The 144,179-nt window shown below is 45.2% G+C and overlaps 2 protein-coding genes across 3 annotated transcripts; one reads left to right on the top strand and one right to left on the bottom strand.

Moving 5' to 3' along the window:
- Positions 1-5,909: 5,909 nt before the first annotated feature.
- Positions 5,910-13,846, bottom strand: LOC144681419 (putative uncharacterized protein C3orf49). The gene is made up of 5 exons (XM_078543011.1): positions 13,725-13,846; positions 10,208-10,668; positions 6,500-6,630; positions 6,279-6,395; positions 5,910-6,101 (listed from the first exon to the last, which is right to left on the bottom strand). Exons 1-5 carry the CDS (start codon positions 13,844-13,846, stop codon positions 5,910-5,912), a joined length of 1,023 nt encoding a protein of 340 aa, XP_078399137.1.
- A 17,924-nt stretch (positions 13,847-31,770) lies between these two features.
- LOC144681316 (cadherin-related family member 3-like) lies at positions 31,771-143,928 on the top strand. 2 transcript variants are annotated; one of them, XM_078542917.1, is made up of 20 exons: positions 31,771-32,009; positions 51,153-51,265; positions 60,876-61,078; positions 62,924-63,089; positions 66,593-66,684; positions 69,565-69,656; positions 72,927-73,034; positions 76,678-76,874; positions 84,325-84,502; positions 93,999-94,161; positions 95,606-95,711; positions 99,541-99,639; positions 103,047-103,279; positions 113,085-113,256; positions 122,463-122,698; positions 124,712-124,917; positions 137,865-137,884; positions 137,988-138,019; positions 139,182-139,230; positions 143,399-143,928. In XM_078542917.1, exons 2-20 carry the CDS (start codon positions 51,184-51,186, stop codon positions 143,500-143,502), a joined length of 2,538 nt encoding a protein of 845 aa, XP_078399043.1. In that variant the 5' UTR covers positions 31,771-32,009; positions 51,153-51,183; the 3' UTR covers positions 143,503-143,928. The 2 variants fall into 2 exon arrangements, with proteins under 2 accessions (XP_078399043.1, XP_078399042.1); XM_078542916.1 differs by having other exon boundaries at positions 72,924-73,034.
- Positions 143,929-144,179: the final 251 nt, after the last annotated feature.

Raw genomic sequence — 144,179 nt, 5'->3', positions numbered from 1 at the left:
GTGTATTAAGCATTGCTTAGTGTGTCTCAGGGGCCCCACTCTGACATGTCTTTGCTGCCTTTGCTGCAGAGGAGGACACTGGGCTGAGAAGGTGCACGATTTATTGGCCTCTGTTCTCTCTGGGCCCACTTCTCAGCCAGCTGAGTTTTTTTTCTTTCAATGCTCTTCCAAACAGTCAGCCTTCAGAAGTCACAGCCATCAGTGACTGTCTCCCAGTTTTCAGTGTCAATGGCCACCATCTTCATATCTCACTTGAAGGTACCCTTGTAGCGGAGATATAGGGAGGTTGTGACCCAGTGGCAAGTTCACTGTACAGAAGGCCTTTGGGCATATGGTCATTATCCATCTTATGAATGTGGCCGAGCCAGCACAGATATCGATAGCTTAGCAATGAGTGTACGCTGATGGAATTAGCATGCTCCAGGACCACTGAGCTGGTAATCTTGTCCTGCTAAGTGATGCTGAGAATACAGCTGAGACAACGTAGTGGAAATTGTTCGGCCTTTTCTCCTGCCTAGCATATGTTGTCCACATCTCACCACTGGAGAGGAGTGTGCTGGAGAATGCAGGCTTGGTAGGCTCACAGTTTGGTGTTCTCAGTCAGGTTGCTGTTGTTCCACACTCTCTTACTCAACAGCTGCAGCTTTTGTGATGCGTGTGTTGATTTCAGCATCAAGCGACTGATTGCTGGTGATCGTGGAGCCTAGATATGTGAAGCTATCAACAACCTCCAACATCGCATTGTCAATGCTAATAGATAGCAGTATGGCAATATCCTGGACCATGACATTTGTCTTCCTGAAGCTGATGGTCAAACCTAACTAATTACAGGCATGAAGGAGTCTGTTTGCCTTTGCAGGAATGTTAGTGCGGCACCATCAGCTTAAAGCAACTCTCTGATGAGGACTTGGTGCACCTTTGACTTGAATTATTAATGAGCAAGGCTGAACAGCTTTCCATCAGTTCTGGTATGTAAGTAGACACAGCTGTGGCTCAGCACATAGCACCCTTGCCTTTGAATCAGAAGGTTGTGGGTTCATGTCCCACTCCCGGAAACCAAGAACTGTGATTGTACTCAAAAGAGTTGCAATCTATGACTGTTGATAACTCGAAAGAAAAAAAAAAATGTAAGTAGACACCCTCTGTAGGTGACTTGAAGGCATATGATAGCCACAAAGAGAAGAATATGCCAAACAGAGTCAGTTTGACCCTACTGCAAATCTCAAAGGGTTCTAATTTTGCCCCGTTTTAGCTGACCTTACCCATCATGTTGTCATGGAAAAATGAGATAACATTGACAGCTTTGGTGTGGGCAGTCAATTTTGTCCAGCAGCTTAAATAGTTCACCTCTGCTCACATGGTCGAATGCCTTAGTGATAAAAACAAAAAACTGCGGATGCTGGAAATCCAAAACAAAAAATAAAAAATACCTGGAAAAACTCAGCAGGTCTGGCAGCATCGGCAGAGAAGAGTACAGTTGACGTTTCGAGTCCTCATGACCCTTCAACAGAACTAAGTAAAAATAGGAGAGGGGTGAAATATAAGCTGGTTTAAGGGGGGGGTGAGGGGGGAGGGGGGGAGGAGAAAGGGGGGGGGGGTGTGGTTGTTGGGACAAGCAAGCAGTGATAGGAGGAGATAACCAAAAGATGTCACAGACAAAAGAACAAAGGTGTTGGAGGTGGTGATATTATCTAAAAGAATGTGCTAATTAACAGGACAAGCAAGGTACAGATAGCTCTAGTGGGGGTGGGGTAAAATAAGACTAAAAGGGCATATAAGGTATAGATTTAAAAATAATGGAAATAGGTGGGAAAAAAAAATCTATATAAATTATTGGAAAAAACAAAAAGGAGGGGGAAGAAATGAAAAGGGGGTGGGGATGGAGGAGGGAGTTCAGGATCTAAAATTGTTGAACTCAATATTCAGTCCGGAAGGCTGTAAAGTGCCTAGTCGGAAGATGAGGTGCTGTTCCTCCAGTTTGCGTTGAGCTTCACTGGAACAATGCAGCAAACCAAGGACAGACATGTGGGCAAGAGAGCAGGGTGGAGTGTTAAAATGGCAAACGACAGGGAGGTCTTGGTGATGCTTGTGGACAGACCGAAGGTGTTCTGTAAAGCGGTCACCCAGACTGCGTTTGGTCTCTCCAATGTAGAGGAAACCGCATTGGGAGCAACGAATGCAGTAGACTAAATTGAAGGAAGTGCAAGTGAAATGCTGCTTCACTTGAAAGGAGTGTTTGGGCCCTTGGATGGTGAGGAGACAGGAAGTGAAGGGGCAGGTGTTGCATATCTTGTGTTTGCATGGGGAGGTGCCGTAGGAAGGGGTTGAGGAGTAGGGGGTGATGGAGGAGTGGACCAGGGTGTCACGGAGGGAACGATCCCTATGGAATGCCGCCGGGGGGGGTGAAGGGAAGATGTGTTTGGTGGTGGCATCATGCTGGGGTTGGCGGAAATGGCGGAGGATGATCCTTTGAATGCGGAGGCTGGTGGGGTGATAAGTGAGGACAAGGGGGACCCTATCATGTTTCTGGGAGGGAGGAGAAGGTGTGAGGGCGGATGCGCGGGAGATGGGCCGGACACGGTTGAGGGCCCTGTCAACTACCGTGGGTGGAAAACCTCGGTTAAGGAAGAAGGAGGACATGTCAGAGGAACTGTTTTTGAAGGTAGCATCATCAGAAGAGATGCGACGGAGGCGAAGGAACTGAGAGAATGGGATGGAGTCCTTAAAGGAAGCAGGGTGTGAGGAGCTGTAGTCGAGGTAGCTGCAGGAGTCGGTAGGCTTGTAATGGATATTGGTGGACAGTCTATCACCAGAAATTGAGACAGAGAGGTCAAGGAAGTGAAGGGAAGTGTCAGAGATGGACCATGTGAAAATGATGGAGGGGTGGAGATTGGAAGCAAAATTAATAAATTTTTCCAGGTCCCGACGAGAGCATGAAGCAGCACCGAAGTAATCATCGATGTACCGGAGAAAGAGTTGTGGGAGTGGGCCGGAGTAGGACTGGATCAAGGAATGTTCAACATACCCCATAAGGAGACAAGCATAGCTGGGGCCCATGTGGGTACCCATAGCCACACCTTTTATTTGAAGGAAGTGAGAGGAGTTAAAGGAGAAATTGTTCAGTGTGGGAACAAGTTCAGCCAGACAGAGGAGAGTAGTGGTGGATGGGGATTGTTCGGGCCTCTGTTCGAGGAAGAAGCTGAGAGCCCTAAGACCATCCCGGTGGGGAATGGAGATGTAGAGGGATTGGACGTCCATGGTGAAGAGGAGGCGGCTGGGGCTAGGGAACTGGAATTTGTTAATGTGACGTAAGGTGTCAGAGGAATCACGGATGTAGGTGGGAAGGGACTGGACAAGGGGAGAGAGAAGGGAGTCAAGATAGCGAGAAATGAGTTCCGTGGGGCAGGAACAGGCTGACATGATCGGTCTGCCGGGACAGTCCTGTTTGTGGATTTTGGGTAGGAGGTAGAAGCGAGCCGTCCGAGGTTGGGCGACTATCAGGTTGGAAGCTGTGGAAGGAAGATCTCCAGAGGAGATGAGGTCAGTGACAGTCCTGGAAACAGTGGCTTGATGTTCAGTGGTGGGGTCATGGTCCAGGGAGAGGTAGGAGGAAGTGTCTGCGAGTTGACGCTCAGCCTCCGCGAGGTAGAGGTCAGTGCGCCAGACAACAACAGCACCACCCTTGTCAGTGGGTTTGATGACAATGTTAGGGTTGGACCTGAGAGAACAGAGTGCAGTAAGTTCAGAGAGAGACAGGTTAGAATGGGTGAGAGGAGCAGAGAAATTGCGACGACTAATGTCACGCCGACAGTTCTCAATGAAAAGATCAAGAGAAGGTAAGAATCCAGAGGGAGGGGTCCAGGTGAAGGGAGAATATTGGAGGTGGGTAAAAGGATTTGTTGAACGGGGAGAGGACTCCTGCCCAAAGAAGTGAGATTGATGAGGCAATGCATATTGATCTCCTTTGTTCGCTGCATTTCTCTTGCAGCTGCTGGACTGAGAAGATCATGTCAATTGTAGATCTTCCACTTCTGAATCCACACTGGGGTTGAGGGTAGATGTGTTTAGCCAAGATCTGGAATCTGACAAGGGACACATGGGAAAATATTTTTCCCATGGTGCTCGGCAGGGAGATGCATCAATAGGTGTTGCAATTGCTGCAGTGGCCCTTGTTCTTGAACAGGGTCACAATCCTTGCATCATGCATATCCTGGAGCACTGTCCCTTCCTCCAGCAGAGACAGAGAAATTCATGCAGATGTTGCAGAAGTGCCTGTGTTTGATAAGTTCAGGTGGTATAGCATTAGCATCTGGAGCTTTGCCCATGACAAGTGAGTCAATAGCTTTGCTAAGTTCCTCCACTGAGAGGTCGATATCCAGCTCTGTCATGACAGGCAAGCTTTCTATGTTGTCTAGAGCTTCCTCGGTGACAGTCTTCTCCCTAGCGTACAACTCAAGGCTGTATTCCACTGATTTCAACAACTGTTTATTGCAGTTAGTGCTAACCTCCCCTGCCTTTGTTTTCAATAGAGCTGTTTTCTTTGCTGATGAACCTGTTGCCTTTTTGATCCCTTCATACATGCCCCTGAGATTCCCTGTGTCAAAGGACATCTGGATATTCTGGCAGAATTGTAACCAGTAGTCACTGGTGCACCGCCTGGCAGCCTATTAGACTTTGCTTCGAGCGACTCTTAGAGCATTTAGAGTTTTGTAGCTCAGATTTCTCTTGTAATTAATGAGAATGGACCGCTTGGCTTCAATGACAGGTTCCATCACAATGATCTTAGCCTTGAGTCAGTCAGCACTTTTCCACTCCTGCTTCCCATATGTTGAGAGTGCAGTATTGTAGATAGTGTCTCGGAGTTTGCATTTCGCTTCTGCACTATGTGTGGGAATGCCAGAGAGCGCCTGTTCAATCTAGTCACAGAACTGTTAGTTTTCATCTGGGTAGGTAGTATGGCTGATGTTGATATGAAGACAGCATTTCTGTTTTGAATGAAAAAGCTTCAAGGGTTTCATTCTCACCCTAGTGAACCCCAGGAAGAATGATCTGTATCATAGCCAGTGCTATGGTATCTTTGTGTGTTGAGAATGCTGTTCAGAGTGCCACGCCTGGCGATGATCAGATCCAGCTGGTGCTCTGACCTTGGATGTCTCAATACTAAAGTTCTGCACTACCAAATGAAAAGATGACGTATTTAAACATCAGTCTGTCTTTGGGCTCCACTCCAGATATTTTTGTCAGGGTTTACTCCCTTAGCCTTCAACCCTCCCGAGGTAGTGGAGTTTTTCGCCCATAGCTGAGAGCTTTATTCATGGGTGCCAGAGGGTGCCCACATTCCAGAGGGTGCTCACATTCACATGCACACTGCATGTCTGGGCCCAAACTTCCTCAGAGTTCCTCTGAAGCTTTAGCCTGGGGCTGCATGGGACCCAGTTTCCATGTATCTCCACGAGGAGGCACAGCTGAAGACTTGCTGATGGAGAGGATGTGTACTGACAGGGAGAGACTTACACATTTGACTCTCTTTTCGCATTGTTGCTAGCAGCCATGTTGGCTGAAAATGAGAAGCAAACTAGCACACAAAATGGAAAGCTTGCTAATTCTCTTCAATCACACACCAGACGCATAGTATTGACTTGTTTTTACATTAGGCACTCTATGGCATCTGAACAAGATTGCCGATTAGTGTTGAATTGGGCCAATTTTGAACTGAGATTACGCAATTAATTTATGACATATTATCTGACTGCATTTACTGTGAGTACTTTTTACTGTTTCAACTCCAACCTAATAATTCCACAACACAACATATCATTATAGCTCTTAGGCGTTTAAACTTAATGGTGGTCCTTAAATAATAAATTGAGGAATTTATTGTTGTGTATATTATCAGAATTAAGGCTAATTTAGCAGCAGCATCCACAGAAGAAACATTTCTTCCACTTATATTTCCGGGCACTTTTCTTAGAAACTCGCTGAAACTGCTTGGATGATTGTAGGATTTCATCTCCCAGATACTCACACTGCTGGAGTTCTGCATGCCTTTGAGCCAGTAATTTCATTGACTTCTCAGAAACTGTTTCTATTAAGTCATCCACCTAATTGAAAGAATGTTAAATGGATATTAGCTCAAGAGATAATTAGCCATCGTTTACTAATTAAGCCCAATTTATGCAAATACATAAGAAGATCTCAGAAATGTGACCCAATATCACTTGGCAGAACAGTTTAGTTATACGCAAGAGCTGGTATGCTTGGAAGTAGTGTATACTTACTTGTGCTTGAAGCTTTCCTACTGTTCGAAAAGAATGTTGCCTATTTTGCTCCATATTTTTTCTTTTATTTTTCTTTTTAAATATTTTTAAGTACTGCCTTTTCTTTGAGTTGGGCACCTAAAATCAAACAAGCATTACTTTTGCATCAGAAATTATAAGCATATATTTAAACCAGTTATTGCATAACTGTAATTCATGTTCATGTTATTAATAACACAGACCTTTTGCTTGTCAGTGGGGAGGCTTGTAACAGACACACGGCGGGACATACGACGTGACCTCACAATGAGATTGTTGCCAATGATACTTGCCGTTTCTGCCTCCAAAACGTCCACGTCAACTTGGATAGTTGCTGCAAGGAAAATTGTATTGGACTTATATACATTCCTAGTAAATTGTTGATGGTCAGTTGATCAATGGTTTTTTAATATGGAAGTTGCCAATGGATTTGGGAGAAAGATTTTAGAAACTTGATTCAGAGAGGCACAAAGCAGCTGGAAGTAAGATTTGTCGACAAGACATGTGTGCCTATGTAACCATTCCTGCATCTCTCTGATGCAAGCAAATTTTGTTAAGACTCAGGTGAATTTCTAATTTCAGTTTATCCCAATTTGTGTAGTGGAAGGCAGAGTGTGCACCATGAATGAAATAGCAATAACCTGGAAATTTTCCTCCCAAGAGGTTTTAATGTATGTTAAAAATACACAGTCAGTTTGCTATCAGTTGGAAGCTTATAATAGACACTCAATAGAATGTGTAATGTGACAACTAGATTATTGCTAATAGTCTTTGCCAGTTGAAATTTTCAAGACTGAGATTGATAGGATTTTGTTGGGGTACAGGAAGTGGAGCGAAGTTGGGTAAAGGGAGCTGAGGTACAAATCAACTATGATTTTAATTGAATGGCAAAACATACTTGAGGGGCTGAATGGCCTAATCTTGTCCCTGTCTTCCTATGCTCCTGTTTATAGTAGGGCAAAAGGCTACAGGTTCAAACAAATGAAAATCAAACTTGAGACATGCCAGAAAAATAGGTGTTGGGGGTGGGTGCATGGACGAACTGTTGGAATGTTTTCTAGTTGGTGGAATAGCTTCCCTCATCTGGTAAGCCTGCATTTCCCTGTAAATATTTTTTATACAGCTCCCAAATACTTAGAAAAGAAAGTGGACTTGATAATAAATTTACCTATGTAGATTTTGTGAAATAAATACTGATAAATATCTTGACTCTTGTTCGGCAAAGGACTAACCCAAAGTCACTCAGATTTCTAAAATGACCTGCCAATCAGCTCCTAAGCCACCATTATATGACTAACTACTTGGCTATCAGTTTAAATTGTGATGAGCTACAAAATAACTTCAGCATTCTTTATATTAAGAGTGTGGATTAATCCTCCATTTGCTTTTTCCTGCTGATGGTGCTGATACTACTTGCAGCATCACCACAAACTTCTAACAGTCTTAGTGTGAATTCAACTATTTGGAAAGTAGAAGTGTGCTAAAGTTGCTCCCAATATGCTCTTTAGTTACATTTTTGAACACGTATGTTTGTGTACATCAGTTTACAATGGTTCCAAAAATCTACTTACGTAACTTCCACTAAAAATCCTTATTCTAAGCAATAATATCATATTAACAACATGCCTTTCTTTACTAACTGATGAAATAGTTTTCTTTAAAAAAAAATGGATCTTATAACAATAACTTTTAACATAATAAAATATCCCAAGGCTTCTCAGAAACATTATAAAACAAAAAATGACACTGAGCCATGTATGGAGATATTAGACCAAGTGACCAAAAGCTGGGTCAAAGGGATAGAGTTTAAGGAGCGTTTTAAAGGAGGAAAGTGAGGTAGGGAGGCAAAAAGGTACAGGGGGGAATACCAGAGCTTGGGGTCTAGACAGTTTAAGGTACACCATTGCTGGAGCAATTAAAATAGAGATGCTCAAGGTGCCAGAATTAGGGGAGTGCAAAAATCTCAGCGGGTTGTGGGGCTGGAGGAGATTATAGAGATAGGGAAGGGCAAGGCCACGTGTAATTTGAAAACAAGGCTGAGGATTTTAAAATCAAGATGTTGCTTTACCAGGAGCCAATGTAAGCCACTAAGCAAAAAGGTGAAAGGTGAACAACACTTGGTGCGAGTTAAGACATGGGCAGCAGAGTTTTGGATGACCTCAAGTTTACAGAGGGTAATTTGTAGGAGACCAGTGAGGAGTGCGTTAGAATAGTCAAGTCTGGAGGTAACAAAGGCATGAATGAGGGTTTCAGCAACAGATGGCCTGAGGCAGGGGCAAAGTCAGGCAATGTTATTAGGCGGTCTTAGTGAATATGTGGTCAGAAGCTCGTCTCGGGCCAAATATAACATCAAGATTGTGAACAGACTGGTTTAGAATGTCACCAGGAGAGGGGTAGAGTCGGTAGTTAGGGAAGGCTGTTTGGAGTGGGGATTGAAAACAATGGCGTCAGTCTTCTCAATATTTAATTGGAGGAAATTTCTGCTTGTCTAGTCCTGGATGTTGGATAAGCAGTCTGATAATTTAACAACACTGGAGAGGTCGACATTGTTGGTGGTGAGGTAGAGCTGGGTGTTGTCAGCATACATGTGAAAACTAACACTGTGCTTTCGGGCGATGTTGCTGAGGGGCAGCATGTAGATGAGGAAAAGGGGGAGGCCAAGGATCAATACTTAGAGGTATTGGTGTGGGAGTGACAAGAGAAGCCATTGCAAGTGATGCCTTGGCTACGATTGGATGGATAAGAATGGTACCATGCGAGAGTAGTCCCACCCAGTTGGATGACAGTCAAGTGGTGTTAGAAGAGGGTGATGTGGTCAACCATGCAAATAGATCAAGAAGGATGAGGAGGGAATGTTTATCTTTGTCACAGTCACAGCTGGGAAGTCAAATAAATGCACTGATACAACAGGCATTGCTTTTCTGAGACTGCAATGAGAATATACGAAGCCTTCCTGCCTCAGGTATGTGTATATTACTAAATGTGTTCACTGGATATCAAAGGGAGAACAATGCTGACTCTTCTCTCCTTAGAGCATAACGAATAACAAAAACATGAGGTATAGCCTTTCCAGAGTCAAATAACCAGTGAATATGTTACATAATTTTAGGACTGTTTCTTTTATGAGAATTGCTTCACTATGACGTTAAAAATGATACATAAACATGGCCAATGGCAGAGCGAAGCAATTTCCAAACCCCACTGTCTAACCCTGTCACCTGGTGGTTTCAGAGCTGAACTGCAAACCACAGACTGTATTGTAAACTTCACCTTCTGCATTTTAGGTCCCAAAGGGAAAAGATAAGTGGCACCAAGAAGAAAGAAAATAGTTTAAAAAAATCCTAATCTGTTGTCCTTCTTGGGGATAAAGTTTGACATGAAATACCAAAAGGATTTCTATAAGGTGAAGTTGGGTTTTAAGGTGCTTGACAGAATGGGACCTTCAAACCTGAAGTAAACTTGGGAGTGATATGCTTCAAATTCCACTGATGGAATTTCAAACTACCTTTATATGTGCTTAACAACTTGTAATGTAAACCCATATTTAGAATTTTCCAACCAATTGCTTTTCATTTTGCAATTTCCTGGTCACAAACAGAAAGATGGAACAGTTTGAATTTGCAAATTTCTCCTTGACAGCTGTCAGTCTTTCTCCGTCATAATAATTGGCTGTCTGGAGATGTAGTTCAGCCTAGGAACCAAGACCACATTCATTACTGCCCCCCCCAATTGCATTTCCTTGTGAGTCAGCTGAATAATCCCAAACCTCAACAAGCAGAGGCAAACACACCAGTTAGCTAAAAGTTGAACCTCCAACCTCTTTAGTGTGAATCAAGTAGACTTTCATTTTAACAGGGAAACAGCCCCAAGCCTTTTAGTAACATATAAGTTATTCGGCTATGTATACAAACCAGTTTTCTGTGGTTGTGACTTCAATGTTGAAAATAGCTTTGCCTCATCAATATTTGCCAATTGCTCGGCCTGTCCCATGGGTGTTTTGTTGTCTGTGGGTCTGTATGCGTATGACTCATTACTCTGTACACGGTTTGGTTCTGTTTTTCCCAGGAACTGCTGAGGTGAGCCAGTGAGCTTGCTGGTTCTCAGAATACGATCACATTTTACTGGAAATCGTGGGAAGTTTTTATTTCTTGAAGGACTTCTAGTACAATTCCTTTCAATTCTCTTGTCAAAATTCTTTAACTGCTTGTTTTGGTAGTGGTGCGTTATAAATCTCCCTACTGTTTTTCGCATTTTACTCATAAGGCTTTTTTTCTTGGTTTCACTATATTCAGGGACGCTCTCTCTGGACAATTCATCTTCAGGAATGAAAATTAGGCGCTTAACTAGATTGGTGGATACGGCTCTGTGCCACCTGCACCAAACAGCAAGATAGAAATAATTAGGAGTCAATTAACCCAATCAACATTTCAAACATCACAAGAATCATTATTTTCAAGAAGATGTTAACTATTTAATTCATTCACATGGATTTTGTACATTTAATCAGCTATTTACTAAAAGACCTTTTTCACTTTCAAAGTTTAGTGGAAAACCCATTTACTGGAATTTAAATGGCCTGTCCTGGCTTAGCGTTTTCTCTTAGATTTGCAGGCCTCAACTTGTCATCTATTACAGTGAAGAAAATTTGGCCTGAAAATATAATTTTTTGGAGCACTCCAGAGAAATTCAAATTTAACTGATAGAGGAACAGACTATACACTACCTAAGGTGCTGCCTGTGGAATGGATTAGGCTTCTCTTTTCACTTCTGCATCATTACCTCCTGTGTTGCCTCAGGATCTATGCTTGGCTTCATCCTATTTCTCAACTACATGCTGCCTTTTGGTGACGTGACCCGAAAACAGAGTGTCAGTTTTTGCATGTACGCCGACCACATGCAGTTCTTCCTCACAATCCACTGTCTCTAAATTATCACGCTGCTTGCCCAGTACTGGATGAGCAATAAATCCCTCCAAGTAAATATTGGAAAGACCAAAGCCATTCTCTTTGGTCTGTGCCACAAACTCCATTTCCTAGTCACCAACTCCATCCCTCTCCCCAGCAGCTGTCTGAGGCTGAACCAGACTCTTTGATTTGACCTTGAGGTGAGCTTCTGACCACATCTCCCTACTTTCACTAGGACCACCTATTTGCATCTCTGCAATATCATCCAACTTCACTCCTGCTGCTCATCAGCTGCTGAAACCCTTATGTATGCCTTTGTTACCTCTACACTTGATTATTCCAACACACTCTCCTTGGCTCTAACCTTCTACCCTCTGTAAACATGAGGTCACGCATGAGCCCTTAACTCCCACTCACCTATTACCCCTGTGATCCCTGACCTACATTGGTTCCCAGTTAAGCAATGCCTGGATTTTAAAATTCTCATCCTTGATTTCAAATCCCTTTGTATCTTCACCCCTCCCTATCTCTGTAATCTTTTTTTTCTGCCCCACAATCCCTCGAGATATCTAGGCTCCACCAATTCTGGCTTCTTCAGCATTACTGGATTTAGTTGCTCCATCATTGGAGGCCATGACTTTAGCTGATAAGTCTCTAAACTCTTGAATACTCTCCCTAAACCTCTCAGTCTCTCCACCGCTCTTTCATTCTTTAAGCTTCTCCTTAAAACCAACCTCCATCTGCCCTAATATCTCCTTACATAGCTCAGGGTCAAATTTTACTTTCTAACATTCTGGTGATGTTTTATCAAGTTAAAGGTGCTACATAAATACAAGTTGTTGTTTTTGACTTGAACAACTACCCTTAGTAGCAGATATTGAGGTTAATTTGGAGTAACTTTATGGAGTGTTGGACTCATTCAGGAACCCTGAATTTAAATTATAACTATGATTATAGTTTAAAATTGATTGTTATTAATGACCAATGTTATTCAACTTTCGGCAGGACTGGAGTACTTTAGCATTTGATTGCTCTGCGTCAAGGGGAAATATGATAGCATCGCCACAATCAGTAGAGGTAGGTCTTCCATTACAGCATAATGGAAGCTTTCATTCTCCTGCAAAGGAGGTACGGCAGCAATAGAGATTTAATAAGGAAGAATGGTAGTAAACAAATTGCAAAAACAAACATTGTTAGTAGCTTTAGAATTTTGTTTTTCTGTATGGTTAGAAATACTGATTGGATAAATAAGATAGCTGTTTTATAAACCGTTACTGTTCATTTTTAAATCTTAAAGTGAAAGTGTTCAATCAACCAATAGCTCTCCTACGAACCCAAAACTAATTACATTGCTGTATTTGCTTGTTTAATAGCTTGATCAAAATTTACCAATGGATCATTAAGGAAGTAATTTATTATAGAGAGGCAGACAATGCTTTAATCAGTCATTCAAGCAAGTTGGCCATCAAATCTTCATACCAAATGTGAATAATATTGTTAAAAGGTAAGCCCTCAGTGGAAACTTTATTTGAAACATTGTCAATGAAACACATTTTTTGCTAACTTTTTTATTTTTAACATTTAATGTGATGGACGAAAATTTTGTTCAGAAAATTCATTACCAAGCCTCGCTAATTTGGAAAGAATGCCACTCATTTTGGTTTAAAAACATCTATTTTGATGCATCTCATTCTCTTAAATATAAACATATCTCCATTGGTTTAAATTATGTTGATCAAAACTCTATGATTATAAGATATATTTTCAAATGTTATGCGCCCTCTCATTAAAAGGAATGACAATTACAAAGATTACCACCATTAATACATTAAACAACAACTATAGCTTGTATCGCCAGGTAGATAAAACTCCATACCAAAGAATTGAAAATGAGCAAAACATTAATTCTGAGAATCTCCATTTACTTTGTGCAATTATCTCAAAATGTACATGGGTTTTTAGTAACTTGATATCAATCCTTAATTCACCTTAAACAATACAGGCTAAAAGTTAATTATAAATCACTTCACATATCAAAATGCAGCTTATCATAATACTTAGAGTATCATAAATCAACACTAAAATTGTTAATCAGCATACGATTAGATTAGAGAACTGAATTGTACAGCAGCATTTCCAATTAAATAAACTACTCTTGGCATATTATACCATTTTCTTAAACTGTGAAGCGGTTAACATTAAAATCCATTCCAATTTTAGCAGCTGAGTTAGTTACTAAAAATGCATAATTACAAATCATAATAAAATGCAAATTTGACAAAATTTCACAAAGTTATAATAAGTGCTTTGTGTCAGTGGAACATCGAAAAAGCTATGGTGAAGTTTGCTGTTAAGTACTATTAAACTGAAATAGCAAAGCAAAAGCAAAGAATGGTGCAGGAATGTATGAAATGAGATTAGTATTAGTATTACTGTTTAGCTTTACAACATGGCAGCAGTGAGACTTAAAAACTTAGTAAGTTATTTCCTGGATAATGCAGCTCACAAAATTGTGAATACTCACCTCACAATTCCTTTTTCTCTGCGCTCAAGTTCCTCTCTTTCTCCTTTAATCACTCGTCTGTAGTTTGGATCTTGATTATAAACTGGCTGGGAATGAAGGCAACTAGCGTGATTCTTGTGCATGGTTAAATTGTAGCTAATGAAGTACAACTGAAAACTAAAGCAGTATGATTGTCACACACACTGGGTCTCAATGATTGTGAGTCCCTTGTGAAATAGATAAATATTTAACGGTAGATGACAGATTCATTGCTGCTGTAATTGTGTAAGTTTGCCAGCTGTTATCTATGGAATGTCAGATTCATTTGCTTGCCTTTGTGAAGTGCATCATTAGGATTACAGTTATGTGGCTATGAGACTAGGCGGATGAGAAATCAGACACATTTGTGAAATTCCACAAGACACTGGTAGGCAGTTAATTCATATTCTTAAACATTGACATAGAAGGCAGTTTGATTGCATAAATAACATTTTCCTTCAGAAGCACAGAAATAGAAAACCGTCAAAACAATATACCAATTATAAGAAAGTGGGACAAGCAAATTACTAAAATATTTAATCCAACATGTGCAAAAGCATAGAAAATTCAGACAACTTAGTTTGTGATCGCAAATTTCTTCTCAGACCAGCTACAAATGTAAGTATCTGCACTTTTGCCCCATATTCAATCAGAATCAAGCTGCTAAAACAAAAGCAAAGTACGGAGAATTCTGGAAAACTGAAATAAAAACAGGAAACGCTGTTAATACTCAGCAGGTCAAGCAGCACCTGTGGAACAGAAACAGAATTAACATTTCAGGGCAATGACCTTCCATCAGAGATAGGAAAAGTTAAAGATGTAACAAGTTTTAAGCAAGGGACAGTGGGGAGGGAAGGAAAAGAACAATGTCTGTGATAGGGTGGAGGAAGGAGGCGTTAATTGACAAAAGGATTGGTGGTGTAAGGCCTAAGGGAATGGTAATGAGATAAATAAAGAAACAAAAGATATGTCATTTGATAGTGCAGAATTTGATTGTTGCTGAAAAAAGACACATGTCAAACTGCTAACTCTGGATGAACTGACTAAGGTTCTCGAGTCCTTTGAGAAGAGTAAAACTCCTGGAAACGACGGCTTACTGGCTGAGTTGTATTCGGCTCCGTGGAACTGGAGTGGCCCAGACCTGCTCGAAGTGTATGAAAGTATGCTCCTGGCCGGCAGCATGTCAGAATCCATGAGGAAAAGCATCATCACCCTCATCTACAAGTGAAAGGGGGAAAGGGGGGAAATTAGAAATTGGGGACCCATTTCACTGTTGAATGTGAACTATAAAATTCTCTCCAATTGGATCAGTACTGCTCTGGAGTTGGTGATCCATCCTAACCAGACCTGTACCCAGTAGGAAGATCTCATAGCCTTGCGCTACTCAGGGATATAATGGCTTAGGCGTGGGCCAAGGACATGGACACCTGCCTCATCAGCCTGGACCAGGAGAAGGCCTTTGATAGAGTATCGCACACCTACATGATGAATACATTCTCCTAAATGGGGTTTTGAGAGGGAATTAGCAATTGGATCCAACTGCCCTGCACAAACACCGGTCACGCAGTTTCAATCAATGGGTGGGAATCGGAATTCTTTCCAATTAAATCTGGAGTCAGGCAGGGCTCTCTCCCCTGTTCTATTTGCGTGTTGCATTGAACCCTTTGCTGAGTCCATCAGGAAGGGTTTGGGCATAAGAGACCTGATGATCCCAGGCAGTGGAGGTCCCAGCAGGTCAAAGCCTCCTTGTACATGGATGATGTTGACGTCTTCATCTGCTGTCGATCCACAGACTGATGAACATCTGCGACCAGTTCTAACTGGCCTCGGCTGCCAAGGTAAACCACGGCAAGAGTGAGGCAACGTTCTTTGGGAACTGGGCTGACCGATCCTTTGTCCCCTTCACTGTCAGGTCAGACCTCCTGAGGTGCTGGGGATATGTTTCGGAGGGACCAGGGCATGTGCTGGAAACTGGAAGGAGCGAGTAGCCATGACCAAACAAAAACTGGGCATGTGGAAGTGATCGTCCCTCTCCATTTCAGGTACGAACCTGGTCATCAGATGTGAGGCACATTCAGTGTTGCTGTATGTGGCGCTGGTCTGTCCCATTCCTCACTCCTGCGCTGTGGCGATCACTCGAGCCATTTTCTGTTTTATCTGGATGTCAAAAATGGACCATATTTGCAGGGACACGATGTACAAACCTCTAGATAAAGGGGGAAAAACATGCCCAATATCGTCCTCATCCTGATGGCCACCTTTGTGTGTGGCTGAATCAAGCTGTGTGTAGACCCTCGGTATGCAAACACCAAGTGTCACTACGTGCTGAGGTTCTACCTGTCCCCGGTGTTGCAAAGGATGGGTCTGGCCACGCTGCTGTGGAACGCTCCAAGTAGTTCCATACCACCTGTCCCTCGTGGAAAAATTTATACAGAGAAAGACCTTTGACCACAAGTCCATCAGGCAGTGGTCAGCATGTAATGCCCTAGAAGCCCTGCAGGAAAAGGAGGCGGTGGATCCTGTTGGATGGTTCCCTGAGCAGACTGCCAAAGTCATTTGGCACAATGGCTCATCACCTGAACTTTCCAACAAGTACCAATACATAGTGTGGCTGGTGGTGAGAAATGTCTGCCCAGTCAAATCCTTCTTATATGCCTGGAGTCTCATCCCCTCCGTACATTGCTCTTGCTGTGGTGGGGAAGAGACCATTGTCCACCTCCTTGTGGAACGTGCCTTTGCAAAGATGGCCTGGAGAGAGATGCAGTGGCTTTTGTCAAGATTCATCCTGAGCAGCTCCGTGATACAGGACTTTGTGCTCTACAGGCTGTTCCCAGGGACACACACCGAGACAAACATCAACTGCAGCTGAAGGATCATCAGTTCGGTAAAAGACACTCTTTGGCCTACCTGAAACCTATTAGCCTTCCAGTGCAAAGAGTGGCCCTTGATTAAGTGTTGCAGACTGGCACATTCCAAGGTCCAAGACCACGTGCTGAGGGATGCATTATGGCTTGGGACAGAGGCGCAATGGGGAAAAGTCACTGTCTAAGACCTTTCAGCCACAGTGCTGGAAATTGTATAGAACATCTCGGGCCATATGAATCATGTTGAATGTATACGGTAAATATTACATGTACCATAATTGTACTGAAGCACCTCAGAGTGCAACGTGATCTATGTAGAAAATTTGAATATCATTGCACTTTCTTTGATAGCCATTTTGAAATGTTTTGTTATGTTCATTTAGATACTTTATGAATGATATTTTAGCAAAAAAACCACCAAAGCTTTTCATCTTCCAGTCCTCAGGACAGTTGCAAGTACATTTGGTATTCTTGTGAATGTCCTGAGGAGTGCAAGACGAGAAGCTTCGACATGTATCCTTTTTCAGCGACACTTAAAAGCTATGCCTTGAGGAGATGGGAATGACGAATTATGAATTGTTGCCATTGGAAAGCAAAAATGGAGAAAAACAAGAGAGTAAAACCAAAACCAGCAAAGAAAAGAGAATCAAAATGGGAGCAGAGGTTACAGTCTGTAATTGTTGAACTCAATTTTGAGTCCAGAAGGCTGTAAAGTGCGCAATCAAAAGATGAAATGCTGTCCCTTGAGCTTGTGTTGAGCTTCATTGGAACATTGCAGGAGGCTGAGGACAGGGAGGTCCAAGTAGGAGCAAGGTGGAAAATTAAAATGACAGGTGACTGGAAGCTCAAGGTCACGCTTGCAGTGGTGTTTCGTAAAGCAATTACCAAACCTGTGTTTTGTCTTTCCAGTGTACAGCAGAGCCCATTTTTAAAATTCTCTCATTGGATGTAAGCATAACTGACAAGGCCAGCATTTGTTGCCCTTGAGGAGGTGGTGGTGAGCCACCTTCTTGAACTGCTGCAGTCCATGTGTTGTATTGTTAGTATTGTTAGCCTGACAGTGAGTCCGGGAGTGAATATTTAAAATGGTAAATGCCAATCAAATGGACTGCTTTGTCCTGGATGGTGTTGAGCTTCTTAAATTGTGCTCATCCAGGGAAGTGGAGAGTATTCCATCACATTCTTGACTTGTGCCTTGTAGGTGGTGGTTAAGATTTGGGGGCAGAATTTTTCCCTCATCAGGCAGGCGTGCGCCCAACCCAACTGAGACTCAAATCGTGCGTGATGACGTCGGGTAAGCATCCCGACATCATTGTGCACTCCCGTGATATTTCGCTTGGTGGGAGCACGCGTGAGAGGCAGCAGCGCGCCCACCGACAATTAAGAGGACTATTAAGGCCCTTAATCAATTTAATTAAATTGGATTTTTCGCTGTCTGTCCAACCGTTTGGTTGGCAGGCGGGTGAATAGGCCAAGCGGCCTTTGCATCTTTTGCGAAATCTCACCCACAGGCGGGATGAGGTTTCGACCAGTGATTGAAAAAAAATAAAAGCTTTAAAAACTCAATTTTAACATGTCCCTATTTTCCTTATCATTCCATTCTTTATTTTTCACGTTAAAAATTTTCACCTCCCTGAGGCTGCTCTATGTGCATATGCAAACTTCAGCGCTTGCGTTTCTTCTGTCCCCCCCACCCCGGCAGCGCTGAGACTTTCAGCACGCCTTTCATGCTGGCTGACCGTTAATTGGCCAGCCATTGTGAAATTGCGATTGGGTCCCAATCGCGGGCAGCGGTCAGTTTCGCAGTTTCGCAGCCGCTCCCGGGCCTGCCCAACAAGGTAAAAACCCTGCCCCGGGAATCAGGAAGTGAGTAACTCGCTGCAGGATTCCTAGCCTCTGACCTGCTCTTGTAGCCACAGTATTTACATGGCTGGTCCTGTTCAGTTCCTGGTCAATGGTAACCCCCGGATGTTGATGGTGGGGGATTAAGTTTTGGTAATGCCACTGAATGTCATGTGGAGATGGTTAGATTCTCTCTTATTGGAGATGGTCATTGTCTGGCACTTGTGTGGCATAGGTGTTACTTGCCACACATCAACCCAAGTCTGAATGTTGTCCAGGTCTTGCTGCATTTTGGCACAAATAGCTTTGTTACCTAAGGAGCAGTGAATGGTACTGAATGCTGTGCAATCTTTAGCGACCATCCCCACTTCTGACCTTATGATGGAGCGAAGGTCATTGATGAAGCAGCTAAAGATGGTAGGGCCTAGGACACTATCCTGTGGAAGTCCTGCAGCGATATCCTGGGACTCAGATGATTGGCCTCCAATAACCACAACTGTCTTTCTTTGTGCTAGGTATGATTCCAACCAGTGGAGACATTTTCCTCTGATTCCCATTGATTCCAGTTTTGCTAGGGCTCCTTGATGACACACTCGGTCAAACGCTGCCTTGATGTCAAGGGCAGTCACTCTCTCTTCATCTCCTGAATTCTTTTGTCCATATTTTCAGACTATAATAAGGTCTACACTTCCGTAGAAACTGAACCTCGAGAGCAGGTTACTGCTGTGCAAGTACTGCTTGATAGCGCGCTCAATGACACCTTCCATTACTTTGCTAATGATTGAGAGTAGACTGGTAGAGTGATAATTGGCTGGATTGGATTTGTCCTGCTTTTTATCAACAGGCCATACCTGTTTTCCACATTGTCAAGTAATGCCAGTGTTGTAGCTTTACTGGAACAGCTTGGCTATGTGTGTGGCTAGTTTTGGAGCACAACTTTTCAGTACTATAGCTGGGATGTTGACAGGGTGTTGACTGTTGACAGCACTAGCTTGCCGTACTATAGTAAGTATAAAAAGGTCCAGTCTTTTAATGAATGTTAGTGAATGAATGAGTGAATGGATGAGTGAGTGAATAGGTAAGTGGGGAATTGGGTAGGTGGGGGAATGTGTAGGTGGATGAGAGGGGTTGTGGAGGAATGGGTAGTTGGGTGAGTAGGTAGGTGGGTGAGGTGAGTAGATGTGGGTGTGAGTAGTTGGGCCAGGAGGTAGACAGGTGGTTGGGGTGGTAGCTGGGTCAGGCTGGGGGTGGTGATCATGTTGGGGGCTAGATGGGTAGTCGGGGCAGTAGTTGGGTTGGTTGGGGGTGTTAGTTCGGTGACCAGCGGATAGACAGGTGGCCCATGGGGTAGTCAGGTGGTCAGGTGTTAGTTGGACGGTCAAGATAGGTAGTCTGGTCCGCTCATCACCCTGACTTGGATATACATGCCGTTCCTTCACTGCCGCTGGGGCAAAATCCTTGAACTCTGTCCCAAACAGCACGGTTGGTATGCCTACAACACAGGGACTGCAGCAGTTCAAGAAGGCAGCCCACCACCACCTTCTCAAGGGCAATTGGGGATGGGCAATAAATGCTGGCCCAGCCAGTGATGCCCACATCCCATGAATGAATTGAAAAAAAAGTCATGAAGGTAGTTGAATCGGGTTGGGTAGTGGGGTTGAGTCGGAGTGAGTAGTCAGATCAGGTGGGCGGGGTGTGTAGTTGGGTGGTCAGGTCAGTGGTTAGTTGGGGTGTGGTTGGGAGGGTAGCCAGGTGGTCAGTGGGGGTGATTGGTAGAGTGTGGGTGGGGGTGGTCAGATGTGAAGTTACTCGATTGTTAGACCAAGTTTTAAAGTGTCTAAAATTTCATGGGTAACCATCCAGGTAAGTATCGCAGATCTGTCTGAAGTCTCCAACTCTAGCCCAGAGTCAGAGACATTCGTGCAGACTCCTGGGCAATTCAACATGTCAGGACTTCCACAGGGCCCTGAGCTGCATCTTCTGTCATATATCCAGTTTTCGCCAATCTGGAGACCGGATGATTTGGGCCAATGAGTTCTTCAAGGCTCTCAGCTAGCATTCATTCTTCAACCAATACCAAAATAGATCAACAGTTAGTCCATTTCCTCACCACTTGAGGGATTTTGCTTTAAACAAAATGGCTACTAACTGCCCACCAAAACAAGTCAGTGCATTTTAAAGTAATTCATTGTGTTTGAGATATTTTTAGATGTTTCTGAGAAAATTGTTAAGGCACTGTATTCAAGCAGACCTGGAAATGTGTGGGTGAAGTTTGGTGAGACATGCCTTTTCATTCACTAAAGAATGTCCATTAACATATAAATAAACAAGAAGTATTACAATTGTGTTTTTACTTTCACAACTTTAATTATGTTTTCCTGCCCAAATAAATGTGCTCTTTATTATTCCTAGCTTTCAAAGCATGCATATGAATTATGTAATTCAACAGCCTATAAAACAGAATAAAATTGGAGATTCATAGAACATTTTGTTAGTTGCAGAATTTTCTAATGAAAGTTTTAAAATACAATTTATTTTAAATTTTTTGGTTTGGTGTTGAAGTGGGCCTGGCTGATTGTACAGTGTTCAATAGCATTCACATTTCTGCAGATACTGAAGCAGTCTGTGCCTGCATTCAGCAAGGCCTGGATAATGTTCAGGTTTGGACTGAGAAATAGCAAGTAACAATTGCGCCACACAATTGTCAGGCAATGACCATCTCCAACAAGAAAGAATCTATCCATCTCTCCTTGGCATTCAATGACATTACCATCGCTGAATCCCCCATCATCAACATGCTGGAGTTACCATTGACCAGAAAACTAAATGGACCAGACATTTAAATAGTTGGCTACAGCTAGGTCAAAGACTGGGAATTCTGCAGCGAGTAACTCATCTCCTGACTCCCCAAAGTCTGTCCACCATCTACAAGGCACAAACCAGGAGTCTGATGGAATACTTTCCACCTGCCTGAATGAGTGCAGCTCCAACAACACTTAAGAAGTTTGGCACCATCCAAGACAAAGCAGCCCACTTGATTGCACCCCATTTACCAACCTAAACATTCACTCTCTCCACCACTGATTCACAGTGACAGCAGTGTGTACAATCTACAAAACACATTGAAGCAACTTGCCAAGACTCTTTTGATAGCACCTTCCAAACCTGCGACCTCTACCACCTGGAAGGACAAAGGCAGCAGATGCATTGGAACACCATCACCTGCAAGTTCCCCTCCAAGTTACTCACCATCCTATACTATACTATGGAGCCATATTGCCGTTCCTTCACCGTCGCTGGGTTAAAAAGCTGGAATTCCTTTCCTAACAGCACCGTGAGTGTATCTACATCAGTTCAAGAAGGCCACTCACCACCAACTTCTCAAGGGCAGTTAGGGATGGACAATAACTGCTAGCCTTCCAGTGACACTCATATCCCAAGAATCAAAAAAACAACACTACTCATTGCTCCATCCCTCACAACAAATCTCATTCTTCATCACTTTGTTTCTCCCGTTCTCTCCCACAATGTTTGAGCAATATTGGTATCTGGTTACAAGATGTCCAGGTGCTTTCTTGGTACTTTGTCAAGTAGCTATTGTTTATCAGGTGAGCCTAAACAGTAAATATCCATGAACCATTCAACAGTGGAGTCCAATTCTATTTTCACCTGTGTATTTACATGTGTATTATCAGTAGCATTCAATGTTGACTTTTCACATTCTAAATAGGAGGATGTAGATCACTAACAACACCCCTTATAATTTTACAAAATTTATAAAACTGATATGTTCTTGGCCATATTGCTGGATAGAGACTCTCCATGTGAATAAAAACTATTTAGAATAGGCTATTCCATGTTCAGTTGTTTTGCTAGCTGATCACATGGTGGCCTTGACAAAACTATTTATGAGTTTGAGAACCAGTTCAGAGCTAGATGAATGGTTTGTGAATGGCACTTTGAAGAAGAGAAACAGGTAAGGAGAGGCATTGGCCATGTAAGTAAATTGGAAAGGTCATTGACCTGAAATGTTGGGTTGGATTTTCACTGAGTTTGGGAGATTCCATGGAGGTAAAAAATGGTGGTTGGGACCCAATTCTGGGATTCTTGACCCCATTCCTGGTGCCTTCAGTTTTCACCAGTGGGGGTTAAGGGTGCAGGCTGGCTCCAAAGTGAGGATAGGCATCTGCTAAAGCCCACAATTTTCATGGAGTCAGGCGAACTCTTAAAGGACTCGTGGTTCACAGTCTCTCAGAGATGTTGTAAACTATTGCCTGGATGAGGGAACCTTTCGAAAGGCAAGTTCAAAAGTTCTTACCCATGCTGTCCATGCCAACCTAAGCCCCTCAACCCAACCCCCATGCCCCTCATACCCTCTATGCCACTTCCACGTCCATTCACCACCATACACTCTGTATAGAACCAATGAACCCTATAGTAACAACAGGATTTATGAAAAAACTTTGAAAACAGTCATTCATTCATAGCTTTCTACTTTCATAAAGAAACTCCTTTCACTACAGCTCTATAAAAGTGTAAATCATCCAGACCCTTTAAAGTGTCAGTAGTAGAAACAGCATGCACTCAACACTTTTTACCTTGTGTAAATAAACATTGCACAATTGGCAGAATAGGTCACAGAGCAAGATCTGTCAATCAAGTAATGCTTATCCAGGGGCTCTGCTTCAACAGATTAACAGATGTCTGGGCTTTCAGCCAGGCCTCATCATGCATACACCAAGATTCCTGTCCCTGTGTATTCTGGAAATAAACTTAGAACTTTTAAATATAACATTTTATTGAACTATGTTGTATAGACTTGAAAATAGGTGAATGTACAAGGATTAAATCAATCCTGTTTATGGTGCTTGTATGTTATGTGTATATGACGTTCAACGCTATGTTGTAATGTGAATCAATATGCTTTGGCTATTTGGCCTCACATGATTATAGACCATTATGCAGTAAATAGATTGAAGCTGATTCTTTACCAAGCATCGCAAGTACCACATTCAAAATCAATGATATTATAAAATCATTGGACAAGACTCTTGATAACCACTGAAATACTAAGGAAAATCTTTAATGTACTGGTATCAATGTAATATCTTTTGCAGTTAAGGTGTCGCATTCTAAGAACTTATCCTAAATCTGTTCCTGACTCTGTTTGCCCTTTGCTTGACATTTCCTGCAAAAATATTATATAGTATGAGGTATTTTTAGCTTTGAGTTTGTTTAATGTCAACGTTGGCAACTTCCCTTACCTAGGAAGCAACATCTCCAGGGAAGCTGATGTAGAGATCGATGTTCACACAAGAATCGGCAAAGCAGCATTGGTCTTCCAGCGGCTCCACACAGCCAGGGCATCCAATACCATTAACACAGCCATGAAGTTGTGACTCTGCATGTCCATAGTTATACCCATAGTTATGCCAGTGAGACATGGAAGAGAACAATGAAGGTGTCACATAAGTTGGACTTCTTCCACCAGTGCTGCCTACCTAAGATCCTGGCCATCACATGGAGAGACAGCATCACCAATGACGAAGTGTTACAGAGGATTGGCAGAAGTGGCTGAGGGACATTGTGACAGAGAGACATCTGAGGCTGGCAGGACATGTATTTTGTCTCCTGCAGTAGAATGAAACCACCAGATGGAAGAAGACAGGGCTGACCAAAGAAGACCTGGTGAAATACATTTCAGGAGGACCTCCAACAGTGGGATGCAACCTGGGCTGGAGCGAAAGAAATTGCGATGGACCGGGGCCGGTGGCGGAGTCTTGCTGCCCATTGTCCGACATGGAGCTGGAGGGACTAAGTCAAAGTCTAAGCTTTTTTTTTCCATTCATGTGATGTGGGCTTCGCTAGCTGGGCCAGCATTTATTGCCCATCCCTAGTTACCCTTGAACTGCTGCAGTCCATGTGGTGTAGATACACCCCACAGTGCTCGTAGAAAGGGAGTTCCAGGATTTTGACATAGTGACAATATATGTCCAAGACAGGATGGTAAGTGACTTGGAGGGGAACTTCCAGGTGATGATGTTCCTATGTATCTGCTGCCCTTGCCCTTCTAGATGGTAGTGATCATGGGTTTGGAAGGTGCTGTCTAAAGAGCCTTGGTGAATCCCTGCAGCGCATCTTGTAGATGGTACACACTGCTGCTACTGTGCGTTGTCGGTGGAGGGAGTGAATGTTTGCGGGTGTGGTGCCAATTAAGCGGGCTGCTTTGTCCTGAATGGTGTCAAGCTTCTTTAGTGTTGTGGGAGCTGCACTCATCCAGGCAAGTGGGGAGTATTCCATTTCACTTCTGATTTGTGCCTTGTAGATGGTGGACAGGCTTTGGGGCGCAGGAAGGTGAATTACTCGTCACAGGATTCTTAGCCTCTGACCTGCTCTTGTAGCTACAGTATTTATATGGCTAGTCCAGTTCAGTTTCTGGTCAATGGTAACGCCCAGGATGTTCATAGTGGGGGATTCAGTGATGGTAATGCCATTGAACGTCAAGAGGCGATGGTTAGGTTCTCTCTTTTTGGAAGTGGTCATTCCCTGGGCACTTGTGTGGCATGAATGTTACTTGCCACTTGTCAGCTCAAGCCTGGATATTGTCCAGGTCTTGCTGCATTTGGACATGGACTGCTTCAGTATCTGAAGAGTCGCGAATGGTGCTGAACATTGTGCAATCATCAGCAAACATCCCCACTTTTGACCTTATGATGGAAGGAAGGTCATTGATGAAGCAACTGAAGATGGTTGGGCCGAGGATACTACCCTGAGGAACCCCTGCAGTGATGTACTGGAGCTGAGATGACTGATCCCCAACAACCATCTTCCTTTGTGCTAGGTAGTGGTGCCTTCTTGAACTGCTGCAGTCCATGGGGTGTAGGTACACCCAAAGTATTGTTAGGAAGGGTGTCCCAGGGTTTTGACCTAGCGACAGTGAAGGAATGGCAATATATTTCCAAGTCAGGATGCTGAGTGACTTAGAGGGGTAATTCCAGGTGGTGGTGTTCCAATCTATCTGCTTGTCCTTCTAAAATGATAGTGGTAATGGGTTTCTAAGTAACTTGGTTTTTTAAACATTTTATTCCCATCTTTCTCTTTCAAGTTCATACTGCTCTCGCTCATATTCTGTGTACCTGCTTGTTAATTTTCCATTCAAGCCTATGTTCTCTTCCCTGTTGATGCTCTTGTTTTGCACACAGTGAGATATTCCATTTGAATGAAATAAATCATTTAAAATTTGCAATAAGTAGCCTAAGAAATATTTTATAATTCACTTACCGCGCTACATTGGCCTGTATTCTCCAATCAAAAGAAAAGGCTATTGTGTTTATTTGTATGTTTATTCCAGTTTTCCAACTGTCATGCTTTGTCCTTTAGCTCAGAGGGAGACCCTGTTTGACCTATAGATTCTCCAGTCACATCAACACCACTTTGTGATCAGCTGACAGGAATTGCTATTTTGTAGAGAGTGAGTGGGCCTGTCAACTTTTCATCATTTGGGATTCCCAACTGCTCCTTGCTTTTGTGCTTTGCCCTTTGGCCCAAAGAGAAATCTTGTTTAGGACACAGACATCTCCATAGTTGTCATCAATACAGTTGAGTTCTGTGATCAGCCGACAGGAATTGTAGCCTTACAAAGGGAGGTTGGTTTTGTCCAATTTCTTTCTGAGATGGAATGGGCGACTGCAATGTTGCATTTTGAGGTACAACTGTGAACTAGTGGAACTACTTCCTAGATAGGAACATTCATGAGGCAATTATCACTGGCATTTGAACTTTCAACCCATTGCGGTACCAACATGGCTACTGAATTGTTCAAAAAATCTACTGTATTTTAGAAAGAAAGGCTTCCATTTATATAACATTGTGGCTTGTCCTGAAGGACCTCAAAGTACTTAAGGAAAGTTACTTCTGAAATATAAGTGTTATGTAGTCAAGTGTAATAGCCAAAGTGCATATAGCAAGATCCCACAAACAGCAATGATGAGTTAATTTGTTTTTGGTTGGGTTAGTTGCTAGAAAGCATCACAAAAACTCCCCAATTTTCTTCAAATAGTGCCATGCAATATTGAATATCCATCTTAACATAAAAACAACTGCTGTTTAATAAAAACAAAAAACTGCGGATGCTGGAAATCCAAAACAAAAACAGAAATATCTGGAAAAACTCAGCAGGTCTGGCAGCATCAGCAAAGTTGATGTTTTGAGTCCTCATGACCCTTCAACAGAACTAAATAGAAATAGGAAAGGGGTGAAATATAAGCTGGTTTAAGGAGGGGGGGTGGGGAAAAGTGGGGGGGCGTTGTTGGGACAAGCAAGCAGTGATAGGAGGAGATAACCAAAAGAAGTCACAGACAAAAGATCAAAGAGGTGTTGAAGGTGGTGATATTATCTAAAAGAATGTGCTACTTAAGAGTGGAAAGCAGGACAAGCAAGGTAGCTCTAGTGGGGGTGGGGTGAAATAAGCGATGGGTGGAATACATTTAAAAATAATGGAAATAGGTGGGAAAAGAAAAATCTATATAAATTATTGGAAAAAACAAAAGGGAGGGGGAAGAAACGGAAGGGGGATGGGGATGGAGGAGGGAGTTCAAGATCTAAAGTTGTTGAACTCAATATTCAGTGCGGAAGGCTATAAAGTGCCTAGTCAGAAGATGAGGTGCTGTTCCTCCAGTTTGCGTTGAGCTTCACTGGAACAATGTAGCAAGTCAAGGACAGACATGTGGGCAAGAGAGCAGGGTGGAGTATTAAAATGGCAAGCGACAGGGAGGTCTGGGTAATGCTTGCGGACAGACCGAAGGTGTTCTGCAAAGCGGTCACCCAGTCTGCGTTTGGTCTCTCCAATGTAGAGGAAACCGCATTGGGAGTAATGAATGCAGTAGACTAAGTTGAGGGAAATGCAAGTGAAATGCTGCTTCACTTGAAAGGAGTGTTTGGGCCCTTGAACGGTGAGGAGAGAGGAAGTGAAGGGGCAGGTGTTGCATATTTTGCGTTTGTATGGGGAGGTGCCGTAGATGGGGGTTGAGGAGTAGGGAGTGATGGAGGAATGGACCAGGGTGTCACGGAGGGAACGATCCCTACGGAATGCCGCCAGGGGGGTGAAGGGAAGATGTGTTTGGTGGTGGCATCGTGCTGGAGTTGGCGGAAATGGCGGAGGATGATCCTTTGAATGCGGAGGCTGGTGGGGTGATAAGTGAGGACAAGGGGGACCCTATCATGTTTCTGGGAGGGAGGAGAAGGAGTGAGGGCGGATGCGCGGGAGATGGGCCGGACACGGTTGAGGGCCCTGTCAACTACCGTGGGTGGAAAACCTCGGTTAAGGAAGAAGGAGGACATGTCAGGGGAACTGTTTTTGAAGGTAGCATTATCAGAACAGATGCGACGGAGGCGAAGGAACTGAGGGAATGGGATGGAGTCCTTACAGGAAGCGGGGTGTGAGGAGCTGTAGTCGAGGTAGCTGTGGGAGTCGGTAGGCTTGTAATGGATATTGGTGGACAATCTATCACCAGAAATTGAGACAGAGAGGTCAAGGAAGGGAAGGGAAGTGTCAGAGATGGACCATGTGAAAATGATGGAGGGGTGGAGATTGGAAGCAAAATTAATAAATTTTTCCAGGTCCCGACGAGAGCATGAAGCAGCACCGAAGTAATCATCGATGTACCGTAGAAAAGGTTGTGGGAGGGGGCCAGAGTAGGACTGGAACAAGGAATGTTCGAAATACCCCATAAAGAGACAGGCATAGCTGGGGCCCATGCGGGTACCCATAGCCACACCTTTTATTTGGAGGAAGTGAGAGGAGTTAAAGGAGAAATTGTTCAGTGTGAGAACATGTTCAGCCAGACAGAGGTGGATGGGGATTGCTCAGGCCTCTGTTCGAGGAAGAAGCTGAGAGCCCTCAGGCCATCCCGGTGGGGGATGGAGGTGTAGAGGGATTGGACGTCCATGGTGATGAGGAGGCGGTTGGGGCCAGGGAACTGGAAATTGTTGATGTGACATAAGGTGTCAGAGGAATCACGGATGTAGGTAGGAAGGGACTGGACAAGGGGAGAGAGAAGGGAGTCAAGATAGCGAGAAATGAGTTCCGTGGGGCAGGAACAGGCTGACATGATCGGTCTGCCGGGACAGTCCTGTTTGCGGTAGTTGACAGGGCCCTCAACCGTGTCCAGCCCATCTCCCGCGCATCCGCCCTCACGCCTTCTCCTCCCTCCCAGAAACATGATAGAGTCCCCCTTGTCCTCTCTTATCACCCCACCAGCCTCCGCATTCAAAGGATCATCCTCCGCCATTTCCGCCAACTCCAGCACGATGCCACCACCAAACACATCTTCCCTTCACCCCCCTGGCGGCATTCCGTAGGGATCGTTCCCTCCGTGACACCCTGGTCCACTCCTCCATCACGCCCTACTCCTCAACCCCCACCTACGGCACCTCCCCATGCAAACGCAAAATGTGCAACACCTGTCCCTTCACTTCCTCTCTCCTCACCGTCCAAGGGCCCAAACACTCCTTTCAAGTGAAGCAGCATTTCATTTGCATTTCCCCCAACTTAGTCTACTGCATTCGTTGCTCCCAATGCGGTTTCCTCTACATTGGAGAGACCAAACGCAGACTGGGTGACCGCTTTGCAGAACACCTTCGGTCTGTCCGCAAGCATTACCCAGACCTCCCTGTCGCTTGCCATTTTAATACTCCACCCTGCTCTCTTGCCCACATGTCTGTCCTTGACTTGCTACATTGTTCCAGTGAAGCTCAACGCAAACTGGAAGAACAGCACCTCATCTTCTGACTAGGCACTTTATAGCCTTCCGGACTGAATATTGAGTTCAACAACTTTAGATCTTGAACTCCCTCCTCCATCCCCATCCCCCTTCCGTTTCTTCCCCCTCCCTTTTGTTTTTTCCAATAATTTATATAGATTTTTCTTTTCCCACCTATTTCCATTATTTTTAAGTGTATTCCACCCATCGCTTATTTCACACCACCTCCCACTAGAGCTACCTTGCTTGTCCTGCTCTCCACTCTTAATTAGCACATTCTTTTAGATAATATCACCACCTTCAACACCTCTTTGATCTTTTGTCTGTGACATCTTTTGGTTATCTCCTCCTATCACTGCTTGCTTGTCCCAACAATGCCCCCAAACTTTTCCCCACCCCCCCCACCCTTAAACCAGCTTATATTTCACCCCTTTCCTATTTCTACTTAGTTCTGTTGAAGGGTCATGAGGACTCGAAACATCAACTTTGCTTTTCTCCGCCAATGCTGCCACAACTGCTGTTTAATGTTTCATCCAATGGATAACTCATCTGACAATGCAGCGCTGCCTCAGTATTATCCTGAAGTGTCAATTTAGATTGTGTACTCAAGTTCTAAAGCCACAGCCTTCTGACTTAGAGGCAAGAGCTAACTGGACCAAGTGGACTCCTTAGCAGATAAGAAAACCCTGGTGACTAGGTCTTGGTTAGCATTGATATAGCTACGCAGATTGTCGAGGTGATTCTGTGGGTGGAAGAGCTGAGGCTATAAAGCTATAGCCGTTACTCTGAGTTGTGCTCCCTGTGAATGTGGCTTCCTACTGGGACTATGCATTCATGAAATTCTGTCTCATAATCTATGCTGCTAATAAGCATTTATTTAGTATATTTCAATGAATGTATAAAAATAATATAAATACAATATTTTAACATTGAGGAATGCTCATACATATTGTATACATTTAAAAAGTCATCCAACAAATATCAACAATATCATTGTAAGATGTAATGAAGATTAAGATCTTTCTATTTATAGGCACATTATCTGGAGTTAGCCCTGCACTCTTTGCATAAAAGCAAAATACTGCAAATGCTGGAAACCTGAAATAAAAACATGAAGTGCTGGAAATAGTCAGCAGGTCTGGCAGCATCTGTGGATAGAGAAACAAGAGTTAACGTTTCAAGTCGAGTATAACTCTTCTTCTACTTGCTGAATGTTTCTAGCACTTTCTGTTTTTACTGCATTCTTCCCGGAGGTCCTGCTCTCCAATCTGTTCTATCAGGACATCTTTTCCGCTCTCCCTTTCTCTGTCCAAATTCAAACATTGTATGTTGCTCCAAATTTCAGGTATGATTAACTAGATTCTGAAACAGTTTAGTTACAAAGACATTGCCCCATGTGGAATTCAGCTCTATAGCCTAGGATGTCTTCTAATTTACATAAAATTACACAAAATATATAGAATAGAAATAGGCCATTTGGACCAACCATTCCATACCAGCTTTTATGTTTCACTCAAGCCTCCTCCCTCCTTCCTAATCTAACTCTATCAGCATAACTCTTTATTCCTTCCTCTCTCATTTGCTTATCTAACTTCCCCTTAAATGCATCTATACTATTTGCCTAATCTTCTCCCTGTGGTAGTGAGTTGCCTGTTCTCACCACTCTCTGAGGAACAAAGCTTCTTCTGAATTTCCTATTTGATTTCTTGGTCACTATCTTACATTGATGGCATCTAATTTTGCTCTTCCCGACAAGTTGTAACATTCACTCTGTGTCTACTCTATCAAAACCTTTCATCATTTTAAAGACCTCCATTGGGTCATGTCTCAGCCTTCTTATTTCAAGAGAAAAGATATCCAGTGTGTTTATCCTTTCCTTGCATTTTTGGCATCATCCTTGTAATTATTTTTGTGCCTTCTCCAGTATATCTAGACTCTATGGTGTCCAGAAAAATACACAATACTCCCCATGTGGACTATCCAAGGTTCAACACAAGTTCAGCATAACTTCTCTACCTTTCAATTCTATTCCCTCTAGAAATAAACCCTAGTGTTTTTTTAAATGGCCTTATTAATCTGCACTACTAGTTTTAGTTATTTGTGCATTAGTACTCTCAGGTCCCTTTGTTCTTCTACTCCATTTAGGTTCTTGTTTTCCCAGTAATATGTGATCTCTTTATTTTTCTGACTAAAATGTAATATTTCACAATGTGTTGAAATTAGCTCACCAATTATATATCCTGAAAGCTTATTCATGTTTTCTTATAATTTGTTGGAGACCACCTCAGTATTAGCGCCTCCCTCCAATTTGTTGTCATCTGAAAATTTAGAAATTTTCTGCTCCGGGTCTAAGTCTGTTGGCGGGAGAGGGAAGTCAGAGTGACTACCCCTGGAGCGTGGGGCCGGTGAGCACATCAAATCGTGTGCTGCTCACCTGATTAATTATGCAGCTGGGAGGATTATGTTACATCGCGCGGCGGAGCAGGGCGGGTTAGACAGGAAGTCACGCGCCCTGCCCTCATGTCCGGGTGCCAGTGATTCAGCGCACCAGGACTTCAAGGCACCAAGATGGCCTCCAGGAAGCAGCAAGCACCGGCCCCACAGTTTAGCGTGAGACTCTCCTCCAGGTTGTGGAGGACAGGAGGGATGCTCTCTTTTCAAGGGATGGGAGAAGGAGGCCCACCCGATTCACCACAGCGGCCTGGGAGGAGGTCGCCCGGGTGGTCAGTGCTACAGGGGTGCAAGGGAGAAGCGCCCTGCAGTGTAGGAAACATGTGAACAATTTAATCTGTGCCACCAAGGCAAGTGAATCTGCTACTTCCTGTACTCACATCACCATTTTCTGAATCTGGCATGGGACACAGATGTCAATGGCAAGGCCAGCATCTGTGCTGCCAATCCAGAAAAGCCCTTGAGAAGGTGTTGGGGTGCTACCTCATTGCTCCCTGGATTGAGCATGGGGATTTCAACCACTACAAAATCAATTGGACTGAGGAAGTAGGTACTGAGGATGAGGGACTGGTGTGCCTACAGTGTGTACAGGCTCTTTTCTAAGCCTTTCTAAGTAACAAACCCAAATAAGGGAGGATTTTCTACTGGATCTAGTAACGGGCAATGAAGCCGAGCAAGGAAAGTCAGGATGGGAATTATAGGCCCAGTAAGGACAAAGATCACAAGCAGTGATAGAGAAATGGCAGAAATGTTAAATAATTATTTTGTTTCAGTATCTAGTAGGATATAGATCAAGTGAACATGACATCAGAAAATGAGATTAGAAATAAATACAATCATATATAAAATACAAAGAGTGGAGAAGTATTAAATAAACTAATCAAACTCAAGAGACAATAAAACCCCTGGTCTGACAGATTGTGCTAGTGCATTTTAAAAGAACCTAGGGAAAAGATAGCAGAGGCACATTATACATATTTAATAATTCATTAGAAAAAGATGTAGTGCCAGAGAACTGGTGGATAGCTAATGTAATTCTTATATTTAAGAAGGGAAACAGAACATGCCCAGGGAATTACAAACCAGTCAGCTTTACATCAATAATAGGAAAAATAATGGAATCCCTACTAAAAGAGAAAGAAGAAATACATCTAGTAACCAAAAATAATGAATAGTCAGCATAGATTCCAAAATGGAAATTCTTGCTTGACCGACCTCATTGAATTCTTTGAACAGGTAACAGAGAGAGCAGACAAGGGTAATGTAGTAGATGTAATTTATTTGGATTTCCTAAAGGCGTTTGATAAGATGTCGCATAATATACTAATGAATATGGACGGAGTATGTAGAATGGATAGCTAGGTGGCTGAAAAACAGGAAGCAGAAATTAGGGGTAAAGGGTAGCTATCTAGAGCAGCAAAAGGTGGAAAGTGGGATCTCACAAGATCAGTGTTGGGATCACAGTTCTTCACAAGTTATATTAATAATTTAGACTTTGGAATCAAAGACGCTGGCTGGAATTTCCCCCCACACCCCCGCCAGTAAGTGGGGTTCATGGTGGATGGGGGTGGAGAATGTGACGGGAGTGAAAAATATCGGTTCCCTGATGGCGAGCACTTGCAGTCCCGACTGTCATGGCAATTGCCATTCCCGCTGAAGGTTGTTGGGAACCAGATTTCCATATGGCTAATGTTATTTAAATCAGCAACAGACTGGTATGTTACCCACCCCCAGCCTATCCTCTGTCCCACCAGCAGGAATTCATGTCAGTCCAATTCATGACCAGGCCAACATGGCATTCTCCTGGCAAGAGAGCACTTACCTGAGAAATTGAGGCCTGAAGCAACAGAGGACCACATGAACCTGGAAATGGCACATGCCAAGGAAACAGCCTGGGCCGGGGGTGGTGGGCGGTGGCTGCCAGAAGACACAGGGGAAACCAGGAAGCCTGGAAGGGGAGTGGGGGAGAGCAAAGAAGCTTTGAAGTTGGGTGGCGATGGGGGAGAGAATGAGGGAATGTTCAGAGGGAGGGGTCAGTGCTGTCAATGCTGGAATTGGGGGGGTGGTGGTTGTGAACCAAGGGTACAGGTGGTAGGTGGGCATTGTGTCTGTGAGAGGGGGTGGGATATGGTAGGGTGGGAGGGTGAGGGTGTGGTGGGAGTGGGCCTTGTTTGGGGAGTTATTGGAGGGGATAAGTTTAACATGGATCTTGGGAGTGGAGAGGATCAGGGTGAGCATGGGGACAGTGACAGGTGTGAGCTTACCTGGGGGGTGGGGAGGTGTGTGAAGGGTGATGGTGATGGGCTCTAGTGCGATGGAGGAAAAGTTCAAGAGTGACCAATGGGAGGGTGAAGGTAACACTGTGTTCTGTTAAAGAGGCATGCGGACTCGAAACATTAACTGTGCTCCTCTCCACAGATGCTGCCAGGCCTGCTGAGTTTTTCCAGGTATTTTTGTTTTTGCCTCTGACATGTCTGCCTGATGTTCCCCTGCATCTTGCTGCACCTCCAGCATCTTCTCCATGACCACTCCCAGAGGTTCATCATCTGACTCTGCCTTAGAAGAGGCCTCTTCTCTGGCAGCCCTCCAAATGGCGGAGACCTTGGCAGTCACTGCCTCCTCCTGCTATGGACACGTGTCTGTGAGGTGACCACCAGAGTGTGAGCCTGAACTAGACCTATGAGCCACCGAGGCGTGTGTCTCTGGGCTGGTGGAGGGTTCAGGTGAACACTGTGACTGCTGTACAAGTGTGAAGCTGTCCTTTGTCCTCTTTTGAGGTCTCTTGCAGGCTAGAGCTGACTTCAGATGCGGGGGCTGGCCTCACCCTCTTCCTGCTGCTGCCTGGAATGGAGAGAGGAGAGAATGAGTGACTGCCTAGGCTGCCCCCTATATTGCACAAAGCCTTGCCCTCAGGTTCCGGTTTGCAAAGAATAAGTATGATTCCTCACTGGATGTTTGAGGGAGGCTGACCTAACCGTTGGCACAGGCTTGGCCACAGCCCTCCCCTACCTACTTGTCAGCCTACTGCTCCAATTGTGTGAGGGGCCAGATGTCGAGCATGTCCTCTCCCATCTTCTCCCTCTCTCACCTGTTCTGTGCTGTCTTCTCCTGCACAAGATAGATAGATGGAATGTGACAACTTCAGATGCAGGAGCAGGTCACATGCTGCTAGTTCTCTGGCTGTTACGTGACATTGTGACTCCCCAATGCCTGTCAACCATGTACAAGGCGTATGTGAGGAGTTTGAGGGAATACTGTTCACTTGCCTGGATAAGTGTAGCTCCAACAGCACTCCAACAGCAGTTGGAGACCATCCAGGATGAAACAAACTGCTTGATTGGCATTTCATCCATTCAGTCCCTCCATCACTGACCCATTGGCAGCTGCATGTGCTATGTGAAAGATACACTGCTGCTAGTGCCCAGGGCTACTTCAGCAGCCCCCTCCAGACTGTGAGCTCTAGCAGCTAGAAGGACAGGGGCAGCAGAGGCATGGGATCAGCAGCATCTGCAAGTTGCCCTGTACTCCAATCTTCACCCCACCCCACAATGGCTGTGCCTTCAGTGTGGCTAGGTCAGCAACCCGCAGTTGTATCCCTACCAGCAGGCCACATGGACTGCAGTGGAGCAATGAGCCTGGAAATCTTCACTGGTGCATACTACATTGCTTCAGCAGAATGGTCTGGACAATGGAACCTCTTCTCAAAAGGCCAATTGTCTGCTTAATTGTGGCCTGGGTCGACCCGTGGCACTGTAATGCTCTTTGACTGCAATGCAACGGTTCTTCATGGCGTCAGTAGCCATGTCTTGAGTGGGTACCTCTTGTCCCTGAGGCAGCCCTGATTTGAGTTGTGAACTCATGCCCACTGCAGTGAATATATCTGCACTGGTGTAGGGTTGGGTGGAAAAACGTGACACTGCATCCTTCAGGGTTCGATACCCTCTTCCTCAGAGGTGTACCGCAGGGTTTCTACTGGGGCAGCAGCCTATCCCACCAGAGTACGAAAGCCTGCATGGGAGAACGCAAAAAATTAGGGAAATAGCCTTCCCCTTTCCTTTTCCCATCTATGCCTGACGCACGTTTCCTTTCAGCCTAGTGGTGGACACCAAGTTTGAGGCCTCCTCACTCTCTTCACACTACAATCTGATCTCACCATCCGCTGTATCTGGCCCCCCTGCTCTCCATGAAACCCTCAAGGATGCAGCATTACATCTTTCCAACCCTTCACCAGTGCAGATATGTTCACCGCGATGGGTATGAGTTCACAACTTAAATCAGGGTCACAAACTGATGAGTACCTCACAGACACGCAGGAGCAGCTGAGGGAGGCTGTGATGGCTGAGGGACCTGACAGTTGGAGTACTGATGAAGACCAGGCCCATGCTGAGCCCCAGGCTGATGACAGGCCTCTGCTGTTAGCCACGTAGAACCTGCTGCCCGGCCATGTCAAGTACCTCCTTCTTTGTGAATGTCAGGGTATGGATGTTCAGCACACCTCCAGCAATCTTTGCCCTTTCTCTGGTGCTTTGGGCCCTTTTCTCCTGCAGGCAAAAGGGGAAAGTGAGACCCCACACAATGATCAATTGACCCCTTAATCAGCTAGCGTCCCTCAGGCACAGGGTGGGGGCTCCCAGATGTCTCATCCACATGTCCACTCTCATGGAATGAGTCAGATACTGGCACTGAGAATTGTCACCTACATGCAGCCATTCCTCATGATGCAGCTGCTGCTAGTGTCTACTATTCTTTAACCTGCTTGACTGATTCCTCCCCATGTTGAGACCCATTGCATGCTGTCCACATGAAGACCAGAGCACTCTCAGCATTCAGTTACACTCACTTTGACGATGTGGAGGAGTTCATTAACCCGCTTTGACACTGTACCCAGGTGTGCAGCTGGACGCCATTGCTCTAATCTCTACTGCTACATCTGTCCAGGCTTCCTTGGTCAGACAAGAGGTTGTCTTCTTGCTACTTGCAGGTAACAGCACCTCCCTCCATTCCTGAGCAGCCTGGAGGGGAACATGCAGGGAGGCAGTACTGAACTATGGGTGTCTTGCCTGTGACTTTTCCCCGTTTACAGCCTCCTGCTTTACTCTGACTATGCACTGGAGACATGGGAGTTGATGGCCCTTACTCTGGGAGTTGATGCCACTTGCCCTCAGGGTTGATGCCTCTTGCTCTCAGGCTTGATTCCTCTTGCTCTGTGAGTTGGTGCCTCTTGCTCTTGGGGTTGATGCCTCTTGCCTTCAGGGTTGATGCCTCTTGCTCTGGGGACTGATGCCTCTTGCTCTGGGGGTTGATGCCTCTTGCTCTTGGGGTTGATATTTCTTGCCCTCAGGGTTGATGCCTCTTGCTCTGGGGATTGATGCCTCTTGCACTTGGGGTTGATGGCTCTTGCTCTGGGGGTTGGTTGCTCTTGCTCTGGGGGTTGATTCCTCCTGCTCTTGGGGTTGTTGGCTCTTGCTCTGGGGGTTGATGTCTCTTGCTCTGGGGATTGATGCCTCTTGCTCTTGGGGTTGATTCCTCTTGCTCTGGGGGTTGATGGCTCTTGCTCTGGGGTTTGATTGCCCTTGCTCTGGGGGTTGATGGCTCTTGGTCTGGGGGTTGATTCCTCCTGCTCTTGGGATTGATGACTCTTGCTCTCGGGGTTGATGTCTCTTGCTCTCGGGGTTGATGGCTCTTGCTCTGGATGTTGATGGCTCTTGCTCTGGATGTTGATGTCTCTTGCTCTGGGGGTTGATGTCACTTGCTCTGGGGGTTGATGTCTCTTGCTCTGGGGGTTGATGTCTCTTGCTCTGGGGGTTGATGTCTCTTGCTCTGGGGGTTGATGTCTCTTGCTCTCGGGGTTCATGCCTCTTGCTCTCGGGGTTGATGCCACTTGCCCTCAGGGTTGATGCCTCTTGCTCTCAGGCTTGATTCCTCTTGCTCTGTGTGTTGGTGCCTCTTGCTCTTGGGGTTGATGCCTCTTGCCTTCAGGGTTGATGCCTCTTGCTCTGGGGATTGATGCCTCTTGCTCTGGGGGTTGATGCCTCTTGCTCTTGGGGTTGATGGCTGTTGCTCTTGGGGTTGATGTCTCTTGCTCTGGGGGTTGATGCCTCTTGCTCTGGGGGTTGATATCTCTTGCTCTCAGAGTTGAATCCTCTTGCTCTGGGGTTCATGTCTCTTGCTCTGGGGATTGATGGCTCTTGCTCTGGGGCTGATGTCTCTTGCTCTGGGGATTGATGTCTCTTGCTCTGGGGATTGATGTCTCTTGCTCTGGGAATTGATGGCTCTTGCTCTGGGGATTGATGTCTCTTGCTCTGGGGATTGATGTCTATTGCTCTGGGGATTGATGTCTCTTGCTCTGGTGATTGATGTCTCTTGCTTCTGGGGGTTGATGACTCTTGCTCTGGGGGTTGATTCCTCTTGCTCTGGGGGTTGATGCCTCTTGCTCTTGGGGTTGATGTCTCTTGCTCTGGGAGCTGATGCCTCTTGCTCTCAGGGTTGATTCCTCTTGCTCTGGAGGTTGATGTCTCTTGCTCTGGGGGTTGATGACTCTTGCTCTGGGGGTTGATGGCTCTTGCTCTGGGGTGATTGGCTCTTGCTCTGGGGGTTGATGGCTCTTGCTCTGGTGTTGATGTCTCTTGCTCTGGGGATTGATGTCTCTTGCTCTGGGATTGATGTCTCTTGCTCTGGGATTGATGTCTCTTGCTCTGGGGATTGATGTCTCTTGCTCTGGGTGTTGATTCTTCTTGCTCTGGGGTTGATGGCTCTTGCTCTTGGGGTTGACTCTTGCTTTTTGTAAATAGGTAGGTCCTAGAGGCTGGTATGGTGATGCAGGAAGCTCAGACACACTGCAGTTTGGCCTGGTTGCTGTTTAAAAATGATGCCAGCATTGTGCTCCCATCAGCTGATGCAGAAATTTGCATTTTCCTGCCGACCCCCTGGACACTTGTTTTGCTGGCCACCACACCTCCATCTTGTTAATTGGCCGGCCGCTGCATTGTAGCATTTGGCCAAACACTTCCCCCCCAAACGCTAATGCCACCCACTTCTGGGTCCGTTGCTGGGACCTGTGCCTCTGGCATTAAATTCTGCCCATGGTTTTGAGAGAAATTTGCCATTATCTGAGATATATTCTTTTGAACAGCAGATGGCAGTAAAGACTGACAGTAAAATAAGTTAATTTAAATATTATTGCAACAACATTATTCTTTATTAGCTACCACTTTATCGAATTATAATCCCTCAAAAGATTATTATTGTTATATTTTATAATATCCATTGTAGATGATATATAGAAATTACAAATAAGTTGCTCAAATAGGCTTTACCAAGTGCTTGCCATTTCTTTAATCCCATCCTGTCTTGTTAGACGTTGTATTGAATTTAACCCTTCTTAGGCAGAAAATGCCATGCAAACTGTTTCTACTGTAGTTGTCTCCTAGATTTTGTAAAAATATTTTGGGAAGTTAGATAAGCACACGAGGACTAGAAGGTCACACTGTCTGTGTTAGATGAAGTGGGGAGGAGGCTCGTGTGGAGCATGAACAATAGTGTAAATCATTAGAGCTGAATGGCCTGTTTCCATGATGGAGACCCTATGTCTACAAACTGTCTAAAATATATCTCTCCAAAGCAGCTAGAAATGTGCTTATATTCAATAAAACTACCTATAATCATAGGATTATAGACAGAGGCTCAGCTCCCTTGAGCTCTCAGAAGAGTATTGAGCTCACAGGCTGAGGTTGTTGTGTCAGATGGTTGCAGCCATCTACCGCCTCCCACAGGAAGACCTGCTCCCTGCTGAACCTGGTGGCCACGTATTTCCAGTGGCTGTGAAAGTGACCACTGGCCTCAATTTTTTTTACATCCTGCCAAGTTGGCACTTACAGTCTGCAAAGCCATAGTCACAGGCCGCATGGGCACAGATGAGAGCCTTGTTTGAAGGTCCATGGAAGCAGACTCTCTCTCCATCACAGAAATTCTCACAAATCCCTGGGCCACTGGTACACTGATCAAATTGGACTCATCTCAACCTCCACACTGTTGTGGACAGTGTGTGTAGTCCATCTATCGGGACCAGACTAAGCTGCTGATGCACCTCTAGCATTCTCCTTCTCCACATTAGCCCCCAGGGTTCAGCCTCTGTCACCAAATATCTGTGAGCTTCCTATCTCCTCCATCTCTAACCAAGAGGGATGCATGTCTGGTACTTATCTCCACGACATTGTGCTCTGCACCTGTGAGTGGGGCTATTTGTTGTGGCCAACCTCCAGTCCGATCCCTCTCTCTTGAAATTTGCACTCTCTTCTCCTACGACGGGGGAGAAAACAGACCTGTGAATGAGTGAAGATGGGTGCATTGCAATTGGTGAGAGTGACTATGAGAAAAGTGCATTATTTTGAATAAGGATTAGGATGTCAATGGTGGGTGGATAAATGGGGAGGGAATGAAGTGTATAGAAACTGAGTGCTGCTGCAGTTTGAGTGGGTGTGGAGAGAGATGTGATAGAGAACACTTAGCAAAACCAAAGGCAAGGGGAGGGGGGCATCACAGAAAAACACAGGATGCAGTTGAATCCACAAATGCAATCAGTCTGATGAAGAGTCATACGGACTCGAAACATTAACTGTGTTCCTCTCCACAGATGCTGTCAGACCTGCTGAGATTTTACAGCTATTTTTGTTTTTGTTTCACTTTTCCTAATCTGGTTAGGGAATTAAACTGCTTCCTACATTATGTCCATGGCCTGGAAACAGTGCTCCTGCTGCTCACCTCTGCTACCTCCAACCATGTCTACTGAGCAACAGGTTTTTTACCATCCATGGCTGGGGAAGAGTATCCTCCTCCTTCTGACTGCTCCCAGCAGTAATTGCAGCAAGGCATCATTAAATCTGAGTCCTTCCCTTGCTCAATGTCCAAGATTCATCCTAAACATCTCCAATTTACATTTATGGCCTGACTCTTTATATAGCTGAGCTCAAACCATCTGGTTGTATATCATGCCACCTGTACAGTTTGAAGATGCATAACATGGAAGTCAAAATTAATCGGTACAATTCAGTTGTGTCTGCAAATTTCAACTCATTCAGTTGAGTCCCCAGTTTTCCTCACTCAGTTCCACTACTCCCCCCACCCCAGCACAGCGCCACCTTCAGATTAGTTTCTGGTCCATAGTCTAGATTGACACTTCAGCCTGAATCTTACTGGACATTGTGTGGCGGGAACAGAGGTAGAGGGGCCAGTGAAATAGAGGGAAGCGCGTCGGTATGACTCGCTGTTACAGTTCCGCTGCCAGGGAAGTTTCTCAGCGGCGGGAGGAGGCAGGCTGGGATGTGGATCAGCTGCTTCTTCCATGGAGCCCCCTCTGTGGGGGAGGATGCCAGCTTCAAGGATGCGGCCTCCCAGCGGCAGCCCAGGGAACGATTGGAGCCAAAGGCCCGGTGAAGTGGCCATGGGCAGGAAAGGCAGCCCTCACAGCACCAATGCATGTGGAGGGGGCTCCCCTTCAATGCGCAGGACCTTTTCCCCTTGGCCATCCAGAATTTATTGGGCGGAATCATCCCAGATTTACACTAAGTGTGGTAGCGGGCATGAAAAGTGGTGTTTTACCCGCTGGTCGCAATGGCAGATTTTCTTATTTTTACTCATTCATGGAATGCAGGGTGTTGCTGGCTAAGTCAGCATTTATTGCCCATCCCTAGTTGCCCTTGAGAAGATGGTGGTGAGCAGCCTTCTTGAACTACTGCAGCCCATGTGGTGTAGGTACACCCACAGTGCTGTTAGGGAGGGAATTCCAGGATTTTGACTCAGTGACAGTGAAGGAACGGCAATATATTTCCAAGTCAGGATGGTGAGTGACTTCGAGGGGAACTTCCAGCTGGTAGTGTTCCCATGTGTCTGCGGCCCTTGTCCTTCTAGATGGTAGCAGCCATTTAGAAGGATCCTTAGTGAGTTTCTACAGTGCACCTTATAGATGGTACACATTGCTGCCACTGTGCGTTGGTGGCTGAGGGAGTGAAAGTTGGTGGGTGGGGTGCCAGTCAAGTGGGCTCCTTTGCCTTGGATGGTGTCAAGCTTCTTGAGTGTTGGAGCTGCACTCATCCAGGCAAGTGGAGAGCATTCCATCACACTCCTGACTTGTGCCTTGTAGAAGGTGGACAGGCTTTGGGAAGTCAGGAGGTGAGTTACTCACAGCAGGATTCTGAGCCTCTGACCTGCTCTTGTAGCCACAGTATTTATATGGCTAGTCCAGTTCAGTTTCTGGTCAATAGTAACCCCCAGGATGTTGATAGTGGGGGATTCAGCGATGGTAATGCCATTGAGTGTCAAGGGGTGATAGCTAGATTCTCTCTTGTTGGAGACAGTCATTGCCCGACACTTGTGTGGCACGAATTTTACTTAGCCACTTGTCAGCCCAAGCTTGGATATTGTCCAGGTGTTCCTGCATTTGGACATGGACTGCTTCAGTATCTGAGGAACAACGAATGGTGCTGAACATTGTGCAATCATCAGTGAAGGTCCCCGCTTCTGAACTTATGATGGAAAGAAGGCCATTGATGAAGTAGCTGAAAATGGTTTCGCGCCATATCATCTCCTTCTGGGTGCGCCCTGTCTCATTAATAATGCATTCACAGGAAACACGCTGGATCGCTGGCGAGTGGGCTCAGATTTGCACACCATGCTGTGACGTCAGTGCTTCTTTGCTCTGTGCTATTTAAAGTGTACCAAAGTGCAGCCTACTTAATTTCTAAAGACCAGGACAGCTGCAAGCAACAGATGGCCCTGAAAGCAAAGATGACAGCAGCCCTCTCTCTGGGGCGCCTGCTGGATGCAGTGGAAGGCATCGCCTCTACCCCATCTCTGTCCACAGAAGGTCCACCAGAGTCACCAGTCCGGCCTGGGAGGCAGTGGCAGCGGCGGTCAGAGCCAACACGGAACACAGAGGTCAGCCATCCAGTGCAGGAAGAGGATGAATGCTCTCATCCGTTCCACCAGGGTAAGTCAACCACCTCATCACTCACAACACACACACTGCCAAACCCATCGCACATCCACAGGGATCTCACACCTCAAGGGACAACACCACTAACTCTCACACACACCTTCACATCTCCATCAGGCTCATTTTCTCTGGAGCTCACGTCCTCATCCTGTCCATGGCTCTGCTCACCATACAAACATTCCACACAGCATCATGTGTCCTGCACACACTCTCTCCATCTATTTTCATGCTGGAGAAGCTGGCTCACATCAGGACGGAGAGGCCCCAGGCCGGAGGTGGAGTGGCCCACATCAGGCCCCTCACTCATTTTGAGGAGCGTGCCATCACACTGACCGGTGAGGGCATGAACCATGTCTGGCCGCAGAAGGTCCAACAGAGTCACCAGTCCGGCCTGGGAGGCAGTGGCAGCGGTGGTCAGAGCCAACACAGAACACAGAGGTCAGCCATCCAGTGCAGGAAGAGGTCCGTCCAGTGATGGTGAGGTAAGCGCTGTACACCCACGTGAGGATCCTGCACCACATCAACCCTCTCTCAACGCAACTGTGAGTGCTCCCTCTCCCGTTTTTGACTCTGCTCCCATGCACTAATTATCTCTATTTTGGTTCACAGGAGCTCTGCCAAGTGACCGACACCCTCAGCCAATCAGTCCCTCAGCTCCATTCATGGCTGAATCTTGAGCGAAGAGGACACCTCCTCCATTAAAGACCTAGAAATAAGCAACCTGGAAGACCCGCCACAGCGCTTACCCACACCCTGCACCAACGCAGAGACACACGTCTCGGTGGGACCTAGATCTAGAGCAGGCTCGGGTTCACAATCTGGTGGTCACCGCACAGACATGTGTCTGCAGCAGGGGGAGTCAGGTTCAGCCAAGCTCCCCGGCACTCGGATGACTGCTGGGGAAGAGGCATCTGTGAGGTCCGAGTCAGATGATGAGCCTCTGGATTCAGTCTTTCAACTCATCGGGGAGAATCAACTGAAGGTGGGGGACATCACACAGAGCTGTTGGAAGCCCTCAACAGAGTGGCAGCGAGTTGGAGGAGTGTGTCCACCTGCTCCCTGATGTAGTGGTGTCCACATTTGCATGGATGTAGGGCTCCATGGGAACGATAGCAGAATGGGGAAATGCATGCAGACCTGCTCTCCATCGTGGGAGCCATGGGTCAGTTCCTGCAGTGGCAACAGGAGGGGGAAATGGGGCACCTCGATGTCCTTCCAGGGTGCTCCTTCCCCTCAGATAGTCGGGGCCCTCAGGCACCTGAAAGAAGGAGGAGCGGCAGCTGGACACCCCTGGTCATCCACTCAGGAGTCTCTGAGGCTGTCCGCTTTCTCTGAGCCCCCTTTGACTATGACCCCCTTAACCTTGTCCTCTATCACTGCAGAGGAGCAGCTGGCCCACAGGAGGACAGCCAAAGCAAGCCAGGGCCCTCAAGGCCTTGGCTGTCCCGAGGACACACGCTGAAGTCATCATAGGCAACAGGGCCAACCATTGCACAGGCTGTCTCCATCCCACTGTGGATGTCAGGGCAGCACCTAGAAGTGGTAGGCCTAAAAAAGTTATGAAATCCTAATCACAAGTGGTTGCACAGGTGAACACATTTTGTCACTTTATAATCTGAAAAAAAATTCACTTTCACTGAATAATGTGTAATGTTGTCTTTCAGCTTCATTGACAGGCTTCGTGAGTCCTCCCCCTGCACACCCCCCTCGCCACTTGCAGTTCAGCCGCATGCAGCAGGATCACAAGTGATTCTGGGGGGAGACGTTTGTGTGTGGAAAGGCTTTTCGGAGCCTTGTGCAAGCATTCTCCAACACACGTGGGGCTTTCATCGATCACACTCATCTCACTGTCCTGAGCATTTTCAATGCTGCCTGCTGGGGTTCTCTTTCAGTTGTCTATCTGAGCTGAGCTGCATCTCCGCCCACTCACTGATCACACTCCCATGCAGCACCTGTGCCCGAACAACACGAGGCTCCTTTCACTTTTGATTTGAAAAACATGGTTGTATTCAAGTTTCTCGTAAACTCCCCTGTCCTTTCCCCAGTCACCCATGTCCTTTACCCCATCACAGCCGACCCCCCAAACATCACCTTCAACCTCCCCATCGTTACCCTATAGCCCGAACCCTTGTCATTCCAGGATGTTCAGGTGACCGTGCACATTCCCTATCTTCCTGAAAATCCCACTCCCATCCACATTGACCTCCCTGACCTCCTCCTTCCCACCCCCAGAGTCCATGTTTGCCTCCGTGTCCCGACCAACCATCTTCGCTGTCCCTTCTACCGGTACTGACGCACCTTCACCCTCCCACCCTACCGGCTCCCTCTGCCCCCATAATGCTCACCATTCCTTCCTACCATGCCCACCCTGTCTTCACCCCCCATGGGGTAGTCATTGGCTCCACAGACCTCGCCCTTGTAAGTTCACCTGGACATTCCACCCACCCCCCCTTACTCCTTCCTCCACCCTTACGCCCTCATCTCCTCATACTCCATTCCCCCTCCAAACTCCTTCGCCCCCCCAAACTCCCTCCTCCCCTTGGATATCTTCCCTCCTTCAAACTCACTCGTCCCCCAGGACACCATCCCCCTCCCTGAACTCCTGCCTCCCCCTGAACTCCCTTCTCCCTCTGAACTCCTCCTCCCCCAGAGACCTTCTCCCCACCGAACTCCCTCCCTCACACCTTCCTGCCCCCCTTACAACTAACTCTCCACTTGCAGCATTCTCCCCCTTTACACTGTCCTTCCCCGATACACCCTCCTCCCCCCCGTATTCCCACCTCCCCCTGGACACCCTCCTCCCCCCTCCCTACTTCACCACCCCCCAATACACCTCCCTCTCCCACTCACACCTAGACCTTCCTCTCCCCCTTCTGCTTTGCCGATCATCCGTATCAGACCATGGCAAAGTCCGCGAAGTTCCGAAGCAGGTCCAAAGCATCAATGGAGACCATGGAAGATGGTGCGAGCTCATGACGAAATCCGTAAAGGCCCAAAGCCTCAGCGAAGTCAAAGCTGCTGCATGGTGGCCTCCACCTTCCGAGAGCTGCTTTGCGGTGGAGCCATGTAGATGAGGATCCACCCACCATGCGATGCACGTGTTCCTCCAGGGTCCAGTAGCTAGAGGCCTCCAGCATCTTCTGCTCCTCGGATGCCTGCGATCTGAGCTAGGCCATAACGGTAATTCCTGACTTCTGCACGTCACCCTTGTTCAGACGTGTTTTGGGCCGATGTGTTTTCCTGCTGGCGTAACCGTAAATCGGGCATGGGGGGATGATTCCGGCTGGGCATTATTTTGCATCTCATCAGCGGGATGCAAATTGGGATTACGCCGGCCTCCAGTGGAATTCGCAATGCACCATGGTGGACACCATCAGATGATCCCGCTGTGGTTTCAGGCTGGAGTGAAACCAATTTCTGCCCCTCCTGCTGAATTCTCTCCTCCTCTGCCTGCCATGATGCCCGCTGCCAATGGGGGTGGAAAATTTCCACCATTATTTCTGCTTACCTGTCTGACGGTGTCTCCATTTTGAGGCAACCCTTGAAGGTCACCAATTTGCCTCATTGGCATCCACCTCTCTCAGTGGTGCTACTGAGGCTTCAGGGCTGCTGGCTCCCTGACATTGCCAGGGGCATCAGGAGCCTTCCCAGAGCCCTTAATTGGATGGCAGGCATGGGGGCAGCCAATTATGAGGCCGTCCCCGGTAAAATTGCTGAGCTAGTCCTGCTGTGGGCATTGTGGAATAAAGACCTCCATTTGGTTCCAAAGCCCAAGGTAAGTTCAGCCCTTCCGTGCACTGCTGAGGGACTGCTATTTTGCCAGATGTGACATTACACGATTCAGGTGGACAGTAAAGACCTCATTGCACTATTTCCGGAAGAGCAGACAGCTTTTCTGGTGGCCTGGGCAGTATTCCTCCCTCAGCCGACATTCCCAAAGCATACCAATTAGTTATAAAAACAGAAAATGCTGGAAAAACTCAGGTCTTTTCCAGCATTTTCTATTTTTATTTCAGATTTCTAGCATCCACAGTATTTTGCTCATACTAACTAATTGTTTTATCTAATTACTGTTTATGGGATCTTGCTGTACACAAAACAATTATTAATGAAAGCCAATTTAAAATAGTCACTGCAGTTCACTTCTTTCATGTGAAGTGCCTTGAAGTGTTTGTGAGGGAGGTAGTATGGAGCTATATAGATGTAAGCCTTTCTTTTTATTCAATTCTTACCAACAGAAAAAGGCATGAAATTAAAAATAATAATTTAACACTTTTAAATGCTTTATCTTGAATTATAAGTATATATCATAAATGGTTAATGGATTAAAGGATCATGTTCCCATGCATTAAAATATTGCTCTTCTAATCTTACTTAAACATCAATAGCTGATCAAATCTTTTCACAGCCCAAGCTCCCTTTTGTAGTGATGTTGTATGTGTTCAATTCAGATAATTCTATACACATAATGGTTCATATTTCAAAGTGTTGGAATGATTTAAGAAAACTTCATGATAACCACCTAAATATTTAAGTACATCTTTTTAATGTCAACCTGTTTTTGTGTGACCTCCTGAAAACCATAAGCACTATATGTGCATCAATATATAACCCTACTAAACAGTGAAGACCGCAAAATTATATCTGCATTTGGTATAGTAATTGTTCTTATTGTTTTACAATAGGTTATGTTAATATACATGTTACTTTGATATGTAACCATTGTGGAGGAATAGAAGAATATGATTGTGCTCTAATGTCAAGAACTTTTCTGAGCAATTGTTCAGGGATAAGAGTGATTGATGTCAAGCAATTTCTTTTTGTCAGAGGTGTTCGTGCAGCACACGGTTGGCTCTTCTGGGACAATGCATGTATTTGAAATTTACCAAGTCAATTGCAGCCTGATACCACATGATCAACTGCTGACAAAATCATTTTCACAACAGATTTGCTGACTCTATTTAAACCACTGTAGCAACTTAAAGTGGTGATCAAAGGTGTTTATTGAAACACTGTGCAGCTACACCAGAATACTGAGCTGATGCGAGTTCATTTCACATCAAAATCAAGGCTAGCTTAATATTTCCTGTAATATTGATGTATTTTAACAAATCTACTAAAGTCAATGCTTCTCTTAACTTTACATTTTTGTTCCTTCTAATCTACTGTATGTCACCCTACATCTCCTGTTTCCCTTCTAAAAGGCATTCAATCTCCTTTGTAGAGTCTCAAAACTGTGAAACCCATTGTTACCTCAGTGTGTCTCTCTTTTTCCTCTCCTTTCAAAACCCAACCTTAGATTTAACTCTGCCAATTCTGGATTTATCTCATCTTCACTATTCTTCTTTTTAAACTTGATGGTGGTTTCAACCTCAGGTAATGCCTTTTGTCCATCTTTACTTTGCCATAAAAAGGTGAAAAATTTGATTGCATGAATCTTGTCAATCTCTTCAGAATCTTGAAATCTCCAATTAGGTCAACTCAACATCTTTCCTCCTTGAAGCGAATAGGGAATAATTTTTTATCCTGAGTGGACTTTGGATGGGCAGACAAAGTCTGCTTGGGCTGAAAATATAGCCCATTTAATCTTGTATTCATGTCCTCTCGTTATAGACTCTCCATCACCGGATCAATTTGCTTCTACCTACTCTGCGCCATCCTTTCAAACTTTAAACACCTCTATCATAGTACCCTTGCAACCTATGATGTTCTGATGAAAAGCAACTCAAATTGTTCAATTCTTTCTTCTTATTTGTATTTCCTTAGACCATGCAACATTCTAATGAGTCTGCATTGTACCATTCTACAGGCTCAACATCCTTCCTACAGCATGGAACCCAATACTACATGCAATACCCTCATAAGGATCTTATTAAGTTCTTATGCAGGCCCATTGTTAATTATTGGGTTTTATATTTTGCTGTATACCTCTTACCCTTTTTTATGGCCTTATCAAACTAAGGTACTGCCTCATAATGTCTGGTGAACATTTATTTCAAATCCCTAAGCTCTTCCACAGCACCAAGCCTATTTCCAGTCAGTGTGCAATTTTTTTGACAAAGTGAATTACCGCACACTTACTGATATAGAATTCCATCGACCAATATCTAGCCCTTTCCCCATCTTATCAATATTCTTATGTAGCTCACTTTGATTTTCTAAAGACCTAACTATATCTCCTTCATGGCATTGAGCCTAGGCGGTTAATGTCAAATCCTGTCATTAGGAAGAGGAGAAAGGAGTGAGGAGAAAAGGTAAAGGTCAGGGAAAGGAAGACGAAAGGAAGGAATGGAGGCATGCATAGATTGAGGGGGGGATGAGGATAAATGACCTCAGCAGAAGGGCAAGTAGGAATGAACTTCTTCAGGATAACTCAGTGAGAAATTCTTAATTTTTGCAAAAAGAATTAGTCTATAATTCTTCAAAGAATGAGATGGCCCTGATTTTTCTAACTTTTGAGAAGGTTCCCAGATTTTAAAAACTATATTGGCCTTGATTTTATTACTTTAAATAAATTTTCAAACACTGAAAACAGTCTAAATTTCACATTTTTGAAGAGGTGGCAACTGTTTTTAAAACAGAGAGATACCATTCTCTTCTGTCAAGATAACTCCATTTCCAAACAAGCACTGATTTATTTTAGTGTTGAAATGAAATATTAGTTGTAGAGCTTTATAGCATCACTAACTCAGCACTCTTCCATTGAAAACCTTTTTCATGCTGCCAACTACAGACCTAACAGTGATTTCAGGTACCTGTGGATATTTTTCTAATGGGCTTTACAATAGGAACAAGTTAACATGAGTGTTTTCAATGCACTTTGAAATGAAATGTTGTGATCCCCCACCATTTGAAGAGCAAGAAACTGATTCAGAAGCACCTGTATTTTTTGGAAGTGTTATGAGGGGCTTTGAGATCCAAAAAGGAGCTTGTGATGAGTGCACACACTTGGGGGGTGGGGGTGGGGGGGGGGGTGGGTGGGGGGCAAATCATGCTGGACATCATATTGGTGCAAGAGTTAGCACATGCACAGAGGCTGTGAAGGTGATGAACTCTTGTGCATCTGGCTCCAGAGTTGCAAGAATGGGAGGATGAATGCTATATTCCCGAGAGAGGACACCATAGAGCCACTGTCACTTTCCCCAGCTGGCACCTCAGCAATCCTGGTAAATTGGAGGATAAATTGCATGGCAGCAAGCTGACCATGATGGCAGAATGATCTTCCACTACAGCACTCAAACCTTAGGTGGCTGCTGCTTGTCCTGCAATGAAAGCTGTGACATTGACCATCAGACATTGCATCATGCTTGGATCCACAAGTGTGCAAACAGAGTTGGCCATCACTTCCAGGCTGAAAAAGGATGGGCCCCAAGCTTTGCACAAAGCCCTGTGCCAAGTCGGTGCTGGACTCGTCCATGCTTCTCTTCATTGGCTGCAAATTTTCTGGCAGGCTTCCCAATGTACCAAGCATTGTGTATATCATCAATATTCTTCTGTAGGTTGCCATATCAAACTCCTCATCTGAGTGTTCTGCAGTGGAACCCATGTATGACCTTGTCCTCTGGTAAGCTGGCACCTATGCTATCCTTGTTCCCTGCCTTGGCTCCAGGCCACTCGTATCCAGCAGCTCACTGCATTCAGATCCTGACTCAAATCTATCCTCTAAGATTGTGGAATCAAGCGGCGGTTCTGGACCTTCATCATACTCCCTTCTTGATGTTCCCCCAATGCTTGGCCAGGTTGCTCATTTTGGGTATCTGAAAGAAAAAAGACATGAGGGTATGATTGTGGTGTGGGTAGGTTGGAGGGGGGCGAAAAATGTGTTTTACATCATCTGAAGTTTGTAAACCAGAAGAGAGTGTGGGATGAGGGGAAACTGAGATGTGAAAAGGAGTATCAGGTTTAAGGATTTCATCATGTTCAATGGTTGCAGCCACTTCACTGGCCCTGGCCTCAGCAAGGGGCACCCCAATGGTCATGTTGCTGTGGCTCTAGAGTCACATGTAGGCCCCCCCCCAGATAAGGATGGCTCATCATAAAAACATTGTTGAAAACCAACTTCTTTACCAAAGTCAATTATTCTTAATCTAGAAATCTATTTACATCACTTTATATTGATATTCACACCTTTCAGAGAGAGCTGATAATTCAGAAAGATTCCCCTTTCATGTGATCTTTTCTGTGCTTGTCATGTTTCCCCTTACAGTAGAATAGGAGAAAGCTGTGACAAACGTGTAGTGCATATAATTAGCCATTAGAATGTGGCTGGAATTACAGTAAATGCTGCTGTTTGGAATATCACATTTCCTAACACACTGAATGAATTATGTTTAAGCTAAACTCAAACAAGGCAGCTATAACAAGTCTGTGGTTGAATCCTGCTCCCTACAAATGCCATCTCTATGGTTTTGAAGGTGTAACCAGCCAACGTTTGTGTTGGATACCTGGAGACAACATAATCTTTGAGTTCCAAACAAATGTATCAGCTTTGCTTCCTCTTCAGAAAGAAACTAAAAACTTCATGATCAGAAGTCATGCACTGCTCTACCTGTAGAATTACTCTGAAGAAGTTGTGGAAAACTTTGTCTGTCTTCTTTTTATTGAAATCATTGTCAGGTAAGCATTTATAACTAATTAACATTAAATACTTCACCATTTTTACAAATTAACATATTTAACATTATATATGGATCATTATATTTAGCAATAATCATTTTAAAATGGCTAAATCCTATAAAGATTTTAAAGTATCTTTGCTGATAACATTTGTGTATGTCATTATATTTCAAACAGGAATAGACTGTCATACCATACAACTTATGAATGTTTTTAATAACGTGATTCTCTTTTTCATAACTCTAGCCGCCGTATGTAATTTCAATCAACAATTTCAATTGTTCTCCTGTTGAAAACCACATGCTAGTTGTTTACTGTAGTAATATGCTTGTGAAATAATTCATAAGATATTATCATAAAATCAGTAATAATGCTTTTTTTTTTAAAGGGGAACCAGTCTTTATGAGAAATGGTTTCACCAGGCCTTTTTCTGTGTTTTTCAAAAATCTAATAATTATGAAAGTGTCTTATCATTTGAGTGTGACTAAAATGAGGCCTAGTTGTTCTAGCTGTTATCGCTTTGCAGCAACTAAGGCAGTGCCTTTTAAATGACTAGTCAACTCCAAAGGTTTAACAGTTAATTGTGGCACATTTATGAATTAGATAATGACTACTTCTATTGTTGTGATGAGGGCAACCAAGGATTAACAAAGAGATTTTAAAAATGTGTATGGGAAGCAATACAATAAATTGTCTATGCAGGTTGAGGCTGTGAGGCACATTGGCCACTTAATCCATATTGAGAAGTTGAGGGATGTGATGGATGAGGTAAATGCACTGGATATTGTGCATACTGACTTTCAGTAAGCTTTTGTAAGGTACCATAGAGGAGACCACCAAAGAAGAATCGAGGGAAGGGATTGGATTAAAATCAGATTTGTAGGAGGTAAATGAGAGTAGGAGTTAAGGGCAGTTTCTCAGGGCTTTTAAAAGTGAATAACAATGTCCCACAGGCTCTCTTCTGGGGCTGCTTATGTTCACTATGTACATCAATGATATGAATTTAGGGCCAATGGGAGTGGCGCCCAAATTTGCAGATGATGCTAAATCGGGGAATAATTTTGAAGATCAAGGGGATATTGATGAGATTGTGGAATGAATAAAATAGTGTCAAATAGAATTCCAATATCAGCAAATGTGAGGTAGTATATTTGGTTAACAATAAGTATATATATTTTACATAGGGAAGGTTGGATGATGAGAAAGAATAGAGAGATTTGGGTGTTCAGGTTCAAAATACATTAATTGCAGAACCCTATGTGGATAAGTCAATAGAAAAAGATGAGTTTATAGTGAGAGGCATAGGGGCGGTGGCGTATTGTCGCTGAGCTAGTAACCCAGAGACCCAGGGTAATGCTTTGGGAACCCGAGTTCGAATCCCACCATGGTCAAGTTTGAATTCTATAAAAATTTGGAATTAAAAATCTAATGATGACCATGAAACCACTGTTGTTTGTCGTAAAAACCTATCTGGTTCAACAATGCCATCCTTATGTGGTCTGGCCTACATGTGACTCTAGACCCACACCAATATGGTTAATGCTTAACTGCCCTCTGAAATGGCCTCGCAAGCCTAGCTCAACTGACTCAGCTGTATCAATCCACTAAAAAAAAGCCTAAAAGGAATCGAACCAAATGAACCACCCGGCATCGATCTAGGCACCAGAAACAACAACGGGAAACTCTGCCCTGTCGACCCTGCAAAGTCCTCCTTACTAACATCTGGGGGCTCATGCCAAAATTGGGAGAGCTGTCTCACAGACTAGTCAAGCAACAGCCAGACATACAGACAATGTCTCAGACATCACCATCCCTGGGCATGTCCTGTCCCACTGGCAGGACACACCCAACAGAGGTAGATGGCACATTGGTATGCAGTCAGGAGGCAGTTGTCCTGGGAGCCCCCAACTTGACTCCGGACCCTTTGAAGTCTCAGGGCATCAGGTGAAACATGGGTAAGGAAACCTCCTGCTGATTACCATGTACCGCGCCCTCCCCTCCCCGCTTCAGCTGATGCATCAGTGCTCCTCCATGTTGAACACCAATTGGAGGAAGCACAGAGGGTGGCAAGAGTGCAGAATGTACTCTAAGGGGGGATTTCAATGTCCATCACCGAGTGGCTCAGTAGCACCATTACTGACTAAGCTGGCCGAGTCCTAAAGGACATAGCTGCTAGACTGGGTCTGTGGTAAGTGGTGAGGGAACCAGCCTGCCTGCTGCAGATGCATCTGTACTTGACAATATCAGTAGGAGTGACCACTGCTCAGCCCTTGTGGAGATGAAGTCCCGTCTTCACATTGAGGATACCCTCCATCATGTTGTGTGGCACTACCGCCATGCTAAATGGGATAGATTTTGAACAGATCTAGCAAATCAAAACTGGGCATCCATGAGGCGCTGTGGGCCATCAGCAGCAGCAGAATTGTACTCGAACACAATCTGTGACCTCATGGCCTGTCATGTCCCCCACTCTAACATTATCACCAAGCCAGGGGATCAACCCTGGTTCAATGGAGAGTGCAGGAGGGCATACCAGGAGCAGCACCAGGCATGCCTAAAAAAGAGGTGTCAACCTGGTGAAGCTACAATACAGGACTACTTGTGTGCCAAGCAGCTTAAGTAGCAAGTAACAGACAGAGTTAAGCGATTCTACAACCAACGGATCAGACCTAAGCTCTGTAGTCCTGCCACATCCAGTCGTCAATGGTGGTGGACAGTTAAACAATTCACTGGAGGAGAAGGCTCCACAGATATCCCCTTCTTCAATGATGGGGTAGCCCAGAACATCAGTGCAAAAGATAAGGCTGAAGCATTCGCAACAATCTTCTTCCAGAAGTGCCGAGTGGATAACCCATCTTGGCCTCCTCCTCTGGAGGTCCCCAGCATCACAGATACCAGTCTTCAGCCAATTTGATTCACTCCAAGTGATATCAAGAAACAGCTGAAGGCACTGGATACTGCAAAAGCTATGGGCCCTGACAATAAACCACAATAGTACTGAAGACTTGTGCTCCAGAAATTGCTGCGCCCCTAGCCAAGCAGCTCCAGTACAGCCACAACACTGGCATCCACCTGGCAATGTGGAAACTTGTCCAAGTATGTCCTATATACAAGGAGTAGGACAAAATCCAACCTGGTCAATTACAGCCCCGTCAGTCTACTCTTGATCATCAGGAAAGTAATGGAAGGGGTTTATCAACAGTGCTACCAAGTGGCATTTGCTTAGCAATAACCTGCTCATTGATGCTTAGTTTGGGTTCCGCCAGGGCCACTCAGCCCCTGACCTCATTACAGCCTTGGTTCAAACATGGACAGAAGAGCTGGACTCCAGAGGTGAGGTGAGTGTGAGTGCCCTTGACATCAAGGCTGCATTTGACTGAGTGTGGCATCAAGGAGCCCTAGCAAAACTGGAGTCAATGGGAATCGGGGGAAAACTCTCCGCTGGTTGGAGTCATAGCAAGCACATAAGAAGATGGTTGTAGTTGTTGGAGGTCAAGCATCTCAGTTCCAGCACATTATTCCAGGATTTCCTCAGGGTAGTGTCCTAGGCCCAACCACCTTCAGTTGCTTCATCAATGACCTCCCTTCCATCATAAGGTCAGAAATGGGGATGTTCACTGATGATTGCACAATGTTCAGCACCATTTATGACTCCTCAGAAACTGAAGCAGTCTATGTCCAAATGCAGCATGACTTACACAATATAAATACTGTGGCTACAAGAGCAGGTCAGAGGCTAGGAATCTGGTGGCGAGTAACTCACCTCCTGACTCCCCAGAACCTGTCCACCATCTACAAGGGACAACTGAGGAGTGAAATGGAATACTCTCCACTTGCTTGAATGAGTGCAGCTCCAACAACACTCAAGAAGCTTGACACCATCCAGGACAAAGCAATTCGCTTGATTGGCACCTCATTCACAAACATTCACTCCCTCCACTGCCAACGTACAGTGGCAGCAGCGTACCATCTACAAGATGCACTGCAAGAACTCACCAAGGCCTCTTAGACAGCACCTTCCAAACCCACAACCACCGCAGACACATGGGGCGGAATTTTCCCAGAATTGCACTAAGTGCGGTAGCGGGCAGGTAAAATGGAGAAAATGGCGGGTTTTCACGCTCTATCATCCTCATTATTTATTCACTCCCATGAAGCACACAGTTCCCATGGTGAGGGAGCACTCATTTACCCCCCCACCCCTGCCATCACCCTACTGTTGCATCACGCGGGCTGCCATCTTTAAAAGGCAGCCGCCAGGAAAGCACTCATTGCCACCAGATCACCACCACTGTCTGGGAGGCATGGCCAACAAAGGGAGAAAGACTGTAGACCTTCACTTCAACGATGGGTCCCTCAAGTGACTGCTGGATGCTTTGGAGGCCCGCCGGGATGTGCTCTGCCCCGCTCTGCCCGTAGGATGGGCAGCAAAGTCACCAAACCAGCTTGGGAGGCGGTGGCAGTGGTGGTCAGCGCAAATGCCCTGCAGAGGAGGACAACCACCCAGTGCCACAAAAGGTTGAATGATCTCCGTTCCTCCTGGGTAAGTCATTCTTTTCATCACTCCTAACTCACACATTCACAAACCCACCACACACCCACAGGGCCCCCACTCACTGCCAGTGCAAGGCACATCACCATTCACTCTTTCACACGCACCGTCATTGTCCTCATCCCATCCATGGGACCACTCACCACCCACACAGGCCAGGCATATTTATCATCTGGCCCGGCAGGCGTCCTGATACACTCTCCCCATCTCTATCCATGCAGGACAAACTGGCTCACAACAGGAGGGAAAGGTTGCAGACAGGTGGAGGGATGCCGGAGACCAAAGTTCTGACATAGTTCGAAAACAAAGCCATCCAGCTGGCCGGCGATGACCGGGACCGGTCCTGTGCTGATGGTGATGTCGGTGCTGTTCTACCAAGTGAGGATCCAGCAGTGCAACATCCATCAGATAGCCATGCTGTGAGTGATGTGTCCTCTTTCACAGGCCACTGCCATCCACCAATTATCTCCCCTTGCTTTCGCAGGCACATTCGAGAAGCAGCCAATGGAGTCCACGACCCAGGGCCTCCAAGTTCTGAAGAAACCTCTGAAGAGGAATCTGAAGGCACTCTCCCTGAAGACCTGTCACAGTGCCCACCTACACCCTCCATTAGCGCAGAGACACACACCTTGGCGGGACCTAGCTTTAGAGTAGCCTTGGGATCACAATCTGATGAGCACATTGCACTTTCTGATTCACAGCAGGCGGAGGCAGGGACTTCCCAGGTCCCCGGCACTTGGAGGACTGCTGGAGGCCAGAACATTGCTGATTCCAAGTCAGATGACGAGTCTCGGAACTCAGTCATGCCTCAGTTGCTGGATCTGCAAAGGCAAGCTCGGGAACATCAGGAAGGGATGTTCGCTGCACTCCTCAGATTGCAAGGCAAAATGGAGGAGTCCATCCACCTTCAGGCTGAGGTGATAGTGCAGGCATGCCAATGCACCAAGGTCAACACTGGTAGGATGGCAGCTGCCATGGAGACCTTGGTGCAGGATGTCACTCCTGCACTGCTGCATGGGCTTAACTCCATCACTGATGCCATAGTTGGCCTCCAATAGTGTGTACATGAGAGGGGTGCTGGGCAGTTCGATCTCACTCCAGCTACCCCTTCCGCTCATGGTGTCAGCCGGGGCCTTCGGGCACTGATAGGGAGGAGGATCAGCAGGTGCACGCTCCAGGGTCATCCACCAGGTGACTCTGGGAGTGTCCAGCCCACCCGAATCCCCTCTTCCTGTGACCTCCGCAGATCCAGCTTCACAGGCAGAGGAGAGTGTTACTGCCACACAGCAGGACCCTGAAAGCAGCCCAGGGCCCACCAAGTCTCAGCCCTCCAGAGGACGCCCGCCAAAGTCATCACAGACAGGGTGTCACAATCAGCAGGCTGCCTCCACCTCCACTGTGGATGTCCAGGGAGCACCAAGACGTAGCGGCAAAGTAGTTGCACAGCCTGGCCACGGGTGTTGATCACTTGCACGTACTGTTCACTATTGTCAATAAACTCCCAAGAATGTCTTCCTCCCTGTGGCTCCTTGTTCTGATGAGCAGTGTTCTTGTCACTCAGATGTGAAACCTTTCTGGACAAGATAAAAGGCAGGTGTCTCAGTCCAGGGCCTCTTCCCTGTGCTCTGTGTGGCCTTCAGTCCACAGTGATGGTCCAGCCTCACACTCCCTGGAAACATTACTAATGTCTGCACCTTGGCAGTGCTTGTCATTGCTGCCAGAATGTGGTGGGCAGGCGCGATACAGTTCTCTCATTCTCTCTGTGTGCTCCAGCACCTTTAAGGTGGGGCTGGCCCCCATCACACCAGCATCTGTGACCAGTGATGCTGTGCACCAGCTCCTGAAGGGCTGAGATGCTGAAGGTGGACACAGCATCAGATGCATCTAAAGTTTCATGGTGGCGTCTCTGAGATGACCCTGATTATGGAGCACAAGTGAGCTGCCCTTGGCCAGACAGGAGTCAGACATTCTCAGAGGGCATGTGAAGATCTATGGAGTGTCCTCACTGCATGTTGTCATCATCCTCCTGCGATCGAGCGACTATTAGGGCCTCCACTGCATCTCCACGACAGGAACATTCTCACAGAGGGTATTGGCGCTACTGGTAGCCAGATTGGAGTCAAACATTCACAACTGCAATGTGAGGATCTACGGGGACACCTCACTGCTTGTCGTCATCATCCTCCACAAATCTGGCAGCTATGAGGGCTTCCCGAGTGCGCTTGCCTCATCTAGCCAGTACGGGAGCCTCATTCCTGTCATCATCACCACTGAGGACCCCCACACCCTCATCCCCATCAGCGTCCTCCTCATCGGAGGAGACATGCAGCTCCTCCATCTCCTCCTCAGCCAGCTCCTCACTCCATTGCAGCGCCAGGTTGTAAAGGGTGCAGCAAACGATGACGATGTGTGACACCTTCTGTGGACTGTATTTCAGGGCCCCCACCAGACCAGTCCAGGCACTGGAACCTCATCTTCAGCATCCCGATGGTCTGCTCCAGCAAGTTGTGAGCTGCTGCATGAGCCTCATTATACCGTCGCTCTGCTGCAGTCTGAGGTCACCGTACTAGTATCATCAGCCACAGCCTCTGTGGGTAGACCTTGTCCCCAAGGAGCCAACCTTGCAGCCTCTGTGGATCCTGGAAGACTGCAGGGATCTGCGAGCAACTCAGGATGTAGGCGTCATGTACACTCCCTGGAAACCGTGTACATACCTGCAGGATGCATTTCTGGTGGTCACACACCAGCTACACGTTCAGTGAGTGGAAGCCCTTGCAGTTGATGTAGTCCAGTGTGTGCAGCGATGGAGACCTGAGCACCACATGAGCGCAGTCAATTGCACCCTGTACCTGTGGGAATCCGGAGATCAGAGCGAATCCAATGGCCCTTGCATCCTGGCTGTCCCAGTCCCGGATGAAATGCACAAAGTTGTGTGCCATGGAGAAGATGGCATCTGTGACTTCATGGATGCATTTGTGGGTGGCGGGTTGTGAAATTCCACAGAGGTCACCTGTGGAGCCCTGAAAGGAGCCGCTGGCATTGAAATTGAGCGCTGTGTTCACTTTCACAGCCACTGGCAGTGGATGCCCTCCATGTCCCCTTGGTACCAAGTCCTGCAGTAAGTGGCAGATGTGAGCGACCAGGTCCCTAGACATTCGCAATCATCGGCGACACTGGTTCTCAGTCATTTGCAGGAATGGCAGGTGACGTGTATTGCTCGCTGTCGCTCCTGGGCAGCGTGTGAGGGAGCCCCTGCTGCCCCTTCTTCATGAGGTTGCTGCTCCTGCCTTTGCGCGGCCAGTTGCCTCAGTCGCTCTCTCCTCTCTCTTCCATGGCCTCTGTGGGCCATCAGGCATACAGCAAAGTCACCAGGATCCATGATCCTGACGTAGTCCTCCTGTAGCATGAAAGAGAGAGAGACGTGGTTATCATGACTGTACTTAGCACCTTTCCTGGCCGTGTGTGACCGCCCCTTAATGTTTCCCGGAGAGTGCTGGTCACCCCTCAGATGACCAGAGATGAGTGCGCTGCATGACTGCCCTGTCAACCTGCGACATGGGGGACACTGGTCCAAACCAGGATGCTGAGATTGCAAGGGGCTGTGAGCGTCTCCAGGAGTGACTGGTACATGGCCAGCGTTGGCGAAGAGATTGTACAATGTGTGCAGTCCAACTGCTCCGCGGTCCAGTAAAGTGGTGGCGGACTCAAAGTCTGTGCCAAGTGGGTGGGGGGTGGCGTTTGGGGGGGGGGGTAAGGTATAGAGCACTTGGTGGCCCTTTGGTGCTTCTGCGATGCTTGCATGGGTGGGCAGGCTAGGAGCCTGACCCTAATCATATCACTGTGGCTGCGCCTGATCTGCCTTAGTTGTAGAGGTATGGTCAGTTTATACAGGTGTCCTTAATACTTCTCTCGATTACCCTGCCCCCCACCTCATTTGCCTGTGTGCGGGATGCAATGCCAGGGCAGCACTTGAAACCCACCCCGACAACGCTCGCCTCCGAGGCTGGTCAGCACTTGCCACTGGACCCCTTCCCCCCCTCAGCAGTCGCCTCCAAGGCTGGCCAGCATTTTCCCCCAGACACCCCCCTGCCCCCTAATCAGTCACCTCCAGGGCCAGGCATCAGTTTCCCCTGTCCCCCTGGCACCCCTGAAGCGTGTAAACAACAAGGGAGGTGTGGAGAACGCTGCTGCTCACTCACCTCAGTTCCCCCAAAGTCGAGGCCGCCAAGTGCACATCGCCTGCGTGCTGTTGTGAAACACGTCGGCGTGCTTTCCCGCCGATGTGGACGGATGATACGGTGGGATTCCAAGAGCCTGGCGGGATGGCCTTTTAATTATATGCTAATGTATTACAATTAGCTCCCCACTGACCGATGGCGGAAAACGCAGCCCGCTGTCAGCAGGCTGAGTGGATGATCGCGACCTGCCTTCATGCTGTCGTGAAGCAGGTCACGCTATATTTTCCACACACGCCACCTATCACACCCGCCATCCGCGGGCTCGGAAAATTTCGCTCGTGGGAACACACCCACCTGGAAGTTCCCCTTCGAGCCACTCACCAACCCGACTTGGAAACATATCGCTGTTCCTTCACTGTTGCTGGGTCAAAGTTCTGGAACTCTTTTCCCTAACAGCACTGTGGGTGTACCTACATCACATGAACTGCAGCAGTTCAAGGTGGCAGCTCACCACCACCTTCAAAAGGGCAATTAGGGATGGGAAATATATGCTGGCCTAGCCAACGACGTCCACATCCTATGAATGAATAAAAATATATAAAGGTTGCACTTAATGGTGAAGTTATGTAAAGCTTTAGTAGAATCATGTGATTATAATTTACCTCCAAGGATGGTGGTTGGGGATGAAGGGCGGGGACAGAAACAATATGGAAATCGATGGTTCAACTGAATCTGTCCATGTTAGTGTTTGTCCAGCACATGAACAATAATCCTAATCCCAAGTACATGAAATCCATGAAAAGGAGAAAAATATATGTTTTTAAATAGAACTGCTTAAATACCAGACACACTTTGATACTTGACTGTTTCCTTCATCCAGGTATTCACAGTGCACCAACTATTTCTGATGTGAACCCATTGAATATTGGTCTTCAGGAAGATGCAGTAATCCATCATCTACTCACGACAATTACAGTGGCTGTGCCTGCAGGCGATAAGTTAGTTGGTGGTCCAGTAATCATTAATGCTGATCCTGCTAAATATCCATTTCAAATAATTCCAAATGTAACAAATAAATGGGATGTAAGTTTTAGAACACAGAGTTTGTCGACTTGCTGTGTGTAGATTACCTTGTAAGAATGCAGAATTTATTGCACAGAGCTGTGTAGCCACCAAAGAAGCAAAATCTAAAGTACATAAAATCCGTTTGTATACCTTTTCAGTAATTTGTCAAAACTATAAATACTTAAAAATTTGCATTTTGAAGAATCAAAACAGTTTTTTGAATGTTTTTTACTTCATTACAGATATCTTGTACAAATGCTAATGAACTGAAGTTACTAATTTCCACAGGTGGCTGACTCTCAGTCTATTTCTCATTTTGTTTACTCTTGGCTTGGTTTGCAGGATATTCACTCTCAGTCTGTTTCTCAGTTTGTTCACTCTCAGTCTATTTCTCAGTTAGATCACATGGTCTGGTTCTCAGTTTGTTCACATACAGTCTGGTTCTCAATTTGTTCAGTATCAGTCTGTTTCTCAGTTTGTTCACTCTCAGTCCGGTTCTCAGTATATTCACTGAATCTGGTTCTCAGTTTCTTCACTCTCAATCTGGTTCTCAATATATTCACTCTCAGTTTTGTTCTCAGTTTGTTCACTCTCAGTCTGGTTCTCAGTATAGTCACTCTCAGTCCGGTTCTCAGTATATTCACTCAGTCTGGTTCTCAGTTTGTTCACCCTCAGTCTGGTTCTCAGTATATTCACCCTCAGTTTGGTTCAGAGTTTGTTCACTCTCAGTCTGGTTCTCAGTATATTCATTCTCAGTCCGATTCTCAGTTTGTTCAGTCTCAGTCTGTTTCTCAGTTAGTTCACTCTCGGCGTGGTTCACAGTATATTAACCCTCAGTCTGTTTCTCAGTTAGTTCACTCGGTCTGGTTCTCACTTTGTTCACCTTCAGGCTGGTTCTCAGTTTGTTCAGCATCAGTCTGGTTCTCAGTTTGTACACTCTCAGTCTGGTTCTCAGTTTGTACACTATCAGTCTGGTTCTCAGTACATTCACTCATAGTCTGGTTCTCAGTTTGTTCACATTCAGTCTGGTTCTCAGGATACTCACTCTCAGTCTGGTTCTCAGTATATTCACTCAGTCTGGTTCTCAGTTTGTTCAGTCTCAGCCTGGTTCTCAGTATATTCACTCTCACTTTGGTTCTTAGTTTGTTCACTCTCAGTCTGTTTCTCAGTTTGTTCAGTCTCAGTCTGGTGCTCAGTTTTTTTACTCTCGGTCTGGTTCTCAGTTTGTTCACTCTCAGCCTGGTTCTCTGTTTGTTCACTCTCGGTCTGGTTCTTAGTTTGTTGTCTCTCGGTCTCGGAGAATGGAGGAATTGGGATTGACGGTCAGAGAATGGAGGAATTGGGATTGACGGTCAGAGAATGGAGGGATTGGGTTTGACGGTCAGGAAATGGAGGAATTGGGATTGACGGTCAGAGAATGGAGGAATTGGGATTGACGGTCAGAGAATGGAGGAATTGGGATTGACGGTCAGAGAATGGAGGGATTGGGTTTGACGGTCAGGAAATGGAGGAATTGGGATTGACGGTCAGAGAATGGAGGAATTGGGATTGACGGTCAGAGAATGGAGGAATTGGGATTGACGGTCAGAGATTGGAGGAATTGGGATTGACGGTCAGAGAATGGAGGAATTGGGATTGACGGTCAGAGATTGGAGGAATTGGGATTGACGGTCAGAGAATGGAGGAATTGGGATTGACGGTCAGAGAATGGAGGAATTGGGATTGACGGTCAGAGAGTAGAAAAACTGGCACTGAGGCCTGGATTTTTGCTCCTGGGTTGGTGGCGCAGAGTCAGGTCAGAGTTTTAATTTGCAGGTTTAAATATTGATTTACTTTTATTGATATGCTTTTGTTTTTTAATAGCTAGTAACAACCAACAGTCCAAAGTTGGATTTTGAAAGCATTCCACGCTACACACTTCAACTGCTTGTAACTGATGAGAAAGGCAGCTCTGTTTCTCAGACCATCATAATAAAGATCCTTGATGTAAATGAGCCACCCATCTTTCTGGGAACTTTGGCTAGGCAAGGTATATATTTATTTCTAAGTATTTCTGGCAAATCTATCCAACCAACAAAGGTGTCCAGTTTAAGAAGATATATGTTACAATGGTTTGGAATTCACTGCAATGGTGGTGTCAGTGAAAAGCACCATAAATTAAATGAAATTATGTTCCCCAATACTCCAAAGGTGAATTTACACCACAAGTAGTTGAAGTACAGTGCAGCCAGCAGGAATAAAATGACTAGTGTCTGATAAACATTCAAAGGTATCGTGGCCTGACACAGAGTGAAACAGCAGGTTATTTAACAGGGATGTGTTTAGGAGCAATGGCTCTGATCTGATAACATGAGGATGAACTGCTGTCTGTATGGACCAAACAGTCAGGCTGGATTAATTTGATTGATGAGATTGTATAAATGTATAAATCACATTAAGAAGGAACTCATATGTAGAGGGTTATCTACTGAACTGTATGCAATCCCTGGCTACATTTCTTTACCAGTTGCAATCCAATGAGTCACATTAGCATGAGTTCAATAAATATTACCAAAAAAAAGATCTTCGTTGGCATAAAACTGGATCATGTCTGGCTATCAAAATGCTTATTTTATTGCTCAATTGAGGTTTAAGATTCCAATTAAGTTCCTAGAACAAGTTTAACCCCCAGGCAACCTGCTGAGCGATTGAATACTGATTCAGAGCCCTACAGCACCATTCTGCAATGGTGGTCTAAGTGGCTGTGGTGATCACAGGAATGTAATTCCTGTAAATTCAATCTCGCCATTTGATTTTAATGGGATGGAGTTATGATAATGAGTTGTTCAACTTGTTGGCAAGGGTCTCTGTACAAGTTCCAGGAAATTATATTACAGAGTCGGTAATGGCATAAACGACTCACATCATCATTTCCTGGAATTTCCTTGCCACATTAAGGACATGTACTGCAGATGCAAGATCACTTTTCTGCAAATTCAAGCCAGATATTTTGTTGTAGGAACTTAATTTATATGTGAACCCAAAATGGTATTTTGGAACAGAAAATGTTCCACTCGCTATTTATGTATTAATCCTTAGACTCCATGCTATTTAAAAACATGACATTTCTGTACTTTACTTAATTTGAGTCCAAGACCTGTGTTTTCATTCCAGCTCTGTTTAATTCACTAGCCATTTCAAATTTTCCACTCCTAAAGTTTGTGATAATAATAGTAGTTGCCAAGGGAACTCAAAGGGCCCCCACTGCAGCTGATTGAGAGGCTCCAGCAATGTTTCCTACAGGTTGATTTGTATAAAAATTGATTGCGCAGGTCTGCCTGAGATTCTATATTTCCTGTATTTGCTAATTATAGTGAAATAACAAGTCATTCTTATGCTTCCATTTTTGATTTTGCTACAAATAATGACCAAAAGAAATTGTCCTTCAGAATTGTTTTCTTTGACACAAATGTGAAAGATGAATGTTGGAGTTGTGTTCAAAGCAGGATTTAATACTTCTGCGTGAGAGCAAAACTCAAGCTTACATAATATCTGCACTATACATATACACAAAAGTTATTTGAAGGAAAAGCTAAAACAATTCAAAATTGGAACCGTTTAAAAATAATCTTCAGTCAAATCTTCACAACTGTCTCACATTTGAATGAATTTTCTCATAAAGATTTTTAATGTAATTTAAGTATAGGAACATAGGAACAGGAGTAGGCCATTTATTCCCTGAAGCCTGTTCCTCCATTTCATCACATCATGACTTTGCTCTATATCCCTTAATGCCCTTACCTAACAGAAATACTTGAACATTAATGAAAAGGTAACACCAATTAAATCAGCTATTTATCATTTTGCTAAAACAGGGATGCAGCCAATAAAACTGGCTCAAGAGGCCCCGTGATGCCAAGATGAATTTACGTGCAGTGATTTGCCGCACTCTTTATTTACATTATGGGCAGAATCTTCTATTTGGCAAGCAGGGGTGGGGCATAAAATGACACGGGGTGACGTTGGGCGTGCGTCCCGACGTCACCCCGCGTCATTTACATTCCCAAGTCAGCGGGCACACAGCTGACCCGGCTGCATGCCCGCCAACCTGTCAATGGCCTATTAAAGCCATTAAAAAACTAGTTAAAACCATTAATGGACCTGCCCATCCAACCTTAAGGTTGGCGGGCAGGCCGGGAGTCCTGGCGGGCTTCAGAAAAAGCATGAAACCTCATCCACGGGCGGGATGAGATTTCATGAGGGATTTTAAAATTTCAGAGCGTGTTAAAATAAAAGTTATGGACATGTCCCAACTCATGTGACAGTGTCACATGAGGGGACATGGCAGCAAAATGTTTTGCTCATCATTATTTAAAGTGTCAAGTCTGAGCGGATCTCCCTGAGGCAGCACTTTGCCATCTGTGCGCTCTTTCACGTGCACGCTCAGGGAATCCCCCAGCCCGTGCAGGGATCGCACAGCACTTCCTGGTGCACGTCACAATTGGTGGACCTTAATTGGCCTGCCCACATAAAATGGCGGCGCGCCCCCAACTGGGGGCGCCGATCAGGAACCCGCCCGCCCATGCCCGCTCCCGCACATCCCCCCCCCCGACGGGGGGAAAATGTTGCCCTATCTAAAGAAAACAAAAATTAAATGAGTGTTGTAAAAGATTTCACCCAAAATGCCTGAACGTACATGTACGGGGCAATGCTGTTGGTCTTTGAGTGGGGCATTTGCTAAATGGAATTGCAGGTCAGAGAGTGGGTTATAATGGTATCTGATCCTGTAAAACATGCTTCCACTCATCAATATTTCATACCATGATCATAAATTTGCAAAATTAACCCTGTAAAGTACTTAACAGAAAAGCATTAAGATAGATAAAAGTATCTCAGTCAGGTTATTAGGCAAATTATCAAGTGGAAGCCACGTAACACCCACACAGGACAGTGATTTACACCAGGTGGCTTTTGTATGCCTCCTAGCAACGGTTTACAAAGTGGTGTTGATGGTGGCTGGGAGCAGTTCACCTGCCCATCAACTCGGCTAGAGAATAATGTATAGCAGTGTAGGACCTGATAGTGGAAATGAGGAATGGGGAAAATGATAATCAATTTTATTTTAGTCAATTACATAAATATTACATAACATAGTTCATTTGAAATCAGAAATAATTTTTGAGACCAAAGTAACAAAATAACTCCACATTAAGCAGTTCTCAGTGCAGTAACCAAAACAGTTTCTGGAAAATCTTGATATTGATCAACTCCCCCTATTCAATGCCTCACACATTCATTTCAAAAACCAGATACAAACGCATTAAGCATTTGCCTTTTATTATCTCACAGGGTAATTTCCAGCTACCTTTTACAAACTAGGAAGCCATAACTGACAGTTTAGGAGGATTGTTTCCATGCATTAACAGTATGGAAATGATAAACATATTTTGTAAAGAACCTATTTATGATTTTGTCACACGGAAAATATCTTCCCCATGTTATTAAAAAGGGAGGCCTGTGTGTTTCTGAGCTTTGAAACAATCTATTTTGCAGGTGCTGAAGTTTATATTGCAGAAAATACTGCTGTCAATACTGTAATATATAAAGTTGCAGCAAAGGATCCAGACAAAAATGATGTGTTAAAGGTAAGTCAGCATATTGTTCATTAAAAAATGTTTCAAGGTGATGGCTGTGAGCACTGAGGAGCTTTCCCAAGTTAAGGAAGTGTCAGCCTCGCAGATCCCTGTCGTAGTGGCTTATCTCCAACCAAAAGAAGCAAATTTCCTATTGCACCAATGTTACAATTTCGCCAACCACCTCAACTATTCCTGTTCAAGTGAGGCACTGAATTATTGCCACATTCGGAATAGCTTTGTGCTATGAACCTTTATGTTTGCCAGGAAACAGGCTGAAACCATCCAAAGCTATTTCATGTGGGACCTTCACATTCAACATAAAGAGAAGAATTTCTGGACAGCTGACCAGGCTCGATTCAAGCCAAGGTTCCCAGAAGTAAAGTGGCGGGCTAATACATTCCAGCAAACAGTCCCATCATTTAGCAATTACACCCCTCCTTCCCGATTCAGGGACACAATAAGTTTGAAAGACTGTCTGCAGCTTAGCCTAACCCTTTATAGTTCTAAAATTAGGCAGCTGATCAAGTAACATAAACATGGAAACAAGATAATTTGTTTTAAAAAAAACTATGACTTGGATAATGATGCAAACTAGTACAAGACTAGCAAACAAAATATTTAACCGTGGCAAACCCTTGATATCAAGAATATTTTGCAAAGAAATGTTGAGTATTTCACCTTGTGTTCGACTGTGATGTTTATGGAAGCCATTTTTTAGATTTTGACCTAACTGTAATTGTTTTTACACAGGTTTTCCCTTATTTAATCGCTTGTCCAATAAATATTAAAATGCTAACCAGTCTCAAGATTCTGAGGGCACTACCTCTGTAGATGGTGCTGTATCCTAATTTTATCCCACGTTGCATGACAGTGCTGCCAATAGGAATAAATACAACCTCACTTTTGGATTCTTGCAACAGGAAAAAAAATATAAGTTATTTATGGAACATAAAGAAATCAGAAAAAAACAGTAAAATATATAGCCCCAGAATATAAATAGGAAATGAGGGTAACACACAAGATAAAAGGCACTGGTTGTCAACTGCAGCCATGGCTAAATATGACCCATAGAAATACAGTCCTGTAAAGCACATGTATTAAGAATAGAGCATTCAAGTAAAGGTTTGGGAAGGATAGTAATTGTCAGGAATGGAAAGGTAGCCCTGAGCAAACTCCATTAGGAAACAAATCAAACCCCTGCACTTTCTAGCAGGGGAAAGTTCAACTGAAGGTCCAGAAGTAAGAACATTTTAGTAAAGATTGGGAAAGAGCAACCAGAGACATAAAAGCAGGAGAAGAGATCAAAAAATGAAAACCAGATGCTAAACTGAAATCAGATGCTGCCCTCATGTTGAAGGAAGAATGTTGACATTTCCCCCCATTTCCCACCCCTAGCTAAAGGTTAATCTGGCTCAACCCCACTGGAGCACAAAGGTTCCATGCAGGAAGGACAACACACATACCTCCCAGCGAATACTGAGCTCCCTCCCTCCATTGAAGAACAAGGCTAACACTGACAGCCCATCTACTGAGTCAAGAATAAAAACCCCACTCACTACTGAGGAACAGCTACATACCGCAGAGATGTCTCTTCACTAAGGATTTGCACTGAGCCCCCTCCAAGACAATCTTCCGCTTTCCCATGTCCCTAACTCCTCACTTGCATCTTATTTTCCTCTCTGTGCCTCTCCTCAAGCCATCCCCTCTATACTCCTTCCCTCTCCTGTAATGTCCACTCCCTTGTTGTCCCTCCCCTCTCTTCTTCCCCATCTCTCATCTGCCTCTGTCCACTTCCCTCCTAATCACCTCCAATTCCCTCTCCCGTCCCCATCCACATTTCTGCCTTATTTCTCACCTCTCACGTTTCTTTCCAATTCTATGTAAATTAGATAAAGTTCTGAATGGCACGTGTAGCATTCTGAATCCTATTTAATACACTGCACAATGTGCCAGGTAAAAGGCAGGACATTTTATTCTTTTATAAACTGCTTAATAATGAAGATTGTTGCAGATTATTGCTCTTTAAGTCCAGTGTGTCAATTACTTTGAATTATAACTACACATCTATTACCCCCTCCTCTCCTCTCCGCTTTCCTCCCTCTTCTGTCCTGTCCCTCACTTCCCCTCTTGTAGGTAGTGCATGCCAAACTGTGTGGAAGAGATGCACTAAGAAAATGTTCTGATGTGTTCATTATCTTGATAGTGGGCAAAGGAAAACACTGCTTTCATATTACTGAGCTTATGCTTATGGTAACAGCAAATTGATCTCCAGGGAAATAAAACACTGCAGATAAAATTACAAATTTCCATCAATAATACTGGATCAAAGGGATGTCTTACATTAGATTTTGTTTCAAACTGGTTGGTAGATTCTAAACTAGCTAGATATGTTCAGAACTAAATGTTCAGAGAGACTCTGTGGCCTGGCCCTATAATGCGAATAAAGAATGGGTACTTAACAATCTCATATTCGACATAGCTCTTGTTCATTAATAAATGTTGTCAAGCTTAATTTATGTCACTGAGTAAAAATGGCTGTCACTTGTCTCATTTGCAGCGAAGTAAGAAGGAAAATTCTTCTTGTGGGTAGTTTGAGTTGTCAGACTGAGCACATAATGAAATATCATATTTTGTATTTTTTCTTATTTCCTTTGATAAAATTACAACATTTCATCCCATACATAGTGAATATGTATAGGTGAGCATTTTAGCAATGAACCTTCAGAGTCTTGTGTATAACAAGGAAACCTCTATAGAAATAATTAATAATGAATTTATGCATTAGAAACATTAAAATGCATTTGGATTTAGTTTTACTTAAGAAATTTAATGAATGTATTTCAGAATTCCTTTCTTTCAGAAGTTTTAATGGATTTTGTTTTTCAATAGTACTCGCTATCAGGCACCACAGACTTTCAGATAGATGCTACTGGTTCCATATCTGTAGCAAATACACTTGATTATGAAAATGCAACAAAGAGGTAAACTGAGGATGATTTAGCATGATTTACTTTGATTCGTTTTTCTAAAGAGGAAAAAATGAGAGATTTAGATTCATAAGCATCTTATCATATTCTGTTCAGGACATCCCACAGTGCTTCAAAACCAATTATTTACTTTTGAAAAGCAGTTACTGTTGTCAGGCAAATATACCAGACAATTTTAATTCAGCATGGCTCCACAAACACTAAGTGAGATGTATAGTCATTTAATTTGATTTTGGCAGAGAAGGGAATGTTGGTCCAGGGTAAAGGACAATTCTCTGCTTGGTTTCCAAATAGTATTGTACAATCTTACACCCAACTGAACTGAATGGGACCTTAGTTTAACGCTATCTCCGTAAGCTGTGACCTCTGACAGTGCAGCACTTTCCTGATACTGCACTGAAGTATCAGCCCAGATTATGTGCTCAAGTCCCTGCAGTGGGTCTTGAACCACAATCTTCTGTCTCAAAAGAGGAGAGGACTACCAAGTAAATTAAGCTGAGAATCCATTTACTGACCTCCTGCTGTCAACTGAGCTTCCCAGCAAACAGTGTGGTGGTGGACCTAATATATTAACTATCTATTTAAATTATATTACTTTATATGGTTTCATGGGATAATGTGACAGAACTGTTGCGTTCTAAAACCTCAGAGATATCAACAAGGATTGCAGAAATGGGTGAGCTTAGTGTCAAACACAAAGGGTCACACCCAAATTCTTAGTGCCTAGGCTAGAGTAGTTTCCATTCTGATTTCTCTATTTTTGTATACATTTCTTCATTTATTTAAGAATTAAAATTCATATCAGCGAAAATTAGTCAAGCTTTTACCTGTTTGCTATTTGACTTTAGGTCAATAACATCATTGTTTATGACCTGTCTTCAAGGTCAATTTGTTCAGTTCAGTCTTGAACTGACCCAACAATTTGAATCAAGTTTGTTTTATTTCTACAAAGATGAACACGGAGAAAAATAAATAATATCTCGATTTTAATAAAGCAAATTTAAACACAGATCAAAAAGGACAAATTTCTGATGTCCATTCCACCCAACTTAACGTGTAATAGGTTATAGTTAAATGGGAGTTCATTTTTTCCTAAAAGACAAAATATAGCACATGTAAACCTGAAACAAAAAGAAGAAATGCAGGAAACACTCAGCAGGTTAGTCAGTTTCAATGTAGATAAACAATGGGTAGAATTTTTACTCCCATATGGGGCAAATACAGAGGAGGGCGGCTGAGAAATTTTGCACCCCCAGCCAACATGCCAGTTTGCCGGCAGCATTCTGGTTTAGGCTATTTTTCCTCCTATTGGCCCTTCAACTTCAAGAGCCTGTCCACCATCCTTAATTGGATGGTGAATGCACCCTCTGACCACTAATTGGTCAATTCCGGGAAAATCACTGTCAGTTGATCCTTATTTGACTCCAAAATCGGGGTTCTGATCCAAAATCCAAAATCCTGCATGATGAGTTCATTTTCCAAGTTTAATTCTTCATCAGAACTGAATTCTGATGAAGGGTCTCACCTGAAATGTGGCATTTGGAGAAGTTTGGGTGCTGTAGGTTACAATGCAAAATTTGCAACTCTTATACTGTCTTTCTGCTAGCATAATGACCAGTCATGAATTGAGTTTCCCCCCTGTGTTTGGTGTGAGAAAACAGACAAATGCACTCTCTGGGATAGAGAATAAACCATTACTATGTTGAGTAGTTGTGGGAGAAAAAATACACAGGAGGTCACGCAATCTCTGTAACCTGCTGTACTTGGAGGGATGTGCAGGAAAAGATATACTATTGAATAGAAGTGCCAAGATAAACAATGAGAATTATTGTCAGTTACAATACATTTGCATGTGTAGATATGGTAGCCAGTTAGTTTATGTTGTATAAATGGAATTCCATTTATCCTACATTGGTAGGAACACCATGGTGTTAGCCATGTTTGCCTGAATGGTTTCACGCAAAAGTCTAGTTAACTTTTCTTTAGATAACACTTTGCTGGAAGTAAAGCAAGGTAACAAGGGAATTTTTTGAACTTTTACAACAGGCTACAAAATGGTAGAGCTGCTTACTATAATACTTTATACTTAGGGAATGTCGCAGGGCTGATAAAATATGTTTGCTCCTTTATTTGAAGCTGCATGCTTAAAGATAAAGGGCAATATTCAATGGGCCAGATGTTCAAAACATACACCTGGATGAATTTCGGGCCCTGAGCCCAGGTCTCAACTGTGACTCTCTTGTGACGTTATTTTTAAATTCAAATACCCTAATTGAGCAGGAAGTAAATTCGGCATCCAATTAGCGATGACGAGTGCCAACAGGAGGTGGGAGCTGCCTGCCTGGTGCCAGTGGCAAAGGCAGATAGACCATGCAGCTCCTTAGGAGCCGAAACAGGGAGTAAAATGGCCATGGACGCCTATCTGATGCTAGTTGCCCCATCAAAATTAATGTTTAGACAAAAACAGACAAGCCTTCTTTGGCCCTGTGGTAAACACAGCAGTTCTGCACTAATGTGCGCCAGGCTGTTTGGCTTCGCCAAAAAAAAACTTTACAAATTCCATTCTCCACTGGACAGACCCCTTAAAAAGCTCCTAAATAAACTGGCTCAGTAATTGGGATGAGCCGGGTTTCCTATTCCCACCCCTACCGCCGGCACTTTGAAAATCTCAAACTGTTCCGGAGGCAACAAGACCCAGAGATCACCTCCAGGACCGTGATTTTCAAATCACACCCACGCTGGGTCCTGACCCAGTGGTCATTTGAAAATCCGGCCTCATTACTCTTTTTGATTACATTTGTTGTTGTGAACTATCTTTGAGTAATTGTCTATCTAGATCCCAAATCCCTTTGCTAATTTACAGTTCCTAATCTCTCACCATTAATAAAATATTCTTGTAATTCTTGGATCCAAGGTCGATGACCTTATATTTCTCTACACTGATTTCCATCTGCTATAGGTTTTCCCACTCACTTAGGCTGCCCATGTTTCTTTGTAATTTCTTGCTGCCATCTACACAACTTACTAAACCCTTCTGTAAACTTGGATATATTCCTTCTCTATTCTCTCTATTCTCTCTATTCCTTCATCCGAGCTAATGAGATACATTGTATAAAGCTGAGGTCTCAGATTAGATCCCCGAGCAACACTACAAGTGGGAATGCACTTAATGTTTGTTTTAATATTATTCTAAAAATGCAATTATTATATGTAGATTATTAATAGCGTTTCTGTTTAACTAATGCACACGATTATCATCAGAAGCTATTCGTTGTCAGTGAAGGTAGAGGATGCAAATGGTCTGTTCATTACTGGAGTTGTGAAAGTGTTCATCATCAACGTCAATGATAATAGTCCAGTATTATCTTGCATGTAAGTGTCTGTAATTATTCTATGAGCTATAGTGTATATTGGGACTTGTTTTAATGGACTATGCTGCTGCCAGGCATCATTGTTGACCAACTGCATGTTTAAGAAGTCCAAGGCCATGCTGCCTGCAATTTTCTGACCATTGAAATTAATAATTGGAAAACATTGGGCAGTTCACATCTAAATCTTTGAGTTGAGCTGGCGACCCTTGTTGTTAGAAGGACTGCAGCGCAAAATTGGCCCTGTTATCTCCTCAGTTGAAGTAAGAGTATGTGCATTTGGTCAAGAATGATTGAGTTTTAATATTTTAGGAATTTCTATGAATGAATGGATTTCAATGTTGAAATCTCAGCCGGTTTATATTCTGACGAGATGTCTCAAATTAGAAAATAGTCTGTTTAGTTACATGTTAAATTGGATGATGGTTTTCTTTAGTGCTGGTTAAAGTGAGGGATGCCTCTGCTGAGCATTGGAACATTCTCCAACTTTCTTGCATCTGGATTTCCCAAGCCCATTACAGTACAGGTTAGAAGTAAGGTAAAGTTTTACCTACACCAGCTTGATAATGCACATAATACATAATCTCAGAAGAACATACTGAGTACACCATCAAACCAAATCCCATTTTTTACATCAGCTGCCTTTATGAATTCTTTGAATAACATTTAAATAACAATTAACATTAATTTTTGGGTAGCTTTGTGTTGCAGGCCTATGTCTATTAAGAATTGGGTTTGGACAGGCAAAACTCATTGCACGTAAGCTTTAAAACATCATTCTTTGCTGGGTGAGAGGACTGTGTTCTAGTCCACTCTGCCAGACAGGCAATGTGCAATTTGCTTATCTAGCCAAACGCACAATGTTTTTTGCATTTTATTTTTGATGCTGGTATGCCTTTCATAGTCATGGAGTAGAATGTTGTTCTCTTTTACACCAAATGTTAATAAGCACTTGGGTATGATGTGGAGCAGATGCATTGTAGAGGTCTTAACAGTAAATTGTATTTATATAGTGCCTTTTATGTAATAAAATCTTCCAAGGCACTTCACAGGAACGTTATAAAGCAAGATTTGACACTGAGCCACATAAAGCGATATTAGGGCAGGTAGCCAAAGCTTGGTTAATGAGTTAGGTTTTAAGCAGCATCTTAAAGAGAGGTAAAGAGCTGCAGAGGTATAGGAGGGGAGTTCCACAGCTTAGGCATGGTCATCAATGGTGGAGCAATTAAAATTGGGGATGCTCACAGAAGCCAGAATTAGATGAGTGCGGATATCTTGGAGGGCTGTGGCCATTCTGATCCTTATTGGCATTTCTGAACAAGTGGCTAAGCTGCCGGCCCAAATCTGGCATAGTGCTTCACTAAATATTAAGGTCCTGCCAGCTTTCCTTCCAGGTGAAGTCTTTCAGAATAGGATTCAAAACTAAAGAGGCCATTGAACATAAGGTTTTACTTGCCTTTTGTGGTAGGGGGAGGTGGGGGGGGGTGGCGGAGTGATGGCATGAGGAGCAGGTCTCACACGAAAAGTTTAGGCCTCCCTGGCCTGAACTCTATTCCCCTTCCTCTTGTAGAACGTCCATATCACCCCTATGCCCACACTAACTAGAATCCTAGTGAGTGACCATTGGCTGCCCAGAGCCTTACAATCGCCGTCTGCCCACTGTCTGTCTGGAACAAGAAGGAGGGGCAGCATGTTAATGAGGTCAGCAGTTAAAATTAGTGGCTTCATTCCCCTACTGGTGGCTCAGAAAAGACTTGCCAACAAGGTTTCTCCCTCACCACCCCTGCCCCCCCGCCCCCACAGCTTCATGTAACAGCACGTAGCCAGGTCCTTAGTTGAAGAAATTTAGCAAAGAAGGGTGTCAAACTATTAATAATACTGGCATGTTATATGACAATTGTTGCACAGAATCTACAAATGAAATTTTCTTCCTTATTCAACAAATGGTGTTTCATTTAACAACACTTTAATTTTTATTATTGACAACCTATAACATATTTCTATCCTCTCAAAGGTTTTGCAGATTGTATCCAAATCTCTATGCAGATTCCAATTGATAGTGGTTATTAGCATTTAAAAAGTTTACAGTTCATTTTGGCTTACATTTCTGAGGATGTGGTTACTTAGAAAGCAGTACGCTTAATCTCTAATAAACATGCAAAACATCAATATTAATTAATATTATGCAAAAACAATTGCATAACTGCCCAACATATAATTTAGTTCTGAAAATGCATTGCCTGCAGACAGTAGAATTCAGCTTTCACATACACCATTTTAGACCTTAAAACAGTAAAGTGTATATATGAAGCATGGTAGGAAATAGAGATAGTTTCAGTGAGTTATATTTGTATTTATGGGCTAGGAATGAGTTTTAGCTTTAAAGTTTAAGTTTGATTTGTATTTCTGTATTTGTGTGTCAAGAAAAGAGTTTTAGTTTCACTTTAAAAGATGCCTGTAATTCTAATGAGAGATTACGACTGTAAGAGAAGTTAAGCAAACACAAGAATAGAAAAACTAGGTTGTTGCCTAGCAACAGGGGTCCAGAGAGGCAGGCCCCTCCCAGACACACACAGAAGAAGCTAGAAACAGCAGTTTTGAGTATCAGTTTTGAAGACAGCTGCCAGAGAGGGCCTGGAGCAAAGGGGACAGATAGCCAGTCCAAAGCTGAAGGAAAAAGTCCCCAAATCCAGCAGAGTGGAACAGAAGAAAGCCCCAAGCAGATGTTCTAGTCAAAGGAAGGACAGAAATGTGGAAAAGGCCCTGTTAAGTGAAGTTAAGAGAGAAAGACTCCAAGCTTCAAGCTTCAGGAAACAGTCAAAATGAGATAAAGGCTTGTGAGAAGTCAGAATGTCCAAAGAGGCAACTGAAGGTCTGGAAGAAAGCTTGAATGCATGTGGTGACCCAGGGAAGAGGAACATCAGGAGTGTTCTAAACCCTGGAGCTGAACCCTTGTGGAAGGCATCTGAGAGAAAGCATCGGTTTGGGAAAAGATTCCAAAGTGAGTCCTTGGAGAGTAGAGATTGGAAACCCTCGTGTGAAAGACGGAGTTTGGTGAGATCGGTTGGCTCACGGTGTGACAAGCGTCTGGGGGTGTGGGCGGAGTTAATGAGAGATCCATAGCATCTAGTTGAGGTGGCATCTGTCACTTGGTTTTAGAGTGTGGTGTGTCTGATCACAGGTTGCCAATTGGACATGGACTGTGTACTCAATGTGAACATTAGAGTATAAGATAGCTTTTGTAACTTGTGTTATCCTTACAAATCTATATATATCTGTAAAGGTATAGCTGTGGGTGAAGGAGCATTGTAATATAGTTAATCTTTTCTTCTTTAATAAATGTTTTATATTTTGTTAAAAGTTCATTAGCTGACTCTAGTTAGTAGCCACTCTCCATGTATCTAAACAAACAAATAAAAGTTAGAATCTATCAAGCTGGGTTCCACTCTGGGATCAAGCCTGTCCAGTGGTAATCTCAGCTGGGGATCATAACAAGTATATGATTGACATTATCATGGAGCTTCTTGCAGTGGAAGAAGGTTTGATTAATTAGTGGTTAAGAATTAAAATATATATATTTAATAATGGATTTAAAAAGTGAACAGTATTTTTCTCTGTTTCAGTCTAACTAAATTTATTTTATTTAGTTTCAAAAATAGAACTAGTGGCACAGAAACTGATGTGGTAGAAAAATCTGACTCAGGGAAGACAGCAATTATAAGCCTAGATGAAGAGCTTGCAGTTGGAACGATTGTTGCAATTTGCACAGCTACTGATGCTGATGTTATGGGTGACATCACCTACCAGCTTGACCCTGCAAGTCATTATTTTGCCATCGATAAAGGTAAGATCATCATTAATTATACATTTGTAGATGTATTGATCATTGCCATGCTGATTTTGGGTTTAGGGCCCAAATATGCTCATTATAATTCTTAGGACAACAGATGAACATTACATGTAAAAAAAAAACTGTGCTACGTAAGGAGCAGCTTAAAGGAGAAGAGCAAATATGTGGAGATGTTTAAGAAGGGAATTCAAGGGATTAAGAAGGGATTAGGGCCTAGGCAGCTAAATGCATGATCACCAATGATGGAGTGAAGGAAATCAAAGCTGCGCAGGAGAGCAGAATTGGCGCAGACACCTTGAATGGTCATAGCGCTGGAACAGGATTGCAGAGTTTGGGAGGGGCAAGGCCATTGAGAAATTTGAATACAAACTTAAATCACAGTGTTGTCGGGCAGAGAGCCACTGTAGGTCAGCAAGCAGAGAGGAAAGCTACATGAGATGTGATTTGACATTTGAGAAACCTTTGAATGTGATAGCTTTATAGATTAATAATGAATTAACTTCAGTTTAGATTAATGTTCCTACACTCACTGCCTGACTGAAGGATTTTGGCATTTCGCAACATAGGAAATCAGTAAAAACTGACACTCAGGGTAGAATCACCTGTGCCCGCTGGTGTCAAGCGTGTTTGGTGGCATGAGCGGACAATATGGCGAGAAGGCAAAAAATCAGTTTCACGACACCATGAAACCATGATCATCCACTCCGCCCGCCGATGGTGGGCCATGTTCCCTGCCATTGGACGTTGGGAACCACATTGTAATATATTAGCATATCATTATAAGACCAGCCCGCTGGACTCATCCGCCCCCACTTGATCGTCCACTCATGTCAGCGGGAAAACACGCCCATGTAGAACACGTCTTGACAAGCATGATGTGCAGAGGTCGGGACTTACCCGCCAGGGCCTTGCTCACATCACGGACATCCGAGAAGCAGAAGATGCTGGAGCCAACAGCAATGAGACACTGGAGGAATGTCCATGGCATGCTGGGTGGATTCTCATGGACATGACTCCGCTGTGAAGCAGCTCATGGAACTTAGATAGTCACCTTTCATGCTCACAACGGATGATGGTCGAGGAGGTGGGAGAGGAAGGTCTAGGATTGGAATAGGAAGAGTTGTCGGGAGGGGTGAGGTTGGGAAGGGGGGATGAAGGTGTCGGGGGGGGGTAAGGTTGGGTGTGGAGAGAAGGAGTATGGGGCAAGGAGGGGGTAATGGAGGAGAAGACGGCAACTGGGGAGGTAGATGTAAGGGGGGGGTGGAAGGTGTGAGGGAAGGAGTGTGGACAGGGGAAGGAGTGCAGGGAGGGGAGGGAGTCCAGGGGCAGGAAGGAGTGCAGAGAGGGGAGGGGGTAAGGGCGGAGGAAGTAGTAAGAGTAGAGGAAGGAGTCGGGAAGGGGTAAGGAGTAAAGCTGGAGGAAGAAGTAAGGTGTCTGAGGGAGTCAGGAAGGGGAAGGAGTAAGGCTGGAGGAAGAGGTGAGGCTGGAGGAAGAGGTGAGTCAGGAGAGGGGGAGGGACTAAGCGGGAGGTGGGTCCGGGGGAATGGGAGGACTAAGGAGGGGAAGAGGTTCTGGTGGGGGGCAAAGGGGTGTGAAGGGGGGAAGGGGGGAAGGGGGGGAGGGGCTCCAGGGGGATGGAGTTCTGGGGGGATTGGGTTCCGGTGGGGAGGAAGGGAAGTGAAGGGGAGAAGGAGTTCCAGGGTGGAAGGGTGTGAAGGGGGGAAGGGGTCTGGAGGGGGTAATGTGCAGGTGAACATGCAAAGGAGGGGTCTGATAGGTCCATGCCTGCTTCCTGGGGACTAAGCTAAGGGCAGGCGTGGTATTGAAGGAAGGGTGGGAATGACCGAGGGCAGAGTGAGGTGGTAGGGTGGGAGGGTGAGGGTTCGATGGTAGAGATAGAAGAGACAGTGAGGGTGCTTGGTGGGAACTCGGATGCAGACACAGACCCTAGGGGTGGGAAGGAGGAGGTCGGGGAGGTAAATGTGGATGTCGGTGGGATTTGCGGGAAGGAAGGAAAAGGATTGTGGCTGGTAGGTCACGGAGGGGAAGTGGAAGGTGACACCAGGGGGTTCAACTGTGATGGGAGAAAGGAAGTGCGTGACTGGAGGAGGGGAAAAGATGGGGGACCTTATGAAAAAGTGAATCCAGACCATGCTGTCCAAATCGAAAGTGAAACAACAGTCGTGGTGGATGAGATCAGGTGCTGCATTGGGTGTGTGGAGTTACAGGTCAGCTCAGATGGACAAAGGAAAGTGAACCCCAGCAGGCAGCATTGAAAATGCTCAGGACATTGAGGTGAGTGTGATACATGAAGGATCCGCGTGTGTCGGGGAGAGTGCTTGCATTAGGCTCCAAAACGCCCTGCCACACACACACACTTCTCCCTCCAGAATCGCCCGTGGGCCAGCTGCTCCCTCTGGGGTGACAGAGGACAAGGTTGAGGGGCTCACAGGCAAAGGGGACTCAGAGGGAGAGGACAGCCTCTGACATTCCTAAGTGGATGAACCAGGGGTGTCCAGCTGCCACTCCTCCTCCCTTCAGGTGCCTGGGGGCCCCGGCCTGATTCATTGAGGGGAAGGAGCACCTGGAGGGACTTCGAGGTGCCCCGTTTCCCTTTGCGTTGCCAATAAAGGAGCTCACCCATGGCTCCCACAATGGAGTGCAGGTCTGCACACATCTCCGTGTTCTGCTGGACCAGGGTCTCCATGCTGTCCACCGTCCTCCCCATGGAGACCTCCCTCCATATATGCACATGTGGGAACCACTGCATCAGAGAGCAGGTGGATGCACTCCTCAAACTCGCTGCCACTCTGTGTGAGGGCTTTCAACAGCTCTGCATGATGTTCCCCCGCCTTTTGCTGACTCACTAGGATGAGTTGGAAGACCAAATCCAGAGGCTCCTCATCTGACTTGGCTCCTCCCCAGCAGTCCTCCGAGTGCTGGGGTGCTCGGCTGAACCTGTTTCCTGCTGCTGTGGATACGTGTCCGTGTGGTTACCACCAGATTGTGAACCCGAACCTGCTCTAGATCTTGGCCCCACCGAGGTGTGTGTCTTTGCGCTGGTGGAGGGTGTGGGTAAGCGCTGTGATGGGTCTTCCAGGCTGCTTATTTCCACCTCTGCACTGGAGGAGGGGTCCTCTTGGCTGCAGATGAGGAAGTGGATGGAGCTGGAGGACTGACTGGCTGAGGGCGTTGGTCGCTTGGCAGAGCTCCCTGTGAACCAAAGTAGAGATAATTAGCGCATGGGAGCAGAGTCAAAAGCAGGAGAGGGAGCACTCACAGTTGTGTTGAGAGAGGGATGATGTGGTGCAGGATCCTCAGGTGGGTGTTCACTGCTGACATCACCGTCACCACAGGCGCAGTCCACGTCCTCACCAGTCAGCACAATGGCACGCTCCTCAAAGTGAGCGAGGGGCCTCATGTGGCCCACTCCATCCCCGGTCTGGGACCTCCCCCTGCTGCTGTGAGCCAGCTTCTCCTGCATGAAAACAAATGGAGAGAGTGGGAGCAGGATATATGGCACTGCGTGGAATGTTTGTGCAGTGAACAGAGCGATGGACAGATGAGGACGCGAGCTCCAGAGGATACGAACCTGATGCAGATGTGAGGGTGTGTGTGAGAGTTAGTGGTGTTGTCCCTTGAGGTGTGAGATCCCTGTGGATGTGTGATGGGTTTGTGAGTGTGTGAGCTGAGAGTGATGAGAAGAGCGAATTATCCTGACAGAATCAATGAGACCATTCATCCCAAACTGGGTGGCTGTCCTCTTTTGCAGGGATTGGTGCTGACCACTGCTGCCACTGCCTGCCATGTTGGATTGGCGATGCACTGCCAACTCTGTGGCCAGAGCCAGGGTAGGGGACACTGTGACAGGCCTCCACGGCGTCCAAAATGCGTTCCTGTGACATGTCATTAAACCTGGGGACTGCAGTCTTCCTGCCTTTCGTGGACATCTTCCCTGCAGTAGTCATGGGCTGGAAGCACTGAGATGTGTGTGTGTGCGGCTGGACTTTAAATATGGTGCCCGGTGTGATGGCGTGGTGAGGTGATGGCATGGCATGTGAATGAGAGCCCGCCCACCATCGAAACGGCGTGTTTCCCGGGAATGCATAATTAATGCGACGTGTTTGGGAGAATACGGCGTGAAAATTTTACCCACCCACTACCCACTCAGTGCAAACCTGGGACAATTCCGCCCTCAATCATTATTTAATTAGATCACAACAGAGAAAAAACTATGGTTACAATATATTCTTCAACTCTCGCTTCCGGTTACTTACTATAGCTTATTAAACGCAATCATAGAACATTGGTTACAATTTAGTGGTTTCAGAGTCTTGGCCAGATTAGACTGACCACTGGCATAACTATTGCAACCTTATGGTCTGAGTTTTCAGCTCGGCGGGTGGATGTGATCAGTGGGCCTGGGAGCAGTCGGGAAATGGACCGCTGACCGCGATCGGCCTCCGACTGCGATTTTACGCTGCCTGGCCAATTAATGGCTTTGAAAAGCTCAGCGCTGCTGGGGTGGGGGCGGGAGGAGGGCAGGCAATGACACTTCCGCAGGCGTGGGCAAGCACTGACAGAAAGCTCCCTGAAGGCAGAGAGCTGCCTCACGGAGCTGAAGACCCGAAACCCAGGAAATAAAGTTTTTAAAATCAGGAAAGAAATGTCCAAGCATCACAATCAGGCACCTGAACATTTGGATTATTAAAATGGTGTCCACAGATTCCTATTTTTACTTTATTTAATAACGGAAACCTCATCCCGCCCTTGGATGAGGTTTGCTGAAAAAGATAAAGTCTGCCTGGCTGATTCGTCCACCTGCCTAGCGTAAGGTTGGAAAGGCTACGTAAAATGACAGACATTTGAGCTGTTAATGGCCTTAATTGCCCTCTTAATTGTCGGCTGGCACGCTTCTGACTTTTGGGCACATCTGCTGATTGAAATATTGCGCAAGTGTGGGATGACGTCGGGACCCTCGCCTGATGTCATCTCGCATTATTTCATGCCCAATTGGGTTGAGTGCGCGCCCACCCAATCAGCGTAACATTCAGTCCTATGTTAACCTTTGCACATTTAATGAATTTCCTGGTCATCAAGGTGCTGGATGATGAGCTAAGAAGCACCAGTTTGTGCATAGATCTGTTATAAAACATTTCTTTTCAGCCTGATAGCTGAAATATTTGATTTATGATAATATTTTCTATTACATTTTGAACTTTTGAATGCAAGTGGTATTTTTCATTATGCCCTTTGGATGAACATGACAGAGATGTAGAAATGAGGGAGCAGCAATCCCATCTGCAGACTTAAGGCCACAGCTGAGCAGTATTGTTAGTAGCTGTGCCAACTCTATGGTACATGTTAGCAGCAGGTGTCCGGATGGAAGAACTCTGCAGCTGGCGCTCTGGTGATCAAACCCTATAAAGAAACATGTCAGCAAGCATGCTTGGTGTTATCTTAATGTATGTGGCACTTTGGTGTGTGTGTGGCCAATCAGACTTTGCTGGATAATCACCCTGGGATGCCTTCTTTAATGTGATAACATGTGCTTGGCATGTGATAAGGATAATTCTGAAAAATCATCTGGTATAATGGTTATTTAGACTTTTTATATATTTATTTGCGCTGTCAAAAAAGTTGCCACAACCCAATAGAGTAAAGTAGAGGCTCTGATTGTCTGCCAAAGTATGCTCTGGTTACCTCTGTCTACAAATTTGGGTGTATAGGTCCTGGCAGCCCAGAATGAAAAAACAGGAAAGACTGAGGAAAAAGAATACTGGTCTGAATTGGTCTTCAAACCTTAAAAACTGGGAAATAAGAGTATTGGGCCGAACTGTTGTTTCCTTCTGGGACGTGAGCGTAGCCCCTTGAGCCTATTCTGCCATTCAGATAGATCACAGATTATATGTATCTTAACCCCATCTACCTTGGTTCCGCACCCCTTAATATCCTTTCCAAACAAAAATCTATCAATTCCAGTTTTGAAGTTTCCAGTTCACCTCTTTTTAAAAAAAAAATTCATAGATCACATCAGGTGCAACTTGACAAGCCCAGAGTCCCTTTGGTAAGCCACCTGCTCAGTCAAGAATCACAAATGGGGTGGGGGAAATTCCCATTAGTAAAGCGACTGATGCCAATAATAGTACTGGGATCAAAAACTAAGATTGGCACAAAGATTCACGATTGCCCAGGAGAAAAAAAAGTGACAAAAATTCAAATGAAGAGATATGTTTCAGGAATTGTCTCAAAACTGCTGAATTACTCTTCTTTCTGGTGCTTAATAATGGTATTTTATTCAAGAAACACTTTCGCAGCCTGAAGGCTGAATTGCAGTGTGACTTACATCAAAAAATTCATATATAAAGCAAGTGATCAAGTTAAAAAACATGCAAACGTGTAACAATCATATAGTAACAAAAATGGACAAACCAATTCAGCTCATAATAGGGAAATAGTGTACATGATATTAAAAGAAGGGTAATGTTGAATTAAAATTACATTAAAATTAAAATATCAAGGTACCATTCCTACAGACAGTGAAGTACACATAAATTTCATCATTTAAGTAATTGATTGAGTTCCCAAAGCATGTAAGGAATAGGGCTACAAGGGTACCTTTCTACTGCACCTTATGGGGTTGAATTTAGTTGAACTTCTAAGGTGCCTCGATTGCTTGGGGTGTGGTGGTGGTAACCAGTTCTAAAATTGGGCAGAATGTAAAAGGGATTTTCCAAACTTGGTACAAATCTTCTTGTTTGTAGAGTTTCATCTACTATTTGATGTACTACTCACCCCCTAGCAACCCTGGAAAATCATGTATGCTCATCTTATCAACATCGTGAAGGTTTCGCATGTAGCCACAAAAACTCAAGGGAGGCATAAGAGCCATTAGCATTTGATGAGGAAGCTTCTGTTTGTAGAAGCTTCACCCATAGCCCTCTCATCCCACCGCAAGAATTGAGACTTCTTGTTACAGGTCTTTGACCTTTCATTGTCAGTAGCACCCTATGAAATAGTGAGGATGTTACAAACAGAAGATTAGCCCTCAAGGTAACACTCATCCACATATTGCTGTATTTTTCTTTTTATTACTAATTGTAATATCAAATGTAACAACTTAATAATGCTCCAGGGGAACTGTTTACCTAGCGTGACTAAACATTGGTCTTATAGGACTACAGATAGCTAATGAAAGACTACGGCAGACATGTGGTGGCCAGTTGTCTTGGAGAGTGCCAATTTCTATTCAACAGGTCACAGCTTCTGGAATGTAAATAAAGTCAGTGATAATAACCCCCCTTTAACTGGTTGTGTTTTTGATTGGACGGGAAACTGGTCTACACTTTGTCTTATTCTTGGCTAGTGGGAATCCATGTGGCATTGATCGCATCCATCATGCCTGTCAAACCAAACCACAGATTCAACTCTGTTTACTTTTCAGATACTGGGAAAGTAATGGTTTTCTCCTGGATGAATAGGGACCTAAATGGATTTCAACAAGTTCAAACATTCTCCATTAAAGCATGTGACGAGAACTTGAAGTGTGCAGATATTACTGTCAGGGCAAATATTATTCCAGTTAATGACAATGCCCCATTTTGCAATCCATCTGTTTACAGGTGAGTTGTTTATATGAGTCTTTAATATTCTATTTTTGCTGAGCAATAAACTTCAAAATTTCTATTTTAACTGTTTAAATAAACTATACAAGATTTCACATCCACATTGTTCTATACGGTATTGAAACTTTCCCTTGTGGTGGGCTTGTTATTTACCTTAAAGGCACTTGGGTTGATTTTTTTTCCCTTTCCTTGCATTACAAAGTTGGCTTTAATCTCACCAACCTGTTCATGAATATTTTTTTTCTGTAATCTTGTTGTAAATACTCTGGAAGACAAAAATAAGTGAGGTTTTTCTGAAAGTGGTCCATCTAGCTCCCTATCTTTTTGATGCACTGAATGTTCCTTTCTCCTGGTTTTGAAATTACTCTACCTTGCTAAAATTCAGGGATCTCGACTTCTAATGTGTGTGGTGACCGTCTTTAAGTGAAATAATATTTTTTTTCTGTCTCACTAGTTTTCCTGTCATGTGATGCAAAGTGGCTTAAAATCATTTATCATAGCTACCATTACACATCTCCATTGATAGAATCACAGGGCAGCATCGTCCCAGATTTGCACTAAGTGCGGTAGCGGGCGGGTAAAACAATGTTTTACCTGTCAGCTGCAAATGCCGGATTTTCACACTGTTATCGTCCCAAACCCGCCGTATTAATTATGCATTCCCGGGATACACATTGCTTTGATGGTGGGCAGGCTACAATTTGCCTGTCACACCGTCACCTCACCACTTCATCATGCCAGGTATCACATTTAAAGTACAGCCGCACTCAGTACTTCCAGCCCAGGGTGCAGCAAAGAAGACATGGCCCCGAAAAGCAAGAAGACTGAAGCCCTCGAACGCCTTTGTATGCCGTGGAGGCCCACTGTGGTGTCCTCTACCCCTGCTCTGCCCCAGGGGTAGCTACGTTACCACTCTGACTTGGCAGGCAATGGCAATGGTGATCAGTGCCAATGCTGCACAGAAGAGCTTGGCCATCCAATGCAGATACAGGATGAATGACCTCATCCGTGTAGCCAGTTTATGGCAACCATCTCATCACTCTTAAACTCTCACACTCAAGGCCATCACACATTCACTGGCATCCCACTCACTGCCAGCTCAAGGGACATCACCACTCAATCTCTCACACACACCTTCACATGTCCATCTGGACTCATATTCTCTGGATACTGCCTCCTCAGGCTTCACCATCTTGAGGCCACTTGCACAGATCAACATGCGCCCTCACACACACTCTGGGATACGCTCCTTCCCCAGTACAGCCCTCATCCTGCAGCCTCTTCCCTTGTTTAAGGCCACTTCTCCTCCTTCCCAAGCAAGCTCTAGCCCTGCAACCATTGAAAAGCCACCCACATATGGCTGATCTGGTAGGTAGAGACCTGCCCATAAGCCCCTTAAAATGATGTGGTGCTGCCTGCGAAGCCTGGCGCCGATGACTGTGAGTGATGACTGAAGCAAGGTAGGCAAAGAAACCTTGAAGTCCTGAGCGAAGTGCAGCCCTCCAGGTGCACATCTTCTATGTGCTGTTGTGAAACACGTTGGCGTGTTTTCCTGCCAACATGGGTGGGTGATCCAGCAGGGGTGGGATGGGTCCGGTGGGCTGGCTGATGTATGATATGCTGATGTATTACAATGAGGTTTCTGACGTCTGATGGGGGGAAACGATGGGCTGAGCGGACGATCTCAAACTGGTTTCATGATATTGTGAAACCAATTTTTGGCCTTCTCGCTATATTGTCTGCTCATGTCGCCAAACATGCCCGATGCCAGCGGACACGGGAAATCCCGGCCATGGATTTTTGGATTCAAAGGGTTATGAAGACTGGTCAAGAAAGTAAAGTTGAGGAGAAAGATCAGGCATAACCTTACTGAATGGCTGAACAGGCTCGAAGCGACATACGGCCTATTCCTGCTCCTATTTTGTATGTTATATTTTTATATTCATCTGATTATGTTACATGATGGACTGGGCCTCTTATTGGGTGTTAGGATGGTGCACTATTAGCACTCATCTAGACCTTAGTGTGTGGATTCCACTGATTTTATGGAGTTAGTGTGGGTGAGGGCTGATGAGTAAATGGTCACATTTACATAGCTAAAAAATGTTGGTAGTAATTGTAAAGGTTGCTAATTTAGTTCATGTTTATGCATGTATTTTGCAAAGAGTGGGTAACAAAAACACCTGTCAAAATAAATGTGGAGGCAGAAGCCAAGGCTGTTATAAGTGATGGGGTGACACAATACTCTAGCTTCAGTTTGATGGCTGGTGAACTGGAAATGGTGCAGAAGGAGCTGGCAGTGAGTAGGATCACTTTCCACTCCAGAGCATCCTCCCCATTGGACAGCATTGCAGCAAACTGGTATAAAGAGAGGATCTCTATATACTTGAGATGCTATTAGGAACAACATTATCTGAAATTCTAGTGCAAAGCAGTTAATACAGTCAGAGTGAATGATTGTAAAATAACTGAACAAACTACATGCCAAAAGCAGCAGGCTATAATCAGAGCCAAAGCAGCACCAGAACCAATGGATCAGAGTGCCATTCTGGAGAAGTAAGAACAGATACAAGCTGCATAATTTAGCACCTGTAATACCCATATTTTCAGCACCACAGCTGCCATTTTGGGTGTAATATGGCTGCCACACACATCTCTGATGCAGTCCGTTTTAGTGAGGGCATTAGGACTGTGGGCTGGAAGTAAGTAGACTAAGTAGATTGTGACACCAGTCAGCATGTAATACTGATTTGACACCAGTGGTGCCTGTTTTTGAGCTCAATGCTCCGGCTAATATCCTGTCTTAACCTTGCATGGCTGAACATGTGTTCAGCAGCAATAAGGAGCTAATTAAAGGGATCATCATCTTCTTTCAGGTTAGTTGCTGATTGATTTCGACTGGCTTTGGTTGAGTTTGAAGAAGTGAATTTTTTTACTGCTGTTTACAGTTGTTGGAGCCTACAGGGACTGGTATTGCATATGGTGAAGTCCATGGTTCTGACTTTAAGGGTCTGGTCAGGCTATTTGTTTCTAGTCATGGGTTCTTTGTTACCATCCCTCTTGGCCTACAGCATGATTGGGAGATTAAGCAGAGGCAGCGCAGAAGAAAACAAGTTGTTCACAGAGGGAGGAGAGGAAAAAGGGCTGTCAGCAGGAGGCCTTATTCACCCAGGGTCTTCACATTGCAATTCACTTACCTCACCTCAGCGAGGAACAATGTGTCTGATGCCTCCATTTCATGAAGAAGGTCACTCTGTCGTGGTTAGGTGTATCCTGCTTAACTTGCTCACTGAAATCCGCCACCTCTTGCAGACAGACCTGAAGCTTCTGGCGAGGCACTGCCAATGGTCGGGACAGCAACCATTGGCATGAACTTTTCACATAGGGATCCTTCCAGACTGGAGCAGATGACATCTCTGACATCTCCCACTTCGCCATCCACTGCTGTACAAGGAAGGCCACTGGCATCTTTAAACCAGAAAAGGGGAATACGTTGCATTCTCTCTAGCCAGGGACAAGCAGGCAGAGTTTGCATGTGGCTTTGCCAGGTTAACTGGCTTCCCCATGGTACAGAGTGCCAACAACTATGCACATATGGCTTTGCAGGTGTCATATCCAAACCACAAAGAGTTCCACTCCCTGAACGTGCATTTGGTGTTTGCCCATGCCAATCCTGCTGGCGAATGCTCACTAACCTGGCAACTGTTATGTTGCCTTTACTATGCGGCAGTCCTCTGTTTTATCAATACATGAGCTAGCACATCAACCATAGGTAGTACTGGGTGACAAGAGCCACCTGGTGACCACCTAGCTCATGACTCCAGTGTGCAACCCAAGCACATGTGGCCAGCATGCAAATAATGAGAACCATGGCGCCACACAAAATATTATCAAGCAAACAAATGGTGTGCTTAAGCTGGCTGGACAACTCTGGACAAGCTCTGCAATAATCATCATGCGTCATGGTCAGCTGTATCCTGCTTAACTTGCCATCAAGAGGGCACATCCTTTGTCATACGGTAGACGACGAGCAGCTCAGGAGGAGGAGGATCAAGAGGAAGAAGAGGGAGGGAAGAGGCAAAAAATTCATCCCCTTTCCAGCCTCGCTATCTGTGATCAGTTCATCCAGCTGTGATGCCAGTGAACACAACCCCAATTCCCTGTTCTACAACAGTCTTACACCTTGGGTTGGATTTTCAATGCATTGGGAAGACTCCTCATCCTTTTAAAAATGGCAGGCAGAAGTCCCGCCTCCATTTCAGACAGACCTAATTTTTGCTGGCCAGGAAGGGGTGGGGAATGAATCATGCAAGTGGGAAAACTAGACTCATCAGGGTCATTTGAGCTTAGTGCTGAGTTCAAACAGACCGCATTTTTGCTGTCTCAGGGCATATCCTGCAGCATGGGAGTCATGAAATGATGGAGTAGGCATAAATGCTCTTGAAGAGCAGATAAGATTTGTTTAAGTGTCATGATCTGATATTTTAAGCCCCCTGCTCTTTAAAATTGGAGAAAAAAATCAGGCTTAAGCTGTCAATGAGAGCTAAAAAAAACAACCTCTTTTGGGCTGCTTTGATTTACAGGCCACCTGGTGTAGGTTAGAAAATAAAAAGAATTATGAATGTTTAGCTGGGTTTCAAAAGCTACAAAAGCATTATCTCAGGAGGGTTTTCTTAGTTTCACAGTTTGATGCTTGGTTTGAAGAGGCTATTAAAGGTTTATATATCTGTGTTGTGATCACTGAGTGGAACTGTGTTTGTTTTTAAAACAGATTAACCACTTGAGGACATTTAAAAGCTTTGAATGGGTTTCATGAATGGGAGCATTATCACTATCATGTATGTATGAGTGGGAGCTGTATTAGATTGTTAGAAGTTTTTTTTCATCTCCACATATTTCCTGAGGTCTGTCCATTTTGGATACTAGGTGAGTGATTATGAAGGTGGCATGGTTAGTATGAGGGTGTATGGGGGGGTTTGAGGGGGCATGAAGTTTGGGTGACAAACTTCACCCAAGTTTGGCATGAGCATGGGGTATGAAGGGTCATTGAGAGTGGTTGGGCATGAGTTGACATAGAAGTGGCAGGGTGAAGGTTAGACAGCTGACCAAACAACAGGGTCAAAGTCCCAGAGAAATGAAGCAGGGCTTCTAACCAGGCCACCTTGGCACTAAACCACCCCTGTGGCCACCAAGGATCAACTTCCAGGGTCAGCAGGCCTGACTCTGTCCCACCCCTACCTTCCCGGAGTGACAACTGTGACTAACGGGGCCCTTTAATCCAAGGCGGGCTGGTCGCATCAGGAAATTTCCTGAGTTGGGTTACCCGCATTGGTAAAGAAAATTGGCCCCTTATCTTCCCTTTGTCACCACACTGAAATAAAAAGCCACTATAAATCAACCATTCCAAACCAACTTCATTAAACAACCAGTCCAATATTCCAAAGGCAACTAATCACCCTTGTGCACTCCCTTACTGCCTGTCCTCCGTGTTCCCTTGCCTGGCTTATTGTTCCTATGCAGTGCTGTTCAAGTAGTTGCAGTAAGCTGTTGAAATAGTGCTGATTTTCAACGGGGAGACTGCAATTGGTTTTGCAGGACAACCTTGAGCAACCCTTGCTCTAGAATGCCTGGCTTCAGCCTGCACCACCTGAACATGGATAACAGCAGGCTTGTCTGCCTGGCTGGAAAGCAACAGGAAGGGCACCGGTGGAATGGCAGTGGTGGGAGGTTGAAAGCTGTCACCCTGAGAGAGGTTAGGTGGTTCGTGCTCCACAGAATCAGTGGCATTACCCGGGTGAGGTGCCTCGGCAATCCTAGTAATCTGCTGAAGCACAAACTCCTGCGAAGGCCTACATGAGCATGATGGCAGCAGTCTGAGCCTGCATAGCACAAAGCTGGGCTTGCATGGCAACAAGCTGAAATTTCATGACTTCAGTTTGAGCTCCCACTGCAGCACTCAGACATTGGGAAGTTTGTACTGCAACACAAGATTAGTCAGCCATCAGGTGCTGCGTCATGGTTGAGCCCACAAGTGTTTTCTGATGGAGTTGGATATCATTTCCATACTGGAAATAATGGGTTCCAAACTCTGCACAAAGCCCTGTGCTAAGTTGACTCTGGAGTCCTCTTTTACAGTCTCAGCAGGTTTTATGGCAGTGTACTAAGCATTTCACTGTGCATGCCCCTCAGCTGTTTCTGAATGTCGCTCCATCAACCTCACACCTGAGTCCTCTCCAGCAGAGCACATGTGTGACCCAGAGCTGGTGCAAGAGTATTATGCACCCTAGGCGAACATTCAGCCTTGCGCCCGCACCCACAATTAACTGTTGAAAATGAATATTGCGCATTGGTATAAATAAAATTTCTGCATTTATAATTACAGATTTATTTTACATAACAAAGGGGAATACTATATTGATTGTACATTCTCGTTCTACAATTTTCACAGGATATGTGCTAGAAGAAATGTGTAATAGGCTCACATGATGTAATATTGTGTTCTGCAACAGTTACTAGATGATTTTATGTGCAATTTACACAATCAATTATTACGATAGAGTGGGTGAGATTAAATTACGTTCTTTGATATTATTTGCTGGTTCTCAGTTTTGGAATAGTCATTAGATGTACATATTTGTAAAACTGTTGCATAAACAGAATAAGGAATATAATATGAATTTTCAGGAAAGACTGCAATGTAAATACATGGAAATCTATACGTATGTCAGTTTTTTTGTGGATGTACATCAGAGATCTAGACCTTTCATTTCCACCACTGAAGCCTGTTTGTTTACTTATGCAGTTTCATGAATAGTTCATTCCATTTTTTTGCCGCTCCCAAATTTTGCTGCATCAGGCCAACCACCTAGTTTTACCCCTGGTTGCACTGGCCCTGATGTGACCTCATCTTTGCTGGCACCCTTTCCCCTGGCCTAGCTCTGGACCACTCATACCCGGTTACTCTTTGCCTGTCTTCTCCTGATTAGGCGCGGCTTACTTTGGTTATGTGCCACCTTGTCCTGCAAGAAGGAGGGAAGTGTGTCAATGAGTGCAGTGGAATGTATTTGGGTGATGTGGCTGCCACAGGTGAATAGCTGGCAGTGTTTGCAAGTTGTGAGGTATGGATGTGAAGCTTGTAGCAGTGCTAAGCATATGAGGATGAGGTGAAGCTATTGGTCTTAGGTATGAATTGTGATTGATAGAGATTGTTGGTAGGTGAGTAATGGGGGGGGTATGGTTTAAAAAGCAATGCGTGAGATTGGTGGTGCAGTTGGTGGGATTTGGAATTTGAAGATATACTGACCTTGACCACTTGTGTAAAATCATTGAACTTCTTTTGACACTGCATCCTGCTCTTCGGGGCTACATTGCTGATACTGACCTGCACCACTATCTGCTCCTATTGCCTTCTGAGTTTGTCTGGAGGGGCTCCAGCCTCCCGGCTTTTAGTGGAGCTCTCTCCTTCTGTCCTCCTCCAGCACCATGGCCTCCAGTGCTGTGTTGGAGAACTTTGGATGCCGCTTTTTGCCACGTTGTATCGTTCTGGTGTCTTTTCCAGGTCCAAGTCACTTCTGCAATGAAGTCCAGCACCTGCTCCAGCCAAAATGCACGGCGTCCCTTTAAGAGCCTTGCTTTAAGCAGCTCAGGTTAGCTTGAACTCACAAAATTTTGTACCTCCTACTCATTCCTGCAACCACTCAACAGCACGCTGATGCTTGCTGCAAACTGCAATCATATAAATGAACAGCAGCACAAACTTTGCTTGCTGCATGTTTCAGAACAAACAGGTGCTGGTTAATCCTGCATAGTGATCCCCCTGCTTGTCTTCAGGCCTTATCCAAATTTTTCCTCACAATATCCTGAAACAGAATGTGACCTTAGGTGTGAATTTTCACTTCCAGGCCGGGTGCGCAGAGTTGGGACAATGTCTAGCTCCACAAACCCGACCCGGGACAAAGTGCCCCTGAAGGTTGGATTTTTGGTTCAGGGTGTGGGGGGAAGGGTGGTGGGGTGGGGTGGGGGTGGGGGGGTGGGTGCGGGAGGCACAGTGGTGGGCAAGCGAAAATGGGAGCCGTGGCAGCTGAAGCCGGAAAGAGGTTGGAGCCTGCCAGGTGCGGGGGCAGCGTCAGTGTACTGGCACTTTGTCGAAGCTATAAAAATGAAACAATAAAACATAAACAGCCCTCAGCGCTCACACCCCCTCAACACCCCCACACTCCCCATGCCCCATCCATGCCAACCCATACCACCTCATGCCCCCGCCCACCTCCATGGTCTCTCACACCCTCCATGCCAACCTAGGACCCCCACCCACCCATGGTCTTGAATAGCCACTCTGCCAGCTTAATCCTAACCCTTGCTCCCTACCCACCACCCTTTGCCCTTACACCTACCATACCACCGCATCCAGGATCCACCATGGACATACCTCAAGACGCATGCTGAGATGAGGTAAAACAAAGTTTTTAAGTATCTATTGAAGAATTCACTATTGAAACAAAACACTCTCATTGATTAAAATCCCATTCACTACATTTAACTTTACTCCCTAACGAAAAGTAGCAATGGAATTCGTTGTCACACTTCAAAGAGCTTACAACCACTTGGAGCTGTCAATCAAACTGTGAAATGACAGGCATCCCATTGTGATATTGAAATAAATCAATCATGCTGTTCCAATACTGTAACGATAACCCTCAGGCTTATGTCAACAGACAGAGTGAAATAGTAAGCACTTTTTTTTAAACATTGCAGACAGTTTTTTCAAATCTTTAAAGGGCAGGAGTTTTAGATGCCTTGACAGATTCACAGCTCTTTTTGACAGCTCCTTTTGACAGCTCCTTTTCACAGCTCATTATGACAGTTCCTTTTGACAGTTCCAATGAGCTTGACAGTTCCAATGAGTGAGAGCACTTTTTATGCATATTGATATCAACTTGTAACAATCCCAAAGGGCACCTGATCTCCACAAAGGTGTCCTGGGATCCATATCCAAAAGGGTACCTTACCTCTCCAAAGGGTTACACCACGTCTCCAAAGGATTCCCTCAGCTTTAGATCTTCTCCTACCGGGTCTAAAATGCACAAGTCATATTTTGGACATCCCACTAGTGAAAATAAGAACCTGAGGCAGCTGCACTTTAACATGTGTGGCTGCCTCCGTGAACAATGGATGTGCAATTTAGAGCCTTCCCCCATTTCCCCCCTTGCAAAAATGATAGGTGCTGTATTCAGGGGCGGAACTTCAGGATTTTGGCCTCTGGAGCCATTTTCATAATGACGGAGAGGCTATTCCTCTTTATGTAAATTCAGGCCAAAGTGAACAGTTGTGAATAGTGGCATACCTGTATAGACCACTTTAACAAGTAGCCACTATATATTATGCAAAGTTAGTTTGTTTTAACTTCTAAATATCTTTGGACTACTGTGTTGTTCAGGCTGAGCTGTGACTCTGAATTTACCTAATAACTGCTTTTTAAATAATTTTCTTTTAGAGCTACATTTCCTGAACTACTCCTTCATGATACAGTGGTTGCTACTTTAATCTGTATGGACGCTGATGTCCCAGGTGATACATTAACATATGTTCCTGAAAGTGGTCCCCTTGGGCCTGGAATGACATTTGAGCAAAAAACTGGAGCAGCTAACATTATACAGGTGGGTGTTACGTATATAGTACACTGTGGCTGCAGTTTATTATGTCTTATTACCGGAGTAGATCACATTTTTAAGCTTAGCATGTAATAATATGAAAAGTGTATCAATCTAGGGATACCAAAACAATGGTGATGGCTATCTGGAAAATTAGTTAAAAAATGCTGGGAAACCGAGAGAAAGGGGCCCTTTAACGTGCACTTCACATTCTAGGCACGAGATCCAAATTGAGTGGTGCCACAATCATCCAATTAGATTCGAATATTGATTAGAATCTGATTGATTCTAATGGATACGCCGCAGCGTGTTCTGCAGTTTTATTGCCATTCCTTTTAGCACACTGCACATCTATTTTTTGCTCTCTCCCTCCTAGTTAGATACAGAAGTCATCTCAGAAAGTTTAAAAAACATTAATTCATCTTAGAAGTGGTTTAGGTTATATCATGACACACTACACACAATATACTGGCAGATTTTTCTGTCATACTATGGGATTGTATGGCAAGGGCCAAAAGCTCAAAAAATACTAAAGAAACTTACATCTTTTATTCATCACCAAGCATATTTGCATTAGTACTTATCAAATAACTCCTGTTTATATACCTTAGGGCAGAAATTCTGCCCCTGGAAATGAGGAAAGGCAGAATTCATGTGTGGCTGTGGCAAATAAGGGATTCACAATTTGGGTCCAGGATCTGATTTGGAAATATCAATGGGGGGAGGCATTTCTTCTGCTCACACACCCCACCTCTCCTCTTATCCAGACAGCATTTTGGGTGGTGTATCAGGGTGGGGAGGGTGTTTGGAATCATTCACGGACTATCCTGGAATTTCCACCCAGTTTTAAGCCATTGGTCTCAGTACCTCCTGTGCTTGCTCGGAGTAGGTCCTCAGGATTCCATTCTACACCACCTGAAGGCTGCAAGTAAGTATAAAAAAAAACTCTAAAGGCCGCCCCTCTGTTTCCTGCAGGGAATGAAGATATTTTTTATTGATTTAATCTTGGCTTGATAAAGACATTTGGCTCACCCTCTTGGAGTGGCCGGATGTCACTCTGAGTCTCCTGTGGCAAGGTGAGGAGGCCAGTGCCTATGCAACCAGCCTGGAATTTTAAATAACCACGTCCTCAGGTTCGGCGATGGAATTGCACGGTGGCCTCTCTCTATCGCTTTCTGGCATCCATTGAAGTTTCAGGTTCATGTTCCAATTGAGAACCTTTTAAATTGAGAACTCCCCTCCTTCGTCAAATGATGGTGCAGTCCTTCCAGGATATTCCATCTTTTAATGTTATTTCCTGGTGTCCTTGTCTTTTGGTTCCTGCCACAAACACACTCAGAACATACAACAAAATAAACAAGAAATGCAAAATTACAGAAGCAGAATTTTATTGCTTTGTCTCACTTACACATATATTACTGCCATCTGAGATGTTGTATTTGCTTCTTAGGTGGGAACCAAAGACCTGGATTATGAAGATGTGGCGGTTGCTGCTGTGGGTTATACATACAAAATGACAATAGCAGTATTTGATTCAACTATTCCTACGCACACCGGTGAATAGAAGCATTTTTTTTTTGTTATCTGATGACATTGTGAATAAATAATTGGTTGCTAATTATTGGACTGAATTTATTACTAGAAGACAACCTTTCCTGAAATAAGCAATATTCTGAAGAAGAGTCATGTGGACTTGAAACATTAACTCTGTTTCTCTCTCCACAGATACTGCCCGACCCGCTGAGATTTTCCAGCATTTTCTGTTTTTATTTCAGATTTCCAGCATCTGCAGTATTTTGCTTTTATTTAAGCATATTATATACTTTTATATAACATGCTTGGAGACCACGAGGCATAGGGCTTGATTTTCACTACTGGGCTGGTTAGCTTGAGATGGGAAATTTCCCAACTTGGCAGACTTGCCTCAGTTTAAAGGATCCTGTTAGGAGCAATATTTGCTTCAGGAAGCTGGAACAGGATTGAGTCAGGCCCACCAGCCCCAGAGCAGATCATAGGCATCTCAGTGCGGGGTTGGGGGAGGGGGGTTGCGGGCAAGTGCTGAGGCAGGCTGGCTAGGTCTGCTTCAGTTCTCTGGCACTTCTTCCCACTTGCTTTAGATGCTGTTAGGCCCTCTAGCCCTCACTCTTCACAACCCCTCATCCACCTCCCATGGTCCCTCATACCACCATGCCACTTCATGCCATCTCATGCCCCCACCCACCCCTCCCATTCCCCCTCATATCCCCATGCTACCACCATAGCCATTCACCCGGTATGCACTTTGGGCAGATGTCAGGAACCATGTAGAGATGAAAAAAAAAACTCCTGACAATCTAATAGAAGCTCTCACTCATACACACTTGATAGTGAAAAAAACTCCCATTCAAGAAACCCATTCAAATCTTTTAAATCTCATCAAGTAGTTAATCACTTATAAAAACAAACTTCTATTCAGTAAACACATCAATGACAGCTAATCCTTTAATAGCCTCTTTAAACTGTCAAACAAACTGCAAACTCAAAACCCCATATCTACCTGTATTTACCCCTACTGCCCTTTATTTACCCATCTCCCTATATTTTCCCTATCCTCTGTATTTACCTCTCTCCCGTATTTACCCTGTATTCACCCTGCCCGTTCTATTTACCCCTGTCCCTATCCCCTATATTTATACCCATCCTCCTTTATTTTCCCCATTTCCTGTATGTAAACCCCCTTTCACCCCATCCTCTGTTTTACCCACTTTATTGGGGAAAAGGAGGTAAATACAGGGCAATTGGAGGATAAATTCAGGGGACAGGGGGGTAAATACAGGAGAAGAGACCAAGGAGGGAAGAGAAGGAGGTACAGCCTCTAGCTGCAGGTCAATATAAGGAGCAAAACAGGGAAAAGGTAATGAATACAGGGGAGAGGGAGGGGTAAATTTGGGGGAGCGCCCAAGTGGGGAGAGGGCAATAATTGTAATTTTTGAAACTCAGACAAGCATTCATAGCCCTTGGGGAAATGTCAACAAAGATCTCTATTGAAACTGTGGAACATGTAGTCACATTTTTTTTCTAACCTACACCAGCTGGCTTGTCAGTCAAAGCTGTCCAGCACACGGTGTTTTCTCTAATTCTCATTGACAGCTGGTGGTGAATTTTATGGTTCCTCACCGGTGCATTTGAAGGTGGGAGGCTCATAAAATATGGTGGGTTACCTGCCTGCTACCTTCTTGCCCACCCCAACCTGTCTCCTATATTACAGTGGGTGAGCAACTCTTCAGTATAGCTTTCAATGCATGGGCTACTGTAAGCAGAGAGGGGGTTACCTCATTTGAGAGATCCCCTGTGTCCATTGGAGGAAATCCCCAAAGATTGTACCCCTCTTCATCCCTCCTCCCAGGCCTCCAAATCCCAACCCACCACCTCCTCCCACCCCACCTCGCTGGAATCTGCCAGGCAGGCCTCACCAAAATACCTGACTTACCTGAAGTATGGGATCCATCGTTTCTTTATCTTGGACTGCCTGTAGTTCCAGCAGTGGCACTACCTGATTCTGGCACTGCTGGGACTACAGGACTGCTGGCCAATCAGCTTGGCTGTCAGATCTCTATGGAGTAACTTCCTCCAGGGTTCAGAAGTCCTACTTGGATCCAATTAAGGCTGCCCCCAGCATATTATCACTACAGGGCAGTTGTGTTTCTGGTTGGCGCTGATGGACTTTTCAGTCAGGGGGGTGGGTAATATCTGTACCCCCTGTAAAATCCACCTCCTTAAGGCTGATTTTTCATGTTTGAAGAGTGGGGGGCTTTAAAAACTTCAGATCATGACACTTAAACAGACCTTCTCCATCCTTCACGAGAATTTAAATCTGTTCCATCAATTTGTTCACACTGTGGGTTAAGGCCCTTAGAACAGCCAAGATGGGATCTGTCTGACTCAGCACTAAGTTCAAATGTACCTGCTGAGTTTGCGTTTCCCTCCTGTGTGATTCTTGCACTCTTCCCTTTGCCGGCAATAATTCGATCTATTGGAAATGAATCTGGAACTTCTGCATCCAGATCCCACCCATCATTTTTAAAGGCCCAAGGAGTCTTTCCGACTCTGTGAAAATCCTGCCCGTGTTGCTCATTTCTGTTCGCCTCGCAGCCTTGTGCTTTCCTCTCCAGCTGCTTGTAGGAGACCCCATTTTCAATTTCAAGTTGTCAAATGTCATCATTCTCTTTCTTTCTGTTGATCTACATCATCTAATCTTTCTTCAATTATATAGTATTGTAATATAGACGGGGTATCCATGATTACTAATCCACCTGAAAACTGGTCCTTCAAACAAAAAGTTTGAGAATCATGGCCTAACCTGTGTTATAAATTAATTATTACCTCATTGCTCTTTTACTCTATTCCCCAGTTTATATAAGCCAAAATACTATTGACCTTTTTATGGCTTTATCTACCTGCACTCCCACTGTCAGAGAATTATGTCTTTGAACCCTGTGTTTATCCACACCCTTCACCCTCTTTCCATTAATTATAAACTACCATTCCTTGTTTTTCCTTCTACACTTCTCCACATTACACTGCATCTGCAACCAATCTGCCCATTCCATTAACATGTTGCTGGCCTTCTGAAGCTTTTTTTACTGTTGTTTGCCAAACCTCCTACAAAGCCTTCACAATCAGCAGTTTCGAGCACTTTCTTACACCATACAATTATGTCTTTTATTAATAGCACACTCACTAGGCTCTTTACTGCTAAATTTTGCAGTTTTTATTTAACACAATGCTTACAGTTTAGTAAATAAAAATGATAAAGCAGACCATTTCTGCTTCATTATGTGAATTACAAAGAATTACTTTGATTATTGTGCAGTGGCCTCCACTTGTTTCTCTAAAAACTCAGCCTTGAAAATATTGATTGTCAGATAATTAATTATCATGTGTTGGAGAGAGGCCTGCACCTTGTAGTGGAAATAAATGATTTGGATTTTCAACCATTCTCTCTGATTCAGTTCATAAAGGAGTAAAGCTGTTAAAAAAAATCTGAAATTGAATTCGGTGTTTGAGCTGAATGTTCTTTCATCTCTTTTCTGCCATCAATGCTTATAGTTTCATGGGTATATACTGATCAAAATATAATGTTCAGGTAATGGACTTACCACTGCAGTTGGAAAGTGACTGTTGTGGTAACTATTTAGAGCTGACAGTGGAATCATTACTATTCACTGATTCAAAATGCCAAGCATCTATTGCCTCAAGCAGTAACTATCTTACAGCTTGTGTACAGCGCCAAGTGCATAAAGAAGGGATGATGTTCATTGTTGTGTTGTGCGTTTTTGCATATTACAGGTGAGACCAGAAGCTGACACTTGTAAAATAATAACCTTCTTTAATTGTTTTTGACAGCAACTGCTACAGTGATCGTAGGAATTACACCTGTAAATGACTTTAGCCCCAAATTTGCGAAGGATCCCTATATCTTTGATGTCCTTGAAACAGAGGCAGGTGAGTCATTATATTTTCTGTCATGGAAAGTTTCTGAGTAATTTTATTGGCTATTATGCAATGTATGTATCTATATATTATAAATATTTATATATTTAAAATAAAGAAGATATATAGTACACAAACACCCACACAAGCACATATAGAATATAATGTCTTTATCTGGCATGCTCAGGAAACGGGTGCTGGCAGTTAACCAAAATGCCGGTTAACAGGGACTTACATTACTGCAGATACAAGACAAGGTGCAGTATATCTTTGCTCAGGCACATAGCCAAAGCAGACTAAATAATTTAACAATTTCAATGTAAACCTAAGAACAACTTTTGCCTGGTGACTCAACATGCGCAGATCTCAACTCTATACTTCCCGCCAAGCTAAGCACAGTGCCAATATTTGAGCTGGTGGCTGCTGCGAGCGTCAGATCAAGTGGTGGTGTTTCTTCATCAGAGGTGTGGCTCTCACTCTTCCTCATGAGGTTGTGGCGCCTGGTAAGGTAGTAGTTCTTGGGTATCTGAGAGCAGAAATGCAGAAGGGGAAGGTTGAGGTGAGGGAAGGGGGATGGGGTGGAAAGCTAGAGGTCCATGTTCATACCATCTGCAATTTGCACTTCTTGCCAGATAGCAGGGAGTGGGTGAGGTGGATTTGAGAAGAGATATAAGACCGGAACAAACCACCGCTCTGAACGTTCTCAGCAATGCTGGATACAACCATCCCCATGATGTATAAAACCATTTCCTCCAGAGGGTCTATGTAATGCTGGTATGGCTTCCCCCTGCTGGCTCTGCTGTGCTCCCTCCTGCCCTGTAAAAGAGGAGGAAGAATGTCACTGATTATGTTTGGGTGATATGCCCCCCATGGCTGAATAGATGGAGGGGTACAACTGCCGGGAAGTCGGAGCCAGACTCTGGAAATTGACCTGTCTAGTGATCTGCCCCCATTCCCTTATCAGGGTGTGTCTTGAGGGTCTGCTGGGGCCCTGCAGAAACTTTGGTTGAATTTTGCTGCTAACTGGCAAGTGTTGCCACCTAGGTCAAAAGAGGGAGGCAACCTGGCTTTAACAGGTGGCAGGGCCCAGAGCATTATATTGCCAGTGGCGGCCAATTAAAAATTCCCTATTGGATTTTTTGATGACTATCTTGTATTGTTGGCCTTTTGTTATGGTCTTCCCCACAAGTGGAAACATTTTCTCTGTATCCACTCTGTCAAAACTTTCATATTTTGAAAGATCTCTATCAGGTCAATGCTCAGCCTTCTTTTTTCAAGAGAAAAGAGACCCAGCCTGTTTATCCTTTCCTGGTACGTATACCTATACATTTCTTGTATCATCCTTGTAGACCTTCTCTGCACCCTCTCTAGTGACTTTATAATATGATGACCAGAACTGCATGCAGGACTCTAAGTGTGGTCTAACCAAGGTTCAACACAGCTTAGTATAATTCCCTATTTCTCAACATTATCCCTCTAGACATAAAAGCTAATGCTTGGTTTGCTTTTTTTATGGGCTTGCTAACCTCTGGCACAACCTTTAGTGATTGATGTATTTATACTCAGAGATCCCTTTATTCCTCTATCCAACATAGACTTGCACCTTCCAAATCATCAGTGACCTCCTTATTCCTCCTACCAAAACAAACTACCTCACATATATCTGTGTTGAACTTCATTTGCCAATTATTTGCCCATCCTGCAAGTTTATTAATGCCTCCTGTAACTTAATGCTGTCCTCCTCAGTATTGATTATAACCCCCTAAATGGTGTTATCTACAAATTTAGAAATTGTGTTTTTGATTCCAAAGTCCAAATTATTACTATAAATTGTGAAGGGAAGTGGTCCCAGATTGTTCCTAGTAGAACACCACTTCCTACCTTTTGCCACTCTGACTAACAACTCTTTACTCCACTGCTTGACATGAGCCAACAATCCATTCTGCCACTTGTCCTGATTCCACATTCTCTGACCTTATTCATTAGCCTATTAATAGTGTTGCTGAAGGAGTAAAAGAGGAGAAACTGTTTTCACTGGTAGGGCTACTAATACAAAAGCTAAATACTGTGGATGCTGGAAATCTGAAATTAAAACAGAAAATGCTGGAGCTGCTCAGAGGCTCAGCAGTATCAGTGGAGGGCAAAGCAAAGATAATAGGCAGAATATTATGAGGGCGGTTTGCACCTCCCCCACTCCCCCCACCCCCAGAAGCAAAGTTGACATGGAGTCGACACATTCCTTGCCAGCCCATCCCGCAGCCATTACGTGCTGCAGGTGGGCTAAATAGATGCAATGTGGGACTTCTGCCCTTCACTGAGGAGGACTTCCTGCCCTCAGGATCTTCCAGCCAATCGGTTTGGCCGGCAGCTCCATCAGTCCTGGCAGCACCAAGAGCACATTAGTGGGTGTTGCCGGGATTGCAAAGGAGAAGAAGGCCCAATGAATCCTGGAGACAGGAAAGCCCAGGGTCTTGGGCAGGGAGGGTGGGCAGGTTAGGGAGGGGGGCGTGGGGGTCGGGGTGGTGTGTTTGATGCAAGTGGCGGATAGGAAGAAAGGGGGGTTTCTATCTTAGGGGATGCCACCCTCTTGATTGGCAAAGGGCAGTTCCCAAAGATATTCCCCCCAGCTTCCTTCCCACCCTTTGAAATTTTTTTTAAAAAGCGGGCTGCCCACTCCCACCCGACAGCCCACGCCAATCTTTTTATGGCATGGGCAGTATATTTTTTGGGGTCAAAATAAAAGCAAAATACTGCAGATGCTGGAAATCTGAAACAAAAACAGAAAATGCTGGAAAAACCCAGCAGATCTGACAGCATCTGTGGAGAGAGAAAAACAAAGTTAACATATCGAGTCCGTATGACCCTTCTTCAGGGGTCAATTGGGGTCAATTGGCTTGGTAACAAGCCCAATTGACCCTTGATTATTTGTTTAAATATGGTGGGTGGGCTGCCAATTTCTACACCCGCGCACCCTCCCATACCCCAATATGAGGGTGAGCATGGGGGTGGGCATGAATGTAGTGGGGTGGGCACTCCTTTTTTATGTGCCTCACCCCCGACCAAAGATACACCTGGTGAGGACACATAAAATGCAACCCAATGTTTCAGGTCTGTGACATTTCATCATTGACAGCAACTTCTGGATTTCTGTGTTTGACTGCGCATGTGTGCAGGTGCCAGCCAGAAGTTGCTGTCAGCTTCCCATGAAATGACAGTAAATGCTGACAGTGTTGTTGTTATAACAACTGCAAAATCTGGGCCAATATGTCTACCATACCTTCATTCCTCTGTAGCTTCATGCCAGTGGTGTGTATTTGTGAAATGACTCCACCATTCACAGTTCTTCTAATTTGTTGCACATTATAGATTCCAGCATACATCTCAAAAACTAGATTTTAAAAATTACCTTGTCTAAACAGCAAAACACAAGATTGGGAAAGTTATTGCCACAGATGACGATTTTCCACCGAATGCGGTGACTTACAAAATAATTTCTGGAGACTCACAAGTAATAAAACGATTCTGGATTGATCCAGAGGAAGGAACAATAGAGCTGATTACACAACCAGACTATGAATCTGTTCACCGGTATAACCTCAGTGTGGAAGCTATTGACAGCGACCCTAATCAACCTAAAACCGCAGTGACCACGGTGAGAATATATATTTCTGATATGTAACTAACAGAAAGGTTAGATGTTGGTTAAAATTAGAAGCAGTATTTAAACCGTGTTTATGTACTACATTTGTGTCTCAAAACTTGTTACATATTACATTAATTCCATCTACAATGTCACAGTGACTCTGACTTTGCCTGTGGGATAAATGCAAAGCAAGGACAAATTTTTGGCCGTTGATCACATGATATTAAGAATTGCTCATAAAATAATCTTACAAGGCAGAAACTTCACCAGGCTATTTCAGGAATATAACAGTTGTCAGTCCTTATAGACTCTGTTGTGATTTTAAAATAATAATGTTTTTGAACAGCTTAAAAATTATGTTCTGGATTTTCATCATTGAATTCATCTAATGTTTGGAAAAGAGAATCAACCAAAGTTGATGGAAGGAAAACGTTTATATAAATAATTTTACATTTTTATAGCTACTCTATTATATTACCAGCAATAATTTATTTATTTTTAAATGTGAAAAATATATCTCTCAACCCAAAAGGGCAACATTTTATAAACAGACCATGATTTGTCTTGCTTGACTGTTTTCCTTTCCCCCTTGGGCGCTTTGAATATTCCTGGCTGTCTATCCTGAAGCTGAAAATGGTGGTCTTGCTGTGAAAGTACACCAGAAGACATGGGGTGGAATCATCCCTGATTTGCATTAAGTGCAGTAGCAGGCGAGATAAAGAACACTTTACCTGCCGGCCACAATGGCAGCTTTTCATGCTGTATCACCCTAATCCTGCCTCATTAATTATGCATTCCTGGAAAACACGCCTTTTCAATGGCGGGCAGACTCTCATTCACCCGCCACACTGTCACCACAGTGCTTCATCACGCTGGGTGCCATAGTTAAAGTGCCACGTGAACACCTCTCAGTGCTCTTAGACAAGGATTGCTGCAAAGAAGACATGACCCCAAAAGGTAAGAAGACTGCAGCTCCCCACCACCCCCCACCGGAATAATGATGTGTTCCTTGAGTGTCTTTTGGACACAGTGGAGGCCAGCCGTGATGTCCACTACCCTCTTTCTGGCCACAGGAGGGGCAGCAACATCACTAATACAGCAAGAGAGGTGGTGGCAGCAGTGGTGGTCAGCGCCTACAAAACCCTACAAAAGAGGACAGCCACCCAGTTGGTGAATGGTTCATCCGTTCTGCCAGGGTAAGTCACTCTTCTCATCACTCTCAACTCACACACTCATAAACCCATCACACATCCACAGGGATCTCGCACCTTAATGGAACAACACCACTAACTCTCACACACACCCTCACATCTCCATAAGGCTCATATCCTCTGGAGCTCACGTCTTGTCCATGTCTCCGCTCAGCACACAAATATTCCACACAGTGCCATGTGTCCTGCTCACACTCTCTTCATCTGTTTTCATGCAAGAGAAGCTGGCTCACAACAGCAGGGAGAGGTCCCAGACCAGGAGTGGAGTGGCCCACATTAGGCCTGTCACTCACTTTGAGGAGTGTGCCATTGTGCTGACTGGTGAGGACATGGACCAATGCTGTGGCGACAGTGAGGTTGGCGGTGAACACCCTCATGAAGATCCTGCACCCCATCATCCCTCTCTCAACGCAAATGTGAGTGCTCTCTCTCCTGCTTTTGACTCTGCTGCCATGTACTAATTATCTCTATTTTGATTCACAGGGAGCTCTGCCAAGCGACCAACACCCTCAGCCAGTCAGTCCCTCAGCTCCATCCACGTCCTCACCTTCAGCCAAGAGGGCACCCTCTCCATTGAAGAACTGGAAATAATCAGTCTAGAAGACACGTCACAGCGCTTACCCACACCCTCCACCAGCGCAGAGACACACACCTCAGTGGGACCTAGATCTAGGACAGGCTCGGGTTCACAATCTGGTGGTCACCACATGGACACGTGTCTGCAGCAGGAGGAGGCAGGTTCAGCCAAGCTCTCCAGCACTCGGAGGACTGGTGGGGAAGAGCCATCTGTGAGGTCCGAGCCAGATGACGAGCCTCTGGATACAGCCTTTCAACTCATCCTGGAGGTTCAGCAGAAGGTGGGAGAACATCATGCAGAGATGTTGTTAGCCCCCAACAGAGTGGCACGCGAGTCGGAGGAGTGCATCTGCCTGCTCTCTGATGAAGTGGTGCCCGCATATGGTGGTCTCCATGGGGAGGATGGTGGATGCCATGGAGACCCTGGTCCAGTAGAATGCAGAGATGCATGCAGACCTACACTCCATTGTGGGAGCCTTGGGCGATTTCTTGCAGTGGCAACGTGAGAGGGCAATGGACACCTTGACATCTCTCCAGATGCTCCATCCCCTCAAGGAGTCAGGAGGGGGTCCTCGGGCTCCCGAAGGGAGGAGAAGCGGCAGCAGGACACCCCTGGGCCATCCACTCAGGAATCTCAGAGGCTGTCCTCTCCCTCCGAGCCCCCTTTGCCTGTGACCTCCTCAACCTCGTCCTCTGTCACCACAGAGGGAGCAACTGTGATTCTGGAGGGAGAAGTGTACGTGTGACAGGGCCTTTTGAAGCTTCGTGTAAACACTCTCCCACACACGCAGATCCTTCACGAATCATACTCATTCCAACATCCTGAGCATTTTCAGTGCTGCCTGCTGGGGATCGCTTTCAATTGACAATCTGAGTTGACCTGCATCTCTGCCCACCCACTGATCACACTCCCATGCAGCGTCTGATCTTGCCCACCACGACTCTTGTTTCACATTCGATTTAGCCAGCAAGGTGTGTCTAACATTTTTCTTCAGGTCTCCCATCCTTTCCCTGCCCCCAGTCAACCATTTCCTTTCCTGTCAACCCCCTTGGCAGCATCGTCCACCTCCCCATGTGACCTATCAGCCACAACCATTTTCTTTTGAGGATACCCAGGTGAGAATGCACATTCCTTTCCTTCCCAAAAATCCCACTCCCATTCATATTTACCTCCCCAACCTCCGACCTCCCACCCCCAGGGTCCGTGTCTGCCTCCAAGTCCCCACAAACCACCCTCGCTGTCCCTCCTACCTATACCATCGCACCCTCACCCATCCACCCTACCGCCTCTCTCTGCCCTCGGTCATTCTTACTATTCCCTCCTACTACAGCCACCCTCAGTTCACTCCCCAGGAGGCAATCATGGACTCATTAGAGCCCTTCCTTGCACATTCACCTGGACGTTCCACCTCTGGACTCCTTCCCTTCTTGGAATGCCTTCGCCCAGGACTCCCCTTCCCCCCTCCACACCTCCTCCCCCTGGAACTCCTTCCTCCCCCCCAGACTACCCCACATCCCAGACTCCCCCCGGCCCTTAGTCCTTCCCCCTTCCTGACCCCTTCCTCTATCCTTCCTCCTTCCCCTCTCCAGAGTCCTTCCTCCCCCTGGACTCCTTCCTGCCCATGGATTCCTTTCCATTTCTGGACTCCACCTCCTCCCCCACCTTGGAACTCCTTCTGTCCCCCCACCCCCGGACTACCCCCCAACCCGGACTACCCCAACCCTTAGTCCTTCCCCCTTCCTGACTCCTTCCTCTTACTTCTGCCACCCTTGCTCCTTCCCCTCTGTGCACTCCTTCCTCCACCTTTATCTCTTCCTCCGGCCTTACTCCTTCCCCCTTGCTGACTCCTTCCTCCACCATTACTTCTTCTTCCACTGTCACTCCTTCTCCTCTCAGGACTATTTCTCCCTCCACACTCCTTCCCCTCCCCAGACTTGTTCCCCTCTCTGGACTCCTTCCCCCCCACCCCCCCTGGACTCTTTCCTCCCCCTGGACTCCTTCCCCTCTCTGCACTCCTTCCCCTCTGCAAACTCCTTTCCTTACACCTTCCTGCCCCCTTACATCTGCCTCCCCAGTTGCAGCCTTCTCCTACATTACCCCTTTCTCCCCCCATACTCCCTGCCCCTCCCAATCTCACCCCCATGACATCTTCATCCCCCTCCTCACAACCTCATCCCCCAACACCTTCATTTCCCCCTCCCAACCTCACCTCCCCGACACCTTCAACCCCCCCCTTCCCAACTTCACCCCCCCAACATAACTTTCTCACCCAGTGAAACCTAGATCTTCCTCTCCCATTCCCCAGTACATCTTCCCCTCCCAAACACAGCTGGACCTTCCTCTCCACCCCATCGATGACCATCCATTGTGAGCAGACCCTCAACAGTGACTTTTGTTAGAACCATGGATCCTATCCCCAAATTAGTTATGGAGCAGAATTTTCCCCAAATTGGGTGGGTTCGGCAGGAGGGGGCAGACAGGAGGTTGAGCCAGTTCATCCCTCCTCACCCGGGAGCATAACAATTTGGGGTACCTCGTCTGGGATCATAACAAACTGGGGGAACCTCACCCAGGGACCGGTCGTAACACTTTCCACCTTCCGTGAGCTGCTTCGTGACAGAGCCATGTCCATGAGAATCCGCACAGCACGTAATGGATGTTCCTCCAGGGTCCCATTGCTGTTGAGTTCCAGCATCTTTTGCTCCTTGGAAGTCCGCGATGTGAGCAAGGCCCTGACAGTAAGTCCTGATTTCTGCATATCACACTTTTCAAGATGTGTTCTGCACCAAGATGTGTTTCCCTGCTGACATGGGTGGATGATCCAGTGTGGAAGGTTGATTCTGGCAGGCTGGGCTTATAATGATATGCAGGTGTATTACAATGGCAGCAGATTGGACGCTACGTCCAGATCCCTGATGGAAACAGTTAAGGAGGCCAAGCTGCACGACGTCTTCGGCAACCCTGCAGACGGAGCGCAGCGTAGATACACCTGGTCACGGCCAGACGGGTCCATTCGTTCCAGGATAGACTTCCTGTTTGTGTCCCGTGCATTCACAGTCAGATCCACCGAGGTCAAGCCGGTGTTCTTCTCTGACCACTGCCTCCTACTGGCGGACTGCCACTTGGAGAAGGACCTGAGGGTGGGCAGGGGGGCATGGAAGCTAAATGTGCAACTGCTGACCCCAGAGAACATTGAGGAGCTCAAGAGGGATTACAAAGGTTGGAGAACCGTGAAACCCCTCTTTGAGTCCCTGACACACTGGTGGGAAGCGATCAAGGGAAGCATCAAGAGGTTTTTCATCCTCAAAGGCACCCAGAAAGCTAGAAAGGAACAGAGGGAAATGTCCCGACTCCAGAAAAAGATGCAGAATCTGCTCCGGCTGCAGTCGATGGGGGTCGATGTCAAGGAGGAGCTCCAAGAGGTGAAGGGCCAGCAAGCCTCGCACTTTGCCTCGGAGGCCTCCAAGATCATCTTCCGTTCCAGAGTCCGCTCCGTGGAGCAGGATGAGACGTGCTCACGTTTCTTCTTCCAAAAGGTACACAGAAAGCGCTCTGTGATCAGCAGCCTGAAGGAAGAAGACGACTCAGTAAAGTCATCACGGTCCGACATTCTGAGGATCAGCAAATCCTTTTATGCCGGATTGTATGACGTGAAGCCCACGGACAGCACGGCCTCCCAGTCCTTCCTGTCCTCTATCACGGAGGTCTTAGACCACAGTACGCGGGAGAGCCTGGACAAACCGCTAACTCCTGATGAACTGACTAAGGCCCTCGAGTCCTTCGAGAAGAGTAAAACCCCCGGAAGCGACGGCTTGCCGGCGGAGTTGTATTCGGCTCTGTGGGACTTGATCGGCCCAGACCTGCTAGGGGTGTACGAGAGTATGCTCCTGGCCGGTAGTATGTCAGAATCCATGAGGAAAGGCATCATCACCCTCATCTACAAGCACAAGGGGGAAAGGGAGGAAATTAGAAATTGGCGACCCATTTCACTGTTGAATGTGGACTATAAGATTCTGTCCAAGGTCATCGCCAATCGGGTCAAATCCGCTCTGGAATTGGTGATTCACCCTGACCAGACCTGCTCTGTGCCAGGCAGGAAGATCTCTGACAGCCTGGCGCTGCTCAGGGATACGATTGCCTATGTACAGGACAGGGGTGTGGATACCTGCCTCATCAGCTTGGATCAGGAGAAGGCCTTTGACAGAATATCGCACACCTACATGGGGGATGTGCTCTCCAAAATGGGGTTTGGGGAGGGAATTCGAAATTGGATCCAACTGCTCTACACTAACATCAGTAGTGCAGTCTCAATCAATGGGTGGGAAACAGATAGCTTTCCGATTAAATCTGGAGTCAGGCAGGGCTGTCCTCTCTCGCCTGTCCTTTTCGTCTGGCATAGAACCCTTTGCCGAGTCCATCAGGAAGGATCCGGGCATAAGAGGAGTGACGATCCCAGGCAGTGGAGGCACTCAGGTAAAAGCCTCCCTGTACATGGACGACGTCGCCGTCTTCTGCTCGGATCCGCTGTCGGTGCGCAGACTGATGCACATCGGCGACCAGTTCGAACTGGCCTCAGGAGCCAAGGTAAATCGTGGGAAGAGCGAGGCCATGTTCTTTGGGAACTGGGCCGACCGATCCTTTGTCCCCTTCACTATCAGGGCTGACGGCCTGAAGGTGCTGGGGATATGGTTCGGAGGGACCGGGGCATGCGTTAGAAACTGGAAGGAGCGAGTGGCTATGGTGAAAAGGAAACTGGGCATGTGGGAGCGACGCTCCCTCTCCATTGCGGGAAAGAACCTGGTCATCAGGTGTGAGGTACTCTCGCTGTTGCTGTACGTGGCGCAGGTCTGGCCCATTCCAGACTCCTGCGCGATGGCGATCACTCGAGCCATCTTCCGCTTTATCTGGAGGTCGAAAATGGATCGTGTCCGCAGGGACGCGATGTACAAGCCTCTAGATAAAGGGGGAAAAAACGTGCCCAACATCGCCCTCATACTGATGGCCACCTTTGTGTGTGGCTGCATCAAGCGGTGCGTAGACCCTCAGTACGCAAACACCAAGTGTCACTACGTGCTGAGGTTCTACCTGTCCCCGGTGTTGCGAAGGATGGGTCTGGCCACGCTGCCGCGGAACGCTCCAAGTAGTTGGACCGTGCCGTACCACCTGTCCCTGGTGGAAAAATTTATGCAGAAAAACACCTTTGACCACAAGTCCATCAGGCAGTGGTCAGCACGTAACGTCCTAGAGGCCCTGAGGGAAAAGGAGAGGGTGGACCCTGTGGGATGGTTCCCCGAGCAGACTGTCAAAGTCATTTGGCAGAATGCCTCATCGCCAGAACTTTCCAACAAGCACCAAGACGTAGCTTGGCTGGTGGTGAGAAAGGCCCTCCCCGTCAGATCCTTCCTACACGCCAGGAGGCTCACCCCCTCTGCACGTTGCCCTCGAGGTGGCTGTGGTGGGGAAGAGACCGTTGTTCACCTCCTTGTGGATTGTGCCTTTGCAAAGAAAGTCTGGAGAGAGATGCAGTGGTTGCTGTCGAGGTTCATCCCGAGCAGTTCTGTGACACAGGACTCTGTGCTCTACGGGCTGTTCCTAGGGACACACACCGAGACAAACATCAACTGCAGCTGGAGGATCATCAACTCGGTGAAAGACGCGCTTTGGTCTGCCCGAAACTTGTTGGTCTTCCAGCACAAAGAGTTGTCCCCGACCGATTGTTGCGGACTGGCACAATCCAAAGTCCAGGACTACGTGCTGAGGGACGCACTAAAGCTTGGGGCAGCTGCCGCAAAGGCGCAATGGGGAAGGGTCGCTGTCTAAGACCTTTCTACCACAGCGCACCGAGAGACTGGGAACTGTTTAGAGCCCCTCGGGCTGTACAGATCAAAATGAAAGGCTGTAAATGATTGTAATATTGTTTGTACTGATGCACCTGGTGATACATTTTGTAAAAGTTTAACCTGGATTGTACCCTTGTAATGTTGTTTTTGAAATGGTTTGGAATGTGATTGAAGATATTTTATGAATAAAGTATATTTTTACAAAAAAAAAAGTATTACAATGAGGTTCCTGATATCTGACAGCAGGGGACACAGCCTGCCATTGACAGGCAGAGCGGATGATTGCAAACTGGTTTCACAACGTTGTGAAACCGATTTTTGGCCTTCTGGACACATTGTCTGCTCATGCCGCCAAACATGCCCAACCCCAGCGGGCACGTAAAATTCCACCCACGTCGTTTGCATAATTAAATATGATATTGTGGGCTAAAACTTATTATAGCAACATAAAAATGAAATTCTGCTCAGTTTAGATAGGGTAATAAGTCATATTATCACCTCTCTAGGTGGGGGGGAAAAATCAAACATGGCCCTGTGGAGTTCATTGTAAATTTTATAATGGACAGATTAAACAAGAGCTCCATTGCTTTGGTCTGGAGAGAAAACACAATTGCCTGCCTCTGCAGGGAGGAAATTGTGCCAGAAATTCTGGCTTGTGTTCTTGGCCGATGAGGAATCCTACAGGGAACACAATACTTTGTCCTGCTTGTTGTGGCTCTGTTATTAAGCAAGTTGGTGTTAATAGAAATATTTGTAACAAATTGCAAGGGATCACAAAGGTAATTTAATAAATAACTGAGCTATATAGGTCCCAGGTTTAATGAATGTGCTTATAAAGTCTAAAAATACCAAAAAAATATAGATGTCAGATTTCTTGAGTTCTTGAGAAACTTTGGAATGGTTGTGTCAAGCAGCAGAAAAGTTATTTTCTTTACCTTATACAAGTTTCCAATCCTTGGGTTATTCTTTTGACAGGGTGGATGTGAGTTCAAAATTTTGAAAGAGATTTGTAGAGGGTGGGGTGCAGCTGATAAATGACTGATCTTCAACAGTGCAGTGAGGAACCAATAGTAACTCAAAGTGAGAGGAAAAGGGATAACACTGGAGAAGATTTGCCACACAGAGTAGTTCTCTGGTATTTTCATGTCAAACCTGATTTTTGAGGGGTAGGAAAAGAAAGAGAAAATATAGAAATCTCAAACATTTTGAAAATGAAATTGGGCCTCGTTGTGTTTATTTTTCAGGTGGAAAACAGGGACAGAGAGGCCTAATTTAAGAGGCCAACTTTCCATATCAGAACACTATCAGGAACATGTTGAAAGCCACATTGATTCAGGGGCTGGTCACCCAGTCTACATGTGGAATGACCAAGATAATAACTACCCCTCAGCATATTAAAAAAATGGCAAAACTATTGTTGTAGTTGTCATGATGTAGAGTATTTAGTGAAAGTGAAACTCTTGTCTTTAGCACAAGATTGGACCACAGTTTCAATTAATTGAGAGATAATTTATTATATATGATGGTGAATTTTCTTTAAGATTGTTTCTACCATATATTTATATTGTCATTTTAAGTTGATGATAATTCCATGTAACAGAGGACTAAAAAGATTATTGATTTTATGATTTAAGGCCCATAAGATTTTTGGATTTGTGACATTAGACTTGCAAAATTACCTGGGAATATTTTTTACAGTAAAACTCGTTTGTCTTGTACAACATAAAGCTTTACTATACCCCTTGGAGAATGTTGGTTAAAATGCATCACGTGATATAAAACAGATTCACTCTGGACTTACTGGATAGCCTTTAGTAGCTGGCATTGTAGAGTAATAGCAATAAACATTGGAACAAGCTCCCAATCAAAAAGAAAAACAGCATCTGATATCAAATTGTTCTTTTGGTCACTATGGGGCTAACACTGGATTGTTAGCCAGTTATCCTGGAACATAGTTGAAAGTGGATTAATTGCACATTTCCAAATACAACACTAAAATATTTACCCTTGGGCTGAGTATTAATATGATAAAATGGCTTATAATCCTTGTACATGGTTCGTCCAGATCATTTTCTGGGAAAGATTTATATACATGCTCACCAAAACTGCTGCAAATTGGTTTGTTCTGTTCAAATTATTTATTAATCTTTGTAGTTCTTATCTATTTTGATTATGTCCTCTGTTAGGTCATCATCAATATAATAGAGGAAAATGATGAAAAACCTGTTTGTGTTCCACATACATATAAAGCAACTATCCTTGATAATATTGCTGTTGGAACTAATATCAATAGTTTCAGATTAAGCTGTCAAGACAGAGATTCCCTGAACAATGAGATGCGGTTTGAGATTGTATCAGGTATGTTTAGTAAGTCTCATATAATGTGAAATATAAATTTGCATAGCTGGGTGACATGCAGAATTATTTCATACCAAATATTCAGACAAACATGAGAAGGGAAATTTGCAACAATGCTTGTTATTGTGTATCTGGTTTTACAGATAAATAGGGCTGAAACTAGCATTTTTCTTGTTGATAGTTTCGGAGAAAATTTACAATGTTACTTTTGCCTGTTTTTTGTCAACTGAATTGCATTTTATACTAATTAAGCTTTCAATGGGCTTACATTTGTCATTCTGAAACTGGAATTCACTACAACAACATCAACTTGCATTTGTATAATGCCTTTAACCGAGTATAATGTCCCAAGGCACTCCACAGGACCGTTATCAAACAAAATGCGACACTGAGTCATATAAGGAGACAAGTGACCGGAAAGCTTGGTTAAAAAGGTAGAGTTTTAAGCAGCTTATTAAATGAGGAGAGTGAGATTGAGAGATGGAGAGGTTTAGGGAGGGAATTCCAGAGCTTAGAGTCTAATCTGTAAAAGAGTGGAATAGGTAGGGACAGAGAAAAAAAGATGTCCCACATCGATGAAACTTTAGCACTTGACATGGCATTGAGATACATGGAGCAGCATAATGAAGCTATATCCAAAGACCTCAGGCTTATCAGTTGTTACAAAATATGGCAACATTATAATTTCTCGGTGGAAGCCTCTTGAGCTTTTCCTTATGTTATGAACAGTGTATAAAATTTTTAAGTTGAATGTATATTTTATATGTATATAAATATATATATATATATATAAAACTATGTGTGTGTATGTTAAGAAAGGTAAAATGGTTTCAGTTTTATTTAGGTTGTTTGTGAGCCTTGATGCCTGGGAGTCTGGAAAGACTCCTGACTAAAGGTCAGGTCTCTTGAGTTTGTTTGTATATATACAATTTTTAATGAGGTTTTACAACCCCTGCAGTTAAAGAGATGGATGAAAAGGGTTTCAAAGTTTAGTGATTCTGGAAACAAAACACCAGGTAGAAAGACTGTACTGTCGCCTAGTGACAGTGACACAGACACAGAGAAAAGACAGGGAAAAAAAAGAGTTGTGTGTGTGTCAGAGAGAGAGGACAAGAATTTTAAGCTTTCCGATAAGAACGGCTACAAAGCTATTGGGACAGTAGTTGATTGAATAGTCAGTTATAGAACTCAGTAAAGTGATCAGTTTAGCAAAGGTGCTACTGGAGGACTGAGTTTAGGGCATTTGTTTGTTTTGCAGTTGAAGAAAGTGTGAGTTTAGAGCGTGGTTTTTGGGTGTCTTGGGTAGAGATACGCGTTGGGTGAGAAGCATCAAGTGAATGGGCAGGAATCCTCTGGAAGAAAACCATTTGCAACTGTGCCAGTCCCAAGCAAGATGCCTTTGTGTGAAGCTAGTGGTAATTCTTCACTGGTTTAGTGTCTGTGAAGATATTGCTGGGGTAAAGGAATAGTGGGAATTTGAATTGTCTTCTTGTGTTTGTATTGAGGTCCTTCCAAACTTTTTGTCTGGTGTAATATAGTTTGCTTTTCTTACTTTAATAAATATTCTATTCTTTGTGTTAAAAGTTCAGCAGCAGATTCCTGTGAATTTGTTCAGTAATTTTCTTCAACAGTTTCTAAAAAAAAGTTAGGATCTATCAAGCCAGGTTTCACTCTGGGATGTGACTTGCCCAATAGTAACATCAGCTGGAATTGTAACACTTATCACCACCTGTGATTTAGATTCTATAAAATAAATATTTATTCCACATAATAGTTTAACCTCAGTTTTTTTTTAGAAAATACTATGTACGTCATTAAATGAAGACATAAAATAGGAACAATAAAATAAATTACAGATTATTCTCAGTCCACCAAAGTGGCTTGAATAATAGCTTCTTTTTTTGGTGTAAAAGCAAAGTCAGTCAAGACAATAAGACTTCTGCATATACAGAAAATTAGCATATCCAAGTGCTAGAAACAATTAATGTTTATCACCAGGGTAATGAGCTATGACACAATCTAATCAGGATAATCCTAACATAGACAGCAGTTGTCAAGCACAAATGATGGTCATTGGCATTGCATGCTTTCATACATATGATGGAGTTTGCCATTCATTGTTCAAATAATGTGCCTTGGCCTTGCTGACTGAATTCTCAAATGCAAAACATTTCTCTCTATCTACCCTGTCAATTCCTTTCTAAATCCTAAATCACCCATTAACCATCTAAATTCCAGGGAATACAAACCTAGTGTTTCTGTAATCTGTCCTCATAATCTAACTCTTGGAGCCCAGGTATCATTTTGGTGAATCAGTGCTACACTACTTCCAAGGCCAACATACCCTTTCTAAGGTGTGGTGCCCAGAACTGTACACAATACCCCAGATGTAGTCTAAATAGGATTTAGTATAGCTGCAGCAAAACTACCTCACCTTTGTATTCTAGCCCTCTGGTTATAAAGGTTAATGGATTTTTGATTATCTTTTGTAGCTGAACAGAACATTTTAGTGAGCTTCATATATGGGATGTTTACATAATTCTCAGAGGTATTGGTATCTGGCAAGAATTGGGCAACAACTCCAATTCTGTGAAGCATTCTTCTGTCTTTTTTGGGAAAGATTTTCAAGGAAATACAATCAAAAGAACTCAAATAAGGACTTTACACAGCTGATGTGTCAGTACCTTTAAAGAGAAAAGACGGTTTTACATGTATAACTATCACCAGAACTTCTGATAAGGGGTTACACAGCTGAAGTTTTAAGTTGGTTTTCTTTCTACAGGTGTTGACTAATCTACAGTATACTTCCAGCATTTTCTGTTTGTATTTCGGATTTCCAGCACCTGCAGTTTTTTATCTTTTATTTCAGCTGATCAATTTGTCCATGCTATTTTGTCTGACTGCGAAAACTCACCATTACTGCTTGCATCTGTGAATTACTATCTGCGAACAAACCTGTTTGAAAGCTTATGAAAGTGTCTGGCTCACCGATATTGTCTGCTGAGGTGATGTGGGCGTATTGTGAAAATCCTAAATGCAAGCCGGAGAAAATAAATGAGTGTCTTGTTCACCTGGGGCACAGTCTCCCATTTACTTTCTGTACAAGGTCACTCTTCAGGTCATTAGATTAATTTTTCATTGGAAATGAGTGAAAACCTGACTCATAACAGTTGAGGGCATCTTTCTTGACAAGTAGTTTTGTCTTTACTATTGGTTGTTTCTCGGTCTGCTCTGATGTTTACTGGGGGCCTATATTGGAGACTGAAAACAAAAAGCTAAAAGCTACTGCGGATGCTGGAAATCCAAAACAAAACAAAAACAGAATTACCTGGAAAAACTCAGCAAGTCTGGCAGCATCGGCGGAGAAGAAATCAGTCAACGTTTTGAGCCTTCATGGCCCTTCGGCAGAACTGCAGCATAGTTTCAACAAGGGAGAAATATAAATTGGTTTAAGGTGGGTGGGGGGGGGGGGAAGAGACACATTGAGGGTGTGGTGTGAGCAGATAATAATCAAAAGATGTCACAGACAAAAGGGTCAAAGAGGTGTTGAAGGTGGTGGTCTTTGTCTGAGAAAAGTGCTAATTAAGAATGGAAAACAGGATATTCAAAGTACAGCTCTAGTGGGGGAGGGGTGGAAAGACTAAAGGTTTTAGTTTTAGATTTAAAAATAATGGAAATAGGTGGGGAAAGAAGAATCTATATAAATTATTGAAAAAAAAGCGGATGGGGGGGGAAAAGAAACGGGGTGGGGATGGGGGGAGGGGGAGTTTAAGATCTAAAGTTGTTGAATTCAATATTCAGCCCAGAGGGCTGTAAAGTGCCTAGTCGGAAGATGAGGTGCTGTTCCTCCAGTTTGCGTTGGGCTTCACTGGAACAATGCAGCAAGCCAAGGACAGACATGTTGGCAAGAGAACAGGGTGGAGTGTTAAAATGGCAAGCGACAGGGAGGTTTGGGTCTTTCTTGCGGACAGACCGCAGGTGTTCCGCAAAACGGTCGCCCAGTTTGCGTTTGGTCTCTCCAATGTAGAGGAGACCGCATTGGGAGCAACGAATGCAGTAGACTAAGTTAGGGGAAATGCAAGTGAAATGCTGCTTCACTTGAAAGGAGTGTTTGGGCCCTTGGACGGTGAGGAGAGAGGAAGTGAAGGGGCAGGTGTTGCATCTTCTGCGTGGGCATGGGGAGGTGCCATAAGTGGGGGTTGAGGAGTAGGGGGTGATGGAGGATTCCGTAGGGATCGTTCCCTCCGGGACACCCTGGTCCATTCCCAGTCAAGCATTATAGGGCAAAGCCAACCCAATAGTCCAGAATTGGCTTGCTCAGTATTGATGAACACAGGAAGTGTCAACAAAGGCCATATGGATGATTTTAATTCACAGTGCCTGGCAGGAACTGGCCCTAAATTCAGAGCTGCACTTACTTCCTTATTCTTCTTCTAATCCCACCGGCTGCCATTTTGACCGAGGTTTCCTCAAGAGCGGCCCAAGTTCCCACCTGAAACACACCGCAACACCATTTAACTTATCAAAATGAATGTAGCATACAGAATTGGACCTACCCAATACTGCTGGATGGTACAGGCATAAAATCACAATAGGAATCAGTAATTAATGGGGCAGAAACCAGCAAGCACTCAGTTAATTGACATCTGTGTGCAACTGGCCTAGCTGGATTTCTTCAGGAATTTTTGCATTAGAATTTAATGGACTTCATTATTCGTCTTCTTCACTATCAGGAATTATCCTTGGGTACTGTAGGGCAGTTGGCAGAAGATGAACAATGGGAAGAACAGGAGCAGCAGCAGCAGCAACAATAGCCGAGGCAGAGGTTGACCCTTTACTCATTCTCATCCTCTGTGAACCAGAAAAAGAGGGAGAAAGGTGTTGAGTTGCTGTTGAAAGGGATTGTGCAGACATATGGTTCAGCTTTGTATAGTGCACAAGCTGGGAGTGTGAAGTCACAAGTTGCAAGCAGGATGGGGAAGTGGTCACATGTATGAAAGTGGCCCCTCTGTGAAATAAGGAAGCTCAGGAAGGATGGAATGAGTGTTGGCGCTTCAACACAGCGAGGTGCTTCGAGAAGGTAAAAGCACAGTGCTGTTAGTGACTATTATAAAGGCAGCAGCAACAGGTTAGTACATGACAGAAAGGTGCGTTGTCCTTTTGCGATTGCAAGAGAAACATGTTCTGTGGAGAACAATGGGGGGACTGCTGGAGGGATGGAATTCCAACACCCAAGTTTAATGCAGGGAAACAGGGATAGGAAGACCACACGTTCCTCCTTGCCATCTGGGTAAGGTTGTTGAAGTGCTGAACCCACATTCTGCAGCATTGCCTTCCACCTTCTTCAAGGCCCGCTGCACATTACTGCCAGCTGAGGATCTGCCTGCATGCTGATCTGCTCCACTAACACTTCCACTACTGTCTCAGAGAGGCAAGATAATGTTGCCTGGGACATGTCAATCAATCTTTCCGGATGCAGCATTTGCTTTAAAAGGTACAGTTACTCTTTAGCTGAGTGGTGGGCCTAATGGAAATGCTGTCTCCTAAATGGGTGGGTTGCCCATCGTCATTGAAAAGATGTGGGAAGCCCCCCCAAATGAAATGTAAATGGAGGCCCGACCATGAAAATGGCACAAGCCCCAGTGGACCCTTGGCAGCGAGATTGCCTGTCATTATTATAAGCCCTCATTTGTCTGAAAGTGGCAAGAGGGAATTCCCAAGTCAGGCTTGTGAGGTGGTAGAGCTGGAAGTGGTTTGCCCTGTCCCCTTATTGAGCCATTCTGGGTAACAGTATGAAAGACCACAGGGATTTTCCTAGGCCTCACAGTCTCTACAGATACAAGGCTGGGCTGACCCACGAGAGAATTAATGCACAGCCATATATAGGCTGGTGCTACTGACATTGCTCTCCTGTCCTGAAGAAAGCTAGAACTGAGCTGCAAACTAACAATTTAGTCCTAATGCTCTGCTAAGATGCAATGCCCAAAATAACTTGATCACCACCCCCTCTGAAAGACCGTGATGACACCTGACCCAGCCAAACCTCAAGGATAATTGCCAAATGCCCCTCACTTGACCAAGCAACCTGAGATTCTAATATGTGCAGTTTATCAATTACCATAACGTATCCATTTCTAAACATAATGTGACAAATTTTATAACAACTTTGTAAATTACTTTTTATGAACTTAGAGCACTGCAAGTCAGAGGGTTTTTAATACATTTTTCAGAATAGTAAAAGTTTTTTAAAACATTTATTCGTTCAGGGGATTTAGGTGTCACTGGCTGGGCCAACATTTATTGCCCACCTCTAATTCTAATTACCCTTCAGAAAGTGGTAGTGAGCTGCCTTCTTAAACTGCTGCAGTGCATGTGGTGTAGGTACACCCACAATGTTGTTCGGGAGTTTCCAGGATTTTGATCCAGCGACATTGAAGGAACAGCGATATAGTTCCATGTCAGGATGATGTGTGGCTTGGAGGGGAACTTACAGGTGGTGGTGTTCAAATCCATCTCCTGCCCTTTCCCTTCTTGGTGGCAGAGGTTGTGGGTTTGAAAGGTGCTGTCGGAGGAGCCTTGGTAAGCTTGTGCAGTGCATCTTGTACATGGTACATACTGCTGCTACTGTGCATCGGTCATGGAGGTAGTGGATGTTTAAGGCGGTGGGTGGGGTGCAAATCAAGTGGGCTGCTTTGTCCTAGATGGTGTTGAGCTTCTTAAGTGTTGCTGGAGCTTCACTCTTCCAGGCAAGTGGAGAGTATTCCATCAGACTCCTGTCTTGTGTCTTGTAGACGGTGGACAGGCTTTGGGGACTCAGGAGGTGAGTTACTCTCCACAGAGTTCCCAACCTCTGACCTGCTCTTGTAGCCACAGTATTTATATGGCTAGTCCAGTTCAGTTTCTGGTCAATGGTAACCCCCAAGATGTTGGATAGTGGGAGATTCAGTGATGGTAATGCCATTGAATGTCAAGGGACAATGGTTAAATTCTCTTTTGTTGGAGATGATCATTGCCTCGCACTTATGTGGCACGAATGTTACTTACCACTTATCAGCCCAAGTCTCAATATTGTCCAGGTCTTGCAGCATATGGACACGACTGCTTCAGTATCTGAGGAGTTGCAAATGCTGCTGAACATTGTGTAATCATCAGTGAACATCCACACTTTTGACCTTATGATGAAAGGAAGGTCATTGATGAAGCGGCTGAAAATGGTTGTACCTAGGACACTACCCTGAGGAACTCCTGCAGGGAAGTCCTGAGACTGAGATGATTGATCTCCAAACAACCACATCCATCTCCCTTTGTACTAAGTATGACTCTAGCTAATGGAGAATTTTCCCCCTAATTCCAATTCTTGGTGATGGACATTGAAGTCCCCCACCCAGAGTACATTCTGTGCCCTTGCTACCCTCAGTGTTTCTCCCAATCAGTGTTCAACATGGAGAAGTACTGATTCATCAGCTGAGTGGGGCTAGTGGTGCAGTAGGTGGTAATCAGCAGAAGGTTTCCATGTTTGACCTGATGCCATGAGATTTCATGGGGTCCAGAGTCAATGTTGAGGACTCCCAAGGCAACCCTCTCCCAATTGTTTACTACTGTGCTGCCACCCTGGTGGGTCTGTCCTGCCTGTGATGTTGGTGTCTGGGACATTGTAAGGTATGATTACGTGAGTTGGATTAGGTCAGGCTATTTCTAGACGTCTGTGGGACAGCTCGCCCAATTTTGGCACAAGCCTCCAGATACTAGTAAGGGGGACTTTGCAGGGTTTGGATTGCCATTGTTGTTTCTGGTGCATAGGCCAATGCCAGGTGGTCTGTCCAATTTCATTCCTTTTTTTAGGCTTTGTAGCAGTTTGATACAACTGAGTGGCTTGCTGGGCCATTTCAGATTCAACCACACTGCTGTGGGGGTCTGGAGTCACTTACAGGTCAGACCAGCAGACTTCATTCCCTGAAGGGAGCTAGTGAACCAGATGGGTTTACCATAATCAACATGGTCACCATTTCTGAGACTTGCTTTAAATTCCAGATTCACTGATCAAAATTAAATTCCACCAGCTGCCATGGTGGGATTTGAACCCATGTCCCCAGTGCATTAGCCTGGGCCTCTAGGTTACCAGCCCAGTGACATTACCACTTTGCCACTGCCTCCATTAAAGCATTTCAAATGTGACCAGTTTGTTCTACTGACTTTTCTATTGAACAGATTACCAGTCAATTCTGAATGGAAAAATCATAACATGACAAAACTATATAATGTTATCATGCTAATAGTCTCCAATTAATTTATTGTAATGAGCTCTACTTACTTAAAATTAATTGCCTACATCTACATCCTGTTTGTAACTTTGGGCTGGATTTTTATATCCTTCAGGGGGCAGGAACGGAGGGAGGTGGACATGGAAGTTTGAGCCTCCAGGCTGCCTGCCAGTTCTCCCGTTCCATCTTGGCCTTTTTCCCAGAAACGGGATAGGGCAGTTGGGCATCAGGCTACCTGCCCATGAGCGATGGGTAGTTAATTCAGCTGCCTAAGGGCCTGTTAATGCCTGTTATCAAACGCAGACTGGAATTTTTTGGTCAGCCTGCTGTTCCCTGCAGGTGGCGGGGTACAGTGTCGTGCCTGGACGCAGGTTACTGGCAGAAAATTGGGGGGGGCCGGCGCTCCAGGCAGGGTTACAGGCCTTCCCCGCCTGCCTGGGTTCAGCAGCAGCTGCAGGCCTCCTTGCGATTTCAACAACCACCCCCCTCCCCACCATAGCCTCCCCCCAAACCTCCAGTCTCTGCCTTAATGGTATCCCAGCTGCAAAGGCCTCTTTAAAATTTTTAATTTGAAAATGTTGGAGAGAGGACACCAGCATTTTCGGGTGCCTCCTCCCCCATGGATGGCATCCTGCTGCCGTTTTCAAGCTGGAAGGCCTTCAATTGCACCACCCCCGCCCCCACCCCCACCCCCATTATGAGCCCACCCACCATCCTTAAGTGGACACTGAGCCTGCCCTCTGGCCGATACGAGAAAAATCACGTGAGTGTTTCCCACACTGGCTTCTGATCCCCATTTGAGCCTGATAGCTGGGTCCTGAAACTCGTGGGGGAAAGCCCTGCCCCTAGTTTCTTTTGTTATCATTCCATTATAATTGAAAATGAGGATAATCTGTCAATTGACTTTGCACCGTGTTACTTTATTCCAATTAATTTTATTTACAGGGAATGTGAACAATCATTTTGGTTTTGACCCTATCCGTGGATCTCATGCTCCTAAACTGATAATCAGAGCTCCCTTTGACTTTGAGGGAAAAGAAGACATTCAGCAGCAGTATCATCTCATTGTCAACATCATTGATGACAATATTAGGAAGGGCAAGCCAAGGACAGGAACTGTAGTGATTGACATTACTGTGATTCAGACAAGAACAACCCCTCCAACGACAACATCCTTTTATGTGAGTGCTTCATGTAATGATACAGCATATTAATTAATCTTCAAATTAGTATTACAAACCATTCCAACAATAGAAGACATTTAAAACATGGCTGAGACAGATTAATTAGGGAACAGTCAGACTTTTATTTAATTTTTGCTGCAGTTGGGAACTACTAGTTTAAATGTGAATGCAAATGTTCTGTATATAGCTTCCTTAACAACAAAGTGCACTGCTCATTGTACTGTTGTGTCATATGGATGAGGAATAGTGTTTGATTGCCAGGGTCTGTGCTGAGTTAGCTAGCCTCAGTTGAGAACCACAAACGCTAGCCTCAAATGCTCAGCAAGGAAGGGGAGAGATTAGACAGAGATTCCATTCTCACGCCTCATCCTTCGCTTGCCAATGATGTTGGTGAAGTGCACTGGGTGAAAGTCCTATCTGCTGCAGGTTTCTAAATCTAGGATTATTTCAGTAATTTCAGTGGGCTCTCCAGTCACTGCCAAGGAGCCTATATGAAAGTAGGGGTCAGGTTGTTTGGAGCTTATATTGTGCTCACATGCAACATAGTATGGGCAGAATTCCTTGTGCTGCCAGTTTTAAAAAGGCTTTCAATGGGTAGGATTTGCCACTTGGCATGCGGGCGCATGCCCGACACATTTGAGCGTGAAATAGCGCGCGATGACGTCGGACGAACTTCCCGATGTCGTCGCTCACTTGTGTGATTTTTCGGTCGGCGGGTGTGCATGAGAGTTGGCAGCATGCCCGCCGGCAATTAAGCAGCCTATTAAAGCCATTAATCAATTAATTAAGATGCATTTTTCACTGCCCGTCCAACGTTACGGTTGGCGGGCAGGCGAATCGGCTAGGCGGCCTTTGGATTTTTGAGGAAACCTTATCCCCGGGCGGGATGAGATTTCTGTAATTAAACAAAGAAAAAGAGAAAAACGTTTTGACATAATTTTTATTATGTTTATGTTCCTGTGAGTGAATGAGTCCTATAAACTCTCCAGCTTTCAGTGCGCGCTCCCCTGCACAAGCGCAGACTTTTGCGCTCGCACTCCTCCCGCCCCCACCCCGGCAGCGCTGAGCTTCTCAGCGTGCCTTTCACGCTGGCTGTCCGTTAATTGGCCAGCCAGTGTGAAACCGCGGTCAGGGGCCGATTGCAGGCCGTTTCCCAGCCACTCCCGGGCCTGCCCGCTGCGCCTGCCTGACGACCTGAAAATTCGGCCCAATATATCTTTTTTCAAAAAGGCACCTGTACAATTCAAGGCCCCATTCCCCCATCAGCCTCCACCTCCCCAAGACCTGACCTGCCAGGCAGCTCCACATGAGAGCCAGGCAATTTCCCATCTTCCCTGACTGGCAAATTGCTGTACGCTGTATTTGACTCAGGCTTCATACTGGCACAGACTAGCACGGCCCAGCCACTCCCCTAGATCTGTGCCAATTCTGGGTGCAGAAACAAATTTCTCTTCACCCAAGTAGATTTGACCTCAGTACTGGCCTACACTACTGCTTTGGTCCTTCGCCTAGGGCTCTCAACTAAAAGAGGGAGAACCTTGCAATTAAATTGCACATTCATGAATTCGTCTTATCTCATCACAATCTCAAAGTAATGAATTTCCTGAAACAAAAACAAAAATAGCTGGAAAAACTCGGTAGGTCTGACAGCATCTGCGGAGAGGTACACAGTTAACGTTTCGAGTCCGTATGACTCTTCATCAGAACTAAGAAATATAGAAATGAGGTGGAATATAAGCTGGTTGAAAGGGGTGGGACAGGTAGAGCTGGATAGAGGGCCAGTGATAGGTGGAGGCAAAGAAGAGATTGCCAAAGATGTCATAGACAAAAGGACAAAGGGGTGTTGACGGTGGTGATATTAGCTAAGGAATGTGCTAATGGTAACATTAAGGATAGAAAGCAGGACGAGCAAGTGACAGATAGCCCGAGTGGGGGTGGGGTGGGGGGAAGGGATCGAAATAGGCTAAAAGGTGGAGTTAAAAAGAGATAATTTCCTGTCTTGTTTAACAGAAGAGAAAAGGACTAACCATTATTAACACTGCTGTGAATACTTACGATCAAGCTGACTGGTATGCCCCCTTCATTGTTACACTGCTGGCAATCCTATTGGCTCTCCTCTTTGCCTTGGGTCTATCCATTATTTTGAAATACACTAAATGTGTGGAAGTCTGCCAGAAGGCATGGACCAGAAAGCCAAAACCACAACCGCCAAAAAAGTAAGTCCTTTATAATTAAATGTGATGAAGATGTTTTAGATTTGAGATATTGTAAGTTAGGGCCAGAATTTTACGTTGATCGGGCGGGTGAGCACCCAACTCAAACACACGTGAAATTGCGCGAAATGACATCGGGCATGGATCCCGACGTCATCTCGCACACGAGCAATATTGAGGTCAGCGGGTGCACACGGGAGTCGGAGCCACACCTGCCGACAATTAAAGGGCCAATTAAGGCCATTAAAAAGCCTATTGTCATCGATTTTACTTTGCCATTGCAATTTCACGCACATTGCATGAAATGTGGGCGTGACACGGACAGGTGAGCAGCCCGTTTTTAACAAATTGTCATCCAAGGGCGGGATAAAAAGGGTTTGGAGCATTGCCATTGTGAGTAGTGAGGAGTTTAGGAGATAGTTTGCTGCTGGTTGCTTAGTGAAACTTGACAGCTTCATCTTTGTTTTGGGCTTCAGTCTTTTCATTGCTGGCCTTCATTTCAGGACTTATTGGTGCCTCCAAGGCCCCTGGAGGATTTATACCTTGTGGACCCTTACAGTAACGAGATAGCCTTCTGTTTCCGTGGTAATGGGGATTGTGTACTCCACTGGAGGCAGCTCCTCTGAGGAGGAAGAGAGGGGCAGAAGAGAGAGGAGGCCAGGCGTCTGTAGGCAGCGTCCAAGGGAGCAACCTGTGGGAGGAGAGGTGCAGGTGGAAGGGGTTCAGGGCCAGCAGGGAGTACAAGGTGGAAGGGGCCGGAGAAAGCTCCACTATTCTGCTGCCAGAGTGTACAGGCAGCAATGCAACTACCTCAACATGTCAGACGTGAAGTGCCGAAGGCGGCTCCGCCTCTCCAGGGATACTGTGACCTCTATTTATAAGGTGATTGGGCCGAAGATCGCCTCCGACTGTGTGGGTGGAAACCCCATGCCTGTGGCTCTGAAGGCCGCAGTGGCCCTCAACTTCTAAGCCCCCGCCTCTTTCCAGGGGTCAGTGGGGGATCTGAGTGGAGTGTCCCAAACAGCTGTCCATAGTTGCGTGAAGCTGGCAACTGATGATCTGTTCAGGCTGGTCATGACATTTGCTGGGTGCAATTGCTGGGTTCCCCCACATCCAGGGTGCAATCGACTGCACACATGTGGCCATCAAGGTGCCAGCGGTTCAGCCGGGTGCCTTCGTCAACAGGAAGGGATTCCACTCGATGAATGCCCAGATAGTTTGTGACCACAAGACACAGATTCTGCAAGTCTGTGTAAGGTACCCTGGCAGTTCCCATGATGCATACATCCTACAACACTCCCAGGTGCCAAGGCTGTTCATGGCTCCAGCTCGGCTGGATGGATGGCAGCTGGGTAACAAGGGCAATCCATTGAAAAGGTGATTATGACGCATCCCTGGCACCCAAGAACAGAACCAGTGGTATAGTAGTAGTTGTGCCTCCAAAGGGTGAATATTGAGAGGGCCATAGGTCTGCTGAAGATGAGATTCAGGTGCCTGGAGTGTTCAGGGGGAGCGCTATAACACTCTCCAGAGTGTGTTTCTCTGATAGTCATTGCATGCTGCACTCCACCATCTGGCTCTGGCAAGTGGGGACCCACTGGAGAAAGAAAATCTTGAGACAGCTCCACAGGCCATAGGTGACGACTCCTGTGGTGGATCAGAAAAGGAGCCCAGGGAAGAACACGGTGAGGATGTGGGGCAAACCTCTGGAATCTTCAGGGAGGCAGGGACACCAGGGAGGCCTTGATTCAACGCACCTTTAGCTAAGCTGCCAAGGAACTGCTTCCACTTCAAGCCAGGGCTGCCGCCTCCTTACTGGATGTTTGAAATGACCCATTCCATTGAACCCAAAGTCCACTCGGTACTTGTGCAATGAGTTTAGAGCCACTCGTGTCCAACATGAGATACTGGTGTGCCCTGCACCTACAAAACAAGTGAAGCATACTCAGGCCATTAACACAAAAGCAACATTTATATAATGTTGGCACTCACAGGAAATGAACATAACAATATAAGGTGTAAATGGTCACACCAGTAAACAAATTAACAAAACATGGCAGAACAGAGAGTCCCCCAGTGAACAGTCCCTCTTGTGCTCACGGTGCTTTAAATTTAAGCTTGTGAGTGCTGTGTCTTGGTAACTCCCCCTCGCTGGCACCAGCATTGGAGACAGCCTGCTGACTCTGCTGTCCTGTTGGCCTTGATGACCTTGGCGGTCATTCTCTGGCCAGTGGGGCCTCCGGTTGCCCCTCCTGGGAGGGAGCAGCCAATGCCATGACTGGGCACTCGTCAATCATTACAGCCTCATCAGATGCCACGGTCACTGGCTGGTGGGGGAGATTGGGTGGGGGTGGGGTTAGTGGTGGGGGGGGGAGCGGAGGAACTGATACCATCATCCAGAGCACCCTGAGAGGAGCCCCCAGAGACAACAAACAGCTTGTGCACCAATGTGAGGTCAGTCTGGACCTCCCTGCTCACCATTGATGGACGGGCACCTAGCAGAGATACTCAGTGCCTCATCCATCTCTCACACTGGCAGAGGCCTCTTGAGATCACTGCCTATGTGAGGGCTCGCAGGACTGAGCGCAACTCCAGGAACCCCTGATTCTGTCCCTGGAGCTGCCTCTCCATGAGAATTGCCACTCCCTCAATGGAGGAGGCAGTGCGCTTGGTGCTAGGGTCAAAACAGTACTAATGCTCCGCATGGACTCCTCCATGATGTCGACCATGGCATGCAAACCCTCAGGAATCTCTGCCAGATCCTCCCACGCATCCTGCTGGACATCAGCATCTGCCACCTAAGAGACGACTCCAGAAGATCATCACCTGCATTGGACTCAGCATTGTCCTGACCTCCAGCAGTCCTTTGACTGCCAATGCCCTGGGCACTCTCTGCCTCTGGCTGCTCCCCATGCAAGTGTGTCATGCCCTCACTGCTGTGCGCCGACATTGTAACCAATGATCTAATGCCCAAGGTGCCACGCTGGTGCCTAGTGCAGAGACGGGGTGTGATGCAGGTGTATCTGATGGCCACTGGTCCTCCAGTGTCAAGGGTGGCTCATCAGGGTCCTGTAGACGTTGGCTGGATGGTGATTCAAGGGGAGAAAAATGACATCATTAGTGTTAGTCATCATACTGTCACTGTGTGTGCTCGGCAGGCTGGTGAGACAGTGGAGATCTGCATCGTGGTGCCATCGTCTTTCAATGAACAATGGGGACTTCAGGTTTGAGGTTTCCATTGCAGATGAGACAACACAACAATGTTTACACACTCTGACACTCTCACATCTGTGTACTGCACTCTTACCTTCATCAGAGACACCTGCCTCTCCACGACCGGTGGACCAAGCTGGTCACTCTATCTCTAAGACATCCATCTTGTACCTCGTCAATATTAGCAGGTTTGGGGGGCCTCTGGCCATCCTTGACCTCTCTATGTTGTTATGGCTCCTCCTGAAAGGACAGAGGAGCATTGATTAGTCCACTCTCTACCTGCAGCGCCATTGCAGCCTGGCCAACCCCAGTTGAGGAACACCTTGCAGGGCACTTCCGAGTTGTGGTCCTCGACCCACAAACCTATCAGGCCAAGCAGCCAGAGCTCACTGCCTTGCCAGGTGCTGATGTCATTGGCAGTTGGCACTCAGACTGTTACACCCCTGAGCACTACAGGGGGGGGCGGCCAGCCATTAACACTTCACCACACAGATCCATGCCAACTTGGCACTCACCTTGCCGAGCGCAGCAAATCGTTGAACCTTTTGTGGCACTGCACCCATTTGCACTGCACAACATCATGGCCGCTGACCTGGGCTGCCACCTCTGCCCATGCTTTCTTAGTCAGGTGTGTTGGCCTCCTCTTGCCATCCTTGGGGATGTGGATGTCCCGCCTGGCACTGATCTCCTCCACGAGGATTCCCAGGCACTCATCTGAGAATTGGGGGTCGGGGTGGGGAGGGTTGAGTGCCCACAGAACTTGCTCTCCCGTCTGACATGCCCAGCAGGTGCAGATGCCATTGCAGCTCAAAAAAAATGTTTAATCAACAACTCCAAAGCTACAAACTTTTGCCTTACATTCCTTTAGGGAGCTGCCTCTGCTGCTTTTAAATCCCCCACCGGTCACCATAGGACCAGGCACCCGACAGGCTCCCGCCCCCGCCAGGCCCTTCCAACCATTGAGCCGGCACATTTCACACTGGGTGGGTCTTAATTGGCCACCCAGTGTGAAACTGTGTTGGAAACACGATCTCACCCTAGAGTGGACCAAACCTCCGCTTCCGGGCCTGCCAATTTGGCACACGCACCAAGCGTGAAATTCAGGCCTAGGAGATTTGTGTTCCTACTAATTTTAAAAATTTGTTTAATTTGGAATGAGCTTTGTATAAATATTAAAGATATTGGGACCTAGATGCTATAATCCCCGAAAACAGGGGCCCGTATCGCGAAGGGTGATTAACCAGCTTCTTGCTGCCTGCTCACTTGAATTATTTCTGCATCTAGCCAGCGCTAACTATGCTGTTCAATGGCTGGATGCACAGCAGGGGGCCAATACAGTGGCTAGCACCACTAAAGTGAGCCTGTACCATTCAAAAGGGAGGTGCATTGTGATCGGAGCATGTGCTGCGAGTCATTTTCATATACTGCGCTGGAGCTCCTAATGCAGGAGGTGGAAAGAAGGGTGGATATTCTGTACCTGCAAGGGCCAGGAGGTCCTCCATACTCACAAGCAAATGGCAGTCAGAGCAGATAGCCATGGAGGTTATTGCCAGGAGACAAGCCTTGAGAACCTAGATGGAGAACCACAAGAGCTTCAGTGACCTCACATGTGTGGTCAAGGCCAGTCAATGTATCTTCAAAAACCATATCATACCAGCTGCACCACCAGCCTTGGCAACTGCTCGAGTTACCACACCTCCATCACCATCTACCAACAGTCTGTATCAATCAGGCCTCATATCTAACATCCATATACTTCACCTCAACGGCACACCCTGCCAGCTATTCAACCATGGTAGCTACAAAAGCCAAACAAGTTGTTTGACTGTCACTGGCACACTTCCTTCTTTCTTGTGACCCAAGATGGTGCAGAACCCTAAACTGTTGGAGCTAACTGGATGGGCCAGGTATGTCTGCTTGTCCTAATCCCATTATTCAACAGCCATTGCTGAGGCTGTGTCCAGTGGAGCGGTTGAAACCATTGAAGATGACAATATTCTCATATATAATCTTTCTGCTCACATCCCATTTTTCTCTCATCCCGCACTCTCTTCTGATTTACAAACTACAGACAGTGTAAGCATGCATCTTTCCCCTCCTCCCTGCAACACAACCTTACCCATGTGCTTCTACCTTTCAGGATACCCAAAATGAGCAATATGGCCAGGCAGTGGTGGAACACAAAGAAGACAGTGATGATGAAAATCTAGCACCATCACTTGGTTTCACAATCCCAGCTACCAGCTCAGACATTAACACAGGGCGTATGTTAGAGTAAAGCATAGAGGTGAGATCTGCACATGGTGAGACACTGGGCAGAAGCGGGCTGCAACCAGAGTAGAGGACAAGGAGAGCGCAGGTGCTAGCTCACCAGAGGGCAATGTTGAACTTGAGTTCTGCTGCAGAGGACTCAGGTGAGGAACTTGATTGGCATCCTTACAGAAGAACACTGATGTACACTCAATGCTGGGTGCCTGCCAGAAAGCTTATTGTAGCAGGTGAGTCGTGGTGTCTTCCTGACTTCTGTGTGGTATTTCTGTTCAGGTGAGATTGCTAGGATCAGTCTGGACATTGGGCCCTGTGGTTACTGTGGTGGCTGTCAGCCAAGTCTGGCCTAGCCCTGCTGGCTGATGGTGGTGGAGGTGGAGGGCATGGAGCTGGTGGATTTTTCTGCAGCTGGGGTTCCCTCAGGATTTTTGAGCGTTTTTGATGGTCTCGTGGGGGGCAGGGGCTTGTGCTACAGATGATTGGTCGGCTCTCAACTGCTTGGTTTTGAGAGTTTGACCCTCAACTGTATGATTTTTTTGTCTCTTTAAGAGATTGTCACCACCCACACAGACCAGGCATACTTATCATCTGGCCTGGCAGATGTCCTGATACACTCTCCCCATCTCTATCCATGCAGGACAAACTGGCTCACAACAGGAGGGAAAGGTCGCAGACAGGTGGAGGAATGCCGGAGACCAAAGTTCTGACAGAATTTGAAAACGGAACCATCCAGCTGGCCAGCAATGACCGGTCCGTTCTTGTGCTTATGGTGAGGTTGGCGCTGCTGTACCAAGTGAGGATCCAGCAGTGCAACATCCATCAGACAAACATGCCGTGAGTGATGTGTCCTTTTTCACAGGCCACTGCCATGCACTAATTATCTCCCCTTGCTTGCGCAGGCACATCTGCCAAACAGCTGACAGGGTCCATGACTCAGGGCCTCCAATCAAACCCCAAAGAAACGTCTGAAAAGGAATCTGAAGGCACCCTCCCTGTGGCTCCTTGTTCTGATAAGCAGTGTTCTTGTCACTCAGATGTGAAACCTCTCTGCACAAGATAAAAGGCAGGTGTCTCAGTCCAGAGCCTCTTCCCTGTGCTCTGTGTGGCCTTCAGACCACAGTGATGGTCCAGCCTCACACTCCCTGTAAACATTACTGATGCCTGCACCTCGGCAGTGCTGGTTGTTGCTGCCAGAATGTATTGGGCAGGCACCACAGATTTCTCTTATTCTCTCTGTGTGCTCTCAGCACCTTTAAGGTGGGGCTGACCCCCATCACACCAGCATCTGTGACCAGTGATGCTGTGCACCAGCTCCTGAAGGGCTGAGGTGCTGACGGCAGACACAGCATCAGATGTGTCTAAAGTTACATGGCTGCGTCTCTGAGATGGCCCTGATCATGGAGCACAAGCGAGCTGCCCTCGGCCAGACAGGAGTCAGACATTCTCAGAGGCCATGTGAAGTTCTATGGAGTGTCCTCACTGCATGTTGTCATCATCCTCCTGCGATCGAGTGACTATTAGGGCCTCCACTGCATCTCCATCACAGGGGCATTCTCACAGAGGGTATTGGCACTGAGATAAGCCAGACTGGAGTCAAACGTTCACAACTGTGATGTGAGGATCTACGGGGACCCCTCACTGCATGTCGTCATCATCCTCCACAAATCTAGCAGCTATGAGGGCCTCCCGAGTGCGCCTGCCTCATCTAGCCAGTACGAGAACCTCATCCCTGTCATCATCACCACTGAGGACCCCCTCACCCTCATCTCCCATCGGCGTCCTCCTCAACAGAGGAGATGTGCAGCTCCTCCATCTCCTCCTCAGCCAGCTCCTCACCCCGTTGCAGCGCCAGGTTGTAAAGGGCGCAGCAGACGATGATGATGTGTGACACCCTCTGTGGACTGTATTGCAGGGCTCCACCAGACCGGACCAGGCACCGGAACCACATCTTCAGCATCCTGATGGTCTGCTCCACCAAGTTGTGAGCTGCTGCATGAGCCTCATTATACTGTCGCTCTGCTGCAGTCTGAGGCCGCCGCACAGATGTCATCAGCCACAGCCTCTGTGGGTAGCCCTTGTCCCCGAGGAGCCAACCCTGCAGCCTCTGTGGACCCTGGAAGACTGCAGGGATCTGCGAGCAACTCAGGATGTAGGCATCGTGCAAACTCCCTGGAAACCGTGCGCACATCTGCAAGATGCATTTCTGGTGGTTGCATACTGTTCAGTGAGTGGAATCCCTTGCGGTTGATGAAATCCACTGAGTGTAGCGACAGAGACCTGAGCACCACATGAGGGCAGTCAATCGCACTCTGCACCTGTGGGAGTCCCAAGATCTGGGAGAATCCAATGGCCTTTGCATCCTGGCTGTCCCACTCCTGGGCGAAATGCACAAAGTTGTTTCCATGGAGAAGATGGCACCCGTGACCTCATGGATGAATTTGTGGGTGGTGGATTTTGAAATCCCACAGGGGTCACCTGTGGAGCCCTGAAAGGAGTCACTGGCATAGAAATTGAGCGCCGTGGTCACTTTCACAGCCACTGGCAGTGGATGCCCTCCATGTCCCCTTGGCGCCAAGTCCTGCAGTAAGTGGCAGATGTGAGCGGCCAGGCCCCTAGACATGTGCAGTCGTCAGCGACACTGGTTCTCAGTCATCTGCAGGAATGGTAGGCGGCGTTTTTAGATCCCGAGTGTCGCTAGGCACTGACCAGCCACGGCTCACTGTCGCTCCTGGGCAGCGTGTGAGGGAGCCCTTGCTGCCCCTTCTTTATGAGGTTGTTGCTGCAGGTGCCTCTGTCGCTCTCTCCTCCATCTTCCATGGACTCTGTAGGCCATCAGGCATACAGCTAGGTCACCAGGATCCATGATCCTGACGTGGTCCTCCTGCAGCATGAAAGAGAGAGAGAGACGTGGTTATCATGGCTGTACTTAGCACCTTTCCTGGCCCTGTGTGACTGCCCCTTAATGCTTCCTGGAGAGTGCTGGTCGCCGCTCGGATGGCCAGAAATGAATGCGCTGCATGGCTGCCCTGTCAACCTGGACATTGGGGACACTGGTCCTAACCAGGATGCTGAGATTGCAAGGGGCTGTGAGCGTCTCCAGGAGTGACTGGTACATGGCCAGCGTTGGCGAGGAGATTGTACAACGTGTGCAGTCCAACTGCTCCACAGTCCAATAAAGTGTGGGCGGACTTGAAGTCTGTGCCGTTGTCAGGGGGTGGTTTTGGGGAGGGGTGGGGGTGAGGGGATGGGGTTGGGTGGTAAGGTATGGAGCACTTGGTGGCCCTTTGGTGCCTCTGTGTTGCTTACAATAGGTGGGCAGGCCAGGAGCCTGACCCCAATCATATCACTGTGGCTGTGCCTGATCCGTCTTAGTTGCAGAGGCATAGTCAGTTTATACAGGTGTCCCTAATGCATGGCCACCCCCCTCACTTACCCGATTACTCAATTACCTCTGCGCTGCATGCAGTGCCAGGGCAGTACTTGACCACTACCTCCCCCCAGCAATCGCTTCCGAGGCTGGCCAGCATTTGCCCCTGGACACCATTCCCCCCACCCCCACCCCCAGCAGTCGCCTCCAGGGCTAGGCTTCAGTTGCACCACCCCCCCCAACCCCGGTGCCCCTGAGGCCTGTATACAACGGGCGAGCTGTGGAGAACATTGCTGCTCACTCATCTCAGTTCCCCCAAAGTGAAGGCCACCAAGTGCATGTTCGCCTGAGTGTTGTTGTGAAACACGTCAGTGTGCTTTCCCCTTGACGTGGACGGCAGAGTTCCAAGAGCCTGGCAGGATGGCAGTTTAATTATATGCTAATGTATTACAAGGAGCTCCCCGTCGACCGATGGCGGGAAATGCAACCTGCCGTTAACGGGCTGAGCGGATGATCATGACCTGCCTTTACGCCGTCGTGAAGCAGGTTGTGCCATATTTTCCACGCACGCCACCTATCATGCCTTCCCCCATGGGCTCAGAAAATTCCACCCTATGATCAATGCCAAGGTTCATGCAGGAATCTAGTCCGATGTGCCAGATGGGTTCTGTTCAGACCTGGGACCCCATCCTTTCCGGTGTCTAAGTGATGACCAACTCCAGTTGCACACTTATGTGTCCAATTTTGGCGCAGCATCTGATGGCTGATGTTGCAGCTTCCATTGCAGCACACGTAGCAGCCATGTTACATCTGAGTCCTGCAGTGGAAACTCAGACTGCTGTCATCCAGGCTTAGACTGCTGCCATTATGGCTTCAGACCTTAGAACTCAAAGCGATGTGCAGCCTCTAACTGCAGTTCCACAACCTCCCTTGCAACAGGTTGACAGGATTGCTGAGGTGTGTCCCTGGTCAGTGCATGTGGCTCCATGTATCACGAATCCTCTGTCCTCTCTCAACAAGACAGCAGTCATCCTCTAACCCCTGCCACTCTGTCTGTGCCCTTGCTGTTGCCTGTCAGCCAATCACCCCTGGCTGCTGCCACTCACGCTGAGATGGTGCAGTCTGAAGCTGTTCCAAGTCTGCCTCAAAGGTTATCTGCAGTCTTCGCCACTGAAAATTAGCAGCCTCTCACCAGCAATGTAGCAGCCACATGGGTAGTACTGTGTCAGAGCACTGGGCCTTTTGAAGGCACTTACAAGACAGACACCAAGGGATTCCACAGGGATGATTTTTAAAAAAAATTCGTTCTTGGGATGTGGGCATCGCTGGCTAGGTCATCATTTATTGCCCATTCCTAATTGTTCTTGAAAAGGTGGTGGTGAGCCACCTTCTTGAACCGCTGCAGTCTATATGGTGTAGGTACACCCACAGTGCTGTTAGGGAGGAAGTTCCAGGGTTTTGACCCAGCAACAGTGGGGGTACACATTGCTGTCACCATGTATTGGTGGTGGAGGGAGTGAATGTTTGTGGATGGGGTACCAATCAAGTGGGCTGCTTTGTCCTGGATGGTGTAAAGCTTCTTGAGTGTTGTGGGAGCTGCACTCATCCAGGCAAGGGGACAGTATTCCATCACACCCCTGACTTGTGCCTTGCTCCTACAGAGCAATCCAAGCAGCAGAAACAAAATATTATGGGAATCTGAAATAAAAGTAGAAAATGCTGGAAATACTCAGCAGGTCAGGTAGCAACTAGAGTAACATTTCAGGTCGATGACTTTCATCAGGACAGATGCCCTGGTGGCTCAGATGGAGCTGGCACAGTGGACGGCTGCAGAATAAAGGCATCAGGACTGCAGTCAGGAAAACAAGCATTGACTTACATGAGTGGCTGCCTATAGTCACACACCAGCTGGATGTTGAGACTGTGGAATTGTGGAGTTGACATGGAGCACCTGCAAAGCAACTTGCGTGCAAACAATGGCACCTTGCAGCAAAACATGGATGTATTGTGAACTGTGAGGAGGACATCGACGGGCTGGTGGAATGGGCAGACAAATGGCTGATGAAACTTAATGCCAAAAAATGTACATTTTGTTATGACCCCTGCTGATGTTACTACTGGATCAGCCAGATCCCAGGGTAGAACCTAGCTTGATAGATCCTAACTTATATTTTTTCTTTAGAAACGTGGAGGCCGGCTACTGAATAGTCACAGGAGTCAGCTGATGAACCTTTAACAAAAGAATCAAACATGTATTAAACAAGAAAAGATGAACTATACTACAGTACTCCTTCACCCATAACTATACCTTTACAGATATAAAAATAGAAAATGCTGGAAAAACTCAGCAGCTCTAGCAGCATCTGTGGAGAGAGAAACAGAGTTAACGTTTCGAGTCCATGTGACCCTTCATTATAGCTGAAGAAAAATGGGGGTGGAGCAGGTAGAGCTGGATAGAAGGCCAGTGATAGGTGGGGATGAAGGAGAGATTGACAAAGGACAAAGGGAGTGTTAATGGTAGTGGTAAGGGCTAAAAACGTGCTGATATTGACATAAAAGTAAGAAAGCAGAATGTGATAATAGCAGAACAAGGGTAGCATTGTGTGAAAGAACAACATGGAACAAGTAACAGATGGCCCTGTAGGGGAAGGGGTGGGGGGAAAAAAGGGTAGAAAATGGGATAGAAGGGGGTAAAAAAAAAAGGGGATTAAACCATGGATAAATGAATGAAAATAAAAATAATAATGTGGATAAAAAAATGAATGTAGAAAAATGGAGATTAAAAGGGGTGAGGATAGTTGTTATTCGACCCCTCGACCCTGCTTTGTTATTCGATAAGTTTATGACTGATCTGATTCTAGCCTCAGCTCTACTTTCCTGTCTGCCCCTCATAATCCCGGACTCCCTTGTCGATCAAAAATCTACCGAACTCAGCCTTGAAAGGTTCAATGACCCAGCTTCCATTACTGCCGGCGGAAAAGAATTCCACAGACTAAGGACCCCCTGAGAGAAAAAAATCCTTATCTCAGTCTTAAATGGGGAACCAAATTTTTAAATTGTGTCCCCTGGTTTTAGACTCCCTGACAAGGGGAAACATCTTCCTAGCATCCACCCTGTCAAGTCCCCGCAGGATCATAAATGTTTCAATAAGGTTCTCTCATTCTTCTAAACTCCATGAGTATATAGGCCCAACCTGTTCAACATTTCCTCATAAGATAGCCCATTAATTCCAGGATACAGTTGAGTGAACCTTCTCTGACCTGCTTCCAATGCAACTATATCATTTCTTAAGTAAGGAGACCGAAACTGTACACAGCACTCCAGATGTGGTTTCACCAACGTCCTACATAACTTCCCTACTTTTATATTCCATTCCCCTTGCAATAAATGCCAACAATCCATTTGCCTTCCTAACCAATTGCTGCACCTGCATACCAACTTTTGTGTGATTCACGTACCAGAACACACAGATCCCTCCATATCGTAGAGTTCTGTAGTCTCTCTCCATTCAAATGATATCCAGCTTTTCTATTCTTCCCGCCAAAGTGGACAAGTTCACATTTTCCCACATTACATTTCACCTACCAGATTGTTCCTGCTCACTTAACCTATTTAAATCCCTCTGTAGATTTTTTATGTCCTCTTGACAACTTATTTTCCTACGTATCTTTATGTCAACTGCAAATTTAGCCACCATACATTCAGTCTCTTCATCCAGAATGTTGGGTTGGAGTGTTTAGCTCCAAGATGGCACTGCTGGCATTTATGTCATGAACTGCCTATTCTACATACTTAGAGTAGGCATTCACTGTGGGCGCACCAATCCTTGCACCAATATGGCATCCTGCACAATCCTACATATGTGTGTGGATGCACCATGAGTGCCATTTTGAACCTCTAAGGACACTCATAGTGTCCAAAAAACAGGTGCTAACAAGTTCAATTTCTCACTCACTCTTTTTTGCCTCAATCAGTAATTAATTTTTTACTTAAATTCTCTATAATTAACTTGCTGGAAATATATAAAAACAAGAGAAAAAAACTTCATTGCTTTGTGATATTTCCCTTATAATTAATTTTTGTTGTCTTGCTACATTTGTAGAGTGAAGATTCACTTACCAGGTAGGTGTTTTGTTTGATTAAAATAAACCCCAAAATCACAATACCAAACCAACCTAATTTATAATGTATCTTTTTGGTAAACTTGTTTTCTTTTTAAAAACAGAACCTAAGAAAGAAAAAATAGAAGTTGTAACGGTAAGTATTAAAATTTCTAGCTGAGGAAAAATTTTATTAAAGGGTTGGTTTTACAAAATTGCGTGGCTGGGGTGACTGCTGATCTGTGAAAAATCCATACCCAGGAATCACAGTAGTGCTCCTCCCAAACTTCCCTCTATTAAAGAAAATAATACCTGGTCCAAGTTCAAAGCAGGCAAGGGTCCCCACTGGGAATGTGATTTCATAAACTTAGCCCTAAGAGATGGCAAATATTTTAGTGAAATGTCCTACAAGGTGCAAATTTACATAAAGAAGATGTAAAACTAGAAGTGGGGGCACAGAGAGTTATTTCTCTATGTCCTTTCATCTTAGGAAACTGCATTTGAGTCCAGAAAACCTCCTCTCACTCCTTGTGATATGTCTCCTCAAAACCACCAATCAGCTGTCATTCAGCAATCTTACTCAGAGAGGCTACAAGGGTGGGGTGAGGGGAGAGTGGGAGGACTGGGTGGGGGGACGGTGGTTTTGGAAATGTTGTACTGGTGCAGTAGGTAACATCTTGAGTTCGAGGCATACTATAAGGGCAGATTAGAGGGAACTTTACTTTGAGTCTAATATTATATAATCAATCACATCTGCTGTTACTGTTTAACCGCAAAAATGCAAAGTTTGCAGTTCATAAATTTGTGCTGTAGGAGATTAAATATTTGGTGAAGGGTGATCTTTTCCAACGATCAAAACATTCCCAGCAACCATCATGGTGGGGTTGAAGTGGAGTTTATTCCAGTTAGACTGCATACTTGACACTGATGTAGCAGTTGAATCTATCACATTGCACAATACCAAATTATTTCTCAGCAATTAGCAATGGGTGTTGACAGGAAGACTACTTGGCAGAGTTGGCCTCACAGCGCTAAAATGTGGAAATGACTTTTTAAACTACTGCCTTTACATTCTTAATGTAGAAAAGAGATGGTTATCTTGTCAACGCTGTTCTAACATTAGAAATTCCTGCAGCAGCTGGAAGCTGATGATCACCACTCTGCATATATTTAAACAGCACATGTGGAACTCTGATTTATATTTTTATTACAAAGATTGGGACTGCATAATAAAAGCTTATACAAGCAAGTAAATATTACCAACATTTTAATCTGACTAAATGCAATGTGACTTACATGTAATTGCTCTTTCCCCACAGGAGGTGACTAAGTATGATACTGTTTTCAATGGACAAGCAGTCGATCCAGGTAATGCATGATGATATTTTTTCCAATGGAGAGAAACAAATCTGCTTCTTAATCTTAGATTAAAAGCTCTGCAGTGCAGTGGTCTGTTGCTACAGCCTCACAATTAAATTCAGAACTTCCAAATTTGAACTTTCCAGCATCTTCGAGAGTGATTTCTGTGGCGGAACATCTGGGGAAAAGGAGGAACACTGCCTTGGGATATGGTTCTCACCCACATTACTCGAAGTGTGCTTTGTAGCTGGTCAGAGAAACAGTGGCAGTAACAGTATCTGTGCATATATCTGGAAATTGTCTTTCACTCTTGCAATGGTGAGGAGAGAATAGATATGGGGCTGGGAAGGGCAATAATTGGAGAGGAGAGACTTTTTACAGTGTGGATAAGTAATAGTTACAATTTAACATGCCCCCTAAAGTGGTGCCCTATGAATGTGATTCCAAATGTATTCTGTATATGGGACCTCCAGAAAATATTGACACATTCTGAAGTATGCCTGCAAATGTTGACATACTCCAAAGGATTCCTAGCTCAATTAGCAAACATTGTCAGCTATCTGAAACTAGAGGGTGCCATAATTGCAGAAAATAAAACCTTCAGAGTTGAAGTAACAAGTTAATATATCATTAAGATCAAACAACCATATACATTTTAGATCTTAATCGCCAATCCCATTTTCTCTTGGGCCTCCTCTTTAAGAACTGAGGTTGGCATAAGAAGTGTCAGAGCAATTGAATTTCATGCCCTCACAAATTGTGAACTGCCTATAAACAGCCAGATCTATTCTGGTAGTTGGCTTGATGTAAATGAGTCTTGACTGTCAATATAGTCCAAGGCTTCCGATGCTATTGCGTGAGCACTGTCATTGCTCCATCTACTGCCCACTTGATACTAGCATAGTGGCTATGCTACTGGACTAGTAATCCAGGTGCCTGGACTCATGACCCAGAGACAGAAGATAGCAGCTGGAGAATTTAAAAATCCAATTAATTCACGGAATCACAGAATTGTTATGGTACAGAATGAGGCCATTCAGCCTATCGTGTCTGTACCAGCTCTCCAAATGAGCATCATGACTTAGTGTCATTCCCCTTTTTCCCCATATCCTTGCACATTCTTTCTATTCAAATAATCATCTATTGCCCTCTTGAATGCCTCGATTGAAACTGCCTCCACCGCATTTCCAGGCAGTGCATTCCAGACCTGAACCACTTGCTCGCTGAGTGACAGTTTTTTCTCACATTACGTTCGTTGCTTTTGCAACTCACTTCAAATCTGTGCTCTCTCGTTCTCGATTCCTTGATGAGCGGGAACAGTTTCTCCCTATCTACTCTATCCAGCCCCCTCATGATTTTGAATATCTCTATTAAATGTCCTCTTAGCCTTCTCCTCTCCAAGGAGAACAGACCCAACCTCTGCAATCTATCTTCATAAAGCAAGTCTCTCATCCCTGGAACCATTCTTGTAAACCTCTTCTGCACACTCTCCAATGCGATCACATCGTTCCTATAGCGTGGCGCCCAGAACTGTACACAATACTCCAGCTGAGGTCTAACAAGTGTCTTATATAAGATCAGCATAACCTCCCTGCTCTTGTGCTCTATGCCCCTATTAGAAGCCCAGGATACTGTGTGATTTATTAACTACTCTCTCCACCTGTCCTGCCACCTTCAATGATCTATGCACATATATACCCAGATCTCTCTGCTCCAGCAAACCCCTAAGAATTGTACCCTTTATTTTATATTATTTCTCCATATTCTTCCTACCAAAATGAATCACCTCACACTGCTCTGCATTGAACTTCGTCTGCCACCTATCTGCCCACGCCGCCAACTTGTCTATGTCCTTTTGAAGTTCTACACTGTTCTTCTCACAGTTTACAATGTTTCCAAGTTTTGTATCATCTGCAAACTTAGAAATTGTTCCCTGCGCACCAAGATCTAGATCATTAATATATATCAGGAAAAGCAAGGGTCCCAAAGACGACCCCTGGGAACTCCACTACAAACCTTCCTCCAGCCTGAAAAATACCCATTGACCATTACCCTGTTTCCTATTACTCAGTCAATTTTATATCCACATTGCTACTGCCCCTTTTATTCCATGAGCTATACCTTTTCTCACAAGTCTGCTGCGTGACACTGTATCAAATATCTTTTCAAAGTCCATGCACACCACATCAACAGCATCACCCTCATCAACCAGCTCAGTTACCTCTTCAAAAAATTCCAGCATGTTAGTTAAACACAGTTTCTCCTTTAGAAATCATTGCTAGCTTTTCCTAATCAACTCACATTTTTCCATGTGACTACAAATTCTATCCCAAATAATTTTCTCTAGAAGCTTCCCCAGCACTGAAGTTAAAATGACTGGTCTGTAATTGTTGGGTTTATCCTTACAGCCTTTTTGGAACAAAGGCGTAATGTTTGCAATTCTCCAGGCCTCTGGCATCTCCCATGAGTCTAGGGAAGACTGAATGATTATGGCCAGTCCCCTGCTATCACTATTGCTCTTCCACTCTTCTTCCTCCCCTCCTGTATAGCCGAGCCACTCGTGATGCCACAAACTTGGCTCTGACTGCACTCCTCTGAGGAACCCTATTCCAAGTGTTTTTTACTTAAAAACAAGTAGCTACTTCTTTAAGATAATACACTTTTCTAATTTATGGCTATTTAAAGACACTCTCTCATAGCAGTTTCTCACCAACCAATGAAGTTACGGTTTTCCTGTGACGTCACTCTTTGATTTTTCTTCAAACTAGCTTTCTAGAGCTGAAGCTGAAGCAGCTGCCTCCTGTGTGTTCTTCAACCAGGTTCGCTCTCTGCCTCTCTCCTGGGTAAATGTGGGCCCAGACCCCCGCTACCTTTTCACATCCTCGCTGTCTGCTGTGCGTTCTCCAACCAGGTTCGCTCTCTGCCTCTTTCCCAGATAAATTAAATAAAAACAGGAGCAAGACAAACTAACGTTAATAAAGATGGCAACAAAACTACAGGGTTGTTGCAAAAACTTACCTGGTTCATTAATGTCTGTTAGGAAAAAATCTGCTGTCCTTATCTGTCTGGACTTGATGTGACTCCATGGCAATATGGTTGGCTGTTAACTACTCTCTGAAATGGCTGAGCTGTATCCAAGAAGGTTGCTCACCACCACCACCTCCTTAAGGGCAATTAACGATGGACAATAAATGCTGACATTTCCAACAAAACCCACATCCCATGAATGAATCAATAATAGACAAGCCAAAATCAGAGTCTACACCCTAAAAGTAATTCCCCAGGCGTGAAGTGCTTTGGGATGTCCTAAGGATGTTAAAAGCTGCAATATAAATGCAAATTTTATTTTAACTTGATACAACAATATGCCACAGCTATGTCTGACATTAGGAGCATTTTTCAATGTCAGCCTTAAATTTCAACTTGAAGTATTATGACCTTGAAAGTGTAGGCATGAAAGATACTAGAGTTTCTGTCATTTCCTCCAATGTTACAGGGCTGATGCTGGACCTTGTTTCAGGCAATGTGCTTATGGCTTACACACTGTGCACATAGGCTTAATATGAGGTGTCAAACTTAGGTAGCTTTAGCTTGATAATCTTCCTAAGATATGACGATTTCGCATACATCTGCTTCCCATCATTTATGATATTTTACTCGATCGGCTACATCCTGCCCACTGGCTGAACATTCTGCTTCAAGCATCCTCAATTGCACCACTTCCAGTAAAATATTCAAACTATCATCAGCAGTGGGGCAGTTTTGCCCATGTTCCCTTGCCATCTTTTTACAGCTACTCTCAAATACAGCTAAATCAAGCAGCTATGTTTAAATGTAGTGTCCCTTTAAGAAGAACCACTCTCATGATTCTCCGCCCCCTTCCATTCATTTCACCTATGAGGAAAATATAGGAATCAGATTCGAATTACTGTTATTCGCTGATGTTATTTAACCCAGTTAGACCAATTGTAGGAGCACAGCGATCCTGGTTCCATTTCTCCTGGGCTTACTGAATTGGGCCTCATGTTTCTTCGGTAGACTCAGATTTTGAATTTTTGCTCATTCCTAATTCAAAGTTCACAGAACTACTGAGTATTAATTCAGATTTTTTTCTGTTCCTACTTTATTATCTGAGTAATGGTGTCCCCATTGAAAATAATAAATGTGTTTAATTCAGTTACAGGGAGGTGGTACGAATACAACAGTGCAACAGGAGCAAGGAAGTGGAAGGAAGCAAATGAGTCAGATGGAAACATTGTGCCAGAAAAAGCCAAGCCCTAGAAACCTCAGGCACCAAAAGAAGATGAATTATTCCAAGGAATAAAAAAGGAAAATTTTAAGTAGAAGTATACCCTCATAGTTAACAAACATTTGCTCACTTGTACAATCTGCACAATTCTGTTGAACAATTTACAATTTGAATTAATAAGTACATAGAGCATTTTGTTCAGTGATATATTTTGATTAAAATAGAAATGGATTTTGAAATGTGATTAATATCACTGATTTACAACAAATGAATGCATAAAACTTTAATCTTCAGCCCACAAAAATATTTTATTTTAATACTCTAAGTACATTAGAAGTTTGCAGGAATGTAAAAGACCTCTTTGCAATTAATCACAAACTTAATATTTAAAATGTTTTACAGGGCAATGAAAATAAAGAAAGTTTAATGAATGAATAATAAAAACAACTTTCTTGTCATTACCTTGAGTTAACTAATTAATTGACCCATTCGTAAAGCCTGTGTTTTTATTGGATCAACTGTTAACCATAAAGGTTGCTTTCCTTTTTGCAAATGATCACGGTAGAGATTTTGTTTTAAATCGGTTGCTTGTAGTGGTGCTTTTGGATAGAGTTAATTATTTCAAATCCTCCAAAATTAATTCTATTGGAATGCTTTATTCCCAGATGATGTTCTGTTCTGGAGGAAAGAAGAAACAAAAACATTATAC

This window comes from Cetorhinus maximus, chromosome 6, assembly GCF_964194155.1.
Source record: "Cetorhinus maximus chromosome 6, sCetMax3.hap1.1, whole genome shotgun sequence".
Lineage (NCBI taxonomy): Eukaryota > Metazoa > Chordata > Chondrichthyes > Lamniformes > Cetorhinidae > Cetorhinus > Cetorhinus maximus.
This window is presented reverse-complemented; position numbering and strand designations above follow the sequence as displayed.

What these genes read in the sequence shown, in the direction of transcription:
- LOC144681419 (XM_078543011.1), bottom strand. Translation starts at nt 13,846, where the DNA reads ATGCACAAGAATCACGCTAGTTGCCTTCATTCCCAGCCAGTTTATAAT. An exon ending in AGAGAAAAAGGAATTGTGAG is followed by an intron (nt 10,669 to 13,724) that starts GTGAGTATTCAC and finishes TGTTTGGTGCAG; the next exon opens with GTGGCACAGAGCCGTATCCA. An exon ending in TCCCCACTGACAAGCAAAAG is followed by an intron (nt 6,396 to 6,499) that starts GTCTGTGTTATT and finishes GTTTGATTTTAG; the next exon opens with GTGCCCAACTCAAAGAAAAG.
- LOC144681316 (XM_078542916.1), top strand. Translation starts at nt 51,184, where the DNA reads ATGCACTGCTCTACCTGTAGAATTACTCTGAAGAAGTTGTGGAAAACT. An exon ending in TATGAAAATGCAACAAAGAG is followed by an intron (nt 69,657 to 72,923) that starts GTAAACTGAGGA and finishes GATTATCATCAG; the next exon opens with AAGCTATTCGTTGTCAGTGA. An exon ending in CAACGACAACATCCTTTTAT is followed by an intron (nt 122,699 to 124,711) that starts GTGAGTGCTTCA and finishes CTTGTTTAACAG; the next exon opens with AAGAGAAAAGGACTAACCAT.